The 130,585-nt window shown below is 44.9% G+C and overlaps 6 protein-coding genes and 1 pseudogene across 12 annotated transcripts; 3 read left to right on the top strand and 4 right to left on the bottom strand.

Moving 5' to 3' along the window:
- The first annotated feature begins 50,117 nt into the window (after positions 1 to 50,117).
- Positions 50,118 to 55,006, top strand: LOC103632236 (pentatricopeptide repeat-containing protein At2g16880). 4 transcript variants are annotated; one of them, XM_008654060.4, is made up of 3 exons: positions 50,118 to 52,688; positions 52,965 to 53,077; positions 53,632 to 55,006. In XM_008654060.4, the coding sequence occupies exon 1, from the start codon at positions 50,223 to 50,225 to the stop codon at positions 52,602 to 52,604; it is 2,382 nt and encodes a 793-aa protein (XP_008652282.1). In that variant the 5' UTR covers positions 50,118 to 50,222; the 3' UTR covers positions 52,605 to 52,688; positions 52,965 to 53,077; positions 53,632 to 55,006. The 4 variants fall into 4 exon arrangements, with proteins under 4 accessions (XP_008652282.1, XP_035818882.1, XP_008652276.1 ...); XM_035962989.1 differs by having other exon boundaries at positions 50,137 to 52,688; positions 53,668 to 54,483; XM_008654054.4 differs by having other exon boundaries at positions 50,148 to 52,688; positions 52,960 to 53,077.
- A 2,050-nt stretch (positions 55,007 to 57,056) lies between these two features.
- LOC100282574 (ischemia/reperfusion inducible protein) lies at positions 57,057 to 60,578 on the bottom strand. Of its 2 annotated transcripts, XM_008678298.3 has the most exons (6): positions 60,411 to 60,574; positions 59,000 to 59,071; positions 58,409 to 58,630; positions 57,930 to 58,105; positions 57,545 to 57,836; positions 57,057 to 57,401 (listed from the first exon to the last, which is right to left on the bottom strand). In XM_008678298.3, exons 1-6 carry the CDS (start codon positions 60,488 to 60,490, stop codon positions 57,344 to 57,346), a joined length of 900 nt encoding a protein of 299 aa, XP_008676520.1. In that variant the 5' UTR covers positions 60,491 to 60,574; the 3' UTR covers positions 57,057 to 57,343.
- Positions 60,327 to 64,000, top strand: LOC100276830 (uncharacterized). Of its 2 annotated transcripts, none has more exons than XM_035965623.1 (9): positions 60,327 to 60,956; positions 61,026 to 61,118; positions 61,799 to 61,974; positions 62,061 to 62,107; positions 62,515 to 62,584; positions 62,815 to 63,038; positions 63,137 to 63,226; positions 63,342 to 63,417; positions 63,518 to 63,996. In XM_035965623.1, exons 2-9 carry the CDS (start codon positions 61,078 to 61,080, stop codon positions 63,721 to 63,723), a joined length of 930 nt encoding a protein of 309 aa, XP_035821516.1. In that variant the 5' UTR covers positions 60,327 to 60,956; positions 61,026 to 61,077; the 3' UTR covers positions 63,724 to 63,996. The 2 variants fall into 2 exon arrangements, with proteins under 2 accessions (XP_035821516.1, NP_001144011.2); NM_001150539.2 differs by having other exon boundaries at positions 60,633 to 60,931; positions 63,518 to 64,000.
- A 643-nt stretch (positions 64,001 to 64,643) lies between these two features.
- Positions 64,644 to 69,125, bottom strand: LOC103632224 (Glycosyl hydrolase family 10 protein). The gene is made up of 5 exons (XM_008654046.3): positions 68,886 to 69,125; positions 68,682 to 68,731; positions 66,527 to 66,749; positions 66,259 to 66,422; positions 64,644 to 66,113 (listed from the first exon to the last, which is right to left on the bottom strand). Exons 1-5 carry the CDS (start codon positions 68,959 to 68,961, stop codon positions 64,884 to 64,886), a joined length of 1,743 nt encoding a protein of 580 aa, XP_008652268.1. The 5' UTR covers positions 68,962 to 69,125; the 3' UTR covers positions 64,644 to 64,883.
- A 5,860-nt stretch (positions 69,126 to 74,985) lies between these two features.
- Positions 74,986 to 78,969, bottom strand: LOC100281095 (outer mitochondrial membrane protein porin). The gene is made up of 6 exons (NM_001154014.3): positions 78,762 to 78,969; positions 78,613 to 78,680; positions 76,270 to 76,380; positions 76,092 to 76,178; positions 75,696 to 75,904; positions 74,986 to 75,611 (listed from the first exon to the last, which is right to left on the bottom strand). Exons 1-6 carry the CDS (start codon positions 78,805 to 78,807, stop codon positions 75,305 to 75,307), a joined length of 828 nt encoding a protein of 275 aa, NP_001147486.2. The 5' UTR covers positions 78,808 to 78,969; the 3' UTR covers positions 74,986 to 75,304.
- LOC100383514 (acidic endochitinase pseudogene) lies at positions 78,951 to 87,645 on the top strand (annotated as a pseudogene). Its single transcript, NR_159469.1, has 15 exons — positions 78,951 to 79,544; positions 79,647 to 79,961; positions 81,365 to 81,537; positions 82,162 to 82,340; positions 82,464 to 82,613; positions 82,799 to 82,879; positions 83,562 to 83,943; positions 84,051 to 84,139; positions 84,327 to 84,502; positions 84,690 to 84,748; positions 85,065 to 85,229; positions 85,946 to 85,983; positions 86,587 to 86,643; positions 87,105 to 87,205; positions 87,299 to 87,645. The product of NR_159469.1 is annotated as an acidic endochitinase pseudogene (transcript).
- Positions 87,646 to 111,593: 23,948 nt separating this feature from the next.
- LOC100277741 (uncharacterized) lies at positions 111,594 to 123,433 on the bottom strand. The gene is made up of 8 exons (NM_001151233.2): positions 123,181 to 123,433; positions 122,895 to 123,060; positions 121,500 to 121,610; positions 121,106 to 121,240; positions 113,954 to 114,058; positions 113,099 to 113,268; positions 112,911 to 113,010; positions 111,594 to 112,197 (listed from the first exon to the last, which is right to left on the bottom strand). Exons 1-8 carry the CDS (start codon positions 123,294 to 123,296, stop codon positions 111,955 to 111,957), a joined length of 1,146 nt encoding a protein of 381 aa, NP_001144705.2. The 5' UTR covers positions 123,297 to 123,433; the 3' UTR covers positions 111,594 to 111,954.
- Positions 123,434 to 130,585: the final 7,152 nt, after the last annotated feature.

Raw genomic sequence — 130,585 nt, 5'->3', positions numbered from 1 at the left:
AGTCCGGCCACAAGCATAAGGAGGAATTCGCTTCCTCCATCAAGTCACAACGAAGAGGTGACAAAAAGAAAAAGATGAAGAAAGTGGTCTACTACGAGACCGACTCTTCGTCACCCTCCACCTCCGGCTCCGAACCGACGTTCGTCACTTCTAAGCGCCATGAGCACAAGAAGTATAGTAAGATGCCCCTCTGCTATCCTCGCATTTCTAAACGCACTCCATTACTTTCCGTTTCCCTAGGCAAACCACCATTTTTGATGGTGAGGATTATTGTATGTGGAGTGATAAAATGAGATATCATCTAACCTCACTCCACAAAAGCATATGGGATATTGTTGAGTATGGAGCGTAGGTACCGATGGTAGGGGACAAGGACTACGATTCGGACGAGGCCGACCAAATTCGGAACTTTAACTCCCAAGCCACAACTATACTCCTCGCCTCCTTGTGTTGAGAGGAGTATAATAAGGTGCAAGGGTTAAAGACGACCAAAGAAATTTGGGACGTCCTCAAAACGGCGCACGAAGGGGATGAGATGACCAAGATCACCAAACGGGAGTTGATCGAGGGGGAGCTCGGTCGATTCGTCCTCAACCAAGGAGAGGAGCCACAAGCCATGTACAACCGGCTCAATACCTTAGTGAATCAAGTACACAACCTCGGGAGCACAAAATGGGACTCTGATGAGAGCTCCACCGACTCCTCCTCCGACGAGGATGCCGCCAACATCGCCGTCAACAAGGGTCTTCTCTTCCCCAACGTCGGCCACAAGTGCCTCATGGCAAATGACGGCAAAAGGAAGAAGGTAAAATCTAGAGCCTCCACTAAATATACAACATCTAGTGATGAGGGTAGCTCTAGTGAAGATGAGGATAATTTACTTACCCTTTTGCCAACCTTAACATGCATCAAAAAGAAAAATTGAATGAATTAATAGGTGCTATTCATGAGAAGGATGAACTCTTGGATAGCCAAGAGGATTTCCTTATTAAGGAAAATAAAAGGCATGTTAAGGTGAAGAATGCTTATGCTTAGAAAGTAGAGAAAAATGAAAATTTGACTAAGGAGCTTAGCACTTGCCATGACTCTATTTCCAACCTTAGAACTGAGAACACTAATTTATTTGCTAAGGTTGAGAAGTTAAATGCTTGTGATGATTCAATTACCAATGATAATGCTAGTTTAATTGCTAAGATTGATAAATTGAATGAATCAATTGCTAGCCTTAAAACTGAGAATGATAAGTTAATTTCTAAGGCTAAAGATTTAAATGTTTGCAATGAATCTATTTCCTATCTTAGAAATGAAAATGCCATGCTAAAATCTAAGATTGATGAATTAAATGTTTGCAAACCTTCTACATCTAGTATGGATCACATTACTATTTATTCTAGATGTAGAGACATTAATGTTGATGTTATTTATGATCACCTAGCTTTAATTAACAAACAAAATGATCACATAGCTCAACTAACTAAAAGAGAAATGTGCTCTTGGGCCATTTCTATCATATTTTGGTGATTAAGTGTCCAACACATACTAAGTGAGTTGGTTATGTGTCAAACAAGCAAGAAGTGCAAATCATATAACAAGGTATGGTTCTAGACTTAGTACATTGGTTTGAGTACTAACATATTTTGTCTAAGTGCTAGAAACAGAGAAAAGAGAAGGAGAAAAGGACTTGGCTTTGAGCAGCCAATACTCAGCTCAGTCTGGCACACCGGACTGTCTGGTGGTGCACCAGACAGTGTCCGGTGCGCCAGGCTGGCTTCCGGCGAACTGGCCACTCTCGGGAATGTTTGGTGGCGTACGACTACAATTCACTGGACTGTCCGGTGAGCCAACGGTCGCCAGCGCAACGGTTGGCCGCGCAATCCGCGGGCGACGCGTGGCCCGCGCCAACGGTCGGCAGGGGGCACCGGATAGTCCGGTGTGCACCGGACAATGTCCGGTGCGCCAACTGCCACGACGCTGCAATGGTCATCTGTGCCAAATTAGGAAGGAGATCCGCACCAGACATGCTACAGTGACTATCCGGTGGTGCACCGGACTGTCCGGTGCACCACCCGACAGAAGGAAACTTTGGCCTTCCTTGTTGGCCTCCAACGGCTCCTAGCTGCCTTAGGGCTATAAAAGGGACCCCTAGGCGCATGGAGGAGTCAACCAAGCACACTCTAAGCATTCCAAGACTTCTAGTCCTCACTTTCACGCAATCATTCATCGTTCTTGAGATTGGAGCACTTTTCGAGTTGCAAACTCCCCACACGTGTTTTGTGTGCTCATCTTCTCACTTGTGTGCGTGTTTGCAGTGTGGATTTAATTCTAGTGTGCGTTGCTCTTCCCAACCTTACTTCGTGCTTTCTTTGTGATCAATCTTGTAAGGGCGAGAGGCTCCAACTTGTGGAGATTCCTCGCAAACGGGAAGAAAACTATAAGGAAGAATACCGTGGTATTCAAGTTGATCATCGGATCACTTGAAAGGGGTTGAGTGCAACCCTCGTCCATTGGGACGCCACAACGTGGAGGTAGGCAAGTGTTATACTTGGCCGAACCGCGGGATAAACCACTGTGTCTCTTGTGTTGTCTTTCTCTGTGATTATTGTGATTCGCAAGAGCTCGCTCTATAGCCACTTGGTTCTATTGCACTAACATATTAATAACCAAGCTTGTGGGTATTTACTATTGAATTTTACAGGATCACCTATTCACCCCCCTCTAGGTGCTCTCACTAACTGCCAAAATCAATGAGCATGAGATAGAAAATGAAAATTTTAAATTTGCTAGAAGCATGCTCTATAATGGGAGACGCCCTAGCATCAAGGATGACATTGGTTTCCAACAGGGAAGCAATGTCAAGCTTAATGCCCCTAAGAAATTGTCTAGCTTTGTTAAGGGCAAGGCTCCCATGGCTCAGGATAACGAGGGTTACATTTTATATCCTGCTGATTATCCTGAGCATAAGATTAGGAGAATTCATGCTAGGAAGTCTCATTCTGTTTCCCATCATGCTTTTATGTACAAGAATGAGGCATCTAGCTCTAGGCATTCTACCCATGCTAAAATGCCTAAAAAGAAAACTCCTACTGCATCAAATGAACCTAATGTTTCATTTAAAGCTTTTAATGCTTCTTATGTGCTTACTAACAAATCAGGCAAAGTAGTTGCCAAATATGTTGGGGGCAAACACAAGGGCTCCAAGACTTGTGTTTGGGTACCCAAGGTGCTTGTTTCTAATGTGAAAGGATCCAAGACTGTTTGGGTACCTAAGAACAAGACCTAAATTGTTTTGCAGGTTTATGCATCCGGGGGCTCAAGTTGGATTATTGATAGCGGATGCACAAACCACATGACAGGGGAGAAAAAGATGTTCTCCTCCTACGAGAAAAACAAAGATCCCCAAAGAGCTATCACATTCGGGGATGGAAATCAAGGTTTGGTCAAAGGACTTGGTAAAATTGCTATATCACCTTACCATTCCATTTCCAATGTTTTTCTTGTAGATTCTTTAGATTACAATTTTCTTTATGTATCTCAATTATGCAAAATGGGTTACAACTGTCTTTTTACAGATTTAGGTGTTACTGTCTTTAGAAGAAGTGATGATTCAGTAGCATTTAAGGGAGTATTAGAGGGTCAGCTATACTTAGTTGATTTTAATAGAGCTGAACTCGATATGTGTTTAATTGCTAAGACTAATATGGGTTGGCTCTGGCATCGCCGACTAGCCCATGTTGGGATGAAGAATCTTCACAAGCTTCTAAAGGGAGAGCACATTTTGGGACTAACCAATGTTCATTTTGAGAAAGACAAGGTTTGTAGCGCATGTCAAGCAGGGAAGCAAGTTGGTACACACCATCCACACAAAAACATCATGACGACGGACAGGCCACTGGAGTTACTCCACATGGATCTATTCGGCCCGATAGCTTACATAAGCATCGGCGGGAGTAAGTACTGTCTAGTAATTGTGGATGATTATTCTCGCTTCACTTGGGTATTCTTTTTGCAGGAATAATCACAAACCCAAGAGACCTTAAAGGGATTCTTGAGACGAGCTCAAAATGAGTTCGGATTGAGGATCAAGAAAATAAGAAGCGATAATGGGACAGAGTTCAAGAACTCACAAATAGAAGGCTTCCTTGAGGATGAGGGCATCAAGCATGAGTTATCTTCTCCCTACACACCTCAACAAAATGGTATAGTGGAGAGTAAGAATAGAACTCTACTGGACATGGCAAGAACCATGCTTGATGAGTACAAGACATCGGACCGGTTTTGGGCCGAGGCGATTAACACCGCCTGCTACTCCATCAACCAGTTATACCTTCACCGAATCCTCAAGAAGACATCATATGAACTTATCACCGGTAAAAAGCCCAATGTTTCATATTTTAGACTCTTTGGTAGCAAATGTTTTATTCTTATTAAAAGAGGTAGAAAATCTAAATTTGCTCCTAAGGCTGTAGAAGGCTTTTTACTTGGTTACGACTCAAACACAAAGGCATATAGAGTCTTCAACAAATCCACTGGATTAGTTGAGGTTTCTTGTAACATTGTGTTTGTTGAGACTAATTGCTCCCAAATGGAGCAAGTTGATCTTGATGAGCTAGATGATGAAGAGGCACTGTGCGTCGCGCTAAGAAACATGTCCATTGGGGATGTGTGTCCTAAGGAATCCGAAGAGCCTCCACAAGCACAAGATCAACCATCATATTCCAATCAAGCATCTCCACCAACTCAAGATGAGGACCAGGCTCAAGACAATGAAGATGAAGATCAAGAGGATGAGTCACCTCAAGAGGAGGGCAATGATCAAGGGGGGATGAAGTTGATCAAGACAAGGAAGATGATCACGAGATACAGGGTCAAAGACCGCCACACCCAAGTGTCCACCAAGCGATTCAAAGATATCACCCCGTGAACTCCATCCTCGGCGATATTCATAAGGGGGTAACCACTCAATCTCGAGTCGCTCATTTTTTGTGAACATTACTCTTTTGTTTCTTGTATTGAGCCATACAGGGTAGAGGATGCACTAAGAGATTCGGATTGAGTGCTAGCAATGCAAGAGGAGCTCAACAACTTCACAAGGAATGAGGTATGGCATTTAGTTCCACGTCCTAATCAAAATGTTGTAGGTACCAAATGGGTATTCCGCAACAAGCAAGATGAGCATGGTGTGGTGACAAGGAACAAAGCCCAACTTGTTGCCAAGGGATATTCACAAGTCAAAGGTTTGGATTTTGGTGAAACCTATGCACCCGTAGCTAGACTTGAGTCAATTCGCATAATACTTGCCTATGCTACTTACCATGGCTTTAAGCTTTATCAAATGGACGTGAAAAGTGCCTTCCTCAATGGACCAATCAAGGAAGAGGTCTATGTTGAGCAACCTCCCGGCTTTGAAGATAGTGATTACCCTAATCACGTTTACAAACTCTCAAAGGCACTTTATGGGCTCAAGCAAGCTCCAAGAGCATGGTATGAATGCCTGCGAGATTTCCTTATCACTAATGGCTTCAAAGTCGGAAAAGCCGATCCTACACTCTTTACTAAAACTATTGCAAAAGATTTGTTTGTATGCCAAATTTATGTTGATGATATCATATTTGGGTCTACTAACAATCCTACTTGTGAAGAGTTTAGTAGGATCATGATACAAAAATTCGAGATGTCAATGATGGGGGAGTTGAAGTATTTCCTAGGATTTCAAGTCAAGCAACTCCAAGAAGGCACCTTCATCAGCCAAACTAAGTACATTGAAGACATACTTAACAAGCTTGGAATGAAGGATGCCAAGCCCACCAAGACACCCATGGGAACAAATGGGCATCTCAACCTCGACACAAGAGGTAAATCCGTAGATCAAAAGGTATACTGGTCGATGATAGGATCTTTACTCTATTTATGTGCATCTCGACCGGATATTATGCTTGCTGTATGCATGTGTGCAAGGTTCCAAGCCGATCCTAAGGAAGTTCAATTTATGGCCGTAAAAAGAATCATGAGATATTTAGTTTACACACCTAAGTTTGGTCTTTGGTACCCTAAGGGATCCACCTTTGATTTAATAGGATATTCAGATGCTGATTAGGCAGGGTGTAAAATTGATAGGAAGAGCACATCAGGGACTTGTCAGTTTCTGGGGAGATCCTTGGTGTCTTGGGCTTCAAAGAAACAAAACTGAGTAGCTCTTTCTACCGCCGAAGCCGAGTATATTGCCGCAGGCCATTGTTGCGCGCAATTGCTTTGGATGAGGCAAACCCTCAGGGACTATGGCTACAAATTGAGCAAAGTCCCTCTCCTATGTGACAATGAGAGTGCAATCCGCATGGTGGATAATTCCATTGAACACGGTCGCACTAAGCACATAGACATTCGGTATCACTTTTTGAGGGATCACCAACAAAGGGGGATATCGAGATAGCTTATGTTAGCACCAAAGAACAATTAGCCGATATCTTTACCAAACCATTAGATGAGAAAACCTTTACCAAACTTAGGAATGAGCTATACATTCTTGATTCTCAGAATTTTGATTGAAACATTGCACACATAGCTTATTTATATACTTTTGATCATATCTCTTTCATTTTGGTACAAATGCATAATTCTTATGTACCAAGGCTATGACTAATGTGTTTTCAAGTGTATTTCTACTAAGTCATAGATTGAAAGGGAAATGGAGTCTTCGGCGAAGACAAGGCTTCCACTCCACTCTATCGGTATCATTTACCCTTCGTCGTCACTCCACACCACTCTTCGATTGGTATAATCTTCACTCATATTTTATTTACCAATGGAGGAGAAAATACAAAGGGCTCACAAAGTCTCTGTTTTTGGTGATTCATGCCAAAGGGGAGAGAATATTAGCCCAAAGCAAAAGGACCGCACCACCACCTAAAAATTTCAAAATTTTCGAAATAACGTTTACAATTGACATCTTGTTATTGATATACTTCAAAATTGGTATGATATTTTCAATTGGTATAAGTTTTTCAAAAACTAGCATCTCAATATATTTCCAATTGGTATCTACTAAAACCCTCTTGAAAACTAAGAGGAGAATTTCATTAAGGGGAAGTTTTGTTTAAGTCAAAGGAAAAACATTTGAAACAGGGGGACAAAAATTAAAATATTGAAAATGCTTCTCACAATATTACTCATATACCTTTGACTATTTGCAAAAGGACTTTGAAAAGATTTTCCAAAATAATTTGCAAAAACAAAACAATTGGTGCAAGCGTGGTCCAAAATGTTAAATAAAAGAAAGCAAACCATGCATATCTAGTGAAACTATAAATTGGTTTTAATTCCAAGCAACCTTTGCACTTACCTTATGCAAACTAGTTCAATTCTGCACTTATAAATTTTCTTTGGTTTGTGTTGGCATCAATCACCAAAAAGGGGGAGATTGAAAGGGAAATAAGGTTTAACCTTTTCCCTATAAATAATTTTGGTGGTTGAATGCCCAACACAAATTATTGGACTAACTAGTTTGCTCTAGATTATATATTCTATAGGTGCATAAAGGTTCAACACAAACCAATAGAAAGATCAAGTTAGGGTTCAAAAAGAAAGGAGCAAAAGAAACCGAAGAGCACCCTGGTCTGGCGCACCGGACTGTCCGGTGTGCCACCGGACAGTGTCCGGTGCACCAGGGCCGTACGACTCTAAACTCGCCACCTTCGGGTTTCTTAGGCCGCGCTCTGCTATAATTCACCGGACTGTCCGGTGCACCAGCGGAGCAACGGCTAGCCAGCGCAACGGTCGTCTGCAACTCTACAGTGCACGGACAGTTCACGCAGAAGTCAGAGCAGCCGCGAGAGGTGCACCAGACAGTGAATAGTACCTGTCCGGTGCGGCACCGGACTGTCCGGTGCTACCAGAAGACAAAGCTCCAACGGTCGAAACTGTCAGAACCCTAACGGTTGGGTGACATGGCTGGCACACCGGACAGTGTCCGGTGGCGCACCGGACTATCTGGTGCGCCCATCGTCAGCAGCCACCCCCAACGGTTGAATTGGTGGTTGGGGGCTATAAATACCCCACAACCACCTCCACTCTAACCATCAAGCATTCACAACAGTGCATTCAATACAAGAGCATTACACTTCACTCCAAAGACACAATTCAAGTGATCGATCCGCTCAACGTCTCAAATTCAACTCTAGCACATTAGAACTTGTGAGAGGATTCTTTGTGTTCCTTGTTGCTCTTATTTGCTTGGCTTGGCTTTCTTTTCTTTCTCACTTCTTACTCTCAAGCTTTGTAAGCGAGTCAAGAGACACCAATTGTGTGGTGGTCCTTACGGGGTCTAAGTGACCCGTGAGATTAAGGAAGAAGCCTCACTCGGTCTAAGAGATCGTTTGAGAGAGGGAAAGCGTTGAAAGAGACCCGGTCTTTGTGACCACCTCAACGGGGACTAGGTTCTTTAGAACCGAACCTCGGTAAAACAAATCACCGTGTCATCCGCTTTATTTCTTGGTTGATTTGTTTTCTCCTCTCTCCTGGACTTGGATTTTATTCTAACGCTAACCCCGGCTTGTAGTGTGTTTAAAGTTATAAATTTCAGTTTGTGCCTATCCACCCCCCTCTAGGCGACTTTCACCATATATGAGCAAAAAATGTTTGGATCATAAGATAAGATGCTCGTGTTTTTTCTATTTCACGTTCACTTATTTGTATGAGCTACATGTGAAATCATTTTAAGTATCCAAGTTTCAACATAATAAGTACTTTACTTTATCAATTTCATGTGAGGACTTGAGTTTTCTTCATATAAAATGTTTATTCATTTTTGTAACTTATTTGCAATTTTTTAGTGAAACTAGAATATTTTATGAATTTAAATGCATTTTGATGATTTTCTACAGAAAATGATAATAATACATAAATATCCTTAGAAATTTATGAATTTTCATGGAGACACAACATATATCCACATATAGTTCTCAAAAACATTTGGTCCATAAAATCCAAGAGATGCTAGCGTTTCTTCCGTTCCGCTTTCACTTATTGTGTGAGTTACACGTGAAATCACTCTATGTATCGAAGTTTCAACATAATCAATACTTCAGTTATCATTTTCATGTGGGGACGAAGTTATCTTCGAATATAATGTTTATTAGTTTTGGTAACTTATTTGTAATTTTGGGTTGAAACTAGTGTATTTTATGGATTTAATTATATTTTGATGATTTATGTACAAAGAAATTAATAATGCACAAATAGCCTCAGAAATTCATGAAATTATACGGAAGGCACAACATATGGTCGCATAAAGCCATAAAAATAATGGAACCATAAAATCCAAGATGTCAACATTTCTTCTATTTCACTTACATTTATTGTGTGAGTTAAACGTGAAATCACTCTAAATATCCAAGTGTCAACATAATCAATACTCCACTTTACCATTTTTATGTGGGAACTTGAGGTTATCTTCTTATAAAATGTTTATTAGTCTTGATAATTTATTTGCAATTTCATGGTTGAACAAGAATATTTTATGATAAGCAATTAATGCATTATCCAACAAGTATCTGATATCCGACCAAATAATATTCATATCTGTCACTTATCCATTCGAATAAATATCTAGTCCATGTATCTGTATCTGTCTCATTTCTAACTATCTGTATCCGATCCCGAATCCGATTTAAATACATTAGGGAGGATTAACTACTATTCGTCTGTATACGTCCCTTTTTCGCCCCTAGTCACGGGTACTAATGCAGACACCACTCCCATACAAATAATGTATGAGCTGACAATAGGAACACGTGTATGACAACTAAATCTCCAAGTTCGTTCTTACCTAGTCAATTGTATTTTAGAGCTTACGATTTGTGACATGGATGTTTTTATGATTATAAACCTTGGAGAGGACCATCAAGGACTTGAGAAATGTTAATATGTCAAGGATGAGAAGCTAGGGCATTCACAACAAGAGAAAGCCAAGTCTGACTCAACTTCGTCTCCACCTCGGAGTCTAGGACCAGTCTACCCTAAAACAGACGTCCAGGATGCATCCGAACTCCGATTAGGTTGGTTATATGGATGGAAAGATAAGGAGATAAGCTTTTCAACCCAACTAGAACCATCTTAAAATTCATCCAGAGTCCACGAGAATCGTTGAAACAAGTCAGCGTTCAGATTCTGTTTTGGTGCTGCGACACCGTCTGTTGGGCTATTGGGTCGTGTATCGTGTTGGAGCCCATTAGGGGAGTCACCAAGGGTCACGCATGCCCCTAACCTCTATTTTAATAGCAGTCGCCACTACATTAGGGTTTGAGTTTTACTTAGATCATATCTGTAATCGAACAATAAATTCGTTCATCGGTTTGTGAGACCCCACCTCGTAATCTATGCAATTTAAATTGCATTGTTCCTGTTCTTACTTGTGTTCTTGATTGCGCTTACAGGGATAAGCCTTCGTGACGAGGTCACTCGTGTGTTACGGGTGATAACCAACGGAGCAGCGGTGTAGTGATTACGAGGATCCATTCGCTTGGAGCCTTGGATCATCAACATCGAAATATCCACCCAATCAAGTTATCGTACCTCACGAAAGATCGGGCCTCATCCTCTATCAAGTGGCTTCAAGATTTAGGTTGCCCGCGAGGTATAACCCTACCTTTAGATTCATTTTGTTCGTTCTATAACCCACAAAAAAGCTAAAAACATCTGTGTTGACCTACAAACTTCATCATAACCTTAAGAATCATTAATATCTTAGTCTACAACCTTCGCCTTAGCCTTTGCACAATTTGGTTTCAGATTTCGTCGTATTGAGTTCGTGTCCTAGGTCAAGGTCTTATTGTTGGTTTAGATTTGTTTTGGTTCAGTTTGCTTCCTTCCATCTGCTACCATTCCATAACTACATTCTCTAAAACAGATCTCATCCTATTTTATCTCATCATCCCACACACGGTAGCGCTTCAGCCTACGTCGCAACCTACTCCTACGCTCTGCCCCGATTAGACGAGGCAAGGGTACAGCGGACAGTAGCACTTCAGCCTACGCCGCAACCTACTCCTGTGCTCTGCCCCAGTTAGACGAGGCAGGGGCACGACGGGCCAAGAAATCTACACGAAGACCAGAAGAAGATCTGTTCCCCGCGCACGTCTAGCTGATGCAATCACGTGCGCCGAGAAGCCGATGGATTCACACCCGATGCATGATGAACCATCGCATGAAAGGGTATATCTCTTACACTACATAAATGTGACGGAACCTCCCAAGTAATTAGGCCCACCTACAGTTGTCCTTGTCCAACGGACCTCAGACAACCCTGTAGGTGCCCCTGAATCACTTGACAAGTTCGGTATCTTCTTTCTTACCTTTCCCAAGAGCGTTTTACCCGTCTTGCAGACATTACAGAACATCGGAGATATAGAAATGCGGAAGCGATTACATAAACTTACATTTATTTAGAAAGTAAGATCAAGTTATTTATTACAGAACAAAGTTATAAAACGAGTGCTGAGTAGTATCATTACAATACCAAGGGAGGCAAAAACTCCTCCCGATAGTTTTTATAAAAGTTCTATATGGAGGATCCTTTCCTCCCGCACTTTATTCCTTGCGCTCTTCCTTTGGTACCACCTTATAGCAAAAGCAACAAAAATTTGTCGCTTCCTCACCTAAAAAAACGGGGGAATAAACCCTGAGTATGGAATTACTCAGCAAGTCTTACCCGACTAAAGAAAAGACTCTCAAGGGTATGCTGGTTAAGGGAGTCAAGGTAAGGCTTTTCAATAATCAAATACTCTGTTTTGCAGAAATGCTTACTAAAGTGGATCCTTAAAAATCCAGTTTTATTTGTCAAGTTAAGTAAAATTTCCTGCAACTAGAGTTCTTTCTACCCTAGTTCAATCACTTGTCCTACACTAGCCAATTTCTTAACAAACCTTTCATCTTTACTGGAGTTCTACGTATAGGGCAGTGACCAAGTCTTCATAACCGCAAAGGTACGGCGATCCGAATCGATTATACTCAGCTGAGGATCTCCAATCACATGACATATGTAGCACTTAACCCTTGCATATGTCAACCTGCCACCGGGGTTCTTAAGACCAGACCAGGTTCACGCGAACCGAGAGCACAGATACACCACCGTCCAGCCTCTTGCCACAGAGGGTACACGCTACTCTCGCCACCGCTCCACGCCCATTCCATGTTATCTTATTCTGGCCTTAGTCTGCCCGAGGCAAGGCTTACCCATGACGAGGCATGTGACCAGTTAAAGGGTCCTCGGTCATCAAGCCTACATCGACACGGTCCTTAATCGACTCAGACGGAGACACTACACCGAGACTCCTTTCTCGTGCAAGTCACTCGCCCGGTCTCAGCTTAATCATTTCAAACCCAAAGTTTGGTACCTGGCAGAGGTACATCTTTTCCGATGTTGAACCCATCATGGCCATGATGGATCCACCATCAAGTTTTATTTTCGAAAACATCCCACCCACTTTTGCCACATCATCTTTTTTGTAAAAACAAAACATTTTGTTTTTCTAAAGCAACGCTAAGCATCAAAATCTTTTGTAAAACGGGTGATCAAGGAAGGTAATCAAATTCAAGGAAGGTAATGCAAGAATTGTTTTATCAATCAACTCCTATCACCTAATGCATCAAGCAAATGAGAAAGATTTTAAAAACATCAAGGAAGGTGGCAAATGCACCGGGGCTTGCCTTCGTTAGTAGGTGAGTCAGGCTCGGATCCGCAAATATTAAAGTAGAAACAATTTCCGGCCTGAGATTCCGAAGGTGGTGGTGTCTTCTCTTCAGTTACTTCGATCTCTTCTTCGTTTTCTAAATATAACCATATAGGTATATATAAGAATGAATGCCATGTAATGCTCATGAGAGTGCAAAGATAACAAGAATTTATTATCTAAGTCTTGAATACAACTTTCCTTCACGGAACTCCGAGAACTTAGGGTTTCCGGAGTCAGTAAAGGAGTTCAAAGGGCAGGGGTAGGGTTTTGGGTTCTAGTTATCAAACAAAGTCCAATTCAAACCAAACTCTACCCAAGGCTTCTAAATAATGTGTAGAACTCATATAAAAAGTTTGGGCAATTTTGGGATTACCATTTATTTTCTAAAAATCTAGAACTAATGGTTTAAGCTAGTTTAAATGCCTCAAAATTCCTTATTTAATCTAAAAATCATAAAACTATTTTTATTAAATACTATGGAAAATAAGAAGTCTAGGAAAATTGGTTTGACAATTTTAGGGTTTTTCTACAATTTTCTACAATTTCCTAAAGCTTCACTAAAAAAGAAAAAAGAAAAGATTAAACAGTATTGGGCCGGATTCAGCCCAGGCGGCCCAGGTTCACGCAGAAACGTGTGCGCGCGCCCGCGAGGGAGGTTTTGCAGAAAGGGCCTCGGGGTTTTGGCTAACTATAACTGGGTTCTATTACCGTTTCACTGTGTCTCTGACAGATTGCAGAAAAGCCCTCGGTCTTCTATTCCTTCGCAAGGCGAGGTCCCCGACGGCGTCGCGCGCAGCCAAGCTCCGGCGAGCTTGCAGACCAGCCGAACGGGGCCATGACCGGCGCTCCCGAGCGGCGGACACGAAATTGGATCCACCCCGACCATTTCCCCCAACACAATTTCACTAATGGTCACAAGGTTTGTTCTAGCCACGACGACCGTGAACATGGCGGACTGTTGAGCGCATTCCCAATGATTCATGGCGGTCCAGATCAATTAAAGGGGTCGGGGAGCATCACCAGCATGCAAAGATGCTAGAACAGGAACAAAGAGGGTATGAGCAGACCTGTGGAGGGCTGGCCACAGTGGAGCTGTTCTTCGCGGTGGCGGCGAACTGTTTTGGGGAGAATTTGAAATTCGCGGGCGCTGGTGAATGATCGAGGGTGGGAGCGGGTGCTATGGCTTCGGGATGATCTAGCGCAGTTGCCCGGGCCTTCAATTTATAGGGTTCGCAAGCGGTGGCCGGTGAATCGGGCGAGACGCGTGGCGGCCAGAGAAAGAAGAAGGCACTGGCGCAAGCGCAAGGTGGCTTCTACCGTGGCGGTATCTCCGGCGATCGGGCGCCCCTAGCGTAACTATCTGTGACGTGGTAAAGCGCCCGGACACGCGGCGCAAGACCGAGCGACGGCGGTTCACCGGCGTTCTTATCGGTTCCACCACGGTGAACACGGTACGGTGGTCGGAATTCTTTATCGGCTGGAGTTTATCCACGACGGGGATACTTGTGTGACCCTGAGCGTTATCCAAACCAGCCGAGCACAAATCGCGACGGCAATGGCACGAATCACGGCGGCAAGTCACCGGCGGTGAGGACAGTCGCGCTGGCGATCTGATCCATCGGGATACTGTACCATGGAGAGCACCCATCAGATGAACTGACAGAGCGACTTGGAGCACGATTTTCTCTCAATTTTCAATGGTAACATACTCCATGCTCTGTAGCAAAATTGTAGAGCTATAGATCAGCTACAAGTTTGTCACAGCAGCCATGGGCAGATTCTTGCTGGATCATAGTTGAATTTATGCTCAAAGTCGTAGTGATTGCACTGTCTGTCTGAAAATTCAGACCTTAGTAACCTGACAGTCCAACTTTAGACTTAATTATCTCTAAATTCTTCTTAACAACTGAGCTCACATTCTTAAGCAAAGTTGTTCTCCTATGATTGGTCTACAACTTTGATGTGGTGACATAGGGCAAAGACCCTAGAGTTTGAAAGTTACAAGGCTCAAAAGTTGAGCCCACAAATCTGAAATTCAGACTTAGAATGGAATCTCAATTGGGGTCCTCTTTACAAATTAATCCAAAACTTAGGGTTTGGCTTGTAAATCTTCCTAAATGTGAACCATGTGACTTTATATGCTTAAACATAGTACTTTTGACACTTTAGTCCAAATTTGCACAGTTTTTGCACATAGGCCCCTAGGGTTTGGACTTAGGGTTTTCCAGGGTTCCAATGGGGGTTTTTGGTATCTCAGGGGTATAAATGTGATTCAAGTTTATTCTTGGAAACATTTTATGACTATTTCCCTAAATATTTTAGGTTTTCTCAATTTGGGTTATGTTTTACCCCTTTAATCCCTATTTAGGGTTAAGTTCCCTATCCAGGGTTCTATTTGCAAAATGCTATGACAATACAACTTGTTTGAAATTTTTACCTAGTGAATGCACTCTAGGTATGTCAAACATATGCAATGCCAATGTTTATGATGCCATGCTCAAGTTTTAGTTACAGTAACACCAGGGGTGTTACATCCTTCCCCCCATAAAAGAATCTCGTCCCGAGATTAAAAGTCCTAGGGTAAGTAATGGTAAAGGAAACACATCACGTCTTTATTTCCTTATTCTTGGTACAAGGCAGGAGTGGTTTGGGAATTTACTCCTTTATTACAGCAGCTACACATGCTTTACAAATTACAAGAGGCTAAAAAGCATGGGAAATTCTTATCTAAAAAGTCTTGAGTTTCCCATGTAGCCTCATCTTCAGAATGTTGGTTCCACTGTATCTTATAGAACTTGAGAGTTTTTCTCCGGGTAATTCTGTCCTTTTGATCCAAGACTCGAATGGGATGCTCAGAATATGTCAAGTCTGGTTCAAGGACAACATCTGTCACTTCAATGGTTCGATCGGGAACCCGAAGACACTTCTTCAGTTGAGACACGTGGAACACATTATGCACAGTAGACAAAGTTTCGGGTAATTGGAGTCAGTATGCCACTGGCCCATATCTTTCAAGAATAAGAAAAGGACAAATATATTGTGGTGCAAGCTTTCCTTTAACTCTGAAACGCGATACGCCCTTCATTGGTGAAACCTTTAAGTAGACATAGTCTCCCTCAAGGAAATATAAGGGCATTCACCGTTTGTCTGCATAACTCTTCTGACGAGCTTGAGCTTTCTTCAAATTATGAATTATTCTTTGAACTCTTTCTTCGGTCTCTTTCACCATATCAGGCCTAAAGAAATTCCTTTCACCAGGTTCAGACCAATTTAGCGGAGTACGACATCGTCGTCCATATAAAGCTTCAAAGGGTGCCATCTTGATGCTTTCTTGATAGCTATTATTATATGAGAATTCCGCTAACGGCAAACATTCATCCCATTTTTGTGGAAATTCCAGAACACACGCCCGTAGCATATCTTCAAGTATTTGGTTCACTCTCTCAGTCTGTCCACTGGTTTGAGGATGATAGGCCGAACTATGGAGCAATTTGGTACCCAGGGATTTATGAAGTTCTTCCTAGAATTTGGATACGAATTGAGGTCCACGATCCGACACTATAGTCTTCGGAACACCATGCAAACTGAGAATGCGAGCAATGTACAATTGGACATAGACAGTAACCGGGTGATCTATCTTGACTGGCAGAAAATGAGCAATTTTCGTAAGCCGATCATTTATAACCCAGATAGAATCATACCCTTTTGTAGTCCTGGGTAATCCCACAATGAAGTCCATACTAATATCTTCCCATTTCCATGCTGGGATAGGTAAAGATTGTAATGGACCAGCAGTCTTCATGTATATGGCCTTGACACGTTTACAAGTGTCACATCTAGCCACATAGCGTGCAATTTCAATTTTCATCTTTGCCCACTAATAGAGACTATGTCAGCCAGAAGAACATATAAGTTTCCATGTGTGCAATTTGCTTCTTCTGATGACACTGTACTATCTGAGTTTGTTGGGCGGGTGGCAATTATGCAATTTTACCCAAACAGGATCAGATGCACCATCTTGGGTAAAACACACAGAAAGAGGTTTACCAACAAGTGGTTGCAGTGAGTTCATAGCACACGAGACGGGTGTGATTGTCGAATAACATCACGGTCAACTCGTGTTAGCCAGGGAATCCAAGCTCACGAAAGGTGGGATAGATTTAGGAAAAATCACCAGCGGAGGGATCTGTAGATGCGGACTTTGCATCCAGTCCATTTTATCCGGCACTAGTCATGGATCGGCATGATCACACACGCAGGAAAAGCACGCGTGAGGCGGTCGAGGCGCGACTAGAGCGATAATTAAGTGGTTACTGGTCGACTTAATTTGATTCTGGTAAGTACTTTCTTTAGGGTGGGTTGAACCAAAGTGAGTTTAGACAACTCGATAAAACGATCTCTAAACTCAGCCTTCGTTCATTGGGCAGTTACAAGTTAGTCAAAAACCAACTTGTTGAACTACTTTTGACATTAAGCAAATCCTCTCAGTACCATTGGTAAGCCAAGGGGTTGAGAGTTCACTCTTTGTGAATAAGAGATTATGTATGTGGGTAAAAATGTATTTGGTCAAGTTGTTCATCCGTTTTTTTTCATGCGAGATGAATTATCCACTTGGTTAGGGAATATATGGATTAAATAAGAGAGCGAATGAACAAACTCCTGCATTTCAACAGCAGGGGAAGCAGATCTCTATTTTGAGAGCTAATCAGTTGTTTTCCAACACTAAAAAGCTCCAAGGCTTTACCTTTACACAAAGGATGTAAAGGGAACTTGTATGAGTAGTCACTACCAAGATCAAAAGAAATAAGACCAAACATGAAAGTGGTATGCCCTTTTGATCCAACGAAAATGACAGATGTTGCTTGATCTCTTCACAAACAACATAGAAATTGTTTCAAGGAAAGGTCAATGGAAGATAACACATCAGTGTAATTCCATAATGGATCATGACTAGAGACCTCGATACCGGCATGCGCCAAGCAGCAAAATCCTGTGTGCACATTCACAGGAGGCTCTCAGTTTCGCCGCAGTACCATAAGCCCTTAACCATGACACCATTACAAAACTACCACCAATAATGAATCTCACGTGGTAAGACCAATTTGCGCAAAGATAACATATCGATATAGTCTAATAATGGATTATGACTATTAACGGTGATACCAGCGGGTGCCAAGTAGCGCAACCATGTGTGTGCATCCACAGGAGGCCCTCGGTTTCATCGTGGTGCCATCGGTTTTAGTCATAACACCATTGCCAGACGTAACCAATAAGAAATCTCGCGTGATAATAATGGATTGAGCAAGGGTGACAATATACAAAGAGATACTCCACCAGTAAAGATGGGTACAAGTAGAGAGCCAAATAGATCATGGCCTGATGAAATGAACAAGGCATGGCCATAACCTAAACTTGATGAAAGAAGTACGATGGGAGACTGTTAATTCAGCCCCAAGCATATTTCTATGCCCATTGCAGAGATCACAAGGTCAAGGATTAAGTTGGTATGCCTTCAATAGATATGAAGAAACCAAAGGCATCAAATTCAAGAAAATGGTCGGACATGTCTTTCCTAGGTTGGGTTAATAAAGCAACATGGCGATCCGCAAGGAGAGGCCAAATATACTAGAGACCACAACCTGCAGCAACTGAATAAGAGAATGGTTCTAAAAGGAGACATGACTTGAGATCCTTATTTGAAGTCTAGGTACACTTTAGGTCTGACAAAGAAATTATCTGGGCATTTATTTGTATGGGTGTGGTCATGGAGTGATAACAAAAAAACTCAACTTTGGGTCGGGTCATGGTTCACTAAATACGAATATAGCCCAATTTTGGGTTTAGGCAATCAAGTCACCAACTCTCTATTGGTCATAACTCAACCTGATGGTTCTCATATCAGTGTTGAGAATTTCCTTGGGCTAACCAATTCATGCCCAAAATGACATCTATGTCTTGGCCTTTTAGAACCATCATATTAGTAGGAAAGTCCCGTCCAGCCAATGTTACAGGTACTTGATAAGCCACTTCTTTTCACTTTTGGTAGCTTTACTGTCGGGTGTAGGAGACCATTCGTCAACCAACTTCATAGAGGGAGAAGGCCTGAAAAGGTCCAGTGCACCATCAAGTGCTCTCCAGCTATATGAAAAGGTCCGGCTTCCATCCCAACAGGATCCACAGGGACGTTCGGGTGCAGTTGTGAATACAACACATGAACTTCTTCATGTAGTGTATTATAATAGACCTGCAAGTTATCCATGGCTAAGCTAAGCTCCTCCACGCGGGCTCGAGCTTTAGCTTCCTTAGCCCAGGCGAATGGACGAGAGTTAACCCCTTCTTTTCTTTTGTGGCTTGAGCCCGAGTCAGTGGGCTTGTCATCTTTTGGATCATTGATGAAGGACTCCTTCTCCTTATCATTGACCACCATCCCCTTGCCCCTAGGATCCATCTCTTCGGGCGGTTAGTCCATTTCTTGAAGAGAACGGCTCTGATACCAATTGAGAGCACCTAGAGGGGGGGTTAATAGGTGATCCTATAAAACTTAAAACTTAACACCGCAAACTTGATTAAGAGTTAGAAAACTGAAATCAAGTGAGTAGAGAGGAGAGCTCTTGTGAATCACAATCGACACAATAAAGACGAGCACACGAGACACGAGGATTTATCCCGTGGTTCGGCCAAGTACAAAACTTGCCTACTCCACGTTGTGGCGTCCCAACGGACGAGAGTTGCACTCAACTCCTCTCAAGTGATCCAATGATCAACTTGAATACCACGGTATTCTTCTTTTCTTTACTCTTTTCCCGTTTGCGAGGAATCTCCACAACTTGGAGTCTCTCGCCCTTACAATAAGAATCAATATGAAGCACAAGAGTAAGGGAGGAAAGCAACACACTCAAATCCACAGCAAATACGCACACACAAGATCAGGACTTGAGCTCAAGACAATATCTCGAGGTTCTCACTAGAACGGAGCTCAAATCACTAAGAATGTCGAACAAGTGCGCAAGAATGAAGTGTGAGTGATCAACAATGCTCAAGGAATGCTTGGTGTTCTCCTCCATGCGCCTAGGGGTCCCTTTTATAGCCCCAAGGCAGCTAGGAGCCGTTGAGAGCATTTAAAGAAGGCAATTCTTGCCTTCTGTCGCCTGGCGCACCGGACAGTCCGGTGCACCACCGGACACTATTCGGTGTGGATTTCTTTCCTTCTTTGACGAAGCCGACCGTTGGCGCTTTGGAGCCGTTGGCGCACCGGACACTGTCCGGTGCGCACCGGACAGTCTGGTGCCCCCTTCTAGCTATTGGCTCGGCCACGCGTCGCGCACGGATTACGCGGCCGACCGTTGGCTCACCGGACAGTCCGGTGCACCACCGGACAGTCCGGTGATTTATAGTCGTACGTCGTTAATTGCTTCTCGAGAGCAGCAAGTTCGCCTGAGTCAGCCTGGCGCACCGGACACTGTCCGGTGCACCACCGGACACTGTTCGGTGCACCACCGGACAGTCCGGTGCACCCAGACTGAGCTGACTTCGGCTGAACAAAGTCATCTTTAATTCCAACTTGATTTTTCCTGTTTCCAGCACTTAGACATAATACATTAGTCTTCAAAACAATATACTAAGTCTTAGAAACATACCTTTATACTTGATTTGTACTTTGTCCACCATTTAACACTTGGGCACTTGTGTTGGACACTAAATCACCAAAATACTTAGAAATGGCCCAAGGGCGCATTTCCCTTTCAGAGACCCGGTCTTTGTGACCACCTCAACGGGGACTAGGTTCTTTGGAACCGAACCTCGGTAAAACAAATCACTGTGTCATCCGCTTTATTTTCTTGGTTGATTTGTTTTCCCTCTCTCCCGAACTTGATATTCATTCTAACGTTAACCCCGACTTATAGTTTGTGGATTAAGTTATAAATTTCAGATTTCGCCTATCCACCCCCTCTAGGCAACTTTCAATTGGTATCGGAGCCGGTACTTCATTAGAGTCTAACCACTCGAAGTGATGTCGGGAGAATCCACCAAGAGGGAGATGGAAACGGCCACAAGCCACGGGAAGGCTCCATCAAGGGAGTCCGGCGCCAAAGGAAGGGAGGAATCACCTCCCCGCGTCAAGTCGCACCGGAGTGGCGACAAGAAGAAGAAGATGAAGAAAGTGGTCTACTACGAGACCGATTCTTCGTCGCCCTCCACCTCCGGATCCAATGCCGCGTCCGTCACTTCTAAGCGCCATGAGCGCAAGAAGTTTAGTAAGATCCTCTTACGCTATCCTCGCATTTCCAAACGCACTCCTTTACTTTTCGTCCCATTAGGCAAACCACCGTTTTTTATGGTGAAGATTGTTGTATGTGGAGTGATAAAATGGGGCATCATCTAACCTCACTCCACGCTAGCATATGGGACATAGTTGAGTTTGGAGCGCAGGTACCATCCGTAGGGGATGAAGGCTATGACTTAGACGAGGTCACCCAAATCCGGCACTTCGACTCCCAAGCCACTACTATACACCTCGTCTCTCTATGTCGAGAGGAGTATAATAAAGTGCAGGGGTTGAAGAGTGCCAAAGAGATTTGGGATGTGCTCAAGACCGCACAAGAGGAAGATGAGGTGACCAAGATCACCAAATGGGAGACGATTGAGGGGGAGCTCAGTCGATTCATCCTCAACCAAGGAGAGGAGCCACAAGCGATGTACAACCAGCTCAAGACCTTGGTCAACCAAGTGCGCAACCTCGGGAGCACAAAATGGGATGACCATGATATGGTCAAGGTTATTCTAAGATCCCGTGTTTTTCACAATCCTACTCAAGTACAATTAATTCGTGGGGATCCTAGATACAAATTAATGTCTCCCGAGAAAGTGATAGGAAAGTTTGTGAGCTTTGAGTTGATGATCAAAGGCTCTAAACAAATTGTCAACATGGAGCAAGGCGCCACCTCCACACCCGAGGTGCAACCCGTCGCATTCATAGCGACGGAGGAGAAGAAAGAAGAGTCTACATCAAGTAGGCTCCCCATCGACGCCTCCAAGCTTGACAACGAGGAAATGGCGCTCATCATCAAGAGCTTCCGCCAAATCCTCAAACAAAGGAGGGGGAAGGATTACAAACCCCGCTCCAAGAAGGTATGCTACAAGTGTGGTAAGCCTGGTAACTTTATAGCTAAATGTCCTATGTCAAGTGATAGTTACAGGGGCGACGACAAGAAGGGAAAGAGGAAGGAAAAGAAGAAGTACTACAAGAAGAAGGGCAGCGATGCCCACGTGTGTCGGGAATGGGACTCCGACGAGAGCTCCACCAACTCCTCCTCCGACGAGGATGCCGCCAACATCGTCGTCAACAAAGGTCTCCTCTTCCCCAACGTTGGCCACAAGTGCCTCATGGCAAAGGACGGCAAAAGGAAGAAGGTAAAATCTAGAGCCTCCACTAAATATACAACATCTAGTGATGAGGGTAGCTCTAGCAAAGATGAGGATAATTTGCTCACCCTTTTTGCCAACCTTAACATGCAATAGAAAGAAAAATTGAATGAATTGATAGGTGCTATTCATGACAAGGATGAACTCTTGGATAGCCAAGAGGAATTCCTTATTAAGGACAATAAAAAGCATGTTAAGGTGAAGAATGCTTATGCTCAGGAGATAGAAAAATGTGAAAACTTGACTAAAGAGCTTAGCATTTGCCATAACACTATTTCCAACCTTAGAACTGAGAATGTTAGTTTAATTGCTAAGGTTGAAAAATCAAATATTTGCCATGATTCAATTGACAAGCTTAGAAATGAAAATGCTAGTTTATTTACTAAGATTGATAAATTGAATGAATCAATTTCTAACCTTAAAACTGATAATGCTAATTTAATTTCCAAGGCTAGAGATTTAAATGTTTGTAATGATTCCATTTCATGTCTTAGAGATGAGAATGCCATATTACATGCTAATATAGAGGAATTAAAATTATGCAAACCCTCTACATCTACTGTTGAACACACTTCTATTTATACTAGATGTAGAGACATTAATGTTGATGCTATTCATGATCACCTTGCTTTAATTAAACAACAAAATGATCATATAGCTCAACTAACTGCAAAAATTAATGAGCATGAGATTGAAAATGAAAAGTTTAAATTTGCTAGAAGCATGCTCTATAATGGGAGACGCCCTGGCATCAAGGATGGCATTGGTTTCCAACAGGAAAGCAATGTCAAAATTAATGCCCCTAAAAGATTGACTAATTTTGTTAAGGGCAAGGCTCCCATGGCTCAGGATAACGAGGGCTATATTTTATATCCTGTTGGTTATCCTGAGCATAAGATTAGGAGAATTCATGCTAGGAAACCTCATAGTGTTTCACACCATGCTTTTATGTATAAAAATGAGGCTTCTAGCTCTAGGCAATCAACCCATGTTAAATTGCCTAAAAGGAAAACTCCTACTGCATCAAATGAACCAAATGTTTCATTCGAAACTTTTGATGCTTCTTATGTGCTTACTAACAAATCAGGCAAAGTAGTTGCCAAATATGTTGGGGGCAAACACAAGGGGTCAAAGACTTGTGTTTGGGTACCCAAGGTGCTTGTTTCTAATGTGAAAGGACCCAAGACCGTTTGGGTACCTAAGAACAAGGCCTAAATTTGTTTTGTAGGTTTATGCATCCGGGGGCTCAAGTTAGATTATTATAGCGGATGCACAAACCACATGACAGGGGAGAAAATAATGTTCTCCTACTACGAGAAAAACGAAGATCCCCAAAGAGCTATCACATTCGGGGATGCAAATCAAGGTTTGGTCAAAGGACTTGGTAAAATTGCTATATCACCTGACCATTCCATTTCAAATGTTTTTCTTGTAGATTCTTTAGATTACAATTTGCTTTCAGTTTATCAATTATGTAAAATGGGCTACAACTGTTTTTTTACGGATTTAGGTGTTACTGTCTTTAGAAGAAGTGATGATTCAGTAGCATTTAAGGGAGTATTAGAGGGTCAGCTATACTTAGTTGATTTTAATAGAGCTGAACTCGATACTTGCTTAATTGCTAAGACTAATATGGGTTGGCTCTGGCATCGCCGACTAGCCCATGTTGGGATGAAGAATCTTCACAAACTTCTAAAGGGAGTACACATTTTAGGACTAACCAATGTTCATTTTGAGAAAGACAAGGTTTGTAGCGCATGTCAAGCAGGAAAGCAAGTTGGTGTTCAACATCCACACAAGAACATAATGACAACGGACAGGCCGCTTGAGCTACTCCACATGGATTTATTCGGCCCGATAGCTTACATAAGCATCGGCGGGAGTAAGTACTGTCTTGTAATTGTGGATGATTATTCTCGCTTCACTTGGGTGTTCTTTTTGCAGGAAAAATCACAAACTCAAGAGACCTTAAAGGGATTCTTGAGATGGGCTCAAAATGAGTTCGGATTAAGGACCAAGAAAATAAGAAGCGACAATGGGACGGAGTTCAAGAACTCTCAAATTGAAGGCTTGCTTGAGGATGAGGGCATCAAGCATGAGTTCTCTTCCCCCTACACACCTCAACAAAATGGTGTAGTGGAGAGGAAGAATAGAACTCTACTGGACATGGCGAGAACCATGCTTGATGAGTACAAGACTCCGAACCGGTTTTGGGCTGAGGCGATTAACACCACCTGCTACTCCATCAACCGGCTCTACCTTCACCGAATCCTCAAGAAGACATCTTATGAACTCCTCACTGGTAAAAAGCCCAATGTTTCATATTTTAGAGTCTTTGGTAGCAAATGTTTCATTCTTATTAAAAGAGGAAGAAAATCTAAATTTGCTCCTAAGGCTGTAGAAGGCTTTTTACTTGGTTATGACTCAAACACAAGGGCATATAGAGTCTTCAACAAATCCACTGGATTAGATGAGGTTTCTTGTGACATTGTGTTTGATGAGACTAATGGCTCCCAAGTGGAGCAAGTTGATCTTGATGAGCTAGATGATGAAGAGGCTCCATGCGTCGCGCTAAGGAACATGTCCATTAGGGATGTGTGTCCTAAAAAATCCAAAGAGCCTCCACAAGCACAAGATCAACCGTCATCTTTCATGCAAGCATCCCTCCAACTCAAGATGAGGAACAGGCTCAAGACAATGAAAATGAAAATCAAGAGGAAGATCCACCTCAAGAAGTGGACAATGATCAAGGGGGAGATGAAGTTGATCAAGACAAGGAAGATGATCAGGGCTAAAGACCGCCACACCCAAGAATCCACCAAGCAATTCAAAGAGATCACCCCGTGAACTCCATCCTCGGTGATATTCATAAGGGGGTAACCACTAGATCTCGTATTGCTCATTGCTATGAACATTACTCTTTTGTGTGCTCTATTGAGCCATACAGGGTGGAGGATGCACTAAGAGATTCGGATTGGGTGCTGGCGATGCTAGAGGAGCTCAACAACTTCACGAGGAATGAGGTATGGCATCTTGTTCCATGTCCTAATCAAAATGTTGTAGGTACCAAATGGGTATTCCGCAACAAGCAAGACGAGCATGGTGTGGTGACAGGGAACAAAGCCCGACTTGTGGCTAATGGATATCCACAAGTCAAAGGTTTGGATTTCGGTGAAACCTATGCACCCGTAGCTAGGCTTGAGTCAATTCGTATATTACTTGCCTATGCTACTTACCATGGCTTTAAGCTTCATCAAATGGACGTGAAAAGTTCCTCCCTCAATGAACCAATTAAGGAAGAGGTCTATGTTGAGCAACCTCCCGGCTTTGAAGATAGTGAGTACCCTAACCATGTGTATAAACTCTCAAAGGCGCTTTATGGGCTCAAGCAAGCCCCAAGAGCATGGTATGAATGCCTAAGAGATTTTCTTATCACTAATGGCTTTAAAGTCGGAAAAGCCGATCCTACTCTCTTTACTAAAACCATTGCAAAAAGATTTGTTTGTATCCCAAATTTATGTTGATGATATCATATTTGGGTCTACTAACAAATCTACTTGTGAAGAGTTTAGTAGGATCATGATTCAAAAATTTGAGATGTCAATGATGGGGGAGTTGAAGTATTTTCGAGGATTTCAAGTCAAGCAACTCCAAGAGGGCACCTTCATCAGCCAAACAAAGTACATTCAAGACATACTTACCAAGTTTAGAATGAAGGATGCCAAACCCATCAAGACACCCATGGGAACTAATGGGCATCTCGACCTCGACACGGGAGGTAAAACCGTAGATCAAAAGGTATGCCGATCGATGATAGGATCTTTACTCTATTTATGTGCATCTCGACAGGATATTATGCTTTCTGTATGCATGTGTGCAAGGTTCCAAGCCGATCCTAAGGAAGTTCACCTTAGGGCCGTGAAAATAATCATGAGATATTTAGTTTATACACCTAAGTTTGGTCTTTGGTACCCTAAGGGATCCACCTTTGATTTAATAGGATATTCAGATGCTGATTGGGCGGGGTGTAAAATTGATAGAAATAGCACATCAGGGACTTGTTAGTTTTTGGGGAGATCCCTGGTGTCTTGGGCTTCAAAGAAACAAAACTCAGTAACTCTTTCTACCGCCGAAGCCGAGTACATTGCCGCAGGTCTTGGAAATGCTTCTCACAATCTTATTCATATATATTTGACTATTTGCAAAAGACTTTGAAAAGATTTTCCAAAAGAATTTGCAAAAACAAAACAAGTGGTGCAAGCGTGGTCCAAAATGTTAAAATAAAAAAGAAAGCAAACCATGCATATCTAGTGAAACTATAAATTGGTTTAATTCTAAGCAACCTATGCACTTACCTTATGCAAACTAGTTCAAACCTGCACTTATGTACTTGCTTTGGTTTGTGTTGGCATCAATCACCAAAAAGGGGGAGATTGAAAGGGAAATAGGGTTAAACCTTTTTCCTATAAATAATTTTGGTGGTTGAATGCCCAACACAAATAATTGGACTAACTAGTTTGCTCTAGATTATATTCCACAGGTGCATAAAGGTTCAACACAAACCAATAAAAAGATTAAAGAGAGGGTTCAAAAAGAAAGGAGCAAAGAAACCCAAGTGTACCCTGGTCTGGCGCACCGGACTGTCCGGTGTGCCACCGGACAGTGTCCGGTGCACCAAGCCGTACAACTCTGAACTCTTCAGCTTCGGGTTTCTCAGACGCCGCTCTGCTATAATTCACCGGAGTGTCCGGTGTGCCACCGGACTGTCCGGTGCATCAGCGGAGCAACGGCTCTTCGGCGCAACGGTCAACTGCATAGTGCCCTGACACGCTACAGTTCGCGACAGAAATCAGAGCAAAGGTCAGAAGCGCACCGGACAGTGAATAGTGCCTGTCCAGTGCGGCACCGGACTGTCCGGTGCAACCAGAAGTCAGCGCTCCAACGGTCGACTGTGTCAGAACCCTAACGGTTGGGAGATGTGGCTGGCGCACCGGACTGTCCGGTGCGCCTATCGACAGCAGCCAGCCCAACTGTTATTTTGGTGGTTGAGGGCTATAAATACCCCCCAACCACCTCCACTCCAACCATCCAAGCATTCAATACACTCCATTCAATACAAGAGCAACACACAACACTCCAAGACACAAATCAAAGCCACCGATCCGATCAAAAGTCCCTAATTCAATTCTAGTCTTTAGGACTTGTGAGAGGATCGTTCTTGTGTTTCTTTGTTGCTCTTGTTGCTTGGTTGGCTTTCTTCTTCCTCATTCTTGTTCTCTAAGTGACTTGTAATCAAAGCAAGAGACACCAAGTGTGTGGTGGTCCTTGTGGGGTCTAAGTGACCCGTTTGATTAAGGAGAAAGCTCACTCGGTCTAAGTGACCGTTTGAGAGAGGGAAAGGGTTGAAAGAGACCCGGTCTTTGTGACCACCTCAACGGGGACTAGGTTCTTTGGAACCGAATCTCGGTAAAACAAATCACCGTGTCATCTGCTTTATTTTCTTGGTTGATTTGTTTTCCCTCTCTCTCGAACTTGATATTCATTCTAACGCTAACCCTAGCTTGTAGTTTGTGGATTAAGTTATAAATTTCAGATTTCGCCTATCAACCCCCCTCTAGGCGACTTTCAGTTATATATTTGTGTAATCCAAATGTTAGGACATATAGGAATATTCGACGGATGGATTTTAAGTATGTTCTTATTGATGATGAACTTTATTGCTGAACTCCTAATGATGTTTTACTGATCAAGTGCTTGGGCCCTGATGGTGCTATATTAGCTGTGGCCGAAGTGTATGGAGGTATTTGGGGTACTCATCAGTCGACTTCAAAGATGAAGTGGTTGTTGAGAAGATCTAGTTTTTATTAGTCTGCCATGATAACCGATTGTTTTAAGTACTATAGAGGATGTCAAGTGCGTCAAAAGTTTGGTGATTTGCAATTGGTGCCTGCCGCTGAATTACATCCTATTATCAAAGCTTGGCCCTTTAGGAGATGGGGCTTGAGCTTTGTAGGGGAAATTTATCCTTCATTACTGAAGAGGCATTGGTTTGTACTAGTCGCCATGGATTATTTCACGTGGACATTAGTCGTTACTCTGAACAATATGACACATAGGGAGGTAATTGAGTTTGTGATTGAGCATATTATCCATAGATTCAGTATTCCTCAGACTTATGAATTAGGGGACTTCTTTTATGTCAAAAGAGGTGCATGAATTTGCTGAAATATATAAGATTAAGCTACTCAATTCTTCTCTATATTATGCTTAGGCCAATGGTTAAGCTGAGTCAAGCAATAGGACATTAATTAGCCTTATCAAAATGAAGATATCTGATCATCCTAGGCATTGGCACAAAGTTTTGTCTGGGGCTTTATGGGCTCATAGGATATCTAAGCACCGTGCTACTAAAGTCTCTCCTTTTGAGCTTGTGTATGGGCATGAGTTGCTTTCCATGTGGAGATAAGCCTGAATGCTACCAGGTTTGCCACGCAAAATGATATAGCTATCGGTGACCATCATAATCTAGTGATGGACAATATTGATGAGGTGATCGAAATGAGGTTGGTGGCTCTAAGGGAGATTGAGAAAGACAAGATCATAGTTACTAAGGCCTACAACAAGGATATAAAGACTAAGTCATTTTAGGTTGGAGATCTTGTCTGGAAGGCTTTCTTGCCATTAAGGAGTAAGGACCAGAAGTTTGGCAAAGCGGGCCCCAAGCTAGGAAGAGCCTTAAAGAGTTACATACGTGATCCCTGGTAATGCATATATGTTATAAACATTACAGGGTGATGAGCTACATAAGGTATTGAATGGATGTTTTATGAAGCAATATCATGCTATTGTATGCAAGATGCTTAAAAATCGATGGTTTCACATCGAGTTGCTTACAACTTGTACCATGTGCTTTTGGTTTGCTTAGTTTCCTTAAAAAGTAGGGGCATGTGTTGAGTACTAGACTTGGCACTTGAGCACGGCCAGAAGGTCCGACCATGTGGTCCAGACGGCATGTGCCTCGAAAAGTCCACGAGTGTAGCCTGGACGGACCTCAATTAGATTAACTCGGACGAGAGTCCTTATACCGCGCATGCTTATCCAACTAATCACGTAGTAATCTGTTAGGATGCGCCTAGGAATGGGTCTAGACCCCTGTCGGAGAGGAAATCTCCGGCCGGGTGGCGGAGTGCACCCGCCCTAAATCCTAAGATGAGGAGGGGCCTAAGCGTTTTGCTTGTTAGTTGGAAAATTGGAATAAACACAAGAACACACAAGGATTTAGAGTGGTTTGGGCCGCTGGAGCGTAACACCCTACTCCACTGTGTGATGTATTGCTTGAGAGCTTGTATGAACTTGTGAGCGTCTGAGTGTGCTTAAGATTGGACCTGCTTGTAACGTCGTGTGTCTCCCCTTTTATAGCTGAAGGGGGGCATGCACAAAGGTACTGAGCCCCGACATGTGGGCCCAGGGACATAATGAATTTAGCACTTGGAGCTACAAATGTTTGCTGCTGGGGCAATCTTCTTGTGCCCTGACATCCGAGATCTGCGTATCCTCGGCGTGCAGGGGAAGCTTCTCATATAAGGGATGGTGAGCACAGTGGGCCACATGGCACGGGCGCACTGTTTGCTGACAGACTGGGTAAGCGCGCCATCTGCAGGATGACCCTGACGCCGTCTGCCAGCGGAGTGGACAGGACGCATTAAATGCTGAGAGGGCACGTCGCCTGTCAGCGTGGTGGCAGGCGGCGCGTCCTCTCCGCAATAAATGTAGAGGCTGCGTGGCTTTAGAGGCCATACGTCAGGCTCTGCCCGTTGGCTTATGTCATGGGCCACAAGCCACGCGGCAGCAGCGAGTCTCCTCCTGAGCGGGGAGCGCAGGGCAAGGCCTGGACACGTGCCAGCACCGGACCCCTACTCATGTCGTGGTCCTCCCCGTCCCAGGACCTTGATGTTTCTCGGACCTTACTTGGAGGGATCTGAGGAACCCGACATGCCTTCTTAGGAGCTCTGGACTTGTACGTACAGGGGTCCGGTGTCCCTCTATGGAGGTCCGGACCCAATGATGCATCCTAGGGTGCATCATCTTTCCTTGCCACGTGGTGCCCTCAGACCTGCCCATGTGGTGGGGTCAGGTGTCGTTCTCCGTGTGGCCAGGAGACGTCGTTCGTGTACAGCGTCTTCATACCGTAGAAGAGGGTACCCCTGATTCAGGGTACCGACAACCCCCTATAAATATAAAGGGGTACGACCGATTGAGGTAACACAATCGACCCAAGCAATCTATTTATCGGTTCCTTTACATTCATGCCTTATGAGTAATAGTAATTAGTCTTCCACATCCCTAATCTTCACCTCTCCTCAACTCGACGTCGTTTATCTTCACCTCTCTTTGGTCCGACGTCGTTTATAGGTGTCTTGGATGACCTATCAACCCCAAGTCAGCCCTAGGATTTTTCCTCCTGGATATCCTTCATAGGGGCGAGATCTAGGCTTCACAAGAGATCCACGAATCCCTCTACGTGCCTCGTGGATGGTCCGCCGCTCATACGCGGACAATTCGACTGCTCATCGCGGACGTTCCACACTCATGCAGAGAGAACCTAAGGTTGAAAGGGAAATAGGGTCAAACCTTTTCCTAAATAATTTGGTGGTTGAATTGCCCAACACAAATAATAGGACTGACTACTTTGCTCTAGATTATAAGTTCTACAGGTGCCAAAGGTTCAACACAAACCAATAAAAAGTCCAAGAAAGGGTTCAAATAGAAAAGAGCAAAAGAAACCGAAGGCAGCCCTGGTCTAGCGCACCGGAGAGTGTCCGGTGCACCAGGGTGAATCCACTCTGAACTGCTCAGCTTCGAGAATTTGGGGAGCCACTCCGCTATAATTCACCGGACTATCTGCAAAAGTGAACAGTGTGTGAACAGTGCGTGGACAGCGCGCGTAGAGTCAGAGCAGGCGCCAGAAGGCGCACCAGACAGTGAACAGTAACTGTCCGGTGGCCCCACTTGTCAGAGCTCCAATGGTCGAACCCCAACGGTTGGGTGACGTGGTTGGCGCACCGGACAGTGTTCGGTGGCGCACCGGACTGTCCGGTGGCGCACCAGACTGTCCGGTGCGCCCGTCGACAGATAGCCTCCCCAACGGCCACTTTAGTGGTTGGGGCTATAAATACCCCCAACCACCACACTTCAAGGCATCCAAGTTTTCAGCCATCACATTCAATACAAGAGCTCTAGACTTCACTCCAAGACACAAAAGCAAAGATCAAATCCTCTCCAAGTCCCAAACACATTTCAAAGATTTAGTGGCTTGTGAGAGAAAACCATTTGAGTTCTTGTCACTTGGATCGCTTTTCTTCTTCCCCATTCTTGTTTCAAGACACTTGTAATCAAAGCAAGAGACACCAATTGTGTGGTGGTCCTTGTGGGGACTAAGTGTCCCAATTGATTGAGGAGAAAATCTTACTCGGTCTAAGTGACCGTTTGAGAGAGGGAAAGGGTTGAAAGAGACCCGGTCTTTGTGACCACCTCAACGGGGAGTAGGTTTGCAAGACCCGAACCTCGGTAAAACAAATCACCGTGTCACACTCTTCATTTGCTCGTGATTTGTTTTCGCCCTCTCTTTCGGACTCGTTTTTATATCTAACGCTAACCCCGGCTTGTAGTGGTGCTTAAAGTTTATAAATTTCAGATTTGCCTATTCACCCCCCTCTAGGCGACTTTCAATTGGTATCGGAGTCTGGTACTTCATTAGAGCCTAACTGCTCGAAGTGATGTCGGGAGATCATGCCAAGAGGAAGATGGTGACCGGCGAGAAGCCCGCCATAAGCCACGGGAAGGCTCCATCGGGAGAGTCCGGTAACAAGGTGAAGGATCCCCTTCACACAACAAGTCACAACGGAGCGACGAGAAGAAAAAGAAGATGAAGAAAGTGGTCTACTACGAGACTGACTCTTCGTCGCCATCCACCTCCGGCTCCGACACGCCGTCCGTCACTTCTAAGCGCCATGAGCGCAAGAAGTTTAGTAAGATCTCCTTACGCTACCCTCGCATTTCTAAACGTACTCCATTACTTTCCATCCCATTAGGCAAACCACCAGTTTTTGACGATGAAGATTATTGTATGTGGAGTGATAAAATGAGGCACCATCTAACCTCACTCCAGACTAGCATTTGGGATGTTGTTGAATTTGGAGTACATGTACCATCCGTAGGGGATGAAGGATATGATTCGGACGAAGTTGCCCAAATCCGGCACTTCAACTCCCAAGCCACTACTATACTCCTCGCCTCTCTAAGTTGAGAGGAGTATAATAAGGTGCAAGGAGTGAAAAGTGCCAAAGAGATTTGGTACGTGGTCAAGACCGCGCACGAAGGAGATGAGGTGACCAAGATCACCAAGCGGGAAACAATCGAGGGGGAGCTCAGTCGATTTATGCTCAACCAAGGAGAGGAGCCACAAGCCATGTACAACCGGCTTAAGACCTTGGTGAACCAAGTGCGAAACCTCGGGAGCACCAAATGGGATGACCATGAAATGGTCAAGGTTATTCTAAGATCACTCATTTTTCTTAACCCTACACAAGTTCAATTAATTCATGGTGATCCTAGATATAACCTAATGTCTCCCGAGGAAGTGATAGGAAAGTTTGTGAGCTTTGAGTTAATGATCAAAGGCTCCAAACAAATCATTGAGCGAGGCGCCACCTCCACACCCGAGGTGCAACCCGTCGCATTCAAAGCGACGGAGGAGAAGAAAGAAGAGTCTATGTCAAGTAGGCTTGAAAGTCGCCTAGAGGGGGGTGAATAGGGCGAATCTGAAATTTACAAACTTTAAACACAACTACAAGCCGAGGTTAGTGTTAGAAATATAAACGAGTCCGAAAGAGAGGGCGAAAACAAATCACAAGCAAATAAGGCGGATGACACGGTGATATGTTTTACCGAGGTTCGGTTCTTGCAAACCTACTCCCCGTTGAGGTGGTCACAAAGACCGGGTCTCTTTCAACCCTTTCCCTCTCTCAAACAGTCACCTAGACCGAGTGAGCTTTTCTTCTCAATCAAACGGGACACTAAGTCCCCACAAGGACCACCACACAATTGGTGTCTCTTGCCTTGGTTACAATTGAGTTGGAATCAAGAAAGAAGGAAGAAGAAAAGCAATCCAAGCGCAAGAGCTCAAATGAACACAATTATCTCTCTCTCACTAGTCACTATTTGATTGGAATTGTCTTTGGACTTGGGAGAGGATTTAATCTCTTGATTGTGTCTTGTATTGAATGCTATAGCTCTTGTATGAGGTGGGAAGGCTAAAAACTTGGATGCTATGAATGGTGGGTGGTTGGGGGTATTTATAGCCCCAACCACCAAAAGAACTGTTGGTGGAGGCTGCTGTCGTATGGCGCACCGGACAGTCCGGTGCGCCACCGGACACTGTCTGGTGCGCCAGCCACGTCACCCGGCCGTTAGAGTTCGACCGTTGGAGCTTCTGACATCTGGGCCACCGGACAGTCCGGTGGTGCACCGGACAGGTCCTGTAGACTGTCTGCTGCGCCTTCTGGCTCTGCTCTGACTTCTGCGCAAACTGTAGCGCATTAACTGCTCTCTGCAGACGACCGTTGGCGCGAAGTAGCCGTTGCTCCGCTAGTGCACCGGACAGTCCGGTGCTATACCGGACAGTCCGGTGAATTATAGCGGAGCGGCTCCCAGAATTCCCGAAGGTGAGCAGTTCGGAGTTTGGTTCCCTGGTGCACCGGACACTGTCCGGTGGCACACTTCGGTTGTCTTTTGCTCTCTTTATTTGAACCCTTTCTTGGTCTTTTTATTAGTTTGTTGTGAACCTTTGGCACCTGTAAAACTTATAATCTAGAGCAAACTAGTTAGTCTAATTATTTGTGTTGGGCAATTCAACCACCAAAATCAATTAGGAAAAGGTGTAACCCTATTTCCCTTTCAATCTCCCCTTTTTGGTGATTGATGCCAACACAAACCAAAGCAAATATAAAAGTGCAGAATTGAACTAGTTTGCATAATGTAAGTGCAATGGTTGCTTGGAATGAAACCAATAATTATTTCTACTAGATATGCATGGATGGCTTTCTTCTAATTTAAAATTTTGGACCACGCTTGCACCACATGTTTTGTTTTTGCAAACTCTTTTGGAAATTCTTTTCAAAGTCCTTTTGCAAATAGTCAAAGGTAAGTGAATAAGTTTTTGAGAAGCATTTACAAGATTTGAAATTTTCTCCCCCTGTTTCAAATGCTTTTCCTTTGACTAAACAAAACTTCCCCTTAATGAAATCCTCCTCTTAGTGTTCAAGAGGGTTTTAGATATTAATTTTAAAGAGGGTGTACCAAATTGAAATTATATCAAAAATAAGATACCAATTGAAAAACATACTAATTGAAAAAATCTCTTCTTAATCCATATTTGAAAGACTATATTTTTTGAAATTGGTGGTGGTGCGGTCCTTTTGCTTTGGGCTAATACTTTCTCCCCCTTTGGCATGAATCGCCAAAAACGGAGACTTGTGAGTGAAATATAAGCCCTTGTAATTACTTTCTCCCCCTATGGTAAATAACATATGAGTGAAGATTATACCAAATTGGAGAGTGGTGTGGAGCGACGACAAAAGATGAATAATCGATGGAGTGGAGTGGAAGCCTTGTCTTCGCCGAAGACTCCATTTCCCTTTCAATCTATGACTTAGCTTGAAATACACTTGAAAACCACATTAGTCATAGCAAAGAAAGAGATATGATCAAAGGTATATAAATGAGCTATGTGTGCAAAACATCAATCAAAATTCCCAGAATCAAGAATATTTAGCTCATGCCTAAGTTTGGTAAAAGTTTGCTCATCTAGTGGCTTGGTAAAGATATCGGCTAATTGTTCTTTGGTGTTAACATATGGAATCTCGATATCCCCCTTTTGTTGGTGATCCCTTAAGAAATGATACCGAATGGCTATGTGTTTAGTGCGGCTATGCTCAATGGGATTATCCGCCATGCGGATTGCACTCTCATTATCACATAGAAGAGGAACTTTGGTTAATTTGTAACCATAGTCCCTGAGGGTTTGCCTCATCCAAAGCAATTGCACGCAACAATGGCCTGCGGCAATATACTCGGCTTCGGCGGTAGAAAGAGCCACAAAATTTTGCTTCTTTGAAGCCCAAGACACCAGAGATCTTCCCAAGAACTGGCAAGTCCCTGATGTGCTCTTTCTATTAATTTTACACCCTGCCCAATCAGCATCGAAATAACCAATTAAATCAAATGTGGATCCCCTGGGGTACCAAAGGCCAAACTTAGGAGTATAAACTAAATATCTCAAGATTCGTTTTACAGCCCTAAGGTGAACTTTCTTAGGATCGGCTTGGAATCTTGAACACATGCATACGGAAAGCATAATATCCGGTCGTGAAGCACATAAATAGAGTAAAGAACCTATCATCGACCGGTATACCTTTTGATCTACGGATTTACCTCCCGTGTCGAGGTCGAGATGCCCATTGGTTCCCATGGGTGTCTTGATGGGCTTGGCATCCTTCATCCCAAACTTTGTGAGTATGTCTTGAATGTACTTCGTTTGGCTAATGAAGGTGCCCTCTTGGAGTTGCTTCACTTGAAATCCTAAGAAATACTTCAACTCCCCCATCATAGACATCTCGAATTTTTGAGTCATGATCCTACTAAACTCTTCACATGTAGATTCGTTAGTAGACCCAAATATGATATCATCAACATAAATTTGGCATAGAAACAAATCATTTGCAAGTGTTTTAGTAAAGAGAGTAGGATCGGCTTTTACGACTTTGAAGCCATTAGCAATAAGAAAATCTCTTAGGCATTCATACCATGCTCTTGGGGCTTGCTTGAGCCCATAAAGCGCCTTAGAGAGTTTATAGACATGGTTAGGGTACTCACTATCTTCAAAGCCAGGAGGTTGCTCAACATAGACCTCCTCCTTGATTGGTTCATTGAGGAAGACACTTTTCACGTCCATTTGGTAAAGCTTAAAGCCATGGTAAGTAGCATAGGCAAGTAATATACGAATTGACTCAAGCCTAGCTACGGGTGCATAGGTTTCACCAAAATCCAAACCTTCGACTTGTGAATAACCCTTGGCCACAAGTCGGGCTTTGTTCCTTGTCACCACAACATGCTCATCTTGCTTGTTGCGGAAGACCCACTTGGTTCCTACAACATTTTGGTTAGGACGTGGAACTAAATGCCATACCTCATTCCTCATGAAGTTGTTGAGTTCCTCTTGCATCGCCAGCACCCAATCTGAATCTTGAAGTGCTTCCTCTACCCTGTGTGGCTCAATAGAGGAAACAAAAGAGTAATGTTCACAAAAATGAGCAACACGAGATAGAGTAGTTACCCCCTTATGAATGTCGCTAAGAATGGTGTTCACGAGGTGATCTCGTTGGATTACTTGGTGAACTCTTGGGTGTGGCGGTCTTGGACCGTCATCATCTTCCTTGTCTTGATTATTAGCATCTCCCCCTTGATCATTGTCCTCCTCTTGAGGTGGCTCCACTTGATCTTCATTTTCATCATCTTGAGCTTGATCCTCATCTTGAGTTGGTGGAGATGCTTGCATGGAGGAAGATGGTTGATCTTGTGCTTGTGGAGGCTCTTCGGATTCCTTAGGACACACATCCCCAATGGACATGTTCCTTAGCGCGACGCACGAAGCCTCTTCATCATCTAGCTCATCAAGATCAACTTGCTCTATTTGAGAGTCGTTAGTCTCATCAAACACAATGTCACAAGAGACTTCAACTACTCCAGTGGATTTGTTAAAGACTCTATATGCCCTTGTGTTTGAGTCATAACCTAGTAAAAAGCCTTCTACAGCCTTAGGAGCAAATTTAGATTTTCTACCTGTTTTAACAAGAATAAAGCATTTGCTACCAAAGACTCTAAAATATGAAACATTAGGCTTTTTACCAGTTAGGAGTTCATACGATGTCTTCTTGAGGATTTGGTGAAGATATAACCGGTTGATGGCGTAGCAAGCGGTGTTGACCGCTTCGGCCCAAAACCGATCTGAGGTCTTGTACTCATCAAGCATGGTCCTTGCCATGTCCAAAAGAGTTCTATTCTTCCTCTCCACTACACCATTTTGTTGTGGCGTGTAGGGAGAAGAGAACTCATGCTTGATGCCCTCCTCCTCAAGGAAGCCTTCAATTTGAGAGTTCTTGAACTCCGTCCCGTTGTCGCTTCTAATCTTCTTGATCCTCAAGCCGAACTCATTTTGAGCCCGTCTCAAGAATCCTTTTAAGGTCTCTTGGGTTTGGGATTTTTCCTGCAAAAAGAACACCCAAGTGAAGCGAGAATAATCATCCACAATTACAAGACAATACTTACTCCCGTCGATGCTTATGTAAGCTATCGGGCCGAATAGATCCATGTGGAGTAGCTCAAGCGGCCTGTCGGTCGTCATGATGTTTTTGTGTGGATGATGGGCTCCAATTTGCTTCCCTGCTTGACATGCACTACAGACCCTGTCTTTCTCAAAATGAACATTGGTTAGTCCCAAAATGTGTTCTCCCTTTAGAAGCTTATGAAGATTCTTCGTCCCAACATGGGCTAGTCGGTGGTGCCAGAGCCAACCCATGTTAGTCTTAGCAATTAAGCAAGTGTCGAGTTCAGCTCTATCAAAATCTACTAAGTATAGCTGACCCTCTAACACTCCCTTAAATGCTACTGAATCATCACTTCTTCTAAAGACAGTAGCACCTATATCCGTAAAAAGACAGTTGTAGCCCATTTTACATAATTGAGAAACGGAAAGCAAATTGTAATCTAAAGAATCTACAAGAAAAACATTGGAAATAGAATGGTCAGGAGATATAGCAATTTTACCCAATCCTTTGACCAAACCTTGATTTCCATCCCCGAATGTGATGGCTCGTTGGGGATCTTGGTTTTTCTCATAGGAGGAGAACATTCTTTTCTCCCCTGTCATGTGGTTTGTGCACCCGCTATCAATGATCCAACTTGAGCCCCCGGATGCATAAACCTACAAAACAAATTTAGGCCTTGTTCTTAGGTACCCAAACGGTCTTGGGTCCTTTGACATTAGAAATAAGCACCTTGGGTACCCAAACACAAGTCTTTGACCCCTTGTGTTTGCCCCCAACATATTTGACAACTACTTTGCCTGATTTGTTAGTTAAAACATATGATGCATCAAAAGTCTTAAATGAAATGTTAGGTTCATTTGATGCAATAGGAGTTTTCTTCTTAGGCAATTTAGCACGGGTTGATTGCCTAGAACTAGATGCCTCACTCTTATACATAAAAGCATGATTAGAGCCAGAGTGAGACTTCCTAGAATGAATTCTCCTAATTTTGTGCTCGGGATAACCGACAGGGTACAAAATGTAACCCTCGTTATCCTGAGGCATGGGAGCCTTGCCCTTAACAAAGTAGATAATCTTTTAGGAGGGGCATTAAGTTTGACATTGCCTCCCTATTGGAAGCCAATGCCATCCTTAATGCTAGGGCGTCTCCCACTATAAAGCATGCTTCGAGCAAATTTAAATTTCTCATTTTCTAGTTCATGCTCGACAATTTTAGCATATAATTTTGCTATATGATCATTTTGTTGTTTAATCATAGCAATGTGATCATGAATAGCATCAATGTTAATATCTCTACATCTAGTGCAAATAGTAACATGCTCAACGGTAGATGTAGAGGGTTTGCAAGAATTTAGTTCAACAATCTTAGCATGTAAAATGTCATTCTCATCTCTAAGATTGGAAATAGAAACATTGCAAACATCTAATTCCTTAGCCTTAGCAATTAATTTTTCATTTTCATTTCTAAGGCTAGCAAGAGAGGCATTCAATTTTTCAATCTTAGTAATCGAACTAGCATTATCATTTCTAAGATTGTCAATTGAATCATCACAATCATTTGATTTCTCAACCTTAGCAATTAGTTTGGCACGTTCATTTCTAAGGTTGGAAATAACATCATGGCAAGTGCTTAGCTCACTAGATAAATTTTCACATTTTTCTACCTCTAGAGCATAAGCATTTTTAACCTTAACATGCCTTTTGTTTTCTTTAATTAGGAAGTCCTCTTGGGAGTCCAAGAGTTCATCCTTCTCATGAATAGCACTAATTAACTCATTTAATTTCTCCTTTTGTTGCATGTTTAGGTTGGAAAAAAGTGTTAATAAATCACCCTCATCATCACTAGAGCTAGCCTCATCACTAGATGTTGCATACTTAGTGGAGGATTTACATTTTACCTTCTTCTTCTTGCCGTCCTTTGCCATGAGGCACTTGTGGCCGACGTTGGGGAAGAGAAGTCCCTTGTTGACGGCGATGTTGGCGGCGTCCTCGTCGGAGGAGGAGTCGGTGGAGCTCTCGTCGGAGTCCCACTCCCGGCAATCGTGGGCATAGCTGCCCTTCTTCTTGTAGTATCTCTTCTTTTCTCTTCTCTTTCCCTTCTTGTCGTCGCCCCTGTCACTATCACTTGATAAAGAACATTTTGCAATAAAATGACCGGGCTTACCACACTTGTAGCAAACTTTCTTACAGCGGGGCTTGTAGTCCTTCCCCCTCCTTTGCTTGAGGATTTGACGGAAGCTCTTGATGATGAGCGCCATCTCCTCATTGTCGAGCTTGGAGGCGTTGATGGGGACCCTACTCGGTGTAGAGTCTTCTTTCTTCTCCTCCGTTGCCTTAAATGCCACGGGTTGCACATCGGGTGTGGAGGAGGCGCCTTGCTCGATGATTTTCTTGGAGCCTTTGATCATCAATTCAAAGCTCACAAATTTTCCTATCACTTCCTCGGGAGACATTAGCTTGTATCTAGGATTACCACGAATTAATTGAACTTGAGTGGGATTAAGAAATACAAGTGATCTTAGAATAACCTTGACCATCTCATGGTCATCCCATTTGGTGCTCCCAAGGTTGCACACTTGGTTCACCAAGGTCTTGAGCTGGTTGTACATTGCTTGTGGCTCCTCCCCTTGGTGAAGCATGAACCGACGGAGCTCCCCCTCGATCGTCTCCCTCTTGGTGATCTTGGTCACCTCGTCTCCTTCGTGCGCGGTCTTGAGCACGTCCCAAATCTCCTTTGCGCTCTTCAATTCCTCATTGTCGAGCTTGGAGGCGTTGATGGGGACCCTACTCGGTGTAGAGTCTTCTTTCTTCTCCTCCGTTGCCTTAAATGCCACGGGTTGCACATCGGGTGTGGAGGAGGCGCCTTGCTCGATGATTTTCTTGGAGCCTTTGATCATCAATTCAAAGCTCACAAATTTTCCTATCACTTCCTCGGGAGACATTAGCTTGTATCTAGGATTACCACGAATTAATTGAACTTGAGTGGGATTAAGAAATACAAGTGATCTTAGAATAACCTTGACCATCTCATGGTCATCCCATTTGGTGCTCCCAAGGTTGCACACTTGGTTCACCAAGGTCTTGAGCTGGTTGTACATTGCTTGTGGCTCCTCCCCTTGGTGAAGCATGAACCGACGGAGCTCCCCCTCGATCGTCTCCCTCTTGGTGATCTTGGTCACCTCGTCTCCTTCGTGCGCGGTCTTGAGCACGTCCCAAATCTCCTTTGCGCTCTTCAACCCTTGCACCTTATTATACTCCTCTCGACTTAGAGAGGTGAGGAGTATAGTAGTGGCTTGGGAGTTGAAGTGTTGGATTTGTTCGACCTCCTCTGAATCATAATCCTTGTCCCCTTCCTTTGGTACTTGCGCTCCATACTCAACAATATCCCATATACTTTTATGGAGTGAGGTTAGGTGATGCCTCATTTTATCACTCCACATAGAATAATCTTCACCATCAAACATAGGTAGTTTGCCTAATGGGACGGAAAGTAATGGAGTGCGTTTTGAAATGCGAGGATAGCGAAGGGGCATCTTACTATACTTCTTGCGCTCATGGCGCTTAGAAGTGGCGGATGCCAATTCCGAGCCGGAGGTGGAGGGTGACGAAGAGTCGGTCTCGTAGTAGACCACCTTCTTCATATTTTTCTTCTTGTCACCCTTCCGTTGGGACTTGATGGAGGAAGAGGATTCCTCCTTGTGCTTGTGGGCAGACTCCCTTGAGTGTGTTCTCCCCGAGCTTGCGAACTTGTCGCCGGTCCCGATCTCCCTTTTGGCGGATGCTCCCGACATCACTTCGAGCGGTTAGGCTCTAATGAAGCATCGGGCTCTGATACCAATTGAAAGTCGCCTAGAGGGGGGTGAATAGGGCGAATCTGAAATTTACAAACTTTAAGCACAACTACAAGCCGGGGTTAGTGTTAGAAATATAAACGAGTCCGAAAGAGAGGGCGAAAAACAAATCACAAGCAAATAAGGCGGATGACATGGTGATTTGTTTTACCGAGGTTCGGTTCTTGCAAACCTACTCCCCGTTGAGGTGGTCACAAAGACCGGGTCTCTTTCAACCCTTTCCCTCTCTCAAACGGTCACCTAGACCGAGTGAGCTTTTCTTCTCAATCAAACGGGACACTAAGTCCCCACAAGGACCACCACACAATTGGTGTCTCTTGCCTTGGTTACAATTGAGTTGGAATCAAGAAAGAAGGAAGAAGAAAAGCAATCCAAGTGCAAGAGCTCAAATGAACACAATTATCTCTCTCGCACTAGTCACTATTTGATTGGAATTGTCTTTGACTTGAGAGAGGATTTGATCTCTTGATTGTGTCTTGTATTGAATGCTATAACTCTTGTATGAGGTGGGAAGGCTGAAAACTTGGATGCTATGAATGGTGGGTGGTTGGGGGTATTTATAGCCCCAACCACCAAAAGAACCATTGGTGGAGGCTGCTGTCGTATGGCGTACCGGACACTGTCTGGTGCGCCAGCCACGTCACCCGGTCGTTAGGGTACGACCATTGGAGCTTCTGACATCTGGGCCACCGGACAGTCCGGTGGTGCACCGGACAGGTCCTTTAGACTATCCGGTGCGCCTTCTGGCTCTGCTCTGACTTCTGTGCGCACTGTAGCGCATTAACTGCTCTCTGCAGACGACCGTTGGCGCGAAGTAGTTGTTGCTCCGCTGGTGCACCGGACAGTCCGGTGCTATACCGGATAGTCCGGTGAATTATAGCGGAGCGGCTCCCAGAATTCCCGAAGGTGAGCAGTTCGGAGTTTGGTTCCCTGGTGCACCGGACACTGTCCGGTGGTGCACCGAACACTGTCCGGTGGTGCACCGAACACTGTCCGGTGGCACACTTCGGTTGTCTTTTGCTCTCTTTATTTGAACCCTTTCTTGGTCTTTTTATTGGTTTGTTGTGAACCTTTAGCACCTGTAAAACTTATAATCTAGAGCAAACTAGTTAGTCTAATTATTTATGTTGGGCAATTCAACCACCAAAATCAATTAGGAAAAGGTGTAAGCCTATTTCCCTTTCAAGGCTCCCCATCGACGCCTCCAAGCTCGACAACGAGGAAATGGCGCTCATCATCAAGAGCTTCCGCCAAATCCTCAAGCAAAGGAGGGGGAAAGATTACAAGCCCCGCTCCAAGAAAGTTCGCTACAAGTGCGGTAAGCCCGATCATTTTATTGCTAAATGTCCATTATCTAGTGATAGTGACAGGGGCGACGACAAGAAGGGAAAGAGGAAGGAAAAGAAGAGATACTACAAGAAGAAGGGCGGTGATGCCCATGTATGCCAGGAGTGGGACTCCGACGAGAGCTCCACTGACTCCTCCTCCGACGAGGACGCCGCCAACATCGCCGTCAACAAAGGTCTTCTCTTCCCCAACGTCGACCACAAGTGCCTCATGGCAAAAGACGGCAAAAAGAAGGTAAAATCTAGAGCCTCCACTAAATATGCAACATCTAGTGATGAGGAAAACTCTAGTGATGATGAAGATAATTTGCTTGCCCTTTTTGCCAACCTAAACATGCAACAAAAAGAAAAATTAAATGAATTGATAGGTGCTATTCATGAGAAGGATGAACTCTTGGACTCCCAAGAGGACTTCCTTTTTAAGGAAAATAAGAAGCATGTTAAGGTTAAAAATGCTTATGCTCAGGAAGTAGAAAAATGTGGAAAATTGACTAGTGAGCTAAGCACTTGCCATGACACTATCTCAAACCTTAGAAATGAAAATGCAAAATTAATTGCTAAGGTTGAGAAGTTAGATGTTTGTGATGATTCAATTGTTAATCTTAGAAATGATAATTCTAGTTTGATTACTAAGATTGACAAGTTGAATGCATCACTCTCTAGCCTTAAAATTGAGAATGAAAAATTAATTGCTAAGGCTAAAGATTTAAATGTTTGCAATATTTCTATTTCCAATCTTAGAAATGAGAATGCTATTTTATATGCTAAGATTGATGAATTAAATGCTTGCAAACCCTCTACATCTATCATTGAGCATGTTACTATTTGCACTAGATGTAGAGATATTAATGTTGATGCTATACATGATCACTAACTTTAATTAAACAACAGAATGATCACATAGCCCAACTTAGTGCTAAGATTAATGAGCATGACTTAGAAAATGAAAATTTTAAATTTGCTAGAAGCATGCTCTATAGTGGGAGACGCCCAGGCATTAAGGATGGCATTAGCTTCCAACAGGGAGACAATGTCAAGCTTAATGCCCCTAAGAAATTATCTAACATTGTTAAGAGCAAAGCTCTCATGGCTCAGGATAACGAGGGTTACATTTTATATCCTACTGGTTATCCCGAGCACAAAATTAGGAGAATTCATTCTAGGAAGTCTCACTCTGGCTCTCATCATGCTTTTATTTATAAGAATGAGGCTTCTAACTCTAGGCGTTCTACCCATGTTAAAATGCCTAAAAAGAAATCTCCTATTGCATCAAATGATCATAACATTTCATTGAATCTTTTGATGCTTCATATATTTTAACTAACAAATCAGGCAAAGTAGTTGTCAAATATGTTGGGGCAAAACACAAGGGCTCAAAGACTTATGTTTGGGTACCCAAGGTGCTTGTTTCTAATGTCAAAGGACCCAAGGCCGTTTGGGTACCTAAGAACAAGGCCTAAACTTGTTTTGTAGGTTTATGCATCCGGGGGCTCAAGTTGGATCATTGATAGCGGGTGCACAAACCACATGACTGGGGAGAAAAGGATGTTCTCCTCCTATGAGAAAAATCATGATCCCCAAAGAGCTATCACATTCAGGGATGGAAATCAAGGGTTGGTCAAAGGACTTGGTAAAATTGCTATATGACCTGACCATTCTATTTCTAATGTTTTTCTTGTAGATTCTTTAGACTATAACTTGCTTTCAGTTTCTCAATTATGTAAAATGGGCTACAATTGTCTTTTTACGGATATAGTTGTTATTGTCTTTAGAAGAAGTGATGATTCAGTAGCATTTAAGGGAGTGTTAGAGGGTCAGCTATACTTAGTTGATTTTAATAGAGCTGAACTCGACACTTGCTTAATTGCTAAGACTAACATGGGTTGGCTCTGGCATCGCCGACTAGCCCACGTTGGGATGAAGAATCTTCATAAGCTTCTAAAGGGAGAGCACATTTTGGGACTAACAAATGTTCATTTTGAGAAAGACAGGATTTGTAGCGCATGTCAAGCAGGGAAGCAAGTTGGTGTTCACCATCCACACAAGAACATCATGACGACCGACAGACCGCTTGAGCTACTCCACATGGACCTATTCGGCCCGATAGCTTACATAAGCATCGGCGGGAGTAAGTATTGTCTAGTTATTGTGGATAACTATTCTCGCTTCACTTGAGTGTGCTTTTTGCAGGATAAATCTCAAACCCAAGAGACCTTAAAGGGATTCTTGAGACGGGCTCAAAACGAGTTCGGCTTAAGGATCAAAAAGATTAGAAGCGACAATGGGATGGAGTTCAAGAACTCTCAAATAGAAGGCTTTCTTGAGGACGAGGGCATCAAGCATGAGTTCTCTTCTCCCTACACACCACAACAAAATGGTGTAGTGGAGAGGAAGAATAGAACTCTACTTGACATGGCGAGGACCATGCTTGATGAGTACAAGACTTCGGACCGGTTTTGGGCGGAAGCAATCAACACCGCTTGCTACGCCAACAACCGTCTCTACCTTCACCGAATCCTCAAGAAGACATCCTATGAACTCCTCACCGGTAAAAAGCCCAATGTTTCATATTTTAGAGTCTTTGGTAGCAAATGCTTTATTCTTGTTAAAAGAGGTAGAAAATCTAAATTTGCTCCTAAGGCTGTAGAAGGCTTTTTACTTGGTTATGACTCAAACACAAGGGCATATAGAGTCTTTAACAAGTCCACTGGACTAGTTGAAGTCTCTTGTGACATTGTGTTTGATGAGACTAATGGCTCTCAAGTAGAGCAAGTTGATCTTGATGAGCTAGATGATGAAGAGGCTCCATGCGTCACATTAAGGAACATGTCCATTGGGGATGTGTGTCCTAAGGAATTCGAAGAGCCTCCACAAGCACAAGATCAACCTTCATCTTCCATGCAAGCATCTCCACCAACCCAAGATGAGGATCAAACTCAAGATGATGAGAATGGGGATCAAGAAGATGAGCCACCTCAAGAGGAGGACAATGATCAAGGTGGAGATGACAATGATCAAGACAAGGAAGATAAACAAGATCCAAGACCGCCACACCCAAGAGTCCACCAAGCAATACAACGAGATCACCCTGTGAACTACATCCTCGGCGATATTCATAAGGGGGTAACCACTCGATCTCGTGTCGCACATTTTTGTGAGCATTACTCTTTTGTGTCTTCTATTGAGCCATACAGGGTGGAAGACGCATTAAGTGATTCAGATTGGGTGTTGGCAATGCAAGAGGAACTCAACAATTTCACGAGGAATGAGGTATGGCATTTGTTCCACGTCCTAACCAAAATGTTGTAGGAACCAAGTGGGTCTTCCACAACAAGCAAGATGAGCATGGTGTGGTGATAAGGAACAAAGCCTGACTTGTGGCCAAGGGATATTCACAAGTCGAAGGTTTGGATTTCGGTGAAACACTGAAACCTATGCACCCGTAGCTAGGCTCGAGTCCATTCGTATATTACTTGCCTATGCTACTTACCATGGCTTCAAGCTTTATCAAATGGACGTGAAAAGTGCCTTCCTCAATGGACCGATCAAGGAAGAGGTCTATGTTGAGCAACCTCCCGACTTTGAAGATAGTGAGTATCCTAATCACGTTTATAAACTCTCTAAGGCGCTTTATGGGCTCAAGCAAGCCCCAAGAGCATGGTATGAATGCCTAAGAGATTTTCTTATCGCTAATGGCTTCAAAGTCGGCAAAGCCGATGCTACTCTCTTTACTAAAACTATTGCAAATGATTTGTTTGTATGCCAAATTTATGTTGATGATATCATATTTGGGTCTACTAACAAATCTACTTGTGAAGAGTTTAGTAGGATAATGATTCAAAAATTCGAGATGTCTATGATGGGGGAGTTGAAGTACTTTCTAGGATTTTAAGTCAAGCAAATCCAAGAGGGCACCTTCATCAGCCAAACGAAGTACATTCAAGACATACTCACCAAGTTTGGGATGAAGGATGCCAAACCCATCAAGACACCCATGGGAACCAATGAGCATCTCGACCTCGACACGGGAGGTAAATCCGTAGATCAAAAGGTATACCAGTCGATGATAGGATCTTTACTCTATTTATGTGCATCTCGACCGGATATTATGCTTTCCGTATGCATGTGTGCAAGATTCCAAGCTGATCCTAAGGAAGTTCACCTTAGGGCCGTAAAACGAATCTTGAGATATTTAGTTCATACACCTAAGTTTGGTCTTTGGTACCCCAAGGAATCCACTTTTGATTTAATAGGATATTGAGATGCTGATTGGGCAGGGTGTAAAATTGATAGAAAGAACACATCAGACACTTGTCAATTCTTGGGAAGATCCCTGGTGTCTTGGGCTTCAAAGAAACAAAATTCAGTAGCTCTTTCTACCGCCGAAGCCGAGTACATTGCCACAGGCCACTGTTGCGCGCAATTGCTTTGGATGAGGCAAACCCTTAGGGACTATGGTTACAAATTAACCAAAGTCCCTCTCCTATGTGATAATGAGAGTGCAATCCGCATGGCGGATAATCCCGTTGAGCACAGCCGCACTAAGCACATAGCCATTCAGTATCACTTTTTGAGGGATCACCAACAAAGGGGGATATCGAGATTGCTTATGTTAGCACCAAGGAACAATTAGCCGATATCTTTACCAAACCACTAGATGAGAAAACTTTTACCAAACTTAGGCATGAGCTAAACATTCTTGATTTCCGGAATTTTGATTGATACCTTGCACACATAGCTCATTTATATACCTTTAATCATATCTATTTCATGTGCTATGACTAATGTGGTTTTTCAAGTGTATTTCATGGTAAGTCATAGATTGAAAGGGAAATGGAGTCTTCGGCGAAGACAAGGCTTCCACTCCACTACATCATATTATTTCTCCTTCGCCGTCACTCTGCATCGCTCTCCAACTTTGGTATAATCCTTCACTCATATATTATTTGCCAAAGGGGGAGAGAGTTTGAAAAAGGGCTCTAAAGACTCTGTTTTTGGCGATTAATGCCAAAGGGGGAGAGAGTATTAGCCCAAAGCAAAAGGACCGCACCACCACACCAATTTCAATTTCGGAAAGTTGTTTTCAATTGGTATTTTTCAAATTAGTATTCCTCAAAGAAATTCTATCTCATTGGCATATTTTAAAGAAGAGGTTTTCAGGAATTGGTATCTAAAATATTTGATCTTCTTTCAATTTGTAAAACCCTCTTTAACACTAAGGGGAGAATTTCATTAAGGGGGAGTTTTGTTTAGTCAAAAGAAAAGCTTTTGAAACAGGGGGAAAAAATTTCAAAATTTCAAATCTTGAAAATCCTTCTTTCAATCTTATTCATATACCTGTGACTATTTGCAAAATGTTTTTAAAAAGAATTTCACAAAGAATTTGCAAAAACAAAACAAGTGGTGCAAGCGTGGTCCAAAATGTTAAAATGAAGAAAGCAATCCATGCATATCTTATGAAACTATAAATTTGTTTAAATTCCAAGTAACCTTTGCACTTACCTGATGCAAACTAGTTCAATTCTACACTTATATATTTGCTTTGGTTTGTGTTGGCATCAATCACCAAAAAGGGGGAGATTGAAAGGGAAATAGGGTCAAACCTTTTCCTAAATAATTTTGGTGGTTGAATTGCCCAACACAAATAATTGGACTAACTAGTTTGCTCTAGATTATAAGTTCTACAGGTGTCAAAGGTTCAACACAAACCAATAAAAAGTCCAAGAAAGGGTTCAAATAGAAAGGAGCAAAAGAAACCGAAGGCAGCCCTGGTCTGGCGTACCGGACTGTCCGATGCACCACCGGACTGTCCGATGCACCACCGGACAGTGTCCGGTACACCAGGGTGAATCCACTCTGAACTGCTCAGCTTCGGGAATTTGGGGAGCCACTCCGCTATAATTCACCGGACTGTCCGGTGTAGCACCGGACTGTCTGTCTGGTGTGCCAACGATCGTCTGCAAAAGTGAATAGTGCGTGAACAGTGCGCGGACAGCGCGCGCAGAGTCAGAGCAGGCGCCAGAAGGCGCACCGGACAGTGAACAATGATGTACGATGCACCACCGGACTGTCCGGTGGCCCCACTTGTCAGAGCTCCAACGGTCGAACCCCAACGGTTGGGTGACGTGGCTGGCGCACCGGACTGTCCGGTGCGCCCGTCGACAGACAACCTCCCCAACGGTCACTTTGGTGGTTGGGGTTATAAATACCCCCAACCACTATATTTCAAGGCATCCAAGTTTTTAGCCATCACATTCAATACAAGAGCTCTAGACTTCACTCCAAGATACAAAAGCAAAGATCAAATCCTCACCAAGTCCCAAACACATTTCAAAGATTTAGTGGCTTGTGAGAGAAAGCCATTTGTGTTCATTTGAGTTCTTATCGCTTGGATCGCTTTTCTTCTTCCCCATTCTTGTTTTAAGACATTTGTAATCAAAGCAAGAGACATCAATTGTGTGGTGGTCCTTGTGGGGACTAAGTGTCCCAATTGATTGAGGAGAAAAGTTCACTCGGTCTAAGTGACCGTTTGAGAGAGGGAAAGGGTTGAAAGAGACCCGGTCTTTGTGACCACCTCTATGGGGAGTAGGTTTGCAAGAACCGAACCTCGGTAAAACAAATCACCGTGTCACACTCTTCATTTGCTCATGATTTGTTTTCGCCCTCTCTTTCGGACTCATTTTTATATCTAACGCTAACTTCGGCTTGTAGTGGTGCTTAAAGTTTATAAATTTCAGATTTGCATATTCACCCCCCCTCTAGGCGACTTTCAAAGGTATCACGCGCCGTCCTTAGAGTTCGTTGGGTGATTGATTCCAAAAGCGAGCCAACAAATGCACTGCGAATAATTGTCTTGTTTGTGTTTCTCTTTTCGTTAGCAGAAGACAGACACATGAATGATGATACTCCCACCATTTCAAAGTGTTAGACTTTTTTACTACCTATTTATATGATACCCCCTCCGTCCCGGTATATAAGGCGTAACCACCTTTGGTTCAAAGACAAAAAAAATATTTAATTATCTTTATACCACTGCATCGTTGTACGTATGCATAGAGAGAGCACACCTTATATTGTGGGATAAAAACAAAAAGTAGTTACACCTTATATTATGGGACAGAGGGATTATATAGCAACCGTAGCAAAGCACGGACAACTGACTAGCCTATATATATCATTTTAACAGTGTAACTAAACATATTGTAAATCTTTCTGTAATGGATGAAGTAAACTTTAAATTGAAAAGATGCGTGCTAATTTTGTTGTGCCATTGTTACCATGAGGCACTACCCTCTATCAAGACGACACTGTTTCTTTCATTGGGCTCAGGACAAGGAGGTCAGCGGCCCACCAATGAAATGCAATCTCGCTCTAACTCGTGCTTGGATGGGCCTCCGTTGAGCCCACCAAGTTCTCGTCTCCCATGGCCTTCTCTTCGATTCTTCCTCTTCCCTCCGCCTGCCGCGCCGTCAAGCAACGCCGCCTCCGGTCCCCATGGACACCACCACACCTTCCACTTCCGTCTCGCCGGCGGCCGCATCCGCCCCCGCCCCCTACTCGGACTCAGCTCTTGTCTCGGCCGTGGCTGACGCGCTTGTCTCCGCCTCGTGCCAGTCCTCGCCGCCACCCATGGACACCCTCCTGGCCCCGTACCTCCCGCGCCTCACCTCCTCGCACCACCCGCAAGTGATCGCCCTTGCCGCCGCCAACCCATCACTCGCCTCTCCGCACACTCTCCTCGCCTACCGCCGCCTCTTTTCTCCTCCGTCCTGTCTCCCATCCCTACTCCCGCTCCTCTCCATTCTCCCCTACCGCAACCTCCTCCCAACCCTTCTCGACTTCGTCCCGCTCGACCCATTGCGCCACCTCCACCGCCACCTCCTTGCTAGCTTCCCTACAAGTGCGCTCGCCGACGCGGCGCTCTCCACGTACGCCCGCCTACGCCTCCCCCACCTCGCCGCACAACTCCTCCACTCATTCCGCCGCCGCGGGTGCGTCCGCCCCTCCCTCCAGGCAGCCAACGCCGTGCTCTCCGCACTCGCGCGCAGTCCGTCCACCTCGCCGCAGGCCTCTCTTGATGCCTTCCACTCCCTTATCGCCCTGCGGCTCCACCCCAATCACTACACCTTCAACCTCCTGGTGCACACCCACTGCTCCAAAGGCACCCTTGCCGACGCCCTCTCCACGCTGTCCAAAATGCAGGGTTTCGGCCTCTCCCCAGATGCCGTCACCTACAACACCCTCCTCAACGCTCATTGTCGCAAGGGTATGCTCGGTGAAGCGCGGACGCTGCTGGCCAGGATGAAGAAGGAGGGTATCGTGCCCACCAGGGCCACGTACAATACCCTTGTCTCAGCGTACGCGAGGCTTGGGTGGATCAAGCAGGCGACCGATGTTGTGGAAGCCATGACGGCATTCGGTTTCGAGCCTGACCTGTGGACATACAATGTGCTCGCTGCAGGGCTGTGCCAGGCAGGGAAGGTGGACGAGGCATTTAAGCTGAAGGATGAGATGGAGCAGCTTGGCATAGTATCGCCTGACGTAGTCACCTACAATACCCTTGTTGATGCATGCTTCAAGTGTCAGCGCTCTTCTGATGCACTGAATCTGCTCGAGGAAATGCGTGAGAAAGGGGTGAAGTCAAGTTTGGTCACACATAACATTATTGTGAAGGGCCTTTGCAGGGAGGGGCAATTGGAAGAGGCGTTGGGGCGTCTGGAAATGATGACAGAGGAGGGATTGACACCGGATGTGATTACATACAATACATTGATTGATGCATCCTGCAAAGCCGGAAATGTTGCCAAAGCATTTGTGTTGATGGATGAGATGGTGAGAAGTGGACTCAAAATGGACACTTTCACCCTAAACACTTTGCTATATAACCTATGCAAAGAGAAACGTTACGAAGAGGCTGAGGAGCTCTTGCGTGCACCGCCGCAGAGGGGCTTTGTACCTGACGAAGTCAGCTATGGTACAGTGATGGCAGCCTACTTTAAGGAGTATAAACCAGAGCCTGCTCTGTGTCTGTGGGATGAAATGATCAAGAGGAAGTTAACGCCTAGTATTTCTACTTACAACACATTGATCAAAGGGCTTTCTACAATGGGGAAGTTGACAGAGGCGATTGACAAATTGAATGAGCTGATGGAGATGGGGTTGGTACCAGACGACACCACCTACAATATCATCATTCATGCCTACTGTAAGGAAGGGGACTTGGAGAAAGCTTTCCAGTTCCACAACAAGATGGTGGAGAATTCTTTTAAGCCAGATGTTGTTACCTGCAACACTTTAATGAATGGGCTTTGTCTGTATGGAAGGCTTGAGAAAGCGATGAAGCTTTTTGAGTCATGGGTAGAAAAAGGGAAGAAGGTTGATGTTATCACATATAACACCTTAATTCAAGCTTTGTGCAAAGATAATGATGTCGATACAGCTTTGCGTTTCTTTGCTGATATGGAGGTCAGAGGCTTGCAGCCTGATGTATTTACATACAATGTCCTGTTGTCTGCACTGTCTGAGGCAGGACGATCAGTGGAAGCACAAAAAATGCTGCATAAATTAAATGAGAGCGGAAAATTATATGGAAGATTTTTTTATCCTTCAATAAAATCCTCTGTGGAGGCAGTCGAGACAGGGAAGGACCCAGAGGTTAAATCTGACATTGAATCTGTTGGAAACACACAAGGTGATGATCAGGAGAGCTATAATAAATATATAAAGGAACTCTGCATTGGTGGGCAACTGAAAGAAGCCAAGGCTGTTTTGGATGAGATGATGCAAAAGGGCATGTCTGTTGACAATTCAACTTATATCACTTTAATGGAAGGCCTTATCAAAAGGCAAAAGAGGCAAACACATGCAGCTGGATAGGATATGGCTGAGTTTTGCTGCTCTGATATGTGACATTGTCCATGGTTTTGCCATAACTTCATCAGTTGGTCATAAACTGACTAGGTATATTTTCTGGTCCTCGGAGAACAACCATAACAACATTTTGAATTTGGATTCCTAGTCAAATTCGAGTCCCCTAGACGTTAAGCGGCCTAGAACAATAGATATAAGCAATGAGCAAAAGATCTTTGCTAGAATTTAGCATGCTCCTCAAAATATATACCTTAACCACTTGTCATGCATCTTTGTAACAAACTAACAATCATACTTACTTTATATCTGTTTATTTAAAGGGCAGTATGTTGTGTTTACCGGTTTTCCTTTCTGCTATTAGCGCAGAGGGTGATGCTAGCCTTTCTAGCAAGAGAAAATGAAGATCAGTCTGAACAGATGCAATTGGCGCCAAAGCATCACATATGGATGACAATCTATTGTGATTCCTGAACAGCTGGGTATGTTTTTTTTTTGTTCTCACCTCCTGTTCTTGAACTTCCATTTACCTTCATTCTGCCAGCTCTTTTATGAAACTTGCCTGCTAGTTGTACCAGTAGTTACTACCATGACTTAAGATATGGGGCATGTAGTTTTTTGTTTTAATTTTCTTTTGAGATGGAGACATGCAGTCGTTTTTACCGGTGATAATTAACTGCAGTTTTGTTCCCTACTTTTGTAACAACACAGACAATGTTGCTGCACATTTGACTCCGATAGTTTGTGGACTCAACATGACAGTCACATTCTCATGGCTATTCTGTTATCTGAAATTCATGTCCTTCTCATTTATTCTTTTTTTTTTGGGAAAAAATCAAGTACATTGTTGTATTCATTCATTTAGAATTGCATATAGACATCGCCCTTTATGAATTAATATCAATATCCACTAATCTAATGCCTAACACTATACAACTGAAAGTTTCATGAGTAAAGAGTTCCTAATTTGCATGCATAACACAATTTTTTTTAAAAGGCATTGAGCTCATGATGGAACTTTGTTTCTCCTCTACAGTTCACTTCAATTGAATATGGGGAATGCTTTTTGCAGAAGCTTGGTGGCAACTGGCAAGCAAACTATTCTCTTAGGCTGAGTCCAGTGCACAGCCTCCATACGTAGGTTGGTTTTCAGATCCAACAGATAAAGGTGCAACTGGAGGAGGTGCTCCATACGTAGGTGGAGCATATGGATGAGGTGCTCCATACGGAGGTGGAGCATATGGAGCATAAGGAGGTACTCCATACGGAGGTGGAGCATATGAAGGAGGGGCGTATGGAGGTATCTGGAAAGAAGCTTGACTTCCGTCCACAGCAGGTGGGGGAGGGGCATACGGACGTACCGGGAATGAGGCTTGAATTCCGGCTTGGGAAGTTGGAGGTTGACCATATGAAGACGGTGGATATTGATACAAATGATAGGGATAAGGGTATGGTGGTGGACGCGCAGCCGGAAATAGTGCACGGAGGAGTGAGGCTGAAACATCGGAGCGACGATGTAGTGAAGAAGACTCATCTAACGGAAGGGTTGTAGGTGACCCATCGGACTGCAAGAGATCCGTGAAGGTGTTCAAATCTGGGGACCAACCCGACATTGTGTGAAGAAAGGGGAGTTTGGAAGAGAAAAATGAGATGGAATGGTGTTTGGAATGAGCTCCACCCGGGTAGGGGTATATATACAGGGATTGGGGATGAAATTTGTGATTTTTTGCAAAAAAAATTTCGAATTTTTTGGACTCCAAACGGTCAAAAACGGCTAGCACACGTGGACCAATCAGATCGCGACACGTGGACCAATCAGATCGCGCCACGTCGCTCTCGCCCGCGCTCTCGCCCTGCCAGTGCCTCGCCTCTCTCTCGCCCGCCTCTCGCCCGGGCGGGCGCTCCAGCGCGGGCGAGAGCGAGGCGATACCGCCCGCTCTCGCCCGGCGCCGGCCTCTCGCCCGCCTCTCGCGCGCGGGCGGCAGCGGCCTCTTCTCGCCCGCGCTGCCGCCCGCACTGCCACCAGCCTTAGCCCTGCTTCTGATGTTGCAGGATGTGTGCAAACTGTGCATGACTAGCGTGTCATTCACCTCCCATTTGGTCCTGTATGTAACATTGCTTCCCGTCAGGCTGTCATACTGCTTTAGGTGCACATAAGTTGCTGACTCATTGTGGTTAGGGAGTGAGTTGAATTTTTAACTTTGTTTAGTGGTGATGAGGCATTTTACTAAATCAAAAACATAATAGTGAAGCGAATACTCAATATGACTAATGGTCATTAATTCTTTGGTTTCATTGTGCTTAGTTCGGCATAGACAGTTTGGTCAGTAACTGGATGGTACTGCTGCTTGTGAGATACTTACCTGGCACTTACGCTAAGCTATAAAACTATTCCCTGACACACTTCAGCGAACTGGGGGGGGGGGGGGGGGGGGGTATCAGCATGTAGAAACTGTAACTACAGCATGACAAGTAGAATTGCCTGCAAGAACAACGACTGGAAATTGCTATCTGGTCCAACTCAACTGTGCAAGTACCGGTACAGTAGGTATCGAACAAAACCAACATACATTCTAAACCTGTCATGCTTCGCGGACATGACCGACACACATTGTAGCCTGTCTTGTTGACGCCTAAACAAGGATGGATAGTGTGTTTGGTAGAAAGATGCGTTTAACATTTTCATTCGTCGTGGAGCAGGGGACCAAGGATAGGACACTGCCATCTCTGGGCTGGCGCCGGCGCCGGTTGCCCTGCAAGGGGAAGGTTCCTGCTGTAAGCTCCTGGTCGTCCCCTACCTACACCCCCTGCACATGCCGTTGGTTGCTGTCCGGTTCCGGGCTAGGTTTACTAACATTTTTGTGACTTGTGAGTATTCCAATTCTGTCAACCAATGAATGTATGGTCAGGTGGGGTTGCCAGGAGCCATCCACGAGCATCTTGAGGACTTGAGGTAGGCGGTATCACCTCTGTATATTCGTTTGATAAAAGGTCATCCATGTTTATGTTGCGTACTTGTATACTTTTTTTTTGCGAGCGGGTTGGACCCGTATTTCTTGTATACAGTTTTATGATGAACCGGAAATTATACTTATTTTGGACTTGAGGATGATTTAGTTTTGGCAGCATCTCTGAGCTTCCTGCCCAGCTCTGAGCTTCTTGCTCTTTCTAGAATAAAAAAAATATAGATACAGTATTACATAGTCACATCAAGTAGGTAGGACCCTCTCATTTCTTCTGCGCTCATCAGTGTTACTGCTACATTCTTTGTCCTTTTACGCCACCAGGCAGTCTGATCTCTGATGCCGTCTGTGCTGTGGTCACGAGTTCTGAGTACTCCCTTCGTTTCTTTTTAGTTATCGCTGGATAGTTCAATTTTGCATTATTGAACGACAACTAAAACGAAATGGAGGAAGTATAAGTCAAAGCTGCGGGCCGAGCTAATCCTGAATGACCCTAAGGCCCCAACATTCACATGACGATGGCAAATTAGAGAGTTTAGGACGACCGCCCGTGCGCACAGGTAAAGAAAGCTTGTTGGGCTCAGCTTCGACTTCGGTATACACGGCCATCGCCTATTGCCAAGATCAAAGGAACATGTATGCCTTCGTTTTAAGGATTCCGATGGGGAACTTGCAGCTGCATCTGCCAAATTTATCGATTGAAATAATTTAACGGGAAAAAGAAACTACTGATGGCCGCGACCCGCGAGCAGTGCTTGCCGGACCCGCAGTACGGCGGCGGCATCCTCCACAACGCGGGCCTCCGGGGCTGGTCCACCCTCGGCTACGGCAGCATCGCGGAGAACATGTCGGCGTCGGGCAACGCGTTCGCCGTCGCGGGCGTACCAGGGCGTCAGTCATATTGGCGTACCAAAACATTTTTAATTTCTATCTCCGAGATTCCAAATATTCCATGCTTCAACGTTAACTGCCCTTGTCGCCATCATGATGCTTATTTTTCTCATAACGCGTTTCTTTTCACTGAAATGAGACTCGAGAGAAAACTCAGGTTCACTTACACTTCTGTCTTGTGCGCTGAACATAAAGAGTTTACCGGCCCGGTTGCTTCATTTGCAACAAAACAAACCTACAACAAAAGAGTTTCCCGGCCTGGTTGCTTCATCTGCAACAAAACAAACCTACAACACTCTGCTATTCTATTCAACATCAAGTCACAAGAACAATTTCAAAGATGTAAACTGAAAACCACAAAAGATTTCCATCAGAAAAAAAATTCAATCATAATTAGCTAGAACGATTAGTGACAAAAGAAAAGAAAAGTAGGACCCCAACAAAAGTAAAAAAAAAACTAATTATTTTTAAGGAAATTCAAGAGTTTATTCTTTGAGATGCCATCATCTCAACTCACGATTATGATCTCTGTTAGTTTTAGTACGCCCTGTAACCAACGACTTGATGTCACGTAGAAGCTAACAAGCAGAACCATGGGCGAAGAACAGGCATAAGAAAATATCATATTTTCGTTCACAACACATCCAAAATCCACAACTGAGCTGCTTCATTTGCTACAAAACAAGCCCATGTCACACACTCTACACAGCTTAAATAATGTGAACTCTGTTATTCTACTCAACATCACATTCGCAATAATACAATAAGTTTGAAGATGTAAAAGAAAAGCACAAACAGCAACAAAAGCTCTAATGTATCACTAATTAAACAAGATATAATGTGGATAAGACAGCCACTCTTTGATCGTGCTTACTTTCTTAAAGTGCCGAGTAGTTACAACGCTTCAACAAAGCCGAACTTGCCGAGCACTGCTGCTGTTTCCTTCCTTGAGCTGCAATTTTGCACTTGTTATCAAAGATTATTATTTTTTTCTTCTAAACATTGTGGTAGGGACAATTTCATGCTTTCATTGTTCAATTTGATGAGAGCATTTCATTGAAGTTTTGAGGGATTGATATGAACAGTACAGCTTACCTTCCATCCCTCAATATCTTGTAAACTCCTGGTGTTATTAGATCAACGATTGTTGAACCAGCACGCCCAGAAGGAAGTACTCCACCATCAAAGACATATGAACAATGTGGCCATAAACCCTCGAAATCTTTGACACAGACACTACTAGGCTGTCCGCTTAAGTTGGCGCTGGTGAGTGCAAGTGCACTTCCAGTACCACGAGCAATGGATCGTATGAAATCCAGATCCGGCACACGAACTCCAATGCTATCCAAGCCAGGATTAAGTGATCTCTCTAATATGCTGTTTTCACCTAAATGTAAACAAATGAATAGTATGATCAATGTCTCAGCTTGCTTAAGATAGATGTTACATAAAACTATGAAACACAGTGTGGTAACTGCACCTCGTTTTAGAACAATAGTGACAGGCCCAGGAAGTAGACTATCAAGCAAGCCATGTGGCAAGTGGTCCACTAAAGCAAACCGTGATATGTCTGAGACATCACCAACACAAATTGCCAGAGGCCTTGTTTGTATGCGTCCTTTGATCTCATAAATACGATTAACTGCTCCTGCAGAGCTGTCATGAAGAGTGTTTTAAGGACCAAGCCAATAAGAATACAAAAAATGAAACACCCAAAGAAACCCCTAAATGAAATTCTCATCTTCAATGGATAAGTCCTAATTTCTTGCTGGGGATGAAAGTCAAAAAGTAACTAAAAGGGATATATGAAATATTTGTGTAGGTTTCATCTCACTTTTTTTATGGGTACATATTGATACTGCAATTATTACAAAAGAACTTAATATTGCTGTATACTCCTAACTATATCGTGTATATGCATTAAAATTCCTATGGCACTAGGGGGAAGAAAACACGAACCATGCATCACATGCAAACCCGTATATGGTATCAGTAGGCACCGCAATCACTTCTCCTCTGTTGATTGCATCAGTTGCTTTCAAGACATGATCTTTCACTGCTGGGAAAATATTTTCTGCTGTGGCATCTATTCTGTGAGCTGTGTTTTCTGACACCCTAACCGAGCAGGATACTTGTGACTTCGTCTCATGTTGAGAGGGTAATCTTCTTGCCTTAACAAAGCTAAACATAGGAATGTGTCATCATGTCATTATGCCATATAGTAATGTGACAAAAGAAGCAAATAGTTCTCCAGTGCACAAAAAAAGAATCTCCATGGAAAACATAGTTCTCAAGCAAATAATTTTCAAGGAATACTTATTCCACTAGCAATATGTGACACCGTTTAGAAAACTGAGGATGAAGTTCATCATGCCCACAATTTTCTCAGTACTGTTTGTGTCTGCAGTTCACTAGCAAACCAAGAAACTTAAGATCCCAATTTTCTCGTAAAGAGTACACGGAATATCAATTAGCAGACCCAATCTATACTAATGATATGAACTTGGTAGCACGGTGTAACAACAAGGTCAATCAGCATAAAGGTACTACCAGGCCCAGGTGTCCCAGAGCAACAGCAGGGGAAGAGCGTCCAATGGCCTGGGACCCAGATGACAAGGAGACCTGAGGTAGGCAAGCTAGTATTACTTGTGTACATATATAAAATACAGGCACACGAATCTTGATTGTATTGTTTATATACACCTTTGACCACGGTGCACCCTTTTGCGTTCCAGCACTACCCCCCACCCACACACACAGTTTAATGCTTATAAGGTTCCAAAATCATTATTCATGATATCAATTCATAGCTCTCTGCTGAAATTTTGTCTAGCCTAGACTGTGCTGCCACTAAAAACTCAAGATAGGCTCTAATATATACTTATAACTTCAGTGTGTTCCAAAACATAAAATTCATGTGATTTATTCCTTGCTTTCATCTCTTATATTATTTAGGGTTTAAGTAACATGTGTATAAACCATTTATCTGGATGTGGGAAAATAAAGGAAACACACAAATGGATTGATACACAGTTTGTCCAAAAGATCCTGAATTCTGGACTTGGTAAAAAAATTCTTCCTTTTGCCTTTGAAATCTAACACTACGAATATTTCTTGAAGAATAATGGACTGAATTTGGAAACATCTCAATGAAACATCTTTTATTTATTAAAAAATAACAGATTTTAGTTCCCTAACAATAGTTCATGTTCGTTCAATGTGCTAAAGTTTGATTTGGAATCAAGATAATAAAAAAATGTTGTCTTAGGGCCTCCACCTTTGCTTTGCCCCATGCCACCAAAATCTTAGGGACGGGGCTAGCTGCTACTGGTGGGCATTTTTAACTTTATAGATACAGTGATGATCGAATACAAAACTCAAAAGAATCACTTGACATCACATAATTTGTATCCAGCTAGTTGGGAGGTGCAATTGTTCATGCATTTTGTATTTTTCCATTCTCCGCACATACGAAGGAGCACGAAAGCATATTATAGTAATCTAACTGTTAAATAAAGTTAGGCAACCCAGTAATAATAATAAAGATACTAATGCGCCAATTTGTGACAGTGCCGGAGGTATATGTAATTTTCAGGGTCAACTCATGCTTTCCAATTTGAACTGTGAAACCATCAAATCACTCTTCCATATAAGCAAACAAAAAAAATGTTAGAACTGCCAAGCCCAGTGGCCAGTGCCTGACCCCAGTGGCACAAGCACAATACTCTGGCTCCGCTACTGGGCAGTGCCGCAGTGGCATGCTTATGCGCACTAGCAGAACAACTCATTCTAGATGGATGCATGCACTCCTACATGTCAATCTTTTGTTTCTATATACGTATTTAAATAACTGATAACATTGCCTAATAAGCATATCGAAATTATGAAACGAGGGCATCGAATGATTAAGGAGCAAGCGGAGAAGAATTGACCCCAGAGAGACAGAGATAGATAATAATACCTCCGAGCTAGAGGCTGCCTAGTTGACGGAGCACAGACCAGCGACAGCCTCTCCCCCGCAGCCTTCGCACACGCCTTCATCTCCGATCTCTCCTCTTTTTCCCCAGGCCGCCGCAAGATATGAGAACGAGCGGCGGAGCAGAAGGCCGCCGCAAGACGGCAAAAGGTTTCGAGGCGGGGTCAAACGACGGCTTGATTATATCCGACACGGGTAAGGGGTCCCGTGTTTCTCTGACAGCTGGGCCCCGCGTTACTCTTGCCTCCAGGCCTTCCGGGAGTTTGGCGACCCGTCTCGGGCTCTTGTGGGGGCTAGGGTTTAGGCACTAAGCGGCGGCCGGCGGCGGCGGGGAGGATGGCGGAGGCGGTCGTGAGGTGCCTCCGGGACGGACGGCTCGACGGCGAGCACGCGCCGGCACTGGCTGTGGAGGGATCACTCAAGTGCTGCCCGCTCGCGGCGGGTGCGATGCTCCACATCGCGGCCGCATTCGCCTCCCAGGTCGCCGCAGGGAAGGCGCAGGCCAGGTTTTGTTATTCTCTTCGCCTCCTGGTGCGTAGGCTTTGCACAGATTTAGCTGATGATGCGAATTAGCTTTGTTGTGAACTTCTGTTGGTGCAGGGGACTGGTGGTTGTGGCGTTTGATCGGAGCCCACAGGTGTACCTGGAATTCATGCGCCGCCGCAACCTTGACGCAAATGCTTTGGACCGATGGTATGATCTCAACCATTTATGATAAACAAAAGTTGTTTGTTGTGCACAGACCGAAACGAGCACACGGAATGTTACTCCTACGTGGACATTGGTGTTAGAATTTGACTCCAATTTGAGTCTCCTATTCAGAATATTTATTCAAGGCAAAATATATTGGAGCAAAATTGGCAATTTAATAAATTTTGGAGTGATTGCAAAACTAAAACCTCTTTTGTATCAGGGTGGTCTAGTGCCTAGCCAATGTAGCTGCCCTTAAGCATAGATCAAAGAAGATCCATATATTAACTAACTTTTTGGAGTGGGAGCTTATGCATTTCCATTCACTCTTAAAATATACCGCTATTTTTTTATTTTCTGTTCGTCTTGGTTGGCCGAGCACAAATTTGACTATTGGTATCTCAGCATGTGCAAAATCAGATTTTGGATTCTTTGGTAACACAAATACCAGAAGCAGCTGTAGGGCCACTATGCAAAGAAATTTAAAATTTAAAATCCATAAATGTTCATATAGTCTACTTTTCAATTTAAAATCTGAAGTTGATATACCGATTTGGCAGTTTGATATGCCATCTGAAGAGTTAAACGTTCAAGCTAACTGGATACTCTTTTGTCACATTATCTGTGGCAGAATGCATTCTTTTTGATAAAATGTTCATGACAATCTTACACTCATTCATCAGTGTTAGAATATTGGATTGCTACTCTGACCCACTTGGATGGAAGCAGAAGATTCAAAATCAGCAGCATCAAGGGAACAGTGCAAAGCAGTTCTCAACAAATAAAGATAATATTACTGTTTATAGAAGTGTGAAGGATGTTACAAAATTGATGTCCTCCACTACTGAACTTGGAGGAGGTATTATCTACCATAAAGCATTTGACCTGTTATTGTTCCTTTGTTTCTACCCTATAATCCTAACTTGCTTACATTATGAATGTCAGGTTTTGAAGGAGAAGGCAAAACATATTTTTCTGTGGCTGTTGACTCAGTAAGAACTAACAACTTCTCTGTGACTTTTTTGTTGGTGGAAACAATACTTGAGTTCGGATTATGTATAGTAACTTTGTTTTTCCCGTTGACAAAACTGGGGTTCCTACTGAGATTAATATCATTTGTTGAACATTTTCCATCGTCCATGTTTAATTATCTATGGAACTGATTTGACAAATGCAGTTTGTGGAAGCATGAGACATAACAGCTAAAGCATTATCTCACTAACAATAGGGCAGTATGACATCATTCAAAAGTATTCCACTATTTGTTTTGGTATTGTTTACTGTTTGAAGGAAGACTCTATAGTATCTCTTAATATAATCCAATTTTTGAAAAGATTGAAGTGCATTCACTCATTGCTCTTATATTTAACTTTCATTTGCATCTTCTATGCAATTTCAGATTAGCTCCATGTTAAGGCATGCTTCAGTGTCATCAATTTCAGGCCTTCTTAGTAACCTTCGAAGCCATGGTATCCCCGCTTGTTCTATTTTCCATGCATATCATAGTGTTAGTGTAACCTTCTTGAGCAGCTGAGACTTCATTTCTAGCCTTGTAATAATATTTTGGGGATGTGAATCATCTTTGTCTTTTAGTGTTAGTATAGATCTGTAACATTGTACGTCCTTATTTCAAACTCTGGACTTCTAAATGCCTTCAAGTAACACTAAAGTGCATTAATAGATATATGTTCTATTGTAGAACAAGTATCATCAATCTTTTGGATGATACATTCAGACCTCCATGAGCCCAAGGTACCCCGAGCATTTGAATGTCTTTCTACTATGGTTGCTTGTGTGGAGCCAGCACTTGTGGATCCTGTTTGTGGAGAGAGTCCGGGAAACATGTCTATCCTTGAGCAAAATTATTCAAAAGCAAAATTTATTGTTCGCCTTAAACGACGAAATGGACGGGTGAAGCACCTTGTAAGGCTCTGTTGATCCAGTGTTCTTTTTTTTTCTTCCATTCTAAATTCAATTGAGGAAAGACAGTTGATATTTTGGTACAAACCCTACCTGTGCAGTACGAGAACCTGTATATTGAGGGGAATGATATCAAATTTGATTCGGCTCCTTCTGTAAGTATAGAAGTGAACCAAAGTCTAGTGCCTAAGGTTAGTTCCTACACTCTAGATCTTAGATCAATAAAATACTGTCGTGTGCCACTTATGTTACTCCTGTTTACAAATATTGGTTGTTGTTGGAAATTGTGATGAGTTGGTTCAACAGGTTCAGTTCAATCTTGAGCTGTCAGAGAAGGAGCGTAGCGACAGGGCAAATGTTGTTCTTCCTTTCGAACATCAAGGTAAATTTTATGCAGTCAAGTTATTTCTGAGCAGCATCAGTTCATTTTGATTCTGGAGGTGCATTGCATCTGGAACTTGACTTCCCACATTTTATCTCAGGAAATGGCCAACCAATTCATATATATGATGGTCGCCGGTCCCTACCTGAGGCTCAACGTGACCCCAATTTAACTGCACCGCCCCTTGTGGATGAAGTAAAAAATCCCAAATCTGGAACTGCAAAGGGTGAAATACATTACTTCCGTGATTCAGATGACGAGCAACCTGACTCGGATGAAGATCCAGATGATGATTTGGACATATAAGAGTGTAGGTGCTCTTTACTTCAGTAGGTGGCATGTGCACATGAATTTTAAGGTATAGGTTGAGAACTGCTATCTTTTGTAGGTTAATCCTTTTTTAGCGCTCCCATGCTTTACCTTGTCAATCGTAGTTGCAAAAAAACTTGAAGCGCTAAAATTAATGACTTGTATTACTTATTTTAGAGTATATTTGCACAAAACAACCTTGCTAGAATCTTGATAAAACCCAAAGAATTTGGTGTTTATATCTGTTTAATTACATGGAATGTTTGCCTTGCCATGCGTTGTCTCAATGTATGTAGCAGAAATCTTAGCCAACACTTTTTACTACATCAAGTTTGATAGACTAGTCTATCCAACAAACCAAAAAATTGCATAAATGACATGCAGGGGCATGGCTACTATGTTTTTTCCTCTTTTAGATTAATGTTAGGGGGTGTTTGGTTTTTAGGGACTAATTTTTAGTCCCTCCATTTCATTCCATTTAAGTCCCTAATTTGTCAAATACGGAAAGTTTCAGTATTTGGGAATGCATTGTTAGCTTCCATTTGGAGTAGAGGTCCACCGTCCCGGAACGCACCGAGTTGTTGTGCTTCTCCGCCAAACTGATGATAGTTCCTGCAGCGCTATTCTCTCCGCCATGAGTTGTTCTGCACGCATTGTTAGCTTCCATTGTATCAGTTCTTCTTCGATAGTTGACCCTAAGTACAAAGAGTAGTATCATTTTCAACCCAGCTGCATTGGGGCTTCTTGCATTGCCTTGTTTTGAGTTTTGACACGGCGCGTCTCGGCATTAAGCTAGCTTTAGCACACACAAAAAAAAATAGCCTCGTACTAGTAGGCAGGTGTCAGCACTAAGTGTCATTGGTAATGGTTGTTCTTGTACGATTTGTGTCCTCAGGCACAGGGATGAGATAGATATAGAGCTACAGAAGGAAGTATGTATATTGATCGAAGAAACAAATGGAATTCCTCCTTTGTTGTATATGAACATACATCACATGGATCGCCTCACTCTCGGGCGCCATACATATATGTATGTGTATATGACTAACGACATCACAAACCACAATACCCTAGACTCTAGACCCACAATCATGCACATGTGTATATGCGTATATATGGATCCTCCTTGGAAGGAGGCTATCTAGGAGCTAAGGCGGCTAGACGTGTATGGTGTACTCGCTATCAGTGTCGGTCTCCCTGTCGATGCTCAGGCTCTGCACCACGGTGGAGTTGGCCACCGGGTGGCTGACGGTGACCTTGTAGTCCCCGTGGAACAGCTCGGCCTCGTAGTAGCCGTCGGCGTCCGCCACGCCGGCGAGCGAGTGCGTCTTCCACTCGGCGATGAGCTTGTCGACGACGTCGCCGGTGGGGAGGTTCCTGAAGTTGTCGTCGGTGAGGCACATGACGTAGCACCCCTGCGGGTGGCGCGCCGTCCAGAGGATGATGCCGTGCACGGCCGGGTGCGCGTACACCTCCCTGAGTATCTGCTCCAGGTAGTGCGCCTGGTTGGGCCCCGGCGCGACGTCGATCTCGGTGAGCCAGATGGGCGCGTTGGCCTTTGACATGGTGTCGAGCGCGGCGCGGATGTAGGGGATGCTGGGCACGGAGAAGTGGCCCTCGAGGCCGATGGCCATCCTGGCGTCGTTGGCGTTGCCCGGGAACTTCTTGATCTGGAACAGCTTGCCCAGGTACTTGCTGGGCCCGGCCAACGTGTCCCCGGGCCACTCCAGCGTGTTGTACTCGTTCATGGACATGAGCGCCTGCCCGTCCATCTGGTGCGCCCTGCGGTAGAACTCCGCCGACGCGTCCCACCCGAACTTGTCCTCGAAGAACTGGAAGTGGAGGTTCTCGTTCACCACGTCCCACGCGATCACCTGCCCGGCGTAGCGCGACATGACCGACCGGATCCGCCGCGCCGTCGCCTGCTGGAGCTGCCGCTGCGACAGCGACCGCACCCACGCCGGCTGCTGGCTCGGCTGGTCCCAGAACACGTTGTGGCCGCGCACGGCGATGCCGTGGCTCTTGGCGAACCTGAGCATCGCGTCGGGGACCGAGTAGTCCTCGCGGCCCTGCACCCGCTCCGTGCTGTACCACTTCATCTCGTTCTCGAAGGTGGTCACCGTGAACCGCGACGTGAACCACCGCTGGTACGCCGGGCTCTGCAGGATCTCCGCGCTCATGGCCGACCCCAGCGGGAAGCCGCTCCGCACGTGCTCGACGCGCACCTGCGCGCCGGGCACCGGCTTGCCGGCGGAGTCCCTGGCGCGCAGCCGCACCGTCTTCTTGCGCGCCGACTTGATGGCCGCGTGGTGGTGCGCCGCCCACTCCTCCCGGGAGAAAGGCTGCAGCGAGACGCTGTCCACCCATATGTCCACCGTCGCGTTGCTCTGCATCCGACGGGCCAAGCAAGATGTTGTAATATAAGCCGTAGGAACAGAGCTATGGCCGCCTGACTGACACTAATTGCAACCATCATGCAGTGCGGTGCAGTGCAGTGCAGTGCGGTGCGGCAGGTCCGTGCGTCTAGTTTACCTCGAAGTAGAGTTCTGCCGCCCCGGATGCGGGCGCGGTGAGGCCGCCTTTGAGGATGGACCAGCAGCCGGACCGCGCTTCGACGGCGCCGGCGTGGATGAACTCGCCGTCGGTCTTCACCACGGCTCTGACATCGGCGCTACCATTGCTGACCTGCAACCAAGCTGCATGCACGTACCAGAAGACAAAAAAAAGAACTTTTAATAAGTCGATAATTCATCGCTGCGACCATCTTTTTTTTGCCCTCCGGAAGCCAAAGCTCACCGACCTGACAGGGTGTAGTGCGTGTCGTTCTGCAGGTACACCTTCTGGCTGACGCTCTGGTACGGCCGCGTCCGGTTCCGCGCCACGCCGTAGCCGTTGCCGGTCGCTGACAGGCCTTCCTCCACTGCGCCGTACCCGAACGCCGACCAGCCCTGGAGGCCCGCGCTGAAGTTGGCGTTCCGGAGGATGCCGCCGCCGTACTGAGGCTCCAGCGGCTCCGGCAAGCACTGCGCCCACGCGTTTCGCGTGCACGAGAGTTCAGGTCAACACAAGTTTCACCATCCATACAACAACAGCGCGCAGTAAACATTACTACTCTGCGGGTGGGTGGGTGGGTGAACGGCAGTTTAGTCACCATGTAAGTCTGTAACTGTCAAAAGAGTGCCGGGCCGGCCTGTCACGGTCCCAGTAAAAGCCATCGAAAAGTTTTGCGTACGGTAACTAACTGTGGACTAAATAAAAAGGCTGCTAAGTAGGTACGCACATGCCAGATTTTGTTCGGTGCACTGTCACTCATTTGCAGCCCCATGGCTGTTGCCTGTTGGTCTATTCCAACCTCTCCTTTTGGATTATTTGACTACAGGTCAACCAGAGTACTATACGCATACCCATATCTGAGTCAGCCGGCTGCATAGGTCCAAGTGATCGCGTATCTAACTGACGGCCTAACAAAAGAAAACCACGTTCTACTCGGCAGAAGAAACAATTGGGGTGGCTGAGGCTGACTACTGTGAAACCAAACTGCGGCGTGCAGAATAACTGAAAGCGAGTCACTTTGCTCGGAAGCCCCCTGACTTTCCTACCCTACCCGGACGGATCCACACAGGAATAGACCTCGTTTTTTTTAGCCGATTCGATGATGACAAAATATCGTCACCAACCTGATTAATCTGAGTAGGGTTGGTTAAGCTGGTGAGGGTCACTGATGTGTCCAATAAGCTAAGGCTCAGTGGTGTCCTGCATGAGCATGACGACCCGGTGTGTGTGGCGGACACTGGGGTACACACGCCCTCCTCTGCTTGGCGCGCTCAGGCTGTGGGTTTGACCGTGTCGACATGTCACACGCCGATATAGAGTTATACTAATAAAGATGCGTTTGACAAATTGACAATACAGAAACAACCGTCGGCAAAGTTTAATGTGCTCATTGCGGCACACACCGGTCGATCAGTGGGTTGGTTTTTGGTTGTCTGTGTGTGTGTATAACAAGCTATAGTTCGGCGCGTCGCATGATTACGAGCCGGACGCATTTTTTTTTGGGGGCGTAGGATGTGTACCCGCTAACTATTTTTTCTAGTGATTTTCAGAAGCTAATGACCGGGTCAAGAACTCGATCGATCGAAAACTAAACGAGATGGTCATGCATGGGAGCGGGCGTGTAGTTAGGCACCTGGCCAACCTATCATTCTGTTCTCGTTGGAAACATATGTTAATCTGGGCCTGTTCCAATCGGGGAGGCGGGCACAATAATTTGGCAGGATGGCGGTGAATTCTCGTCGCTCCTAGTACTCGTTTGGTCCAACCCATGATCGTCTATGTGTGCGTGCATACCCGATCAAAAGGGGTAGACTATTGCGCCTGGAGTTCAACGGACCAATGCAAAATTAAGTCCTGAGTTCACATGGCCGATGTGCATGCTCGCGTAAATAAAGAAATTAACAACGTTCGCACATGATGGGGCCGGTTTTTTTTAATTGCCACTAATAATTAAACATCCGTGACCTGCGTGCCTACACCCGCGACGCGACATGTCAAAATCCCGTCCCCAGCGAGTGTTGAGTGCACCTCATCGTAAGTGGACGCCGACCGGCACAAACGAGCCACGCCCACGCACTGCACGGGACGGAGGAGCGAGAGGCGAAACCAGCAAGAGCAGCTAGCAGGCTACTAGGTAGGCAAGTGCACGAGATGGCCCACGCACACGCACGCATGTTATACGCCGGCCGGCGACAGGCGACTAACGACGGCCGGTGTTAACGCAAATAGTAGCGCAGTAAATTAATGCGTGACATGCGCAATGCGATGGGAAGCTGTTAGTGATTGCGGCACGGTAAGTAACAATGTATGCAAAGTTGGGCAGCCGATGGATGAGCTATAGCTAGCTTAGAGAGAGAGGGAACGAAGAGGGAGAGACGAGGTTAGTTAGGCCGCATGCATACCTCAGAGCTGGACGAGTAGTCGTAAGGAAGACATTGCACCACGCGAGCAGCTGCGAGGAAAGACAACGTCGACGACGATGTGATTAAATACTAGTTTCTAGTAACCCGTAGCCAATGAAGGAGATCATCAGGATGAACTGAAGAGAAGTTAGTAGAGAACGAATTGAATTGAAGAAGAGGCTAGCTAGCTAGCTCGAGCTTTACCACTCGTCAGCATGGCGATCCACAGCAGCGGCAGGAACAAGGTTCTCCCCATTGCTGGAACCCCTCTCTCTTCCATGTTATCTCTCACCGTCTCTCTCTCTCTCTCTCTCTCTCTCTCTCTCTCAGCCGTATACTGAGATGGCCGAAGGAAGAGGCAGAGAGAGAGGGAGGAGGCCAGGCGCTGCAGCTGCTAGTGCTAGGCTAGCTAATTGCACCGTGCATGCCGCAGCATCTGCTTGGGGCTCATCTATTTATAGAGGTTTCTTGGCTACTGCACCACCGCGGCCGACCGGCCGGTAACTTGCGCGCGGCCCTAGCTGCCGGGGGGGTTGCTTGGTTCCCGCTCCCGGCTGGTGGTTAGTTTTGATGTTCAAAACGGATGGGAGAAAATATGGGTACGCGCGTAATGGTCTTGGGCCGTGTGGCGCGTAATGGTATAATAGTAGTATAACGGAATTCTGACGTCATCGTCCCGTTTCATTCTTCCAAACAAGGTTCGATCTACTATATATGATAACGTTCTCTAGTCGTCCTTGTTTGGGAAGCTGTAGCTTGTCCGGAAACACTAGGAAACAAGGAATGTTTCCTACTGCTTCCCTCGCTCGTTTCGCTGCTGCGTGTTTTTGTCATTATTCTGATGACGAAGAATCGAATCGGCTAACATAGTATTGAGCTAACAATGACGATCCGTTAGTTTGGCGACTGGCCGAGCGTTGTCAGCCCACGCTCGCACGCATCGTCGGCCAAGCAGCCAGCCAAGCCCGCCTACGCCACACCACGGGGCGCATGCATGGCCATGGGCGCGCGCGGCCTGCTTGCATTGCATTGCCAGCAACGCAAGCGCGGATGGAAGCGCCCGCGGGAGGTTGGGAAGCAAGATGCATGAAAGGAACTCTTTGTCTTGCTTGTGACGATGGTTCATTGCCAATCACCCCGGCCGCTCTAGCTTGGTGAACTGAACTGAATGAATGGCCGCATCAACTGCGCTGAGGTTCCAGTTCCAGCTTGCAGTATCTTGGAAAGTTGTAGTATAGCAGGCTAACAGTAGCAACTACTGGTGTGCACGTTAAAGGTTCAGACTTCAGACTCCGGGCCTGATGCGGCAACAGATGCAGGGTATGTGCAATGCGTGCGTACGCGGGACGTGCGGCTTCTTGCGCCATCTCGCTTGCTTGGTGGTGGCCGAAATCCCTGGATTGGAGCGCGCGTCCACACTCTCGCAAAAAAAAAAAAAAATACATTGTGGTGCTTGCCGCTTGCGCCATGATGCGCGCCTGGATGTCTGTCGTTTGCTAATGCATCGTTACCATTACCATTTATGTTATATTTTATAAAATATACGATACCTAAGATCACAAATAAAATAAATAAATTAATAGTTAGACTGTCATTTGAGAGAGAATGTCATTTGCGATCGGTATTGTTGCAGTTTTTTTTTTTACGATAGAGCCTTCTCGCAATTTACAGAAAGCTGATTGGGTTGGGCGGGCATGTCTGTCTTTTCCGGACTACCCTACTCGGACAGTTTGCCCCCTGCCGCACCTGCAGATTGGCTGCAGCCGCAAACGGATCCGTGCGGGCGAGGAGTTCCGGGCCCGTTCGTTGGCATCCCGACATCCCGTGCAGTTGCGCAACCGTGCGCCGCTAGGCGCTAGCCCGGCCGCATGACGACACGCCTGTGGCCTCTGGGATTCGGATTTGGGATGCACGCATTGGCAAACCGTTACCTTATCTATATAGGTACTCGTCTGTCACAACATATTTTGAATTTAGGATGCACGCATCTGGCAAACATTCTCTCTCTCTCTCTCTCCACGTACTTCTAGAGTTTAATTTTTTTTTTTTAAAAAGTGTAACTCTAGGTGTGAGATAACATAAGTTTAGTTGTTCTTTTCTACTTTCTCTCTACCTGAGTGTAATGGCCACATATTAATATAATTACATATATTTATATGTACTTTTTCACTAATATTGAACTCTCCATCAAATTTTCATTAATACAGTACTTAAAACAAGCCAATTCAATAGTTCGGGAGCCAACCCAAAGAGAAAAACCAAAACATCCACATTTGTTATCACATGTAGCTAGTATCGAACAAGGTTTACAAAATAACATATTTCATTCACTTTATTAATCTTAAGATATGTCTGCAGTTATTTTTTTAAAAGTTTGGCTGAATTTATTTTAAAAAAGGGCACCAAGATTCATGGCAGCAAATTAATATCATTATATACCTTATAAACTATATTTTCATTGTATGTTTATATGGTATCACAATTAATTGTTTTTTTTATAAATTCAGTAAACCGTAAAAAAACCTGACGATGAATAATTCAAAAAATGATCTATTCTTGAACTGAGTGAGTATATTTTTTAAGCTTTCAGTAAATCTTATGTTAAACGAATGTGTTGTTTGTGATGTGGGACAGTAGATCGCTACCTCATTTCATAACTCGAATATGCTAAACCTACCAGGTAGATACCGACGCGTGTCGTAACGTACGACGTAGTATAGTTCGTTGCGTTGTTTAGTACAGTATTGCATACATATCCTCTAAATAATAAACACGGCCAGTATTGTCATATCCTTTTTTTTTTGGTTGACAAGCAAGTGTTGTGGCAGTTTACAGGCATAATAAGGGGGTGGAACGACTCTTTATTGCGTGCTAATTTGTTGCAAGCTAAGGTTAGCTACGGATAAAGTCCACCGGCCATGTAAGAAAACCAATGAGAAGAACGAATCAATCATCAGAGTGATTTACGGCCATTCATGCAAAGGAAAGGGAGAGATATTATCAAGAAACTACTAGTAATATGCAAAGAAAACAGACAATTTTATAGGAAAAAAGAAAAGTCAAATAATCAGTTATGTAATATAAGGCAAACTAATAGGCGAAAAGGGTTTGGAACCTGAAAAGGCTAAATAAACATGGTGTCGCTTCGCTTAGGACGTGATTGGCAGAAGCGTGGCGTGACTGGCTGGGTTGCGCGGGCCGCGGGGCGTGTCTTCTCCAGAAGAACAGCCTACTCATCCACCTGTCCCCTGCAAACTGGCGGGCGGATCCGTGCGGGCGAGGAATTCCGGCCCCGTTGGGTGGCATCATCCCGTGCCGTTGCGCAACCGCGCGCCGCTGACTTCCACTTCCCCACCACCCCGCGCAATACGCACGTGACCGCCGCATGACCAGTGACGACACGGCCGCGGCCTGTGATTTTGGATGGACGCATCCATCCATCCACCCGTGGCCGTTATGTTCGGTAAGCTGGCGTTGGACGGACGCGCGCGGGCGCCGAGCGAGCGTGCGAGCACACGGCAGGTGGGCAGCGGCGGGCGGCGGCGTCCGGAAACCGGAACGAGAGCGGCCGGCCCGTGACTTCCAACGCAACCGGCGGAGCGGACGGGGGCGCACGCGGACGCGGGTAGTGGAAACGGCCCGGCCTCGGACGCCTTTTCCGACCGAGGCGGATCGGACATGGGTCGCCTGCGGGAGTACGCCGGCCGGCGAAGTGACGACGAGGTCGTCCAAGCCGAACCAGACCCGACCCGAGCAATAGCGTGCGTACATGGGTTCGATTGGTCAGGCAGGCAGGCCGGAAACCCACCCTGCCAAATCTCTTGGAATTGACTTCTCCGCTCGCCGCCCGCTCGATCGGGCCAGATTTCTCAAGTCGTCACGTATCTGCTGACGCGAACCACACGCCCAGGGCGGTTAATAGCGTTAAGCACGATGACTACTACTAGCTAGTGACTGTCCAGGCTAATCATATGGGACTGCGTGGTGCCGGTATAGCCGTATAGTATAGCAATACTCGGCTAAATAAAACCGCCACGTTTCTGTTGACGCGAACCACACGCCCAGGACGGTTAGCCACCGGATAATCACACCGTATGCCGTATATAGCAGTACCACTTCTTATCCGTCTCTCTCTCTCTCTCTCTCTCTCTCTCTCTCCATGTGCTGTTCATCAGACATCAGCTGCTTGCTCTCAGTTCGGTCGTTCCACTATCCCGGCCGGCTAGCGGCGTCCACCTAACAGTTGGCGTGATTACCGACCGGATTGTTCTGAGGTGGTCAGCTCGGGCGCGTGCCTCATTTGATTTAAGCGCCGGTTAGTGCGGATCGAGCGACAAAAGATAGAGAGCAGAAAGGGGTTCGGCTTATTAGGTCAATCGATTTGATTCATTTAACTCGTCCGTTCTGTTCTTTTTTTTTTTGGTCCTGCTGCGACTTGGACCGGATTCAGAATCGCCTCGCACCGGAACGTACGTGAGGCGGGCGGCGATCGACGGGCCGGCCGGCCGGCCTCGGACAGCTTCGATCGTTCGTCGCCGGCGGCCGAGTTGACCTGCGCGAGCTCTCCCCCGCATTGTTTGCCTACCGCCGCAACTTCTCCCCTTCCTTCTCGGTACTCCGTCCGCAGACCGTAGACGACTATAACGGACGCGCGCACCGTCGCCTACGTCGTAGTACGCTACTACATGCCTACATGTTGCTGACATGCACGCACGCACACGCTGCTCGATCGGCCCTCGCGCTACCGTCTCGACCGGAGGAAGAAGGCCGGACCGCGGACGACAGCTCGCTCCGTCATCGTTTCCTCGTGCTGGTGCTCGATAGTTAGGTAACTTCGATCGGCTGCACGCGGACTTACTAAAAGACTGCGACGTGAATCCTGCCCTAACCTAGACCCTATACTATCTGGAGAAAAGTGGTCAGAACCCCAGAGCCCGGCGGCCGGCAGTTCAGCTGCAGCGTATGTACGCCATGACTAACCTCGGACTCGAAGCCGGCGGGAAGCAGCGGCCAGTCGCCGTAGCGAGAGTGAGTGGGGAGCCCACTGGCCAGTGGGACCGATCTATCTAACCCAAAGCAGCACATGCAACCTGCCGCTTTTCGGGTAATCATGCCTAAGCCCGGTGGAAAATGATGCGGTTCTGTCCAATGGGATGCGCCGTTGCCTGCCTAGCTATGTCTGTCGGTCAGAACCGAGATCAGGTGTCGTGCTGGTCGGCCGGATTGGCACGGGCAGCTCGTTGTCAGCCGTGCATTTTCCAGCTGCTTTGCGGCTCCCAGTGTCAGTGAGTGCTATGTGGCGTGTGCCTCTTTGGACGGTCGTGATTACAGTACAGTACTACCTCGTGATATGATCAGGATGGCTGACTGTGTGCCCATGGAGGGGGAAAAGGGCCAACAAGATCGATCGAGATATGAATAATTGAATATAACAGTCACTGAGTAGCAAAAATGGCAGTTTTTTTTTTCTGTGGAAGGGTTGTAAACCCGTTCCTACTGACGCAGAAACTGCAACAGTGAAAGAAGCAGCACAAGCAAAAGGTTTGGATTCAACGGAAGGCGTTACAATGTTCCTCCGTTCTTATAGACAACTGATATTCAAATTACACAGTTTATTCGTATTTACCTGTAATAAATACATTCCCAACAGTGAACCCAACTCACAAGCACAGAACAACTACCTGAATTCACACGAACGGTCGACCTCTACTCTCTACGTACGCCGATGAAGCACTGGACTACCGGAGCGTAAAGTGCGTGGTTTGTGGGGGGTGGTTGCTACTTTGCTAGCCTGTCACACACGCTCTGCGTTCTCGACACAGTGAAATAAAATGCTCTCTAAGGTTGACCACAGTGAAATAACAAACAGCCAAAGCCTATCTCCCTCCGATCTTGAATATACCAATAACCCCATTTCAAATTAATTAGCCTATCTTGAACACCATATTTAAAAACGGAAGGGCCATATACTAATCCTAATCTGCCATAGACGTGTCCAGTCCAGAGCTTAGGGTATGTTAAGCTGGATTATATAGTGAAAGAGTACGAAAATAAAATATCATTTTAAAATCACAAATAAGCTAAAATAAACTAGCATCGGATAGCTTATTTGTAGTTCCAAAGTAATATTTTACTCTCTTACTCTTCTACCATAATCCAACTTATATAATTTTGAAGGGAACAAACAAGGCCTTAATCCCATAGAGACCACATGCAGTTCCTGCTCCCAACAAAGCAACACCACCATATATGCATATGCGCAGAAGAAATGAGCTCCAAACAAGTGGTAGACCGTAAAGAGCGGTAAATCAAACACCGCACAAAATTAGCATGCTAATCCTGCATGCAAAAGATTACCGTAGCGTCTACTCAGTAACACAGTGGCAGAGGCCTAGGTGCTAAAGAAGCGAGCACAGTGTACATCTACCGACGGCCAGATGCTTCCAACAATAAAAGCAGGCAGGTAAAATTCCTGTAGACGACCCATCCGGATCTAAGCCACAGTGCTCCAAACGTTTGCCAGAATAACAGAAAAGGTTCGTGGAACGGATTATTGGCTACAGCTTTGCGAAAAACAACCAAAGAATTCAAAATTCACCAACAATCGCTGCGGGGTGATCTGATCAGGGCTTCAGCGCAAGCGCCAAGCCAAACTTGGGGGGTCTGTCCAGAGCCTTGGTGTCGAATTCACCAGAGATCGTCAAGAGTGACTTGGGTTTAAGCTCGTGCTGAAGAAGCGCGGCAAGCGTTCCATTGTTGTTGAGCCTTGCCTTCACGGCTGTCTGAGAATCAACTGTGTACAGTCCACCAACTGTGAGTGTGTTCTGATTTGTTGAAAGCCTCCGGGTTAGCTCAGCCACAGCTGAGGCCTTCTGTTTCTCATCCAGGTGATAAACACCTGACACTTTAATGGTGTCACCTTTGTCCGCCCTGTAAAAGTAGGCGTGGTGTATCAATATTCAATACTTGTGTGCCAACCTCAGCCACTCAAATCACAGTGAAACATGGGCTTACAGAATGAATGCAGCATGGTAGTCTGGCTTGGTTACACCAATTGCAGCAGTGTACTTGGTAAATTTTCCCGTAGCAGTGTCATACCCAGCTTCTGCACCAAATGCAACTCCTTGAGCACCTACTGTCCCAGAAAGATCAATCACTGGAGAAGGCTTCGTGCCAACAACAGTGGCAAAAGTTGCATTCTCATGGAAGTATTGCAGCTCCACCTGGTACAAAGAACACATACACTAAAGGGCCTGTTCTAATTCAATAACCAAAACTTGGAATTAAGAGCATGTTTGGATCCCATCAATTGAAACCAATATCTAGAAAGTGCTTTCCTTTTTATCATTAGATTAAATTACAGTTCCTCTCAATTCCTGGAAACCAAACAGGTCCTAATGGAAATAATACCTTTCCATAATTGTAGTCAGGCAGCTTCACAGAAGTGACAAGCTTTGTGCATGGCAAGGCGTCCAACACGGTCAATGTAGTAGAGATCTGAAGGAATCATATAAAAGTGTTACAGGTTTACGTCTAGTTATAAGCTACAAAGAGTAAATGATAAATTTAAGTGTTTCATGCCACTAACATTTGATTCAGTGTCCACTTTAACATCAACAGTGGTATTCTTGTACTTGTAAACTGAACTGACATCAAGAGAATAAAGCCCTCCTTTCTTCACAGCTGTGGAAGTCAGGCCCTAAAAACGGATAGCCATGAGAAGCATGTTCATAAAGACACAATTCATATATAAAGAAAATAAGTTCAAACAACAGAAAGTATACTAGTATTGCCATATAGCAGTTAACAACAGAACTTTTTTAACTAACTTTGGACGGTATTTTGATAAACATGTTTCAAAATAGTGCTGTAGAAACATAAAATGAAAAGGATATGCAAATATACCCGTTTAACATGTTTCAAAATAGTGCTGTAGAAGCATACAATGAAAAGGATATATAAATATATCGGTTTACTGTTGCTGAAAGAAGCAAAATGATGCCATATCACAGCAAACAGAGTACACAAGATCATAACCCATACATTAAAAAAAGTGAATACTCAAAATAACATTATCGATGTGGTTTCAACGGCTTACAGGGCGGTGAGCAATTATTATCCATACAGTTGCATGTACGTCTAGTCTTAGTTTTTCAAATTTACAAAAGGACCTCTAGCCGAGTTGGTTAGGTGGTCTGAGTAGCACTCCTCAGGTCCTGGGTTCGACTCTCCATGGGAGCGAATTTTTAGGTTGTGGTTAAAAAAAAATCCCCTCGTTTGCCCAACGCCAAAGCACAGGTCTAAGACCTGGCCCGGTCAAGGTCGTACTCACATGGGCTACGGTGTCGATGTGTATGGATGGGGCAGGGGTTCGGTGGTTTTCTCAACCTACGTGAGATCTTCTTAATATAATGTCGTGGGGGCAGTCTTACCCCTGCAGGTCGAATTTTTTTAGTTTTTCAAATTTAAGATGAGTAAATTAATTGATTGTATGTCTATCTCCTCATGACCAATTGACAATTTGATTCAGTAATACATTACTGAATCACCAAGTTGCACTTTAATATAGTTAATATATCATGCTCAAGTCAAGACAGATTTTGTGATAGTTCAGTTCAGTAATACATTACTGAATCACCAAGTTGCACTTTAATATAGTTAATATATCATGCTCAAGTAAAGACAGCTTTTATGATAGTTCAATTCAGTCAGCGAATGGTAGTTGCTATAGTAAGACTGATCATTAAGCATAAAGGCAAATTGGTCCAGGCATATCCAATATGGGTGCCAGAATCCAACCTATTTTTGGGCGCCTGATTCAGCAATTTGCCAAATATAACTTAAGCTAATTTTAAGAATATGATCATGGATACATTTTGTGAAATAAAAAAACTTAGTACACCAAATGAACTGCACACATTAACCGATGAAATCACAAATCAGGTTTGAAGCAGGAAGAAAATGTAACTGCACATCCCATCATTGGATACACTAACTGGCAAGTATCAGGTATCAACGCTCAAAACACTAACATGGTGACACCAGAGATGTGTTTGTGTTGGTAAGATACTGACAGATACGAGAAATTTGGCAAGTGGAACTACCAAATATTTATGACAACAGAAATGTATAACAGAGCATGTCATGTACATATGCCAACACAGTGAAAACATAAGGCAGCAACAGGAGAAATCGTGATAGGTTGTACTAAAACAGATAGAATTTTCTAAAGAACACAAGCAACTAAAAGTGCAACTCTACCGAAACCAATTCCAACAATGACGTTAATTGCTTCAATAGAATACAAGCAGCTACACTTATTCAGTACTTATGTAATCAGAATGGTAGGCAGAACTGCAGAAAGAGTAATATGATGGTGCAATGAAGAAACAAGGCATGAACAACAGAAGAATTTAAAACAAGCAAGTCAAGAACCAACTCATTTCTTCAGGCACATAAACCTTAGCAACTTCACAAATCAGTATAAGCTCAGATCCTGACCACCAATGTACCAGCGGAAACAAAGGTCAAACACAGAATCTAAAATACACCTGCTAGTGTCGGCAGTACTTAATGATCGTGCTCAAGTACTCAACAAGCAACTATCTACAAGGAAATGACCAAATTATAATTTTCCATCGTTCAGTCACAGTTAACAAGCACCAGACACTTTGTACCCTCAAATACCAACACGCAGAACTACAGATACAACTACCACATAAATCGTAGACAAATTGGTAGGGCAGATTCAAAATTAGCAACGTAACAAACACCTAACGAGACACACTTAGCGACCAGCCTGCGTACCGCACGGCGACATCCCGACGCTGAACACAGCCACAACTACCAGATCAGGCGTCACGAGCACGGACAAGCGAACAGGAACCAGGCAGCATGGAAATGGAATCACACGAGCGCGGTCGGATCTTACCAGTCCAGAGGCGCTGGCGGTGGAGATGGTCAGCTTCTGGTCGTAAGTGTAGTCCTTACTGAGTAGATCTGCAGATCACAAACCACAAACCGGGAAATCCGAGCTAGTTAGAGAGAGATGACGACGATAGCGAGGAGACCAGGAAGTACCCTTGGCCTTCTTGCCGATGTCGGAGAAGAGGCCGGGTCCCTTCATAGTGGCGGCGGCGGCTCGGTGAAGGGACGGAAGTGGAGGAAGGAGGCGGCCGCCGATCGAAGGCGACGAAAAAGGAGAAGGGCGACGAAAAAGGAGAAGTCAGAGGCGCCGCCAAGAGGAGCTGTGTGCCTGTGTGAGCTGTGGGGATTCCTGAGCTGTGGGCACATTGGCCTGGCGCACGGTTCTGCCTGCCTCCGACATCCTCCCCTTGCCTCGCTCTTGGCCGCGCAATTCCAGGAACCCTCCATCGCCGCCCACCATCATCGCACTATCTATCGCCGCCCGCCATCATCGGCCCGCGCAACCACCCCATGCGTCGATGCTTGCCCCGTCCCCGTCCCTGCGATGCCCGCGGCCAGGGGGATTCACAGCCTTCACCGTGCCGCCGCTGAACCACACCTTCGCTCGCGGTGCCTCTGCCCCCGCTCTCGTCCGCCGCCACGGGCGCCGCATCATCCCCGCCCCTCCCTCGCCCATCCCCTCCGGTCATCCCGCCACCCCCCGCGTCGCACACACACCCCGCATCTGCTCTCCTGTCCCTTCCCCTCCAGCGATTTCGCCTCCCACCCGTGCTGCACACACCTCGCTGTCACTTCTGTCCATCCCACCTCCCCCCGCGGTTGTGTGCTGCCCAGCCCATCTCCGCTCCTCGACAAGACCAATGGCGGTTGTTGCGTCCTCCGCTCTGCACGCCGTTGGCGCCGTCGCCTCCGCTAAGCCCAGATCCATCGCCCCCGGTACCTGTACTCTCCCCCCCGCAAGCTAATCTCCTTACCCTGTCGCCTCCGCCGCGCCAACCGGCGGGTGACTGGCTTGACCGATCTACGTCGCTCGTGCAGCGGTGGCGAGGAGGAGGAGCGTGCGCATGGATCCCCAGCATGTCGCGCGATACCCGTCCCCAGCCCACGCCCCCACCTAGCTCCCTAGACGCACGCACGCAGGCGGCGGTGGTGCCCATGGCTTCGTGGCTGTTGCTCCCCTTCTCCTTCCCGTGGCCTGCCCCGCCCCCACCCGGCTACTCCTCTTGCCGCAGCAGCGGCAGCGATGGTGGCGGAGACAGCGGCTATTGGAGGCCGACCGTCGTTGCAGCCTTCGCAGGCGCGCAAGTCGGCCGCGCTCTCCGTCGCCGCTTCGCCGGCCTCCTCCGCTCACCGGTACCGTGCCTCGCCTCGCCTTTCATTTGGTTGTAACTTGGGATGCATACCATGATAGCGTTTACTTAGTCTGTTCCCAACCAAACAGGCTTTAGTCTGTTGTTGACTGAGCTCTCACGGTCATTGTTGATTGGATGGAGATTTTTGTGTGTGTGCTCGATCAAATACTTAATGTCAAGTAAACCTTGCTACTCTAGGAGGTGCGACATCTTGATGCCTTGACGAAAATGGGTAGCTTTTGGTTTGAAGGATCAGAATCGTTTGCAACATTCCACATTCTTGCCGCGATAGGGAATGTGTTCTCTGCACCTTATGTTTGCAGCTCTGCTCTATTCAGTGGGAATGGGTCAGGGGGTAGATACATCAGTAACGAGAAGTTGTTGTCCAGACAGCCTTGTGGAATCAATTCCAAGAAGAGGCTCTAGACTAATGTCCTTCTTGCTCTTAATGTCCTGTAAGTCGGTGGACAATTTGAGTTTATGTGATAGTAGCTCCAATCCTATGGTACATTTGTTGTTTAACACCCTTCCTTTTGCTCTCAACGAAGCGCTTATGTCGCTCAGGTAGCATCACAAGGAAAGCTTCTTATGTGGGGAGCCAAGGTTTGTGTCTTGGTTGGAATTTCTATTTCAGTTATGCGCTGTTAATTTCGTTAATCTAATACAGTTATGACCAACATTTGCAATGAAAGATCAACAGTCTGATTGATAGAGGACAGTTTTGGCGTTTGGCAACATCATCTCTACTTCATGCAAATCTCACCCACCTTGCAGTATGTTTTTATGTTAGAATTGGGTTTTATATTTCATAGAAAAAATATCAGCTAACTTCCTACCTGTTGGATGTTGTCATAATGATGCAATTCAATTGTTTCTCTTTGAACTCTATTGGGCCCATGGTTGAAATGTTAAGTGGTCCTAGAAGATATCTAGTTGTTTATTTAAGTGGTCCTAGAAGATATCTAGCTGTTTATTTCAGTTCGGCGCTGGCAGTTGGATGGTAGTGCCCTGATCTTAAGTTATCATTCTTTTTAAGCTGTAAATTCTTGTCTAAATAAAACAGGCTAAATTTTCTCCAGACGATGTAATTCTCTAATGTTTAATCTTTTAAGCATTTCTACTGTATGACATCTATTTTACATGTTTATCTCAAGCTGCCGCATACTATTTCCACGGTTTGATTCTTGACGAGGGAAATACCTCTCTCGCACGGGTACGTAGAGCGGAGGACCCGTGCTCCGCGGTGGCCAAATGGCTGCTTCATCGTGGGGGAATTGCTCCTACTCCGATCTCCATCGTCCTCGCTCCATCGGCTACTCCACCGCCCGACATTGTCCACGTCGGAGTCCATGTTCGGCGTCTCCACTTCCGCCTCCTGATCCGCTACGCGTTTCACCTCGGCAGATGTCAAAGTAGGCGTTTCGCCGTGGGAGACAGGCCTCCTCACGCTCTGCGGGTCCGTCAGCCGCACTGGTGCCTCTACGGTCTCCTCCTGCTCGCGCTCGTGGTACGCGCCACCCGCTCGCGGTAGTGCTGCGTCTGCGGCCATTGCATCGACCGCGTCGTTCCCTTACTAGGTGAGTGCCTACAGAATATATTTGTGGTCCATTATATTTGCGTACAGAATGTATTGTTGCCTTATAAAAACATGGATTGCACCAGAGTTTGCAGCTGAAATTCTTAATCTTCCGTATGCATTAGGAATAAAACAGAAATGTAATTAAATGTATAGAATTTTTCTTTACAGGAACTGGTATAATTAGGTGAAGTGTGAATTTGTACCATAATTTTATACACATTTTAGATATACTCCCTCGGGTCAAAAACTCTTGCCAAATTTGAGTTTGCATATTCTTTGGAGTACAATTTCCAACGCCTGGGGTTGATCAAGCATTCAAGTAGCCTGGCCGACAGTCCCCATTCCAGGCATCAACCAGGATTTAGTGTCTAGAGTTCCATTTTTTTACTGTTATTAGCTGCTATTTTGACTATCTTCTGTAGGCACTTTTCCCATTTCCCCTAATGTCGACTGCCACTAGAGTGCTGAATATGTTGTCGATGATCCTTGGGTTTAATAAGATCATCTTTAAGCTTTTCCATAAAGCAGCACCTCTGAAAAAAACTGAACTAATAAATTAAGTTGTGTCGTATGATCCGATATAGTGCCTTTATTTATCTTATATTACTATTTATTTGTGCAGGAAACCCAGACATTTCAAAGTTAGAGTTTCACAGCTTGCAGTGAATTTGGGTTCTTTTTAATTTGTTGCTTTAGTATTGAATTAACGTATGATCATTGTGGTTTATGGTTCACATTGGAATTTATGTGTTGTTCGTGCTTGATGAATTTTCTCCAAAGGAACAAGGGAGACAATGAGAGGTGTGTAATATGAACTCTACCTAATGCCTTGTTGCTATACAAAATGTCCCATATGTATTCTTCTGTACTCTAATCTTGTTTGTTGTTGTTGGTCATCCTTATACTTTCCCCCACTATTGCAAGGCGATGTTGAAGCTATCGATCCCGGGAATAAAGCTGCTGCGGAACCGGTGGGAGATGTAGCTGCGCTATCGTCAAGGCTGGCTAGGAGGCTACTACATGGATCATGGTGCCCTCCTCGGTGCCAGGGGATATGCTTGGATCAGAGTAGGGGTAGGTGAGGGTGAGGATTGTCCATTTATCGCCTACAATTTCTTCAATACCATTGATATTTAAGTCATCTCATCGAGCTTCTTTATATATTATTCCGCAACTTAATCTATTTTCTTGTCCCAAAAATCATCACCACATCTAGTTACCTTATGTTGTTTTGATTTGTTGGTCGCTGCTCCTTGGAGAACATTCATGCTATGGACACAAACTCAGGTGGACGTGGTGTTCGACAATTCAAAACATACCTATTACATATATTGGAAAAGGTATGCTTAATGGTTGGATCTAGATTGGATGCTCTTAATAGTTTGGTTGCACACTTGCACCAAATAAGTGATTTTACAGGATATGTTTGACAATCAATGAAATGGCATTGCTTTGATCTTTTGCTTATAAGTTGGTTGTTCAGTTCCCTAGATTAAAGAAAAAAGGGTGTCTACTAAGTGGTGTTTATGTGGTAGATTGTAGTACACAAGATGAATTAGTTGACTGTATCATATCAGAATCCGATGGATTTGATCTTATTTTAAGTTTGACGTTTGCCATTAGTATTGAACATAGTTCTACTGTGCAAGTACTTCACCTGCATTGCACTCCTTTATGCCCATTTTTGGGAACATAAAGTAACTGGATGTGCACTTTGGATTCTGTTGGTCTGATCTCTAAATATCTGATCTCTAATTCAATTAATTCAATGCGCTTAGTCATATAAGTTTGTTTAAAGTGATGTGCTTTGTTGCTGATTCAGTGTGGAGCTGCCTGTATATAAAGCAGCACCTCTGAAAAAAAACTGAATATGTTGTCGATGATCCTTGGGTTTAATAAGATCATCTTTAAGCTTTTCCATAAAGCAGTACCTTTGAAAAAAACTAAACTAATAAATTAAGTTGTGTCGTATGATCCGATATAGTGCCTTTATTTATCTTATATTACTATTTATTTGTGCAGGAAACCCCAGGCGTTTCAAAGTTAGAGTTTCACAGCTTGCAGCGAATTTGGGTTCTTTTTAATTTGTTGCTTTAGTATTGAATTAACGTATGATCATTGTGGTTTATGGTTCGCATTGGAATTTATGTGTTGTTCGTGCTTGATGAATTTTCTCCAAAAGAACAAGGGAGACAATAAGAGGTGTGTAATATGAACTCTACCTAATGCCTTGTTGCTCTACAAAATGTCCCATATGTATTCTTCTGTACTCTAATCTTGTTTGTTGTTGTTGGTCATCCTTATACTTTCCCCCACTATTGCAAGGCGATGTTGAAGCTGCCGATCCCGGGAATAAAGCTGCTGCGGAACCGGTGGGAGATGTAGCTGCTGCGGAACACGAAAGGTATTATGCCAATCTGTTTTTGCTTTTCCTAATATATATGAACATGGATGAATCACAAGCAACTTCCTAATATATATGAACGCAAATGAAGTTTTGCATTATTTAAGTTTTAATCAAGGAAATGGTCCAAGGGTGCATCACTGGAATAAGCTCGAGACCACAAGTGTCATATCTCCTCTAATCTTTACTCTCTCAGGTATATGCATGCTTGGCATTGTCTTAATTTATTTATCACTTCTAAACTAAGAATACGTTAAGCTCTTCATATTTTGTTGTTTATCCTAATTTGTCTCCATTCGGCTTCATAGTCTGGTGTCTATCAGAAGCTACTCCTTTCTACTTAAAAGGTTTCAGCCATGGCTGTGCTGAATTTGCAATGGTAGGTTCCAGTTGAATATGTTCATTGCTACAATGAAGCCGTTTTGTTGTTTGCTGTCCGCCGCCGTATTCGGGGTCTTCGCCTGCCTCTATGGGCTCAGGGCGGACAGGGGCCTACAAGATCTCCTCGGGCCAAGGAATCGTTCCCCTCCGGCGACCTCCCTCCTCCCTTTCGTCTCAGGTGAGTCTACACGCACCGCACCAGATCTTTATCTGGCGAGATCCACTTGTTGATTTTGGTCGTATGCCAGTCAATCGATGGAGGATGTTGGAATATAATGACCAGATCTACGCAATCCTTGCCTTGTTCCTTCCCCACGATGGTCGCTCAGATCCTCCTCGCCTAACCTCTCCTTTTTTGTTTTCAGGCCTTCCACTGTATCTCCATCAAAGCGAAGGATCAGAGGCTACTCCGTTAGGAGGAGAGGTAAGCCGATTGCCTTTGTATGCGTCTGTGCTATGCTCTAGGTTGGGATTAGTTCTAGCCAAAATAAAGGGAATAAGGATGCTATCAAACGATGTGAAATCATTTCTCAGGGTTGCCTGTATGGTTGCTTCTATATGTGCGTATAAGATGCCTGTGCATAGGCGTGCAGGCGCGCCCACCACCTGTCACATATAGTCCCTTGCTGAAATAGACAAATTAGGATGGCAAACCTTAGGTTCGGTTTTGATTTTTGAAGTACTTTGCTGCCATGTCAACAACAAAAACGTTCTGTTGCTGATTGGTTCACATCCTGCAGGAAAGGAATTGTGAGCCTTGTGTTGGAGAAGTCGAAGACTGAGAGTATATGGTGGCTCCATTGGTGTCCATGTTAATGGCTGGCGTGTTCTAGAGCAACTCGGGGTTGTCGTAGAGCTTAGGGAGACTTGCCAACCTTAGGGAGACTTGCCAACCTTGTCATCGCGTAAGTTTCTGTCTCTGCATGGAAATCAACATGTGCCTGATGAACAATCTATTAGTTTCTAAAGATTTCTTGATGCTTTGGTATTTTTAGAAATGAACATTTCTTATAAAACAAACTCTGGATTCCTCTTTGACTGAATCTACTAAGGCATTTTAGCTGGATAACTATTTTAATTTATTTGATTTTTTCCAAGTGTTCTCACTCATTTGACCCGAGTCAACACAAATTCTCTTTATCTTGGTGCAGCCATCGGTCTCTTGAGCCAGAAAAATAAATTATAACATGATTTCTACTTTCTTCTATTTCATAACGCCGAGATAAACTGTTGTTAATATGTAGATCCTCATTCTCCATGCTGAACCATTTGTCCTGTTTACTTATGCTGATTACACCATAGCATTTCTTCTATCATGAGTGTGCTGGATGTATAATTACTTTGGTCACCCAACACTGCTTCTATTGTCTTGAAATGTAATGCTATAGATATATGTCCTTGATGACAAGGGACTGTTAAAGAATGAATTAACACAGAACACAATCATTTACACTTGACACTACTTGTGCTAAGCATTAACATTGGCTTCTCTCTTTATATACAAGAAGTGTTTTACTTCTATTAAGGATGTGGCTGATGCTTATCTCCCAAATTCTCAATTAATAGTCAAGAATGTACCATGCTCAAGGATACTCATATTGATTGCACCTTGATCATGCAGGTACCATGCCAACAGAATGCTTAGCTTTTACGCACCAGGTGTGTTCTCTTTAGGATTTGAAATTGTCTTGTGATTTCTTTTCAATGAACAGAATTTTGATTTTTCAGACTTCTTTTCTGGATGCTAAGTTGTATATAGAGTAGTTTTTAGTGCTCGCATGTGTGGTTAATCATACAACATAGGTTCTTCAAGCTCATATTCTGGATGCATGCTATTGTTACTTTGTTAGCGTGTTCATAGATTTTGTGTTCAGTTGTGCAAATAACCACCTCATAGCCTTATGCCATGCCACACCTGTTTTAGAGAACATGAAGATAGCTTGCCTCACTTCACAGACTTGTAGATGTTCATAAGCGTAATGTTTTACCCCTAAGTCGTTGTTTCTCTAAACTATTGCTTAGATGTTTTATGCATGTCTATTGGATATCTCAGCTTTTATGACTGGGATAATGGAATCACAATCATGTGTGCTCGCTAGAAACATTCTGCAGCTGTTTAACTAGATGCTGGTTTCTTGCAAAAGTTGTGGTCTGTGTACATATAAAAGTCACTGATGTTTCCTATTTTTCAGGGTCAATGTTATATATTTATTATTAAGAATTGCTCGATGTTTACAATCTTCCTGTTTTTTTACTGTCAAGCGCGTGACGCCATGTGGGAGCAAAGTTGGGAAAATGGATATTGGCGGTGGTCGAGAGGTTTGTGTCTCTGTCTCACACTTAACCCTGTGTGCTCCTGAATGGATTTTTTTTGTGTGTTTGGCGTATAACCTCCCATTGTGATTATTCCTAATTTCAGTAGTTATCAGTAGCCCCACGATTATATTATTGAATTTGTTGTGTTCAAGTGTACTCCAAATAATATATCATGATAGAAATTTAAAGCTTGTGCAGTATGTTTCAGTCCTATGGTAGTTATATTTTGCACCAAACCATTTCACCATTTTTCTTTGCTTCATGATATGACTCCCACTCTCTTCGGTCTTTGCTAATTGTTTGACCCAAAAGTGACCCTGTGGTTTGGGTGAACTTGTGATGTTGTTCTTTGTTTCAGCTTTCTAATTTCTGTTGTGATTGGTTTGGTATGTCATTGATGCTTTCGTTATTAAACATGCTGCTTATATTTTATCTTCATCTATCTGAATGATGTTTCCTTTCAGGTCACTCTTATTGGAAGTCTAGAAATGCCAAAGGATGACATATGGCTTGTCACAGCTATCCTATCTGGTCTGATTGAATAATGTGCGAAGATATAAGTCATGTAAGTGATTTAATTTATAATACCCAACAAAAAATCACAACAACTGGTCTTGCTGATTCATGGAAGCAGTGGCTATCAATTTTTGTGAATCAGATATTTCTTGGCCTCCTATCTTCGCCTCAGGCAGCTGGGAGTGGTTTTATACTCGCTGATGACATCAAGTCTTAGGTGCTTCCATTGATCAATAACTCAGGGAAATATGGAGGGATCATGATGTGGTTCAAGTACTATGATGATCAAGATGGCTACAATTCTTGAGTGAAGAGTGATGTTTAGGTTGTTGCCTGTGGTGTGTCACAATATCTGTGTGTTACTTGTGTGTATGTGAGAAATTATGTGACTCTGGAGTCTGGATAGTGCAATAAGTATTACTCAAGTATATGATTGAATCTTCTGTCATACTATTCAAATTATGTCATATTGTATCTTTTAAGGTATGTAAACATCCACTTTTAGCGATGCTAACAAAAGAATAGAACAACAATTAGTGTTTTCATATAATGTATTTCATCATATTGATTCCGTAGCAACGCACGGGCATATACCTAGTTATTTATTATGTACAACCACATGTTTCAACGATTTCACCTATCACCGTCGGTGCTTTTGTAAAAAAAACTCTTTATAAATTTTTAAATCAAACTTGTGGACTTGCGGTCCAGTCAACCTATTCTATTGACGTCGGTGACTATTATACAAAAAAAATCGATTTACCTATAGCAACCTACATCCGTCGCGCTCTCCATCCCGGGCTACTGGCCGATCCTGCACTTCAAACCCTAGATCTGTCGTGATCCTCTCCGAGGTAGCGGTTCTCGTCGTTAAGCCACTATATATCAAACTCCCTCGCAGCACTTGCAATCGCAGCCTAGGTATGTCGTGAATCCTCTTCGAGGCGACGGTTCTCGTCGCTAGGCCGCTAGATCTCGGCCTCCCAAGCCGTGGCCTAGCAGCAATCGCGGCCCCTCTATGTGCGCGTCCCCAACGCACGCCCTTGCTTTTGTCTCCACTGTTTGTGCCGCCCTCCACATCATTGACCTTTCCCGCTCCCGTGGGTTCTGTCGGTGTCTAGCACCGGCAATGCCCTACGTGACATCACACGCAGTGCTTTTGTTCGTAGGATGGCGAGATCGATGGGTAGCTCGATGGTTCGTGCCTTAGCACGACGGAACACATATATTTATATAGGTTCGGGTCGCAGAGATGTGTAATACCCTACGTCATGTGCGTTACTATGGTTGAATTGCTCTTGAGTTAAAGGTTACATAATGTATGAGGTCTATGCTCTAGCTAGCCTATTAGAGGATACAATCATTTTGTAAGGGGTCCCTAACTCGTCTTATTTATCCGACGAGGTTAGGGTTACAAGAGACTAAACTGACTACTGTCGTAATGCCTAGATGCGTGAAACCGACTCCGACTCACATGGTAGTGTGTGATCCTCTGTGGGGTTTATCTTATCCCTGCATGCATGGGGGTTGGTTGCGATGCTTCAGGTCCACGTGTTTGGATTCCCGCGTCTCTCTCTGGCCACGTACAACTGGTCATCCTGCGTGGTTTATTCTATCTGTACCATGGAGGACCTTTAATGGCCCACAAACTGAATCCTGGTTGCACGGGCCTAGGGGATATCTATCCCCCATAGGCTTGGCCCCGAGAATCGCTCACCTCGCTTCCGTCTCCACCTCCTGCTCTGCCCTCCATGTCGTTGACCTCTCCCGCTCCCACGGGGGCGACGACACAAGCATTGTTACCTCAATGACCTCGACCTCTCCAATGGGGCTAACCTCGAAGACACCATCATGGCTAAGGTGGTGTAGGCCATGGGGCTCCGGAGGGTGTGGGAGGCGGCGGTGGGGGGTGTAGCTCGCCAACAAGCTCAAGATCTTCAAGACCGACAACTTCGATCGTGATGCCTCATGTAGACTAAGTGTTAGACCATGAACGAGAAGGTGAACCTGCCTGCATACCATCTCTGATCTATCCACCTTGCGAGGTCTAGCTCGCTGGATCCATCCTACAACACTTGTTGTTAGGGTGGGTTGGACTACGAGGTGGTGGAGAGGTCTTGTTTTGTTTTTGCATGGTGGGGTCTATTGGACTATGCAAATGTGATCTTTGGGACAGTGGCTGGTGTTGGAATTCGAGTGAATTATACAATAGGGTTGATTCTGATCTCTGGACAATTTGTCATTCTAGAAATGCACTGTCGAAGAGAAAATCCTCCGGCTGAGTGGCAGAGAACACCCGCCCTGATCCTAAGATGAGGAGGGGGCCTAGGAATTGCCTCATTAGCTGGAAGAACATGAAAACACAGGAGTTAGAGTGGTTCGGGCCGTCGGAGCATAATACCCTACATCCACTGTAAGTTGTATTGCTTGGGAGTCTCCGTGTGTTGTCTGTTGTAACATTGTGTGCTCTCCCTTTTATAGTCAAAGGGGGGCACATACAAGGAAGTCGAGCCCCTATATGTGGGCCTAAGAATAAAGTAATAAAAACATACTACATGGAACAAGTAATGTCGTCGACGGACAGGGATCTTCTCTTGGTCGCCGTGTAGATTCCTGATAGGCCTATCCTTCGCCCTGTCTCACTAGTGTACGGGCGAAGGCGCTGGTATAGGCTGCAACATAGGCTGGCATGCTGACGTGTGTAGGTGCGTTGCACAGTCGCCCGTGTTTTCACGTCCGTCTGGTCATTGTAGGGGACCCAATACCCTACAGAACGATGCTTCATGATGGTGTCATACACGTGTGTGACACAGCAACCATGGTAACGCGCAGGGCTATAAGCGTGCATTTAATGCGTGTGGCGTTGCTATGCTACAGTGTGCCTCGGTAACATGTGGGACGGTCACAGAGGCCTGTCACAAGCCTGCCAATGCTCTACGCTTGGTCAGGGTATGCCACGACCGCCTTGCATCTGATGCAGGCTAAGGCTTAGCTTTCATCGGACCCTTGACTGGTCCGTAGTAGAGCTTGGGGCATGTTCTGCCCTAAAGCACCAGGAGCCCTTGATGATGACCCGGACCCCATATGGAGGGTCCAGATCCCTACTCAGGGATCCGGTTCATACACGTGGTCCTGGACCTTCCAGGGGGTCCGGACCGCGTACATGGGGTTCAGGATCCACCCATGGGGGTCTAGACCCGTTGGTGAAGTCCTTTAGCACACGGTTAGGGATAAATGGGTGGGTACTACGTTTTGACACAACAGTAAGGAGTATCCCAATTTGTGGTACCGACATGCACTTTTGACATTTTGAGGATGTGTGTCAGATTTTCTTTAGAAATAAAATGATGTGATCTTTAATTTTTTTGGTGGACATGGGGAATTCATGACATGCTTTTGGAAATAGTCCAAGAATCCTAAGGGTGTTACTTCAATGTTTGCTTTTTTGGCAACTAGGATAACTTTCCTATATCCTAACAAGATCCATGTGAGTTTAGAATATTTAACAACCATCCCTTTGTATGAGTCTGAGTATTGTTCCTTTCTTGTCTGAATCATATGAAAGGCTACATGTCTTTTTGGGTTTTGACATTTCAGCAAAATTATATTTTTTTGGTTTAATATAACCAATGCATAATATGTCTAATTTGTTCCTACTAACAAAATAAAATCTCTACGTGTGACTTCCATGTTTGGACAATGGACTATTCAATCAAGCAACAAATACAATGCATACATCAAGCAGCAAGAATTAGTTAATCATGGATCTAAGTGGTTGCCATGAGTCCATTACTACTCTTGATGTCCGTGTTAACTTTGTTATCAATTGTACAAGCTAATTTGTTCTGAATTTTTTACATAATACTCAAGTTATGGGTTCTATGATAAATGCTTAAGGAAGTGAGTTGTTTTATAACGACGACCAATCAGTACATGCGCCCTCGCGTCCATAAGGAAATGCCAAGTTGATTTAGGTGTGTTTGGTTGAGGAGTGGAGGACAATGGAGTGACTCTATTCTTATTTTCTAGATGTTTGATTTACAACCAAATATGAGTCAAGCGGCTCTTGCAGTCTCCATACGGGAATATACCATAGATGGTTGGAATGTTCTCGCTCCACCAAAACGACCGGACGTGAGCGCTCTGCCCCCCCCCCCCACACACTCATAGGGCTCTCCAACAAAACAAAGAACGGAACGGCTCTGTTTTATTGTACTCTTCAATAAAACAAAAAAAATAGAGCTGCTCCGTTACAGTTAACTCCCTAACCAAACACCATCCTTACTAGCACCTGATTCATTTTCCTAGAAATGGACGATTGGGTATGATACTTGATTTTTGTTTCTCTTTTCTTTTTCAAAGGAACATCAAATTATTGTGTGGCATCTAAACCAAGGCTCATTTGTTTGTTCTCGGTTTCTTCAACCCCCATAGCGTGAACGACTTGTTTAGAACCACGGTAATATTGTTCATGTGCCTTCTTTACTTCAAATTCCACATGAATCTATCTATGCGATTTAATTTTTGGAAGAGCATTGAAGTAATACTCGATTCTACATCTTTTTTACTTAGTTAGGATCCTTTACTCTTGTAGAATCTACAATCATGCATATTTTCTTGTAGATAGATCATAGAATTGCTGGATTTGGAGTTAACTTGATGTTTTCTTGAGGCAGGACCGACAAGATCTGAAGGTGACAATACATCACGCTGACCGTGGAAACGATTAGCTTTGAAGAGCTCTCTGCTGCAACTGATAACTTTAGTAAGACCTCATGATAGGCTTTGGAGGCCAAGACAAGTCTATGAATGCCACTTACCTGGCATTCGGCAGTCATTCAGGTTGTGGTATTAGTTGTGTGTCGATGCACGTCATTTGCCATATCGTTGACCTCAGTGGCGGATCCAGAAATAGATGAAAAGGGAGGCTGAATTATGTATTGGAGAGACTAAACATGGTCCCACGATGTGAATTCATGGAACCGCTCTGGAGAGGATGCGCGAATTACATGGACATGTAGCTTGATACCATGCATCAGCAATTATGGAGCTTTCTTCCAATAACTATGCTAAAATTACTATAAAATAGTATAGAGTGACAACTTTGTCAAGATATAAAATTAAAATTCTAATAGAAAATGGGTTAAAATAAAAAAAAATCATCATTGCAACGCCGCCTGCGTGGCGACTGAAAACGACAAGCGGTGCCATGCATGCTTCTTCTTCACCTTCTCAGCACACTGCAGGGAGCGGCGCCACCTCGAGTTCGACTACGCAGACGTAAAACAAAGACCAAATAGACGTGCGTATGTACCAGGCTAACGAGTACTCACATAGAGGGCATGTTCACTTTATAGATCATCTTTGTGATATGGTAGATTAGCTGGCCGGGCAGAAATGACAGAAGCAGGAAAGAGCAGAGTTCTTAGGAGACACGGGCTGCTGGACCGGGGCTACAGCCCCGGCAGCCCCGATCCTGGATCCGCCTCTGGTTGAGCTTTGCTATAATGAGTGAATTTTTGTCATGTGTTTATGGTATAATAAAGCAGATTATTTATAGCTTATAAAGAGTCTCTTAAAATGATGTTAGAGGTTGGGGTTGCTTTTGTCAACTTTGGTGTTATTTTGTGAAGATGTGTGAAACATTACAACCAAACAAGGGTTTTACATTCAACAAGCCAAGGTACCAAGCTATTTCCCGGTTATGTGGTTTCATGTATTACCCTTGTTCGGTAATCAGTATTGTTATTCTTACTCTACACTATGGTCTGTGTTGCCATTTAGAATTTGTGTGTACATAATCTCTGCTCCACATGTTTAACTGGACAAGGTCAGGTGGTGCCTACATTTATTTTTAAATTGGCTGCATGTTTTGGCCGTCAACTTATTTTCATAAACCGTTTAACTTTATTTGCTATTTTATTTGTCTAACTATTGCATTATAGCATTTATTTATATGCCTTGATCAAAAAAAATTCATGTTGTTACGAACTCTATGTTCACTAAATGCTATGTAATATTTCCTCTTGTTACTAACTCTATGTTCACTAAATGCTATGTTGTTTTCATTTTCTTTTGCTTGTACATAAGATAGCAAAGGCTCTTCGGGTATTTGTTGGATACATCATATTCATCATACACACCGGTGAAATGATGGCCATCTAGGGAGCCTTCCGTAAGTTGTTCTTCCACTGTTAGGGCTTGTTCGGTTATTTACAATACACATGGATTGGATGAGATTGGAAAAAATTGAGAAGATGTTTGATTTGTTTGGGATTCAAACTCATCTAATCCTACTCAATCCACATGGATTGAGAGCTAACCGAACAAGCCTTTAGCAGTGGATTTTGTAAAGTAGAAACTCTGCGAGAATGAAATGAGAACTTCTGTTTCTTTATTGAATAAAGCAATGTATTTATACAAGGGGAGGAGACACAAAGGAGGGGTCAAAAGCCACGTCCGTACGTGGGGGATGTGCAGGGGCACGTCCCTTTGGGAGACGTCGGTTGCCACCAGAGAGCAACTGATTATATTTTATAACACTCCCCCTTAAGCAGTTGTCCATTATGTATATCCTCCCTTGAAACCTGTAAGCAAAAGGTGGTTTGCAATAATATACTGTGTAATACTCCAAAAAAACCCAGTGGGAAAAATTTGGAGAAAATCAACAGTATATGGTATGTCTTTGGTGTCTCTATCGAAAAACCCTGATAGGAAAAATCAAGAGACTGACATATGCTTGTGTTGACATTGCCTCATTAAAAACCTAACATGAGAAAACATGGTAGTAAAACTCATATAGGAAAAGAGTACAATGTGATGTCAGTATTAGATTAGTCAAGAGATACTCCCCCTGATGCAAGCAAATCTCTAAGTCGACGCATACCAATACCCTTAACACATATCCGAAATGTGGAATAAGGTAGCGACTTAGTGAATAAGTCTGCGAGGTTGTCACAAGACTTAGTTTGCATGACCTTAATCTCACCACTCTGTTGAAGTTGATGAGGGTAGAATAACTTAGGGGAGATATGTTTGGTGACATTGCTCTTGATATAACCTTGTTGCATCTGAGCAACACAAGCAGCATTATCTTCATAGATAATGGTGGGTGATTCAATGGGATGAATCCCACATGATGATTGAATGTGATTAATCACCCTTCGAAGCCAGACACATTCACGTGAGGCTTCATACAAGGCAATAATCTCTGAATGATTAGTGGATGTTGTTACTAGAGTTTGCTTGGATGACTTCCAAGAAATAGCAGTTCCACCATTCAGAAATACAAACCCAGTTTGAGACCTTCCATTGTGGGGGTCTGAAAGATAACCAGCATCTGTGTACCCTACAAGGCTAGGATCTTGATTTCTTCCGTAGAATAGACCGAGATCTGCCGTGCCATGGAGGTATCGAAGAATATTTTTGATTCCAGTCCAATGGCGTTTGGTAGGGGATGCACTATATCTAGCAAGTAAATTTACCGCAAAGGCAATATCGGGCCTTGTATTGTTTGCTAGATACATAAGTGCTCCAATTGCACTAAGATATGGGTACTCAGGACCCAAAATTTCTTCTCCTTCGTCTCGTGTTCGAAAAGGATCCTTATCCCTTTCTAGGGTACGGACGATCATAGGAGTCTTAGACGGATATGCTTTATCCATATTGAATTTACTCAATACTTTCTGCGCATAAGCAGACTGATGAATGAGAATGCCCGTGGGAAGGTGCTCAAGTTGCAAACCCAAGCAAAATTTGGTTTTACCCAAATCCTTCATCTCAAATTCCGTCTTTAAAAGATTGCGTGCCTCATCAATATCACGTTTATGGCCGATGATGTTCAAGTCATCCACATATACTGATATGATGCAGAAACCTGTAGAAGATTTCTTTATAAAGACACATGGGCAATCATCACTGTTAGAATAACCCTTATTCATAAGGAATTCCTTCAGTCGGTTGTACCACATTCTCCCTGACTGTTTTAAGCCATATAGAGATTTGGTGAGTTTGACACAAAACATGTTACGATTTTTGCCATTATTCGGTACAGGTATTCCATCAGGAACCTTCATGTATATGTGAAAGGAAAATGTGCCTTTGGGCCATTTCTAAGTATTTTGGTGATTAAGTGCCAACACAAGTGCTTAAATGTGAATCTATGCCCATGGATGAACAAAGTGAAAATCACAAGTAAAGGTATGTTTCTAAGCCTTAGTACATTGGTTTTGTGTACTAATATATTTGTCTAAGTGTTAGAAACAGAGAGAAGAAGAAAAGGAGAATGTTGGCTGTGTACAGCCAACAGGCTGTTTCGGTCTGGGGCACCGGACTGTCCGGTGGTGCACCGGACAGTGTCCGGTGCGCCAGGCTGCCTCGGGCGAAGTGGTCGCTCTCGGGAATCAGCCGACGGCGTACGGCTAAAATTCACCGGACTGTCCGGTGTGCACCGGACTGTCCGGTGAGCCAACGGTCGGCCGAGCCAACGGTCGGCCGAGGAATCTGCGCGCGACACGTGGTCTGGCCAACGGTCGGAAGGAGGCACCGGACTGTCCGGTGCGCCAGATCTGCAACGGTCGGCAACGGTCGGCTTCACCATTTAAGGAAGGGAATCGGGCACCGGACAGTGTCCGGTGTGCACCGGACTGTCCGGTGCGCCCGACGACAGAAGGCAAGGATGGCTTTCCAGATTTGTTCTCAACGGCTCCTAGCTGCCTTGGGCTATAAAAGGGACCCCTAGGCGCATGAAGGACTACACCAAGCAACTCTTGAGCATTCTTGATCATCCACACTCAGTCTTTGCGCATCCGTTTGTGATTCTAAGTGATTCGAGCTCTGTTCTTGTGAGAAACTGTGAGATAGTCTTTGAGCTCGATTCTTGGCCGTGTGTGTGCGCATTTCGCTGTGGATTTGTGTGTGTTGCTTCCCTCCCTTACTCCGTGCTTTTTGTGAATCTTAAGTGTACGGGCGAGAGACTCCAATCTGTGGAGATTCCTCGCAAACGGGATTGAGAAAAGAAAAGCAAGAACACCGTGGTATTCAAGTTGATCATTGGATCACTTGAGAGGAGTTGAGTGCAACTCTCGTCCGTTGGGACGCCACAACGTGGAGTAGGCAAGTTTTGTACTTGGCCGAACCACGGGATAACCACCGTGTCATCTCTGTGATTGATTTCTTGTGGTTATTGTGTTTTGACTCCTCTCTAGCCACTTGGCCATAATTGTGCTAACACTTAATAAGTTTTTGTGCCTTAAGTTTTGAAGTTTTACAGGATCACCTATTCACCCCCCCTCTAGGTGCTCTCAATTGGTATCGGAGCCGTTCTCTTCAAGAAAGGGACTAGCCGCCCGAAGAGATGGATCCTAAGGGGAAGGGAATCGTGATCAACGATAAGGAGAAGGAGTCCTTCGTCAATGAGCTCAAAGATGACAAGCTTACCGACTCTGGCTCGGGTCATAGACGAAAGGAAGGGAAGAAGAAGAAGACGAGGCGCATCAAGGAGATCGTCTACTACGACGACAGTGATGAGTCTACTTCTTCCCAAAAGGACGACGACCACAACGACTACGAGCAAAGGAAACCGGTTAATTCTAACTTTTCCTTTGACTACTCTCGTATTCCGCAAAGCTCAAATTCACATTTGCTTTCCATTCCACTCGGCAAGCCCCCACACTTTGATGGGGAGGACTACGGATTTTGGAGCCACAAAATGCGTAGTCACCTATTTTCTCTCCATCCTAGTATATGGGAGATTGTAGATAGTGGAATGCACTTTAATAGTTCGGATAGTCCTATATTCATTAATGAGCAAATCCATAAGAATGCACAAGCTACTACTGTTCTTCTAGCTTCATTGTGCAGGGATGAATATAACAAAGTGAGTGGCTTGGATAACGCCAAGCAAATCTGGGATACCCTCAAGATCTCTCATGAGGGAAATGACGCTACCTTGCTCACCAAAATGGAGTTGGTGGAGGGCGAGCTTGGACGGTTCGCGATGATAAGGGGCGAGGAGCCAACTCAAACATACAACCGGCTCAAGACCCTTATCAACAAAATAAGGAGCTACGGAAGCACGCGATGGACGGACCACGACGTCGTCCGACTAATGCTAAGGTCCTTTACCGTTCTTGATCCTCATTTGGTGAATAATATTCGTGAGAATCCCAGGTACACCAAAATGTCGCCCGAAGAAGTCTTAGGAAAATTCGTCAGCGGGCGAATGATGATCAAGGAGGCAAGATACGTGGACGATGCCTTGAATGGACCGATCAACGAACCACAACCTTTTGCTCTCAAAGCATCAAGAAGTAAGGAGGCGCTACCTAGCAAGGTGGCACAAATTGAGGCGGTCGGACTTAATGATGAAGAGATGGCTCTCATCATCAAACGCTTCAAGACGGTGCTAAAGGGTCACAAGGGGCAGCCAAGCAAGACCAAGACGAAGGGAAAGCGCTCATGCTTCAAGTGCGGTAAGATTGGTCATTTTATCGCTAACTGCCCCGATAATGATAGTGACCAGGAAAAGGGAAACAAGAGGGAAAAGAAGAAGCATTACAAGAAGGCAAAGGGCGAGGCGCATCTAGGCAAGGAGTGGGACTCGGATTGCTCCTCTTCCGACTCCGACAATGAAGGACTCGCCGCCACCGCCTTCAACAAATCAACCCTCTTCCCCAACGAGCGTCACACATGCCTCATGGCAAGGGAGAAGAAGGTATGTACTCGCAACTCTACCTATGCTTCTTCAAGTGAGGACGAATCTAGTGATGAGGATGAAGTAGATTATTCATGTTTGTTCAAGGGCTTAGATAGATCTAAGATAGACAAAATTAATGAATTAATTGATGCCTTGAATGAAAAGAATATACTTTTAGAAAAGCAAGAGGATTTGTTGTATGAAGAACATGATAAGTTTGTAGAGGCTCAAAAATCCCTTGCATTAGAAATTAAGAGGAATGAAATGCTTGCTTGTGAAGTGTCAACATGCCATGATTCTATTTCTAACTTAAAGAGCATAAACGATGATCTAAATGCTAAACTAGTAGAAGCAAATAAATCCAACTCTTGTGTTGAATATGTTGAAATTTGCACTAGGTGTAAGGATATTGATATTAATGCTTGTAGCGAACACTTAGTTTCTATTTCAAAATTGAATGATGAATTAGCTAGTCTTAATGCTCAACTTAAGACTAGCAAGAGTAATTTTGATAAACTAAAATTTGCTAGGGATGCCTACACGGTTGGTAGACACCCCTCAATTAAGGATGGGCTTGGCTTCAAGAGGGAAGCCAAGAACTTAACAAGCCATAAGGCTCCCATTCCCACTAAGGAGAAAGGGAAGGCCCCTATGGCTGCTAGTGCTAAAAAGAACCATGCCTTTTTGTATCATGATAGGAGACAAACTAGAAATGCTTATAGGAGTTATAACGAGTACAATGATTCTTCTCATGCTATGTTTGCTTCTAGTTCTTCATATGTGCATGATAGAAATGTTGGTAGAAGGGATGTTGTTCATAATATGCCTAGGAGAAATGTTGTTAATATTCCTAGGAAAGTTAATGAGCCTTCTACAATATATCATGCTTTGAATGCTTCCTTTGCAATTTGTAGAAAGGATAGAAAGGTAATTGCTAGGAAGTTAGGGGCAAGATGCAAGGGAGACAAAACTTGCATTTGGGTCCCTAAGAATATTTGTGCTAACCTTGTAGGACCCAACATGAGTTGGGTACCTAAAACCCAAGCCTAAATTTGCCTTGCAGGTTTATGCATCCGGGGGTTCAAGCTGGATTATTGACAGCGGATGCACAAACCATATGACGGGGGAGAAGAAGATGTTCACCTCCTACGTCAAGAATAAGGATTCCCAGGATTCAATCATATTCGGTGATGGGAATCAAGGCAAGGTAAAAGGGTTAGGTAAAATTGCAATTTCTAATGAGCATTCTATCTCTAATGTGTTTTTAGTAGAGTCTCTAGGATATAATTTACTATCTGTTAGTCAATTATGCAATATGGGATATAACTGTCTATTTACAAATGTAGATGTGTCTGTCTTTAGAAGAAGTGATGGTTCACTAGCTTTTAAGGGTGTATTGGACGGTAAACTTTATTTAGTTGATTTTGCAAAAGAAGAAGCCGGTCTAGATGCATGCTTAATAGCTAAGACTAGCATGGGCTGGCTGTGGCATCGCCGCTTAGCACATGTGGGGATGAAGAACCTTCACAAGCTTCTAAAGGGAGAACACGTGATAGGTTTAACTAACGTACAATTCGAAAAAGATAGACCTTGTGCAGCTTGTCAGGCAGGTAAACAGGTGGGAGGAACGCATCACAGCAAGAATGTGATGACCACATCAAGACCCCTGGAGCTGCTACATATGGATCTCTTCGGACCCGTCGCCTATCTAAGCATAGGGGGAAGTAAGTATGGTTTAGTTATTGTTGATGACTTTTCCCGCTTTACTTGGGTGTTCTTCTTGCAGGATAAGTCTGAAACCCAAGGGTCCCTCAAGCGCTTCCTCAGGAGAGCTCAAAATGAGTTTGAGCTCAAGGTGAAGAAGATAAGGAGCGACAACGGGTCCGAGTTCAAGAACCTTCAAGTGGAGGAGTTCCTTGAAGAGGAAGGGATCAAGCACGAGTTCTCCGCTCCCTACACACCACAGCAAAATGGTGTGGTAGAGAGGAAGAACAGGACGCTCATCGACATGGCGAGGACGATGCTAGGAGAGTTCAAGACCCCCGAGTACTTTTGGACGGAAGCCGTGAATACGGCTTGCCACGCCATCAATAGGGTCTACCTTCATCGCCTCCTCAAGAAGACGTCGTATGAGCTACTAACCGGTAACAAACCCAATGTATCTTACTTTCGTGTATTTGGGAGCAAGTGCTACATTCTAGTGAAGAAAGGTAGAAATTCTAAGTTTGCTCCCAAAGCTGTAGAAGGGTTTTTATTAGGTTATGACTCAAATACAAAGGCGTATAGAGTCTTCAACAAATCATCGGGTTTGGTTGAAGTCTCTAGCGACGTTGTATTTGATGAGACTAATGGCTCTCCAAGAGAGCAAGTTGTTGATCTTGATGATGTAGATGAAGAAGATGTTCCAACGGCCGCTATGCGCACCATGGCGATTGGTGATGTGCGACCACAGGAATACTTGGAGCAAGATCAACCTTCTTCCTCAACCATGATGCATCCCCCAACCCAAGATGACGAACAGGTACCTCAAGTGGAGGCGTGTGATCAAGGAGGAGCACAAGATAATCATGTGATGGAGGAGGAAGCGCAACCGGCACCTCCAACCCAAGTTCGAGCGATGATTCAAAGGGATCATCCCGTCGACCAAATTCTGGGTGACATTAGCAAGGGAGTAACTACTCGATCTAGATTAGTAAATTTTGTGAGCATTACTCCTTTGTCTCTTCTATTGAGCCTTTCAGGGTAGAGGAGGCCTTGCTAGATCCGGACTGGGTGTTGGCCATGCAGGAGGAACTCAACAACTTCAAGCGCAATGAAGTTTGGACACTGGTGCCTCGTCCGAAGCAAAATGTTGTGGGAACCAAGTGGGTGTTCCGCAACAAACAGGACGAGCACGGGGTGGTGACAAGGAACAAGGCTCGACTTGTGGCAAAAGGTTATGCCCAAGTCGCAGGTTTGGACTTTGAGGAGACTTTTGCTCCTGTGGCTAGGCTAGAATCAATTCGTATCTTGCTAGCATATGTCGCTCACCATTCTTTCAGGTTGTACCAAATGGATGTGAAGAGCGCTTTCCTCAACGGGCCAATCAAGGAGGAGGTGTACGTGGAGCAACCCCCTGGCTTCGAGGATGAACGGTACCCCGACCACGTGTGTAAGCTCTCTAAGGCGCTCTATGGACTTAAGCAAGCCCCAAGAGCATGGTATGAATGCCTTAGAGACTTTCTAATTATTAATGCTTTCAAGGTTGGGAAAGCCGATCCAACTCTTTTTACAAAGACATGTGATGGTGATTTGTTTGTGTGCCAAATTTATGTCGATGACATAATATTTGGTTCTACTAACCAAAAGTCTTGTGAAGAGTTTAGCAGGGTGATGACGCAGAAATTCGAGATGTCGATGATGGGCGAGTTGAACTACTTCCTTGGGTTCCAAGTGAAGCAACTCAAGGACGGCACCTTCATCTCCCAAACGAAGTACACGCAAGATCTGCTAAAGCGGTTTGGGATGAAGGACGCTAAGCCCGCAAAGACTCCGATGGGAACCGACGGACACACCGACCTCAACAAAGGAGGTAAGTCCGTTGATCAAAAAGCATACCGGTCAATGATAGGTTCTTTGCTTTACTTATGTGCTAGTAGACCGGATATTATGCTTAGCGTATGCATGTGTGCTAGATTTCAATCCGATCCTAAGGAGTGTCACCTAGTGGCGGTGAAGCGAATCCTTAGATATTTGGTTGCTACGCCTTGCTTCGGGCTCTGGTATCCAAAGGGGTCTACCTTTGACTTAGTTGGATACTCAGACTCCGACTATGCTGGATGTAAGGTCGATAGGAAGAGTACATCGGGGACGTGCCAATTCTTAGGAAGGTCCCTGGTGTCATGGAATTCTAAGAAACAAACTTCCGTTGCCCTATCCACCGCTGAGGCCGAGTATGTTGCCGCAGGACAGTGTTGCGCGCAACTACTCTGGATGAGGCAAACCCTCAGGGACTTTGGCTACAATCTGAGCAAAGTCCCACTCCTATGTGATAATGAGAGTGCGATCCGCATGGCGGAAAATCCTGTTGAACACAGCCGCACAAAGCACATAGACATTCGGCATCACTTTTTGAGAGACCACCAGCAAAAGGGAGATATCGAAGTGTTTCATGTTAGCACCGAGAACCAGCTAGCCGATATCTTCACCAAGCCTCTAGATGAGAAGACCTTTTGCAGGCTGCGTAGTGAGCTAAATGTCTTAGATTCGCGGAATTTGGATTGACTTATAGCATACATGTGTTTATGCCATTGATCATGTTCCTTATGCATTTTGTTGTTTATTGTGGTGCTCAAGTTGTACAAACACTCCCTGGACCTCACAAGTCCGTTGCAAAGTGATGCACATGTTTAGGGGGAGATGTGTTACAACTTGACCCTTTGAGACTAACCATATGCTTGAGTTTGATGATTTAGTCTCGAAGATGGATTGAAAGGGAAAAAGGTGGACTTGGACCATGAAAGACTTCCACTGCACTCCAATGAGAGGGTAACTTATTCCAAGTTCATCTTTAGACTCTTATTGCCTTTGTATTCTTATTGAAGATTTTGGTGAGGCAATGGGGTTAAAGGGCCAAGATTGATCCCGTTTTGGTGCTTGATGCCAAAGGGGGAGAAAATAAAGGCCAAAGCAATAAATGGATCAGCTACCACTTGAGAGATTTGAAAATAGTTGAAAATAGTAGAGTAGAGCTTTTGTTTTGTCAAAACTCTTATTGTCTTATGGGAAAAATCCTTGATCAATCTCTTTTGGAATGACTCTCTTTATGCTTCAACATGTGTGTTTGACTTAGAGATAGAGATTTGAGTTCGATTTACAAAAACAAACCAAGTGGTGGCAAAGGATGATCCATATATGCCAAAATTGAATCAAAATAGATTTGAGTTCTATTTGATTGTTCTAGTTGCTTTATATTGTGTTGGCATAAATCACCAAAAAGGGGGAGATTGAAAGGAAAATGTGCCTTTGGGCCATTTCTAAGTATTTTGGTGATTAAGTGCCAACACAAGTGCTTAAATGTGAATCTATGCCCATGGATGAACAAAATGAAAATCACAAGTAAAGGTATGTTTCTAAGCCTTAGTACATTGGTTTTGTGTACTAATATATTTGTCTAAGTGTTAGAAACAGAGAGAAGAAGAAAAGGAGAATGTTGGCTGTGTACAGCCAACAGGCTGTTTCGGTCTGGGGCACCGGACTGTCCGGTGGTGCACCGGACAGTGTCCGGTGCGCCAGGCTGCCTCGGGCGAAGTGGTCGCTCTCGGGAATCAGCCGACGGCGTACGGCTAAAATTCACCGGACTGTCCGGTGTGCACCGGACTGTCCGGTGAGCCAACGGTCGGCCGAGCCAACGGTCGGCCGAGGAATCTGCGCGCGACATGTGGTCTGGCCAACGGTCGGAAGGAGGCACCGGACTGTCCGGTGTGCACCGGACTGTCCGGTGCGCCAGATCTGCAACGGTCGGCTTCGCCATTTAAGGAAGGGAATCGGGCACCGGACAGTGTCCGGTGTGCACCGGACTGTCCGGTGCGCCCGACGACAGAAGGCAAGGATGGCTTTCCAGATTTGTTCTCAATGGCTCCTAGCTGCCTTGGGCTATAAAAGGGACCCCTAGGCGCATGGAGGACTACACCAAGCAACTCTTAAGCATTCTTGATCATCCACACTCAGTCTTTGCACATCCGTTTGTGATTCTAAGTGATTCGAGCTCTGTTCTTGTGAGAAACTGTGAGATAGTCTTTGAGCTCGATTCTTGGCCGTGTGTGTGCGCATTTCGCTGTGGATTTGTGTGTGTTGCTTCCCTCCCTTACTCCGTGCTTTTTGTGAATCTTAAGTGTACGGGCGAGAGACTCCAATCTGTGGAGATTCCTCGCAAACGGGATTGAGAAAAGAAAAGCAAGAACACCGTGGTATTCAAGTTGATCATTGGATCACTTGAGAGGAGTTGAGTGCAACTCTCGTCCGTTGGGACGCCACAACGTGGAGTAGGCAAGTTTTGTACTTGGCCGAACCACGGGATAACCACCATGTCATCTCTGTGATTGATTTCTTGTGGTTATTGTGTTTTGACTCCTCTCTAGCCACTTGGCCATAATTGTGCTAACACTTAATAAGTTTTTGTGGCTTAAGTTTTGAAGTTTTACAGGATCACCTATTCACCCCCCCCCTCTAGGTGCTCTCAATATGTCTGAATCTAGTGACCCATAAAGATATGCGGTCACGACGTCCATCAACTGCAGAAGTAGACGTTTTTGTACTGCCAATGAAATTAAATATCGGAAGGTTATTCCATTCATAACAGGAGAATATGTCTCATTGTAATCAATTCCTGGTCTCTGGGTAAACCCTTGAGCAACTAATCTCGCTTTATATCTCACAACCTCATTGTTCTCATTCCGTTTCCGGGTGAAAACCCATTTGAATCCAACAGGATGGATTCTAGGAGGTGTAGGTATCACAGAGGTGAATACCTTTCTTTTTGCTAGTGAGGATAATTCAGAGTTAATTGCTTCCTTCCATTTGATCCAGTCCGAGCGTTGTTGACACTCTGCCATGGATTTAGGATCTGGGTCAGATAGAAGGTTACCAGCTATGATCGATGAGAAACATGAATTTATGACCGTAGTTTTACGATCATACAATTCTCCAGAACTAGTATAATTAATGGAAATCTCTTGTACCCCATGAAAGTCTTCTTGATTTACAGGAAGAGTAGATATGGGGTGTTCCGATGTACCAGCAACATCTGAATTGTGCACATGAGTGCTGGTTTGTGGATGTACAGTATCCATTTGGTGTCCATCAACTGGTGGTTGACTTTCGTTTACTGATTTGGAGGATCGAATGTTCCTCTCTTTCCTTTGACGCTTAGTAGAAGCATTATCCTGCTTAGCAGCCCTCACCCTCTTCGGTTGAGAAGATGGTTGAATGGTTTTTCGTGGTACCTCCACTCGACTGGGCGCATTAACAGCAGGATTCAAGGATTTTGTGACACCATTATAGTCAGTAAACGCATCAGGCAGATTGTTAGCAAAGTGTTGCAATTCTATAATTTTCTGAACTTGAAACTCAGATTCCTGGGTTCGAGGATCTGAGGACAGGATGGATTTGTCATCCCAATTGATTTCCTGGCATTCATTAGGATACTTGAATTCTCCCCCTAATGCCGGGAAATGGTCCTCGTTAAAGATGCAATCAGCGAAACGAGCTGTGTACAAATCCCCTGTAAGGGGCTCTAGGTATTTGATGATCGATGGGGATTGATATCCCACATAGATGCCCAATTTCCTATGAGGTCCCATAGCTGTTCGTTGAGGCGGTGATACAGGGGTGTAGACCGCACATCCAAATTTCCGCAGATGGGATATATTTGGAGGGTTTCCTCGAACCAGATGCAACGGAGATGTTGTATGATATGCAGTTGGGCGAAGTTGAATAAGATCAGCAGCGTGTAAAACTGCATGACCCCAACATGATGTAGGTAAATTGCATTCATGAAGTAAAGGTCTTGCGATAAGTTTGATCCTCTTAATAAGAGATTCAGCTAAACCATTTTGAGTATGTACATAAGGCACAGAATGTTCAATGTGTATTCCTTGGGCCATACAATAATCATTGAATGCTCTAGAAGAGAATTCAGCCGCATTATCTAGGCGGATTTTCTGGATTTTATGTTCAGGATAATGTGCTTTCAATCGAATGACTTGCGTCATGATTTTAGCAAAAGCATGGTTACGTGTAGACAGAAGGCACACGTGTGACCATCGTGTAGATGCGTCAATTAATACCATGAAATATCTGAACGGTCCAGATAATGGTTGTATGGGTCCACAAATGTCACCTTGAATTCGTTCAAGGAACTTGAGTGGTTCAGCGTGAATCTTAAGAGGAGATGGTCTTAAGATTAGCTTTCCCGTTGCACATGATGTACATATAAAATCAGATGGTTTAGGAAATTTGGCAGACTTTAAATCATGACCGATGCAATTACCTGTGATTTTCCGCATCATCCCTATTCCAGGGTGACCAAGGCGTGCATGCCAGGTCTTGAATGAATCTACATTCTGAAAAATCACTTTGTACGTAACATGAGGTACTGGTTTTATGTATGTGTAGTACAATCCGGATGGAAGTGAAGGTATTCTTTCCAGAATGTTAGTGCCATATTCAGAAGGTTTGGAAATGAGGAGAAATTCCTCATTGTTTTCTGTATGAGTAGAAATATGTAAACCACTTTTCCGAATATCTCGAAAACTCAGAAGGGTACGAGTTGAATCGGGATACAATAAAGCATCCTCGATAGTGACTTGTGTACCCATAGGGAGAGTAATAGTCGCTCGTCCAGAGCCAACTATTTTCGCATCGCGCCCAGCGATTGTCAAGATATTTCCTGACCTCTTTGTGAGAGTTTGGAAATATTTTGTTTCCCGAAGAATAGAGTTGGTGGTACCACTGTCTACAAGGCATAATTCTTCCTCCATTGGATTGACTTCCGCATAATCTATATAATCAAGAATTGCAAGAACTCAATTAATTATACATATAAGTACATACATAGTTATACAGTAGAGTATGGAGTATACACACAAATACCAATGTCTAGGTACTTATTACAGCACACATGTTGCACACACTCATAGACTACAGATAGATGATATCTGGTGGAGCATAAGGATCCTAGTTGAGGTCTCCAAACACATCACTCGAAGCATATTCGATGATGGCGTTGTCCAAGTCCATGTGATCGGTGTCGGTCAGAAGCGGAGGATTGGTCGTGCTTGGTTCCATTGTAGCCATGCTTGAGCAACCAGCTCCATCCTTCAAGTTAGGTGGGGTAGTGAAGTGAGCTTCATATCCCTGTCCTTCAGCATTTTTGCCCTTAAGAGATTGCTGGTACAGTTCCACTAAATGGCGAGGAATGCGACACTTCTTAGTAGGATGGTTGTAGCATCCACACTTCTTACACTTCTCTTGCTTGGAAGTGGGGGTGTCTTTCCTCGGAGCCTTTGTATTTTGCTTATCCGGACGCTTGTTGCGTTTGCGCTTCTTTGAATTATCAGACTTCTTGGGATGGCTTTTGGGGCCATCCCCTTTCTTCTCATTCTTCACAGCATGATGTATTTCAGGCATAGGAGCAGCTCCAACACGACGTTGCTTATGATTTTTCATCGTAAGCTCATCATGCTTTTCTGCCTGAAGTAGATCATGTATGAGTTCAGAGTAAGTCTGATAATTGCGAGCACGGTACTGATGCTGCAGGACCCTATCAGATGGGATCATAGTCTGAAGTGTTTTTTCAATCTTATCCGCATCTGATGGTTCCTTGCCGCAGAAACGCAAGCGAGCACAGATCTTATGAACAGCATGGTTGTAATCACCAATAGACTTGTAGTCTTGTAGACGAATATGGGTCCATTCATGATTCGCCTCTGGTAAGATTACAGCCTTTTGCTGCTCATATCTGTTTTTAAGAGATAACCATAATACATTTGGCTCTTCTTCCATCACATATTCTGCTTTCAGATCAGGATGGAGGTGATGTCTTATAATGTACAAAGCGTTGTACTTATAAGCATCATGCAGTGGGTCAACCCTCTCGTTGGGAGGGAGTAGTGCACTCAGAATATTCTTTGAGGCTAAGCTGATCTTGATATCCAACGCCCAGGTAGGATAGTTGTGACCATCAAGAGCAAGTTCTTCGAACTCGCGGGCCATGATCCTACACAAGCAACCAGAGAATTTCGTTAAGAAATCATCATGGGTGTGTTGTAATATGTGTGTTGTACACAACATACATGTATTCTTGCTCGTATTGGATTTAAGAGAAAAATCCAATTGAGATGAAAAATATGCAATATAATGCGATATTGCATAAATGAATGATAATTTAAGGTCTCAATTGCAAAGCGATGCAAGAGATCGAAAATTTCATTATGTAGTAAATAAAATATTCAAATGAAATTAAGTACCTATAGTAACTTAATAAGATGAATATATGAGTAGCAGAATTGCGTATGGAATTTAATAAATAAATAAATATTCTTGCTCGTATTAAGTTTTGAATAACTTAATTGAGATGAATATTAATTATTCTATATGTTCTATCAAAAAATTAATTCTGCTCGTATTAAACCTTTTTGGTTAAATTGAGATGAATTTTTTTTTGTTTTGAGTTTGCATTTTAAGGAATGCAAAAATAGAACACATGGCAATAAATATCACATGTAAAGAAAATATTTATTGACACCATTTCCAAGTACTAAAACTTTGGAAAAATTCGTGACAGAAGCTGCTACTGAAGGATTTATAAACTTCTTTAATCAAAGCAATCTAATTTTCTAGGATTTAGAAAACTGAAAATAGCTAAAATAAAAGGGAAAATGGCTAACTGGGCCTACGGCATGGGTAAGCAAACCGGCCCATCTATGGGCGTGCGTGGTCCATTTAAGTGATGGCAGTTAGGGTTTACAACCACTGTCGTCACCAGCCGCCGCTGGCCAGCCGCAGGGCGTCCTCGACGAGCCGCCACGCCGGGCTGTGTGCTCCCGCGTCGGGCGAGCCGCCGCGCCGGGCTGGCGAGCTCCCGCGCCGGGCCAGCCGCCGCGCCGGGCGAGCGCGCTGCAGCGCCAGCCGCCGCGCCGGGCTGGCGAGTTCCCGCGCCGGGCGAGCACCGCGCCGGGCGAGCCGCTGCCGCGCCGGGCGAGCGCGCTGCAGCGCCAGCCACCGCGCCGGGCGAGCCGCTGCCGCGCCGGGCTGGCGAGCTCCCGCGCCGGGCGAGCACCGCGCCGGGCGAGCCGCTGCCGCGCCGGGCCAGCCGCCGCGCCGGGCGAGCGCGTGCTGCCGGGGCGCGCCAGGGAGCCGCCCGCGACGCGTGCACCCGAGGCCGGGCGAGCGTGCTGCCGGGGCGCGCCAGGGAGCCGCCGCGCCGCGCGCACCCGAGGCCGGGCGAGCCCGTTCAGGGAAGACGGCGAGGCGGTGAGCGCGAGTGCTCACGGACGTCGTCATCGTCAGACGGTCTCGCTGTCGCCGACCATGACCCCGGCGCGAGTGGCCGTGGAGAGAGGTGGTGCGCCAGCCGACGTACCACCCTGTTGCCGCTCGGGCTCAAGAGCGTCGACGGTGAGACCGTTCCGGATGGGCCGTCGTCGGGAGTCGGGGTAGGCAGTCGCTGCTGCACCCCGTCGCAGAGGACTAAGGCGATCCTCTCATCGTCGTCGGAGGAAGAGGTGGCGTCGACGGCAACCGTCGCAGTGGACGTGGATGCAATCTGGCCGACGGGGCGACCGCGAGGGCCGGTTAATTTCCGCGCAGTCAGCCGTGTCCGGGCACGAGGGCGCGCTGGAGAGGTGACTTGAACGAGCAGTCCGCTCGATCGAACAGCGGGGGCGGCGGTGTCTGCATCCGTTGGAGGAGCCCGCGGGTGGCGAGCAGGACACGGCCCCCATCCATGGAGGGGGCAGTACCGCATTGGACGGAGCGGCTGCTGGGTCTCGGACTCACGCAACCGCTCTGCAACCCGCTCCGGCGAAGGCGATGGAGGACGCACCCATCGGTCTTGGCGTGGCGCTGGCGGTTGCTGCGGCGGTGCAGCAGGTGCCGCAACGTTGCTGGGACCAGCGCCAGGATCACCCCCGGTCCGACGGACGCGTTCAGGGTCAAGTGTGGCCCGGGCGTCCTTCTTGCTGCGCTTCTTGGCATGGTGGCGACCATGTCGATGCGCAGCACGTAGAAGACGACGTGCGGCAAAGTCAGCGCCTCGCCGGCGACGATGGCCACCGTTCAAAAACCGAAGGATGAAGGTAAGGAGGGCAACAGAAAGATCTTTGTAGATCATAGCGTACCCGACTGTTTTTCTTTTGATGAAGAACTCCTTGCCTCCGCTGTTCTTGTTTTGGCTTTTTTTCTCTCTTTTGTAAAGCAAGTGCTGATAACGTGTAAAGTAGAAACTCTGCGAGAATGAAATGAGAACTTCTGTTTCTTTATTGAATAAAGCAATGTATTTATACAAGGGGAGGAGACACAAAGGAGGGGTCAAAAGCCACGTCCGTACGTGGGGGATGTGCAGGGGCACGTCCCTTTGGGAGACGTCGGTTGCCACCAGAGAGCAACTGATTATATTTTATAACAGATTTGTTGGTTTATTGTGGTGTCGGCCGACTACTACGTGACGATGCTTATGTGCGCAGCGAGTAACAAGGACATCAAAATCACATGCCGGGAGCTTGCACGCCGCTTACCCTTCGCATCCAACCCCACCATTCCTCGTCTCACCAAGCAATTATGTATAGTATCCATCATATTTATTTGAAATCAATATCATGTTTGGGGTTTATGCCAACATGCAAGTTTATAATGGTAATGTGTTATTCGTTTATCGAAACATTTTTTATCGAATAATTTGTATACCGTTACAACTAGGGATGGATAACGAGCCGACTTGGCTCGTCCGAGTTCGAGCTAGCTCGTTAAGCTAACGAGCCAGCTCAGCGCAGCTCGGCTCGTTAAGATAACGAGCCACGGAGTCAGCTTGGCTCGGCTCGTTTACGAGCTCGAGCTGGCTCGTTTAGCTCGCGAGCCAGAGCAGAAAAAAAAAATATACATACTAATTATTTTTAGTTAATTTCAAACTAATTTAACAATAGAAAATAGTAATTATACTCATAGTTTCACAAACCACGTCAATATAACACCAAATTAGCACAATTCATCACTCATTAATTCATAAACATGTTCATCAGTTTAACCCATAATTATATTTGCATAGACCAAATTAACACATATACATAGTTCATTAATCATTAGTTTAATTCATAGGCTATAGACACCTCACATATATATATTATTCTGTAAATGATATGCATATAGTTTCGTTTTGCTGGAATATGGTAGCTCGTTTAGCTCGCGAGCTGGCTCGTTAACGAACCGAGCTGACTCGTTAACGAACATGTCAGCTCAGTTCGTGAAAAAAATTAAACGAGCCAATCCGAATTGACCATGAACCGAGCGAGCCACGAGCATTCCATCCAGCTCTGGTCACAACACACCAACATTTTTTATCGAATAATTTATATACCGTCACAACACACCAGCACCGTAGGTGACGAGTGTAGTTTTTTTTTTTTGCAAACAACAGGATTCGACGGTAGTGGTCACTCAAACTTCGGAGATGAAATTTTGACTTTAAAACTGAGATAGATAATCATAAATTCGTTTTTTAATCCGTACAGAGAGGTTTTCAAATACAATTTTGGTCCTTCTCCAACGTCGAGCCAATTTGTCAATGTTGATTCAGGTTCAGCATGCACTGCAACGAGTTTCTCGTTGAATACCAGCAGTCCACACCAGTGCTTTCTGGACTCCAGAATAAACTACTCCCTCCGTTCTTTGTCACTTGTCATGGTTTAGTTAAAAATGAACTAGACAATAAATATTCGAAAACGAGGTAGTACCAAATAAGCTAAGAACCAAACAGCGGAGTTCATATGCTTCGCCTTATCACCCACACCAAACAATCACCTCTCCAGCAATTGGGTTCACAGATCACCCATGCAGCACAGCAGCAGCAGCACCACCACCAAGCCCCATGCCAGTTCCACCACCACCATTACATACAGCCTACCGACATAGAATCTAAAGCACAAAGCAAAGCATAAAACGACTAATGGCAATGAAATGCTGCAAGTACAAGAGAGGGTGATAGATAGGAGGGGGGAGCATCAGATACTCATTGAGATCTGACAGGAAAGTCATCTTACACTGACGATAGCATATCACCATGGCATTGTTGAGATAACATTGTCCGGTTGTCCCATTTACAATACCAAGTTACCAACCGTTTCAGTGGCCACCTATCCACAAGAGCAGAACTGCAGGGGTCTTCACCATTGTGTACAGCAAAATTGTGTATCCCAGAACAAAAGGGGAACACAACAATGGTCAAACTAAACATCTCATGTTTTAAAGCTTGACTTGAAACTATAGCACCAGTTACCATATCATGTGAGGCTAATTAGTAAGAGGATCTGATCTTGAGAAAATGGTAGAATTAACAATTGGGGGAGAGGTCAGATCCGAAGGTCTTCGATGTCTGACAAAAGAGTTGCTCCACCAGCTGATCTTTCATCTGGGAGGCTAACCACCAACTGGCCACAAGCGCCAGCTATGTCCTGACCCATCTGCTGGCGAATAGTAGTTCTGATGCGGTAGATGCCTTTTAAAACCTTTTGGAAGTTCTTCACATTTTGGTCACTGCTTGTCTTGAAATTGCTTGATGACCCAATTGGATTGAATGGTATTAGATTTACAACCTGTTGTTAGTTTAGAGAACATATTAATGATTCTATTTCCACACACAAAGGTGAATGTACAAGTAATGCTAACTACATCCGATTATATAGAGTACGCATGTTTGAGGCAGAACTTAGTATGCGTTGACCATCACTTTTTATGAAGAATGTTAAAAAAGAGGTAAGACCCAGTGCTGGAGGCTCCCACATAAGTGGGATCTGAGGAAAGGATAAACCGGGCCTCCCGCAAATGCAGAAAGGCTGCTTCGAACCCGCAACCTAGTGACTCAGTGAGACAGCTCACCACTTGGTATTAAGAATATGTTTAGTGTACAAAAATTACACTACAAAGTTATTCCAAAAAATTTGTAACGCATAAAAACAGAAGGGTGACAATTTCATAAGCACCAATCAAAGATATGGACAATAATCAATTGAAATCACCTATAGAAAAATTGGGGTACCAGCATTACTAAACTGAAATGTCAAAAGCAAACAAATAGGGAAAGATGGAACAGTAGGACCTGTGGAGGCAATATAAAATGGACTGGATAAATAGGGAAAGATGGAACAGTAAGACCTGTGGAGGCAATATAAAATAGACTGGATAATGAACATCAGAAGTTGACCACAGCAAAATTGGTGTTAGACATCTGGTACAAAGAAGTGACTAGAAGAAAGGAACTAGAGCAAGGTAATAATGATAAAAATGCAGTAATGTGATAGTGTCTCACCGCTTTAAACGTTTCAAGCAGTTTACCAAGCTGATGTGCATGCTCCTCCTGATCGTTAACTCCATCAAGCATAATATACTCAATGAAGATGGTCTGCTTACTGTGATGAAAAGTGCAAATGTGATCAGAAATCAAATCCCCATGCTAATATTTTGACACTAGTAAGAGATGCATCATTGTAATCTCACCTCTCATTTTGATAGGACTGCAGGGCATTCATTAGCTTTCCTAAAGGAAAGGCACGTGCAGCAGGCATTATCTGACAGCGAATGTCTTGGTCAGGAGCATGCAATGACACTGCTAAATTCACCTTTGGAAGGTCACCATTGAATTTGTTGATTCCATGAATGATTCCGACCTGCAATCACAATGTAACAGGATGATTAACACTAAAATGTAATACAACTGCAGCAATTGTTAAGGAAAAATCAATCTATTATTTCCTCTAATTCAAAAGTGCAATCTTCAAACCAACTTTTAGCAAAATACAGGGGCAGAACACACCATGCTTCAAAGCTAATATGGGAGAACAGTCTGCTTGATAAATGAGCACACATATAAATAAATTAATTAATTAACAGGCATAGAAAAGACTTTTACTAAACAACATGATGGAACAATGAATTCTACAGTAAACCTAGATGCAGCAATAACACAAGTGAAAAGAAAGGTTTTGCATCAAAATAACATATCTTATGTAACTATATTTTGAAAAACATGATAAATGTTGAAATTTCTACAGGTGCTAAAACAATATATGATTGCTAGCAATAAGGTGGGATAGAACGGTTCATCCAAAGAATATACATCTGGCAAGCTACACAATTTATCAAGCAATATTTGCACAATTGAACAAACAGTTCTTGACGTATTAGCCATTGTGTGGTTTATCACAGCAGAAATTCATTAGGTCATTCAGAAGTGTACCAGGAGCAACTGGACAGCATACAGTTTATAAGATGTCACTAGTGAGAAAACATAGTGCTTCAAAAATTCTGAGAACGTGATTTCACATGCAAAAGTGATTATCCAAGTATGCTTACAGTAGATACAGTAATTCTCTTAGGTGAAAGCTGAAAAGGAGATCCAGTAAACACTCCGATTGCTTCAACCAAAGCATTATAGTTGTTCATCGGCTCCCCCATTCCCTGCATATAAACAGCACTCTTCTAACCTCTAGAAGACACTAATAATATTATAACAAACAATCAAATAGAACTCATTTATCATTGTTCTTCTCAATAATTGCATGACACCAGTGAGTTGGAGGAATGTTTAAATATGTACATAATAATTTACAATTTCAAAGTTAAACATGTGCAAACATTTAGCAAACCCACGAATTTGTAGCAAAAAGCAGTGTTTCTAATTTCCATATGAAAGCACATAGTCTAATAAGTGCCATAAAACATGAACATGAAAAAATAAATCATGTTTACTATAGTAATTTATAAATTAACTCAAACAGCATATCACCAGTTTTGAGAATGGGAAGCCCCAATTCTATTTATACTGGAAGGAATTTTTACAAGAACCATTGTCACCAGGAAAAGAAAAGCAGATCAACATATTGCCAGCTCAATCCATAAATCAAGCTGGCATTCATTCTATACATGTAAAGTTTGTGGGGATAATTTTCTAATTTTACGGAGGTAATACTTGCAAAATGAAGCATTGTTTGTCTGTAAATAGTTTGCCCCAATGTAAAGTATATAAAAAGTCAGGGTAATAATGCTCAGTGTTAGACTGCCATATATGGTGTGTGATATATGGTATGGGTACGTGCCAACTGCCAAGTATAGCAGCATGGACCTTGTATATGTTCGACTGCAATATATGGTGTGTGTGTGTGTGTGTATAAGGTATGGGCACGTGCCATGTATAGCAGGTCGGCCCTTATATATGGGTCAGAGAGATACGGGGAGATCTTGTTTGGTTCTGTTTTCATAAGCCATGAGATCTCCTCTCCCATATACACAGAGGTCTCTCTAATCAATCAATTCATTATTATGTGCTATCTCTATTGCTTTCATGACGAGCAAATCCTCTGCACTTACGTCCCTGAACGTAACTGCAGATGGGTCACTGACGTGTGGGCCGGCCTAGGCCTGAGCCACATGTCAATGACCAGACGTAACTGCAGACGATCTGTTTCCGCTTTCATGGTATCATTCGCCTAGGTTTAGCCTCGCAGTTCTGCTTCTCGCCGCCGTTGTTCCCTATGTATGCGCCATTTGCCACACCAGCTGCTATGGTCGGCGACCCTCCTAACCCACCTCCTGGCACTGCTGCTTCTAGCATAGTCGTCAGCGCCAGACAGCATGATCAACGCCGATCTGAACGCAGCCACCATTGCTGCTCTCCAATAGGCCGACGTTGCTCGTCTTGCAAGGAAGAACGCGGGCACACGGTCCAGGCCACCCGCGACGTCGCCCTCGTCCGTGCTACTGAAATTGAGCGCAATGCCGCCCTCGCCTAGACTGAGCCTGTCGCTCATGCACGTGCTACGGCTGAGCCGCCTCCGAACAACGCCAACCTTGATGGAGGTGACCTCGAGAACAATGCCCCCGTCGTCGATGCACCACACAACCACAACGCCTTCTTAGTCATGAGGCCACCGCACTGAATCTCAACGCCCAGGTTGTTGTTGTGCAGAACATTCTTGTGCTAATGTCCTCGTCCTCAACGTCACCTTGACGTTCCACACCCGCCGGTGCGAGGCGTTCCTCCTCGTCGTCGGCCAGTACTCCCTTGGGGGCACATCCTCTCCAACGATTTTGACCCCGACTAGGTGCGCATGGATTGTGTCGTTCTAACATGGATCAACAACACCATCTCCGACGGCCTCGCTGAGACCGTCATTGAGCATGGTGCCTCGCCCACAATATCTGGCTTGGACTCGTGTCGCAGTTCCTCGATAGCCGCAAAACTCGTGCCATCTTCCTTGAAGCCTCCTTCCGCACCATCACCCAAGGGGTCCTCACCATCATCGACTATTATCGAAAGCTCAAAGGCATGGCGGACACCCTTCATGACCTTAGTGAGCCAGTCTCCAACCGCAACCTTGTCCTCAACATCCTCCACGGTCTCAACAATTGTTTTGAAGATATTGGGCTTCATCTTTGTCATAGACTCCCCTTCCCCTCTTTTTTGCAGGCGCACAACGATCTGCTAAGAGATCACTATGGCAGTAGTTCCTCCGGCCACCACATTTCACGTCACATACCACTTGTATTTTTCAACTCATGTAATCGTGGACGTCATCAGTAGTCAACGTCTCTGACTATAAGTATTATCATTCGTTCTTGATGATTTTTCGCATTACCATTACACGTTCCCCCTGCAACTGAAATCTGACACATTTTCCACCATGTTTAATTTCTTTGCCTATGCCATCACACAATTTGGTGTTCCCATTTAGGGCATCCAATGCGATAAAGGTCGCGAATTCAATGAACATAGCGCCCGCAATTTCTTTCACTCCAACGTCATCCAACTTCATATGTCTTTCCCCTACACTTCGCCTCAAAAGGGTAAAACCGAATGCATGTTTCGCACCATCAATAGTGTCGTTCGCTCCTTGTTTCAGGATAATGTCCTCCTCAATATTCTACCAACTAAAGCAATCAACTTATCCACACCCCATATCGCTCTCTTTGGATCCCCACCCTCATATACTCATCTCCGTGTTTTCAGCTGCCAAAGCTACCCCAACCTTTCTGCCACTGGTCCTCAAACTCGCTCCTCCTTGTGTGTTTTCCTCCGTTACTCCCCTCACCATAAGGGTTATTGTTGTCTTGATCAGTATTCCAACCGGATCAATATTTCTAGGCATGATATGTTGTCTTCAATGAGACGCCATTTCCCTTTTCAACGGACTCCAACAACTTCCAAGAATTTTTAGTTTTTACTCTCTACTAACATTGTGATGGCCCCTCTAGCACCATCATACTTTCCCCTTCTACAAGACTCCCCAACGACTCTTCTGCATAGCCATGTCATGTGCGACTGAGGCCACGCCTAGGGCACCTAAGGCTCCTATGGTCGACCGCTCCTCGCTTGGGCTTGGCACGATCGCCAACGCGCCTAGCCCGACTCGCCTCACCTAGGTGTGACCACCCCACCTAGGCCTAGCGTGGCACCTAGAACTTCCACAGCATCGCCCAGGCATAGTTGTCAAGGCGTCCATAAGGCGACGCTTAGGTGACGCATAAGCGCTAAGACGTGCTCCGGTCGTAAGGCATCTGCATCGCCTTACCTGGGAGCTTAAGGTGTCCGCTTTGGCCATTAGGGCATCGCCCTGGCACCTTGAAGAGGTATAAGGCGATGAGAAGAGGACACATTGGGGTGTTGTAGGGATGGAATACGGTTCTTAAGGTTGGATCTGACCTGAGTGATGCATGCGATTTGAAATTGTCCCGATCGAGCTCTGGTCGTAAGGGGTGGCGACACTAGTCCCTGGCTCCTGGCGGCGCTGATCCCTCCGCTGCGCCGGCAAGGTCCCCTGACGACTTGACTCCCTCACCTCTGCGGCGGTCCCTCCCGTTTACATCCTCTCCAGGTCGCGTCGCTGCGTCGGTGAGCCCTCCCCTCCGCGGCGACCCCCTCCACGACGACCTCCTTCCCCTACCGGTGAGCCCCTCCCTCCCCTACTAGCGAGCTCCCCCTCGACCCCTCCCCTCCGGTCAGCTCTACTAGTCTGCTAGTCTACTCTCTTGGTCAGGTCAGCTCTACTCTATGTCCTCTCAGTTTGACTCGACCAAGAGCCCATATGACCGTATGGCCAATACTAACTTGTGAATTATCCCAACCTCTAACCAATAGCCAGTCCTATGGCCCATATGACTCAGCCAAAAAATGCTTTATAACTTGTGAATTATTCTGCAGATTTGTGATGGAGAGCGCTGACTCCAATCCTGCTGCCTCTGTGGATGCAAATGCAAATACATATGACTCTATGGCCGATCCAAAGCGGAGACTATATTCCTATTTATTCTATTTTATTGCCTATTTTTATATATTAATAAGGTGTCGCCTCGCCTTACGTCTTATCGCTTAAAAGGTAAAAAGGGGGTCGGTCGCCTTACCTCGCGTTGCCACTTTAACAACTATGTGCCCAGGCCTAGATCACTTTGGTTGTTCTCCCCGCCTCAGCTTCCTTCTGGCCTAGCCCCGTCACCAAGACAGGCTTCACCAGAACATGGCCCAACTCTATTGCCAGGACAGCCCTCGCCAGACCATGGCCCAGCTCCAACCGCTCCATCGACGGCACGGGCTATCGCTACCCAACATTTGGGGGTTCATCTACTCAAGTCACCCACGCCCTCCCCACTCTAAGTCTTGTCTCGACCTCCATTCCAACTTTGACTCCTACTCACCTTCCTGTCGGGGTCGTTCTTGTACCGCTTGACTGGACGGGTGCTCGCAGGCTCGCCCAAGCTTGGCTGGCCACATACGGCCGTTTCGGGCATATGTACAAATGCATCCAAATGATCTTAAAATGGCTTGTGTTGCATCCGTCCATGTAGATTGTGTCTCCCGCGTGCAGGCAACCAAACAGGAGCACAGACAAAGTAACCGCATATAGTGGCTCAGAACGAGACCATGCGGGCAACCAATCAGGTTGGTAGTTCCTATGGTAAATCAGCACACCACGAAGACGCATGCAAAGTCTAGCCTTCGGCTCCTGGTGCTCTTCTAGGCGGCTCCTCTGTCGCCCATCCTGCGATCTTACTGTGTTGTTATCGTTGACCCTAACTATCGTCTAGCTATGCAAGAGTTCTCAACACTTCTTGCCAACCACACTTGGGATCTCGTTCAGCAACCACCTCACTCCAATGTGGTGATTGGCAAGTGGGTGTTCAAGCACAAGTTCAAGGGTGATGGTTCACCTGAGCGCTATAAAGCATGTTGGGTCCTTCATGGTTTCACTCAACATCTTGGCATTAATTACGGCAAGACTTTTAGTGTCGTCATCAAGCTTGTTATCGTCCAAACAGTTCTCACTGGCAGTCCCACAATTGGCCAGTCCATCAGCTCGATGTGAATAACACTTTTTTTCATGGCACCCTTTCAAAGTCTATCGTGCCCAGCCTCTAGATACATTTGAAGTTTTTTCTTATCCAGACTCCGTCTGTCGCCTAAATAGGTCACTCTATGAGCTGAAAGCCTAAAACAATCAAACAAGCCCTTCGTGCTTGGTACAATCGCTTCGACGGCTCTTCTTCAGCTTGAGTTTGTGGAGGCTAAGACATATACTTCATTGTTTCTGTTTCATCATGGTCATGATGTTACGTACCTCCTGCTCTATGTGAATGAGATCGTGTTGATCGCCTCCTCCAACCTCTCCTTTGTCGCATCATTGGAACTCTTCAACATGAGTTTTCTATGAAGGATTGGGCAGACTTCATCATTTTCTGGGTATGCATACTTAACACACTGCTTCTAGTTTGCTTGACTCTCAACGATAGTATATTTTGGATATTCTAGGTCGTGCTAGAATGGTCGATTGTAGGTCATGCTACACTCCCGTTGACCTCAATTCGAAGTTATGTGCTGATAGTGCTACTATCTCCAATCATATAAATTATCGCAGCCTCACTAGTGCTCTACAATACCCACTTTCACTCGACCGGACATTGCATATGTTGTCCAACATGTGTGTCCTCATATGCATGACCCGAGATAGCCTCATCTTGAAGCAATCAAATGTATTTGTGTTATGTTCATGGCACTTTGAACTTGGGTCTTCACATATGTTCTTCTAGTCAGTCTAACCTCGTGTTCTACTTAGATGCTGATTGGCTGTCCTCTTCAGGCTATGTTGTGTTCCTCGGTGATAACTTGATTTCTTGGTCATCCAAACGTCAGAACACCATATCTCATTCCAGTGCAGAAGCAGAGTAACGTGTCGTTGCCAATGCAATCGTCGAGGCTTCCTGGTTATGCCAGCTCCTAGCTGAGCTGCAACTCCATTGTGCTTTGCCACGTTGGTCTATTGTGATAATAATATTAGCACAAATTACATGTCTTCCGATCACGTGCAGCAACAGTGCACCAAACACATTGGGATTGATCTCCACTTCGTTCGAGAACTGGTAGCCTTAGGGTCTATTCACATACTTCACATTCCAACGACGTCTCAGTCAGACATATTTACCAAAGGGTTGTCAACTTCTGTCTTCACGGAGTTTCAGTCCAGTCTCAATGTTTGCCTCATCGACGTTGTGATTGTGGGGAGTGTTAGACTACCATATATGGTGTGTGTATACATGGTATGGGTACGTGTCATGTATAGCAGGTCGTCCCTTGCATATGTTCGACTACCTAAATGGGCGGGTGTAAATGGTATGGATATGTGTCAGGTATAGCAAGCCGACCCTTGTACATGGTTAGAGAGATACAAAGAGATGTCGTTTGGCTCTATTGTCATAAGCCACGAGATCTCCTATACAGTGGCGGAGGACAAAATAATAATGAGGTATGGCTGAAGAAGGACAAAAAAAGAGAAAAACATGATGCAACACATAGGACTCGAACCTGGAACCTTTTGATTGCAAGCAGTTGAACTTACCATTACACCAAACATGATTTTTAGGTATGGTTCAAGCCATAGTTAGCCATAACGGGTGCTCCGCCACTGCTCCTATACATATAGGGCAACGCTATTCGTCAACCTAGGTGACGAACACACACCCTGAAATAACTTGACAAATTTTCATGAACTGTTAAGTCATTCATGATTTTTGTTAAGTCATTACACGGTGAGTGATCGTCACCTAGGGTGGAAAATAGCATTTCTATATATGTTCGTGTGTGTGTGTGTGACTGTGTGCGCACGCGCACACATAGGTCTCTCCAATCAAACCAATCCAATATTATGCGCTTCTCTATTGCTTTCACTCGGTATCATCACAATGATCTAAGTTAAGAATACAATCTAATGTGAGGGTTACATGTGACATTTGTTGGCAAAAGAATGGATGTTCTTTTCCAATCTATGAATCATAATGAGCTTATTTGTTCATGGAATCAACAATAAAATCAAATAACACGGTTAAATTTGGTCAGCATAATCAAGACGAAAACAATGCTCCAAGGGATCACAAAAGAAGCATAGTCATTGCATTCTAATGTCACGATTTTTTGAATAGATAGAAATTTCAAACAACCACTAGTATTTGAGTGAAAATTACCATGAAAACAACATTTCGGATCTGAGAATAGCGAGATGCATGGACCAGCTGCTCTACAATTTCTCCAGAAGACAGATTGCTTTTGAAGCCCATTGTTCCAGTAGCACAGAATCTGCAGCCCATCTTGCACCCAACCTGTTTAGTATTGTAAAAGGATTGAAGAGCAGTCAACAAATATACAGTTACAAGCTTACTCAACAAATATAAAGTATTGAAGAGCAGTCAACATAACTTAATTGTCATCAGTATGTTATGATTCTCGAATCATAACATACTGATGACAATTAAGTTATGAACAGGTCTTCTGGCAAAAGGTTTTAAACAATTTAAACCGTTAAAAACAAATTCTTCCAGACCTGAGCACCTGACATCCAACATAGAAATATATATTGACCTGTGATGACACACAGAGGGTTGACCGCACTCCACCAGGCCGAGGCTTTCCATCATACTTCCCCAGCCGTGTGTCATATCGCATGACCACTGCTTCTACAGACTCCCCATTCTACACCACAAATGTTACATCTAATAAGTTTTCTTAAATGTTAAATAATATAGAAACTGAAACGAATAACTTCCTCGCAACAAAAAATGACAAATAAGTAATGCACAGGCATAAAATAAGATAAAGTGATAAACAACAACCAAGTTAAAAGGCGGAGGGGTTTGAAATAGAATTGTAGCTTGCAAGAAATGTTGTCCACCTGTAAGTAGTTCACTATGCAAAAAAGGGGTGCAATTGAAATCACATAGTTATAGGCTATTTAACACAGGAGTTATTATCACAAGTCATATAACATATTATAAGAACCATGAGACCATTATATATTGAGCTATTCATTTTGAAGATGACTCGAACCTCCTATTATCTAGCCAGATAGCAACAAAAAAATGCTCCTGCGCAACAGTTGGTAGAGTTAATGGTAGCAACAGGTCAAGCATTTAAGTCATTGTTTTCAAGTCCAACGACTTGCTGGTCGTTCTGGCCGACCGACTTGGGTGATCAATCGCGATTAATCATGATTAGTCAGACGACTTGGACGATTATACTTGTCTTTTTTTATGAAGCACGACAAGCAAAAGGCCCTGCTTGTTAGCTATAGTTGTCTTTGAAAAAAATATTTAATGATTGGATGGTTTGGGTGCTGCAGGTTGAATTCATAGCAGTTAGAGTAAAATAGCACATATCTGAATCTTAGTGCTTCCTATTCATATTGCAGCTCTATTATGTCCATGACAACAATAATGATGAATTTCTCTTCCCAAAACAATCATAAAACAGCATTAGGTATTTCAAGGTATGCTAATATCTTCCAGAAACATTGGAAACCCAGATAAAACATGAAACAAGTACTGTTTTCTAATGCCTACTCTACCAGAGACAATCAGGGTGAATTCAGTCCCTTAGGGCTAGTTTGGGAACCGTTTTCCCAAGGGATTTCTATTTTCCCAAGGAAAAATTAGTTCATTTTCCCTTGGGAAAATAGGAATCACTTGGGAAAATGGAGTTCACAAACTAGCCCTTAAATAGTCCCCATGAGGCTAACCAATTATGCATGTGTCAACCATTCCATTCCCAAGGGAGTAATCAAACAAGCATATGTTTCATAAGCTCACATCGCCAAGAGCAAATTGCTAATGTACAAGGACGTCTCAACTGAATGCAAAACTAACTAGGGAAATAATCGGGGAGCCTACAACGTATTCCCAACTTCGCATAATCTCCAGAACGCCAGTGGGTTGCATGCTTTCGCACGCCAAATGCCACATTTCTGGCTGTGCAAATTACCTGCAGGCAGATGAGAAGCTTGGTCGTGGTGCGGTCCTTGGAGTCCGCGGCAGCGGTTAGCGTCGAAGTGGTCGGCCGGAACTTCTGCCGGAGGAGCGCGTACGCGGCCGCCGGCAGCGACGGAACGCCATCCAGGTCGCTGCACCTAGGGTTTTGAAGTACGTACCTGCGCACGCAGAGAGGATCGCTCAGGTTAAACAGAAAAATAAAATAAAACTTGGGGACATGGAGAGGGAGACGGGCGGGGTTGTGGCAGTCGCCTGTGATTTGGCGTAAAGAAGCGTACTTCCAGATGAGAGGGATGAAGTGGGCGGAGATGCCGGCCGCGGAAAACTCCGAGCGGATGTGGACGGCGTCGAAGACGGAACGGCGCGATGACGGCGCCTTCGACGACGACGCCATTGGGGTCCGAGAGAGGAAAGGGAAGGGGAAGGGGAACGGACGCGGCGGCCGGCGGGGTTTGGAACTTCGTGTGCGAAATTGCGTTTACGGCTTGTGTGGAGTACAGCCACAGGACTACGGGAGTGGGGCTCTGGTGTGGGTTTTTGACAGGGCTTTGAGTGCAGCTATGGAAGTGAGCGTTTGATACTTTGATTCAAAGCCGCACCGGACTGTGTAAAATAGTGATTTTATTATAGATGACACTATTTATGGATGTTTAGAATGGGTCCATATGTAATTTATAATATTAATTTAAATAATTTTAAAAAATAATTTATATAATAAATAAAATGATTTATCTAAATGTCTTCTAAAAGCTTAAGGGTCTGTTTGGTTGGGATGTGGCTGTGAAAAAAGTTGTTGTGGGCTGTGAGCTGTGGAAAAAGCTGTTAGACTGTAAGTTGTTAAAAAGCTAAAAACCGTTTGGTGGAAACCACTAAAGTCGTTAAAAATTCTTCGATATATGTTTTCATAGTTCCATCCGAAAAGCCGCTAAAAGCAGGTCCAGGAGTGCTTTCAGATTTGCACTACGAGAAAGTCGACTTTTAGTAAAAGGTGCTTCCTGGATCCAGCCCTTTGGTTGGCTTTTGGCTTTTAAGGGGGACAAAAGTCAAAGCCAAAAGTCAAACCAAACACACCCTAAAACTCTAGCTTCACGATTTTCTGGAGCATCTAATTACATGCTCTACCAACTCCACGATATTTCCTGGAGCTGGAGCTATCCCATACAAGATCTTAGTCGGTAAAATTTAAAATAAAGGATAAAATACAGAATAGAATAGCTGGTGATAGGGGTGGATATTTTAAAATCGAGCCTGAACTGAACCCGAACAGACCGAATTCTCGGTCTATTCAGATTTTCGGGTTCGAGTTTGGTTCCTATATATGCTATATTTCGGGGTATGGCTTTGGATTTGGTTACTAACCTTTAAAATCTGAATAGACCGAATAACCCGAAATGTAAAAAGCTCTTAATATGTGACGGTATTACTATTATATGATTTATGAACTTATTAGCTAGAAATAATGATATCATCTTAATGATAGTATATATATCTTTGTATGCTATTTTTTATAGTAGCTTGTTATAATAATAATATTTTCAATTAATTATTTATTATATATATTTTAATAAAAAGATATTAGTTTGTTTATAATTCGGGTCTACCGAATAGACCGAATCGAAATTATGAGTATATTTGGATTCAGTTTCTAAAATATTTTTGAACATTTCGGTTCTAATTTTTCAGAACACGAATAGACCGAACCGAATTAGCCTAATAGACCGAATGTCTAACCGTAGCTGGTGATCGTCTAACACTAACCCTCCAGCAAGGGTTCGATTTTTGTTAGGTCTTGTTCGTTTATCTAGGAATGTACCAGGAATTATTCGAAATGATCAAAACTTATATAAATTAGAGAAACAAACCGGCTAGGAATTATTTTGTGCCTCCGTTCCGGATAAAACGAACGGCCCCTTAGTCTCCCCGCACGAGAAACGGACCACGTTGGCCCAGGGCCGGAGCTAAGATTTTGGTGGCCCAGGGCGAACACAGAAATGAGGCCCCTTATATTATATAAATATATATTCTTCTATAATACATATATTTTTTATTTATAACAAGTAATATAATATCTAAAAATATACTAAATAAAATTTACAATACCTTAAAAAATTTCTTCTAACATTTCTGGAAGCAAATTCATCAAGCAAAACGAAATATATTTAATCTACAGGACTACAGATCATAAACAAGCACACACTGATTAGGCAATAGGTCTGAGAACCGTACCTAAATCTTGTGCGTCGTGCGTGCGTGATGGATCAGTGTGTGGAGCTGCCGGCGAAGCAAGGCGTCAATGCGACGGCGAACCACGGAACCAGGCGTCCTGATTCCTGCCTGGACTCCAAGGCGGCGTGATGATCCAATTAGGTGGCGGCGCGTTGCAGAATTAGGTCAGGGCGAGTTGTGCGCAGGAGCAGTCGAAGCGTTCGCGTGGTATAGCTGGGACGGATGGTCGGACGATCTAATCTAATTAATCTAATTAGGCGTAGGGAGGCAGGTAGCAAGCAGGTCAGGCCTGTGCGGACGATTGCTTGCAGGCCTGATTGCATGCAGGGCCCATCGCTTCAAGCCTTCAACTGATCTAAGACTACTACATATGCATGCATGGGGGTGGGGCCCCTAGGATCTGGGGGCCCAGGGCGGCCGCCGTGGCAGCCCTGTAGTCAGCGCCGGCCCTGCGTTGGCCCTGTCAGAAGACTTTGGTCGCTCGCTCCAAAGTCGTTGCTGAGTCGCTGGTCAGTGGACCGTATGTCATTAGTATAAGGGTCTGTTTGTTTACCCCCATGTATTATATAATCTGGATTATTTTGGAGGATTATATAATCTGGATTATATAATCTGAGTAGTCTTGTTTGTTTACCCAGATTATTTGAGTTGTTAATAGGATTCTTTTGTACGAGAAAGACAAGAATGTCTTCTATATTTGTATTAGGTCGAACCAGACAATGCCACCTGGAGCCTGGCGGCTAGGGTTAGGAGGAGTCAAGGAGGAATTATGCTGGATTTGCTGGTCGCTGGATGCCGGATAGGCGCAAAAACGATTCGGTGGATTATAATGGCATTGGTGGGTAATTTCTAGGAAACTTGAAAGGGTAGTGGGGAAGTGGGAAAAATAATCTGAAATAAGCATCTCCTCACTTGCTTATGGATTATCATAATCCAAGGGGTTAGATTATATAATCTGGGCAAATAAGTTGGACTGTTTGTTTGCCTCTTAGAATTATTTAATCAAGATTATATAATCTGGGGGTAAACAAACAGGCCCAAGTATGATGGCTGGCTTATGCAGGGGATTATCAAACTACTAAAAAACTGAATACATAGGAGCTCTCTGTTGTCTCATTATCAACCCAACCTATCCCTCTCTCGTCTACCTCTTTCTCCTCTTCTCCAATCCAATCCATTTGTGATCTATGTGCTAACATAGACTACGCCGTGAAGGTCGTTGTCATCGCGGTTGTCCTTCCAGCCATCGGTGGCGAGCCCCGCACACTAATCTCAAGTTTAATTTGATCCTCGGTCTAGGACGAGCGGTCTTCAACGTGTTCCGGTGGCGTCGACTACGTGGTGAAGCAAACTCGGAATTATTGTTGCCTAATCGAACTCACGGATTTCAAGCATTGAGGTAACGACACTTCATTGGTACAATATTTAGCTACCGCGTCATCAATGTAGTTTCCCTCGCACCAGGGCCGGAGCTAAGATTTTGGTGGCCCAGGGCGAACACAGAAATGAGTCCCCTTATATTATATAAATATATATTCTTCTATAATACATATATTTTTTATTTATAACAAGTAATATAATATCTAAAAATATACTAAATAAAATTTACAATACCTTAAAAAATTTCTTCTAACATTTCTGGAAGCAAATTCATCAAGCAAAACGAAATATATTTAATCTACAGGACTACAGATCATAAACAAGCACACACTGATTAGGCAATAGGTCTGAGAACCGTACCTAAATCTTGTGCGTCGTGCGTGCGTGATGGATCAGTGTGTGGAGCTGCCGGCGAAGCAAGGCGTCAATGCGACGGCGAACCACGGAACCAGGCGTCCTGATTCCTGCCTGGACTCCAAGGCGGCGTGATGATCCAATTAGGTGGCGGCGCGTTGCAGAATTAGGTCAGGGCGAGTTGTGCGCAGGAGCAGTCGAAGCGTTCGCGTGGTATAGCTGGGACGGATGGTCGGACGATCTAATCTAATTAATCTAATTAGGCGTAGGGAGGCAGGTAGCAAGCAGGTCAGGCCTGTGCGGACGATTGCTTGCAGGCCTGATTGCATGCAGGGCCCATCGCTTCAAGCCTTCAACTGATCCAAGACTACTACATATGCATGCATGGGGGTGGGGCCCCTAGGATCTGGGGGCCCAGGGCGGCCGCCGTGGCAGCCCTGTAGTCAGCGCCGGCCCTGCCTCGCACCATCACTTAAGCCACTTGTCGGGGACCATAATTAGGGGTACCCTCAAGACTCCTAATTCTCAGCTGGTAACCCTCATCAGCATAAAGCTGCAAAGGCCTGATGAGTGCGACTAAGTTAGGGATCAGTCCATTCGAGCGACTCGATCACGCCTCGCCCGAGCCTAGCCTCGGACAATGGCAGCCGACCCGGAGGATTTCCGTCTCGCCCGAGGCCCCCCTCCAACGGCGAACATATTTCCGGCTCGCCCGAGGCCCTGCCTTCCCTAAGAAGCAACCCTGACCAAATCGCCGCGCCAACCCACCAAATCGCAGGAGCATTTAATGCAAAGGTGGCCTGACACCTTTATCCTGACGCGCGCCCCCCAGCCGGCAGAGCCGAAGTGACCGCCGTCACTTCGCCGCTCCACTGACCGGCCTGACAGAAGGACAGCGTCGCCTGCGCCACTCCGACTGCGGCGCCACTTGACAGAGTGAGACTGACAGGCAGTCAGGCCCGGCCGAAGGCACCATAGGAAGCTCCGCTTCGCCCGACCCAGGGCTCGAACTCGGGCTAAGTCCGGAAGACGGCAAACTCCGCTCCGCCCGACCCAGGGCTCGGACTCGAGCTAAGTCCCGGAAGACGGCGAACTCCGCTCCGCCCGACCCAGGGCTCGGACTCGGACTAAGTCCCGGAAGACGGCGAACTCCGCTCCGCCCGACCCAGGGCTCGGACTCGGGCTCAGCCCCAGAAGACGACGAACTCCGCTCCGCCCGACCCAGGGCTCGGACTCGGGCTCAGCCCCAGAAGACGACGAACTCCGCTCCGCTCGACCCAGGGCTCGGACTCGGGCTCAGCCCCAAAAGACGACGAACTCCGCTTCGCCCGACCCCAGGGCTCGGACTCCGCCCTGGCCTCAGCCGACGGCCTCCGCCTCGCCCGACCCAGGGGCTCGGACTCGACCTCGGCCACGGAAGACAGACTCGACCTCGGCTTCGGAGGAGCTTCCACATCGCCCAACCTAGGGCGCAGACCAGCCACGCCGACAGGAGGCGCCATCATCGCCCTACCCCGAGTTGACTCGGACCGCAGGAAACAAGACCGGTGTCCCATCTGGCTCGCTCCGCCAGATAGGCAATGATGGCGCCCCGCATACTCTATGACGACGGCGGCTCTCAGCCCCCTTACGGAAGCAAGAGGACGTCAGCAAGGACTCAACCGCTCCGACAGTTGTCCCTCCACCAGGCTCCATCGCTCCTCCGACGGCCACGACATCACACCAGCTGGGTGCCAAAATCTCTCCGGCTGCCACAACGACGTGTACTTAGGGCGCTAACTCTCCTCCGCTAGACACGTAGCACTCTGCTACACCCCCCATTGTACACCTGGATCCTCTCCTTACGCCTATAAAAGGAAGGACCAGGGCCCTCTTAGAGAAGGTTGGCCGCGCGGGGACGAGGACGAGACAGGCGCTCGCTTGGGGCCGCTCGCTCCCTCTCCCGCGTGGACGCTTGTAACCCCCTACTGCAAGCGCACCCGACCTGGGCGCGGGACGAACACGAAGGCCGCGGGATTCCCACCTCTCTCACGCCGGTCTCCGGCCGCCTCGCTCTCCCCCCTTCGCGCTCGCCCTCGCGCTCGACCCATCTGGGCTAGGGCACGCGACGACATTCACTCGTCGGCCCAGGGACCCCCCGGTCTCGAAACACCGATAGTTGGCGCGCCAGGTAGGGGCCTGCTGCGTGTTGACGAACAGCTTCCCGTCAAGCTCCAGATGGGCAGTCTCCAGCAACCTCTCCAACCCGGGACGGTGCTCCGTTTCGGGAGTCTTGAGTTCATGTCCCTCGACAGCAGCTACGACATGATACTCCTTCCACCGCCGCGCGACAACGACAATGGCGGCCGACAGCCCGCCCGCCGGCGGCGGAATCGACGACGTCTTCCCCGCGTGGTGGAAGAACAACCTTTGAGCTCATCCTGCCCTTTCCCCCGCCGACGGAGGGGAAGGCAGGGCGACCAAGGCCAAGCAGGAGGCAGTGCCTCGTCGACTGTCGAGCGAGTCGACAGTGCCGGTGAAAGGGAATTAGGCTTACACCTAGTTCCTATATAATTTTGGTGGTTGAATTGCCCAACACAAATCTTTGGACTAACTAGTTTATTCTAGTGTATAAGTTATACAGGTGCAAAAGGTTCACACTTAGCCAATAAAAAGACCAAGTATTGAGTGCAACAAAAGAGCAAAGGAGCAACCGAAGGCTCCTCTGGTCTGGCGCACCGGACTGTCCGGTGTGCCACAGGACAGTGTCCGGTGCACCACCGGACTGTCCGGTGTGCCACAGGACAGTGTCCGGTGCACCACCGGACAGTGTCCGGTGCACCAAAGGACTCCAACTCCAACTCGTCACCTTCGGGAAAATCCAGAACCGGCGCGCTATAATTCACCGGACTGTCCGGTGTACACCGGACAGTGTCCGGTGCTCCAACGAAGACGCTGCTCCGGAACTCGCCAGCCTCGGGATTTCACGAAGGCTGCTCCGCTATAATTCACCGGACATGTCCGGTGTGCACCGGACTGTCCGGTGCATCCTCGGAGCAACGGCTACCTGCAACGCATTAAATGCGCGCGCAGCGCGCGCAGAAGGCAGGCGCGCCCATACCGGCGCACCGGACACTGAACAGTTCATGTCCGGTGCGCCACCGGACATCGAGGTGGGCCCAGAAGTCAAAACTCCAACGGTCAGATTCCAACGGCACTGGTGACGTGGCTGGGGCACCGGACATGTCCGGTGTGCACCGGACTGTCCGGTGCGCCATCGAACAGACAGCCTCCACCAACGGTCAAGTTTGGTGGTTGGGGCTATAAATACCCCAACCACCCCACCATTCATTGAATCCAAGTTTTCCACTTCCCAACTACTTACAAGAGCTCTAGCATTCAATTCTAGACACACCAAAGAGATCAAATCCTCTCCAAATTCCACACAACGCTCTAGTGACGAGAGAGAGAGATTTGCTTGTGTTCTTTCGAGCTCTTGCGCTTGGATTGCTTTCTTCTTTCTTGAATCTTTCATTGCGATCAAACTCACTTGTAATTGAGGCAAGAGACACCAAACTTGTGGTGGTCCTTGTGGGAACTTTGTGTTCCAAGTGATTAAGAAGAGAAAGCTCACTCAATCTGTGGGATCGTTTGAGAGAGGGAAGGGTTGAAAGAGACCCGGCCTTTGTGGCCTCCTCAACGGGGAGTAGGTTTGCGAGAACCGAACCTCGGTAAAACAAATCC

Source organism: Zea mays, chromosome 1 (genome assembly GCF_902167145.1).
Source record: "Zea mays cultivar B73 chromosome 1, Zm-B73-REFERENCE-NAM-5.0, whole genome shotgun sequence".
Lineage (NCBI taxonomy): Eukaryota > Viridiplantae > Streptophyta > Magnoliopsida > Poales > Poaceae > Zea > Zea mays.
This window is presented reverse-complemented; position numbering and strand designations above follow the sequence as displayed.

Excerpts from the sequence above, each read along its gene's own strand:
- LOC103632236 (XM_008654060.4), top strand. The coding sequence starts at position 50,223 with ATGGACACCACCACACCTTCCACTTCCGTCTCGCCGGCGGCCGCATCC.
- LOC100282574 (XM_008678298.3), bottom strand. The coding sequence starts at position 60,490 with ATGAAGGCGTGTGCGAAGGCTGCGGGGGAGAGGCTGTCGCTGGTCTGT. Across the intron at positions 59,072-60,410 it reads AGGCAGCCTCTAGCTCGGAG|GTCTCCTTGTCATCTGGGTC; the intron begins GTATTATTATCT and ends TGCCTACCTCAG. Across the intron at positions 58,106-58,408 it reads GGGTTTGCATGTGATGCATG|CTCTGCAGGAGCAGTTAATC; the intron begins GTTCGTGTTTTC and ends TCTTCATGACAG.
- LOC100276830 (NM_001150539.2), top strand. The coding sequence starts at position 60,762 with ATGGCGGAGGCGGTCGTGAGGTGCCTCCGGGACGGACGGCTCGACGGC. Across the intron at positions 60,932-61,025 it reads GCAGGGAAGGCGCAGGCCAG|GGGACTGGTGGTTGTGGCGT; the intron begins GTTTTGTTATTC and ends CTGTTGGTGCAG. Across the intron at positions 61,975-62,060 it reads CACTACTGAACTTGGAGGAG|GTTTTGAAGGAGAAGGCAAA; the intron begins GTATTATCTACC and ends TATGAATGTCAG.
- LOC103632224 (XM_008654046.3), bottom strand. The coding sequence starts at position 68,961 with ATGGAAGAGAGAGGGGTTCCAGCAATGGGGAGAACCTTGTTCCTGCCG. Across the intron at positions 68,732-68,885 it reads GATCGCCATGCTGACGAGTG|CTGCTCGCGTGGTGCAATGT; the intron begins GTAAAGCTCGAG and ends CTTTCCTCGCAG. Across the intron at positions 66,750-68,681 it reads ACTACTCGTCCAGCTCTGAG|TGCTTGCCGGAGCCGCTGGA; the intron begins GTATGCATGCGG and ends GCGTGGGCGCAG.
- LOC100281095 (NM_001154014.3), bottom strand. The coding sequence starts at position 78,807 with ATGAAGGGACCCGGCCTCTTCTCCGACATCGGCAAGAAGGCCAAGG. Across the intron at positions 76,381-78,612 it reads CCGCCAGCGCCTCTGGACTG|GGCCTGACTTCCACAGCTGT; the intron begins GTAAGATCCGAC and ends ATCCGTTTTTAG. Across the intron at positions 75,612-75,695 it reads TACCATGCTGCATTCATTCT|GGCGGACAAAGGTGACACCA; the intron begins GTAAGCCCATGT and ends CTACTTTTACAG.
- LOC100277741 (NM_001151233.2), bottom strand. The coding sequence starts at position 123,296 with ATGGCGTCGTCGTCGAAGGCGCCGTCATCGCGCCGTTCCGTCTTCGAC. Across the intron at positions 114,059-121,105 it reads TCCGAAATGTTGTTTTCATG|GGAATGGGGGAGCCGATGAA; the intron begins GTAATTTTCACT and ends GTTTATATGCAG. Across the intron at positions 113,011-113,098 it reads CAGTCCTATCAAAATGAGAG|TAAGCAGACCATCTTCATTG; the intron begins GTGAGATTACAA and ends TTTTCATCACAG.